The 142,623-nt window shown below is 48.4% G+C and overlaps 1 protein-coding gene across 3 annotated transcripts; it reads left to right on the top strand.

The window, feature by feature from the left end:
• Positions 1 to 45,548: 45,548 nt before the first annotated feature.
• On the top strand, positions 45,549 to 140,286 carry ACTN1 (actinin alpha 1). 3 transcript variants are annotated; one of them, XM_081290120.1, is made up of 22 exons: positions 45,549 to 46,127; positions 95,764 to 95,878; positions 100,753 to 100,872; positions 107,998 to 108,084; positions 109,818 to 109,905; positions 110,628 to 110,706; positions 113,855 to 113,936; positions 116,651 to 116,736; positions 123,940 to 124,032; positions 124,960 to 125,190; positions 126,641 to 126,788; positions 129,733 to 129,883; positions 130,439 to 130,547; positions 130,972 to 131,112; positions 132,114 to 132,296; positions 132,466 to 132,600; positions 133,712 to 133,891; positions 134,932 to 135,078; positions 136,040 to 136,120; positions 136,584 to 136,649; positions 137,871 to 138,029; positions 139,374 to 140,286. In XM_081290120.1, exons 1-22 carry the CDS (start codon positions 46,023 to 46,025, stop codon positions 139,530 to 139,532), a joined length of 2,745 nt encoding a protein of 914 aa, XP_081146246.1. In that variant the 5' UTR covers positions 45,549 to 46,022; the 3' UTR covers positions 139,533 to 140,286. The 3 variants fall into 3 exon arrangements, with proteins under 3 accessions (XP_081146246.1, XP_081146248.1, XP_081146247.1); XM_081290122.1 differs by lacking the exon at positions 136,040 to 136,120 and having other exon boundaries at positions 45,550 to 46,127; XM_081290121.1 differs by lacking the exon at positions 136,584 to 136,649 and having other exon boundaries at positions 45,550 to 46,127.
• Positions 140,287 to 142,623: the final 2,337 nt, after the last annotated feature.

The raw sequence follows: 142,623 nt of genomic DNA, 5'->3' as shown, positions 1-142,623 counted from the left end.
CTTTGGAGTTCTTTTCAAAATTGTTTCATCTCAGGACTGGGGTTGTGGCTCAGTGGTAGAGCATTTGCCTAGCACATGTGAGACCCTGGGTTCAATCCTCAGCACCACATAAAAATAAATAAATAAAATAAAGGTATTGTGTTCAACTGTGACAAAAAATAAATATAAGAAAAATTGTTTCATCTTTTTCTGAGTTCCTTGAATTGCCAATGAAAATTTAGGATTGTCTTGTCCTGAATTTCTTCAGAAACCACCATTTTTTTTTTGTTTAGAAATTTTTATCCCTTTATTTTATTTATTTATTTTTATGTGGTGCTGAGAATCGAACCCAGGGCCTCACACATGCAAGGCAATCGCTCTACCACTGAGCCACAACCCCAGCCCAGAAACCACCATTTTAATTTTAATTAGAAATTTTATTGAAACTATAGATCAACTTGAGGACTATTTTGAACTTAATATTAACTCTTGGGAAGATGGAAAGATCTCCCATGCTCTTGGATAGGCAGAATTAATATAGTCAAAATGGCCATACTACCAAAACTGTTATACAGATTTAATGCAATTCCTATTAAAATCCTAATGATATTCTTCATAGAACTAGAAAAAGCAATCATGAAATTTATTTGGAAAAATAAGAGACCCGGAATAGACAAGCACTCCTCAGCAAGAAGAGTGAAGCAGGAGGCATCACAATACCAGAACTTAAACTATACTACAGATCAATAGTAACAAAAACTGCATGGCATTGGTACCAAAATAGACATATAGACCAATGGTACAAAATAGAATATACAGAGACAAACCCACATAAATATGGTTATCTAATACTATATAAAGGTGCCAAAAACATACATTGGAGAAAAGATAGTTATTCAACAAATGGTGCTGGGAAAACTCGAAATCTCTATGTAGCAAAGTGAAATTAAACCTCTATCTCTCACCCTGCACAAAAATCAACTCAAAGTGAACCAAAGACTTAGACACTAGAACAGATATCCTGTGCCTAATAGAAAAAAAAAAGGAGAGCCAAATCTTCGTCATGTTAGCTTAGAGTCATGTTAACTTCCTTAACAAGACTCCTAAAGCACAAGAAGTAAAATCAAGAATTAATAAATGGGATGGATTCAAACTAAAAAGCCTCTTCTTAGCAAAGGAAACAATCAATAATGTAATGAGAAAGCCTACAGAATGGGAAAAAATCTTTACCACACACAATTCAGAGCACTAATCTCCAGCATATATAAAGAACTCTAAAAACTTACACACACACACACACACAAAAAAAAAAAAAAAAACAATAAATGTGCTAAGGAACTGAACAGATACTTCACAGAATAAGAAATACAATTGATCAACAAACATATGAAAAAATGGTTATCATCTCTAGCAATTAGAGAAATGCAAATCAAAACTACTCTGAGATTTCATCTTACTCCAATCAGAATGGCAATTATCAAGAAGACAAGCAATAAAAAGTATTGGTGAGGATGTGGGAGAAAAGGTTTACTCATACATTGCTGGTAGAACTGCAAATTGGTGCAACCACTATGGAAAGCAGTATGGAGATACCTCAGAAAACTTGCAATGGAACCACTATTTGACCCAGCTGTCCCACTCCTCAGTTTATACCCAAAGGTATTAAAATCAGCGTACTACAGTGACACAGCCACATCCATGTTTATAGGAGCTCAATTCACAATAACTGAGCTATGAACCAATCTAGGTGCCCTTCAACAGATGAATGGATAAAGAAAATGTGGTAAATATACACAATGGAATATTACTCAGACTTAAAGAAGAACGAAATTATGGCATTTGCAGGTAAATGGATGGAACTAAAGAATATCATGCTAAGTGAAATAAGCCAATCCCAAAAAAACAAAAGCCAAATGTTTTCTCTGATTAGTGGATTCTGATCCATAGTGAGACGGGGGATAGGGAAGAATGAAGGAACTTTGGTTTGTGTAGAGGGGAGTGAGAGGAGGGGGTCAGGCTGTGGGGATGGGAAGGACAGTAGAATGAGACAGACATCATTACCCTATATACATGTATGACTACACTACTGGAATGACTCTGTACCATGTATAGCCAGAGAAATGAGAAGCTGTGCTCCATTTGTGTACAATGTGTATTCTACTGTAAAATAAATAAATAAATATCAACTCTTCCTGTCAATGGCTCTCTTTTGTATGGCATGTGTTTTCCTATTGTTTCACTTTTAACCTAGGGGGTGTGTGTATATGTGTATTCTTTTGTTGTTGTTGTTGTTGTTGTTCCAGGGATTGAACCCAAGGGTGCTTAACCACTGAGCCACATCCCCAGCCCTTTTTTATATTTTATTTAGAGACAGGGCTTCGCTAAATTGCCAAGACTGACTTTGAACTCACGATCCTCCTACCTGAACCTCCTGAGCTGACAGGATTATAGGTGTGCACAATTATGCCCAGCTTGTATCCTTTTTTTAACATTTATTTTTTAATTATAGGTGGACACAATATCTTTATTTTATTTTATGTGGTGCTAAGGATCGAACCCAGTGCCTCACACATGCTAGGCTAGCGCTCTACCTCTGAGCCATAACCCCAGCCCCCAGCTTGTATCTTTATATTTAAAAATGAGATCCTTCCTCTGTTTTCAATCCCAAATGACAATCTGGCTTTTTTCTTTCCTCCTCCTCCTCCTCCTCCTCCTCTTCCTCCTCCTCCTCCTCCTCTTCCTCCTCCTCCTTCTTCATTTTCTTCTTTGTACTGGAGATTGAATCCAGGGGTCCTTTATCACTGAGCTAAATCCCCAGTTCTTTTTATTTTTTATTTTGAGATAGGCTATTGCTAAATTGATGAGGCTAGTCTTGAATTTGTAATCCTCCTGCCTCAGCCTTCTGAGTCTCTGGGATTACAGGCGTGCCCCACTGTGCCCAGCTATAATAGCTATTTTAATGCCTTTATCTGCTAATCCTATCATTCTGTAATTTCTGGGTATGTTTCTATTTTTTTTTCTCTACATTGTTGGTCACTTTTTCCTGCTTTCTAAGTATATAGGGTAATTTTAAAATTACATTCCAGGTATTATGCATTTTACATTGTTGAGTGTTGGATTTTGTTTTGTTCCTTTAAAGAGTGATGGACTCTTTCTGGAAGGCAGTTAAATCACATGCAGATGAGTTTAATCTCTTTAAGCTCTTTTAGAAATGGACTGGAATAACCTTTATTCCAGGGCTAATTTAGCTACACTTCAAAGATGCGGTTCTCCTGGCATCTTAATTGAAGGCCTATGCATTTTTTTTTTCAGAGTAGAAATTAGAAGTTTATTAAAGGACAGCAGAAAAGACTTCTCCCGGAGGAAGAAGGGGACCCAAGAGGTGGAATCCCAGGCCTATGCATTTAACAAGGTTCCTCTGCTTCGGTTTAGCCACTCCAGGCTTCGAATGAGCTCTAGGAATTGTTTCATTTGCAGCTCCCCAATATAATGGGAAATATTTTCACAATCCCAGAGTAGGTAAAGATTTCTTAAGCAGGGCACAGAAGATATAAGCATAAAAGAATTACATTGCCCTCTCCTAGGTGGGTCCCCGGCCTCACTCTGTAACTGCAGGCTCTGCTGCAGCTCTGGTGTGACACCCCACGCCCACATGAAGCCCCTCAGCCAGGACTCCCAACACCATGACGCCCCAACAGAGAGGCTGCACGTGTGTTTGCACAATGTTTGTTGTAATTTACCTAACGGTTTCCATTCAAAGCAACTTAGTCCTTTTTCCTTCAACTCTGTCCTATGTACGTAAGTGATATCCTAAACAATCATTGCTGTAAAATGCACATCTTGATAAAATGGTCGTTCGTCTCTATGATGTATTAAAATAAATTCCTATTAGAATTTTTTTAAATGCGCATGATCAACCTAAAAGGATTTCATATCTTACACTCCTGGTTTTCACCTGTTCTTGGTATTATGTGTGTGAGTGTGTGGGTGAGCGTAGGTGTGAGTGTGCATGTGAGTGTGAGTGTGTATGTGTGGCTGATGAGCATGGACGCGAGTGTGTCTGAATGTGTGACAGGTGCGCCTGAGGGTGGAGACTGAGCGCAGTGTGGGACGGAGGTGGGAGGAGGACTGGGCTGTCCACACAATGAAGAGTCCTCTAAGGGCTGAGCCCCTCTGGCTAGATCCACGTGCATCAGGAACCAGGCAGGGCAGAGAAGAGGCACATGGGCCAAAGACCCTCCAGCCACATGCCTGCTTGTTCTTCTGGGGCCCTCAGAGCAGGGACGCTCACTGGCCGAGGGAGCACCTAGTTACAGCCCCGCATCCTGGTAACCATTGCCAGGGACTGGGAGTGCTTCTGGGAACAGCAGGAGCCAGTGAGCGGGGGCAGTTCCTTCGCTGCTATATTTGCAGGTCTGGATTTAGCACAGGACCTTGAGAAGAGGGACTGAGCTCCCAAGTTTTCAATACCCTTATCCCCCAGGCAACCTTGTGCGAGGGAGATTTTAACAGGAGTTCAGAGAGGCTAAGGAAGTTGTTCAAGGTCACACAGCCAGGACATTCAGAGCCAGAACAGGACCCAAGTCTTTTGGTTTTCAGGTCAAGGGCTTTTCTGATACAGTCCAGGCAACTCAACATCCACCCCCCCCCCCAGACACAGTGACAGCCACTACCTGGATGTGAGAACAGGATGGCATGCCAGGTACCCCCTGATTCCATATGCTGTTCCCACATATGTGTTCTCAGTTAAATGGTTTTGATGCCCATTTCTATGCCAAAACCCTCAGCGGGGAAGCAGCTGCTCTTTGGGGCACAGAAGACCCACCAGCACGAGTGATATTCCACCCAGGAGCAGCTGGAGCATTGGAGCACTGGGGGCACTTGGAGGAGCTTATGACTGTGGCCACTGAGCCAGCAGAAGGGAAGCCTTTCCGTATTTAAATCATTCTGGCATATTCTGGCTGCCTGTCAGCCCTGCCCAAGGGATCCTGTTTTTCACTCAGAGGTGGAAGACGAGGAAGTCCCTCCCTCTGACCCTTCCTCTCCCCCTCCTTCCCTCCCTTGTGTGTACTGAACCCTTTAGTGTGTGGCACAACAGTGGTGACTGAAGATATGAGGATAATAAAATCCAGCTCCCTGGAGGAGCTCCTGGCTGCTTTCCTAAGAGATTCTCTCTCAGAAATCTGGCCCCAAACCCTAGGCTGTAGAGGTGGAGGGTCAGTGTGCTCAAAGTCCACGGCAGACTCATCGTGCACACAGGGAGCTCAGCCTTGGCCCCAGATTGTCTTGTATAGGCCTCACAGAGGTTTCGCATTAAAGCCAGCAGAATCAATGCTGCCAGATTGATTGTGGCAGCATTGGACTGTGCCCGTTCAGGTTGGATGGCCACTGGGAAGGCCCTAGATTTCTGTATCAGGACCTGCCTTCCTCTGGCTTGGTGGTTCTTTAGTGAACACAGAATCACTCTAAAGCATTAATAGGTATTTATTGTAATATGTCATGGAGACTATCTTAGTCTGTTTTCTGTTGATATGACAAAATACCTGAGACTAGAAAATTTATAAAGAAAAGAGGTGTATTTAGGTTATAGTTCTGGAGGTCTGAGAACATGATGCTGACATCTGCGTGGCTTCTGATGGCAGCTTGCGCTGCATCAACTCATGGCAGAAAAGCATATGGGGAAGAGCTATGTGTGAGTGTCAGGGGTTGCCAGGCTCACTTTATAATGGTCCGCTCTTGAGATAACCAATGTGGTCTCATGAGAGCTGGAACTTACCTCTGCATTAAGAAAACCATCAGTCCACTCATGAAGGTGGGTCCCTTGTGGCCTAAACACCTCTTTAAAAGTCCCACTATCTCCCAACATTGTTACACTGGGGACCATGGCTCCACATGAGTCTTGATGATGACAAACCGTATTCAAATCATAGCAGAGACAAATGACAAACCTGTCAAATGAAGGGCTTCACCCTCATGGCTGCTCAGAACTTGGAGTCCTGGGGAAGGAGCTGGAAAAACAGCTCTAGCAGAGAGTGGGAGAGAGACAAAGTTTCCCCCTAAAAACGAAATTCGAATTCTGCTTTCTAAAAAAGGGCAGAATACATGCTGGATTGACAAATAACAAACTTCCCCCCAACCAGTTTAGGAGGATGGTGGGTGGTTCTGGGGACAAAGTACCCAACTCAGGGACCAAGGAAACCTGAGTTAAGACCCAGGGCTGGCACATTTGGCTCTGGAACTGTGGACATCCACCACTAAAAATCCAACTAGATTTTTAGGGGGAAAAGAATCCCAAATTCTGCCACGTGTGGTGGCATACTCCTGTAATTCCAGCAGCTCAGGAGGCTGAGGCAGGAGGATTGCAAGTTCAAAGCCAGCCTCAGAAAAATCAAGGCGCTAAGCAACTCAGTGAGACCCTGTCTCTAAATAAAATACAAAATAGGGCTGGGGATGTGGCTCAGTGGTGAGTGCCCCTGAGTTCAATCCCCAGTGCAAAAAAAAAAAAAAAAAAAAAAAGATCCCAAATTCATTCATTGTGTGATCTGTCCTTGAATTGGGGCCTGGACCAGAGCTATTCATCCTATCTGCAAGGTTCGTTATCCCCTCTGTGTTGATAAATAGCTTTCAGAGCCCACTTGCAGCCTCAACCTGCCTAAGTACCTATGAGAGGGACAGAGGCAGAGACAGGGATTGGCTCACATGAATCATAAGGACTGGCAAGTCCCAAATCTGTAGGGCAGATGAGCAGACTGGAAGTTCAGATAAGAGTTGAGCTTGCTGTCCTTTATTTTTTCTCAGTACTGAGGATTGAACCCAGGGCCTCACATATGCCAGGCAAATACTCTGGCTACACTCCCAGGTGCCAAAATTATCGCTTTTTTTTTTTTTTTTTTTTTTGGTACCAGGGATCAAACTTAGGGGCACTTAACAGCTGAGCCACATCCCTAGCCCCTTTTTATACTTTATTTTGAGACAGGTTCTCACTAATTTGCTTAGGGCCTCACTAAATTGCTGAGGATAGCTTTGAATTCACAGTCCTCCAGCTTCAGCCTTTCCAGCCACTGGAATTATAGTTGTGCACCATGGCACCTGGCCCAAAGTTATAGTCTTGAATTTAAAATCTGCAGGGCAGCAGGCTGTAAACTCAATCAAGGCTTCTATGTTGCTAGGGTTTTTTTTTGTTTGTTTGTTTGTTTGTTTTGTTTTGTTTTTTGATACTGAGCATTGAACCCAGGGATGCCTACCACTAAACCACATTTCCAGCCTTTTATATTGTTTCTTTTTTTAAATTTTTGAGATAGGACTTTGGTAAATTGCCCAGGCTGACCTCAAACTTAAGATTCTCCTACCTCAACCTCCTGAAGTGGCTGGAATTACAGACATACATCTGACTTCCTTTAGTTTTGATCAGTTTCCAGCCATTATCTCTCTACTGTCCTTCTGGAACTGGTAGCTAAGGTGCAATAAATCGTCTCATTTTTTCCCTCTATGTCTCTTATACTTGATTGCTTCCATATTTTTCTATTCTTTCCTTGGTGCCCTGGTAGCAGAGATATTTTTTCCAGAGGCATTATCCAACTTGCTGAGTGTCTCTTTAGCTCCATTTTGTTCTGCTCTTTGAACTTTTTTTTTCTTTTACTGGATTTGAATGAATCCAGGGGCTTTTTACCACTGAGCTACACCCCTAGTCTTTTTGATGTTTTTTTATTTGAAGACATGGTCTTGCTAAGTTGCAGAGTTATGAGGGTCTTGCTAAATTTCTGGGACTGGTCTCGAATTTGTAATCCTTCTGTCTCAGCCTCCCGAGTTATTGGGATACAGGCATGCACCACAGAGCCAGCAATTCATTAGTTTTAATAAATAACTTCTTAACACTAATTTTTTACTTTTAGAACTTCTATTTGATTTGCTTTCCATAAACTTTTCCCATAGTATCCTGTTCTTCATTTTTCTTTCTATTAAAAAACTCTTTATAATCATTTTAAATGTTTATGTTTTTATGTCTTTCTATGACTTCCACTTCTTCAGGGGTCAATTCTTTCATACTCAGTTGTTTTTGTCTTTACTGATCATCTTGTGGTTCATTTCCCTGTGTGGTTTACAATTTTGGTTTGAGAACTTGTCTTCAGTGGGGTCATTTTTTTGCTGGGGATATCTGTGAGCTCTGGGTTGTAAAAAGGTCATTACAAAATACTTTGGGTTTTGCTTGTGTCAGGAGCCTAGGTCCTGTACTAATTTTTATGTTAACTTTTTGGCACAGGAGTCCTGGGACCAATGACCCGTGTTATGGTTTAGATGTGAGGTGTCCCCCAAAAGCTCCTGTGTGAGAATGCTAGAAGGTTTGGAGATGAACCCATTGGGTTCTGAGAGCGTTAACCTAGTCAGTGCATCAATCCTCTGATAGGGGTTAACTGGGTGATGACTATAGGCACGTAGGGTGTGGCTGAGTGGGTCCCTGGGGTGTGCCTTTGAGGTGGGGCACACATTTTGTGAGCTGAGTTGAGTCTCTCTCTTGCCTCTTGGAGGCCCTGTCCAGACCTGCTTTCCTCTGCCACACTCTTCTGTCATGATGTCCTGCCTCACCTTGGGCTCAGAGCAATGGAGTCGGCTATCTGTCGCCTGAAACTATGAGCCCCCAAATAAACTTTTCCTCCTCTAGCTGTTCATGGCAGGTCTTTTGATCACAGCACTGATGACTAAAACATCATGCCAAACAGAGGATTGCAGAGAAAACAGCCCACCTCACCTCCCTGTGGGGAAGGCCTGCACTCTCCATCTTTCACAGAAACTTTTCTCCCACCCAAGCCGTAGACAGTGAGATAGCTGCTTCTGCAGGCCTGTTTTTCCAGCTTCATTTCCCTGACTCTTGAAGGCCCTAATCTCTGTTCAGGGGGATGAATTCCAGCTCCCCTGATTGAAACTGCTGGGGCTGCCTCCTGTCTCTAAAAGAGCCTCAGGCTTTATCCAGGCAAATACCCACAAACCTCAGGTCAACCTCACTTCTCTTTTCTGGCTTGGAGTTTTTGTTCTCTCTGGAACCTGGGGATTTTGCTTTACTTTCATTTGAGCTCAGCTGTGCATCTTCAAGTGTTTTTTCTTGTATTTTCTACAGCTTTTCTGTAAAATAGCAAGAGAGGGGCCATCAGGAAAGCTCAGCATGCCATGTTGCTGAAAGTGTTCTGCTGCGCTGGTCTGTGAATTTCCCCATAAGGTCAGCCCCTCCTTTAGACTATAAACTCCATGAGGCAGGATTGGGTTAATTTTGCTGGATGACCATCATCCAAAAGGGACTGAACATAGAGTTGATACCACCAGTTATCGGTGACGAGTTCTGCTTCCTCACATGTTGAAGTTTGAATATTAGAGAAGCACGCTAAGGCAAGCATATGAAGCAGGGTTTATTTAAAAAGGGGTAACATAGACTTCTCCTGGGAGGGAGAAGGGGACTATTGCTGGTATCCTGGTATCCCAAGAGATGAGGTGTTCTGCCGTTTTTTATATCCTAGGCTACCTTTGTTCTCCTGCCCTCTTCCCCTTATCATTCTCACTAAGCCCAGGAATGCTCCGTGGGAGGGCCAAAATATGGGAAACAGGTGGGCTGAAGGGGGAAGGGCAGGATGGTGCAACCCTTATAGCTTCCTGTATGGAGGGACAATTCCTGGGACAGGTTACCTTGGTAACTGGTTGGAGCAGGGGCAGGTTCTTGATAAGGGTGGAGGAATTAACATTTCAATCCCTCAGGGGACAGTCTCCAACTTGCTGGACTCATTCAAAATTGGTCTGACTGGATCTGACCTGACTCAATTTACCTATCTATACTGATTGCCTGTCTAATTCTGGCTTCAGAGTGAGGACTCAATAAGTATTTTTGAATGAATGAATGAAGATACTCTCTCTGAGGACACGAATACCTAATTCTGATGGCCGTTGAGAGAATACAGCAAGAGAATATGAAACATGCTTGGTTATGGTGGGGGTTCAGAAAAGCTAGCTCTTTTTTTTTTTTTTTTTTTGGGTACCAGGAATTGAATTCAGGGGCCCTTGACCACTGAGCAACATCCCCAGACCTATTTTGTATTTCATTTAGAGACAGGGTCTCACTGAGTTGCTTAGTGCCTCACCATTTCTGAGGCTGGCTTTGAACCCACGATCCTCCTATTTCAGCCTGTTGGGATTACAGGCATGTGTCACCGCGCCCTATAGAAAAGCAAGCTCTTATAATAATTTTGTCCATAAAAACAAAGACTCTGGGCTGGGGTTGTAGCTCAGTGGCAGAGCACTTGCCTAGCACATGCGAGGCACTAGATTTGATCCTCAGCACCACATAAAAATAAATAAATAAAATAAAGGTATTGTGTCCAACTATAATTAAAAAATAAATATTTAAAAAAACACAAATAAAATAAAGGTATTTGTTTTGTCCATCTACAACTTCATTTTTTTTTAATCCAAACCACACAAAGACTCCACCATGAGGGCTTATCTGATTCAGCTTCCCTCTGACTTCAGACCAGAGTCTCAACCTACCTAGAATGGAGGCAGCTGTGAGTGTGGCCTCCTGCGGTCTTCCCAGAGTACAAGGTCAGCCCTTCCCACCAGAACAGTCAAAGCATCTTGGCTTTAAGGAGAGCCCTGGTGTCTGAAGATGAATCCCCCTCTGACTGGTCCTGTCCTGTGGGTAGTCCCTGTTCCTTTTACTGCCAGGATTTTTTTTTCTCTAGAAATCGTATACTTCAGAAGTTTGTTGAGAAAAACAAATGCATATGATAAGTAATAATTGATTTATTTTTGCATTTTAATGAATCAGACATTCAGCTGCCTGAACTTCCAATCACATGATGTCAAATTATTTCAGCCCAAAGTAAGAAAATGTGACATTTTAATCAGTGGTGCAGTTTTTGCTGGGTGAATACATTAGGGACCCTCTGCATAATTCTCCAGCAAGTGATCCAAGGGTGACCCAAAGGGGGTTCTAAGATGAGGTTACCCAGGGGCAGCCTCATAAACACTATAATCCAAAGAAACTAGTCAGCAGCAGTGGGAGGTAAGAGCAGATCTGACAAGGCTTAGATTGATTGATTGATTGATTGATTGATTGATTTGGTACCAGGGATTGGATCCAGGGGTACTTAAAGACTGAGCCACATCCCCAGTCCTTTTTGTATTTCATCTAGAGACAGGGCCTCACTGAGTTGGTTAGGGCCTCACTTAGTTGCTGAGGCTGACCTTGAACTAGTGATTCTCCTGCTTCAGACTCCCAAACTGCTGGGATTACAGGCATGCACCACCATGTCCAGCAAGGCTTGGATTTAGATAACCTTGGGAAACAATATTGAACATATGGTGTGTGTGTGTGTGTGTGTGTGTGTGTGAGAGAGAGAGAGAGAGAGAGAGAGAGAGAGAGAGAGAGTTAACATCTCCTTCGACATGTTGGAAAGAGATCTAGTCAATGAGGGACTTAGAGCTATAGGCCATAATAATAATAATGTAAGAAATGCCTATTATAGCAGAGCATGGTAGTGCATGCCTGAAATCCTGGTGGCTTGGGAGGCTGAGGCAGAAGGATTGCAAGTTCAAGGTCAGCCACACCAATTTAGTGAGGCCTTATCTAAAAAAAAAAAAATTAAAAAAGGGGGGTTGTAGGCTGGGGTTGTGGCTCAGCAGTGGAGCGCTTGCCTAGCACAAGCATGTGCAAGGCCCTGGGTTCCATCCTCAGCACCATATAAAATAAATAAATAAATGTATTGTGTCCAACTACAACTAAAAAATAAATACTAAAAAAGGGGGGGTTGCTTGGGATATGGTTCAGTGGTTAAGTGCCCCTGGGTTCAATCCCTTGTATTAAAAAAAAAAAAAGGAATGCCTGTTTTATGCAGGAACCCTATTTAACTTAACGCTTTTATTTAAAACCCAACTATAAAGTGGATACCATCCCCCACCTTACAAATGAGGAAACCAAATCTGAACAATCTGAAGAATCTCGACTCATCCCTGCCTGCAAGTAGCTAGTGGGTCAAGAGCCAACCTCATCTGATTTGCAAGGCTAGCTTCTAGCCACCAAACGATTGCTGCTCTACACATGACACATGAGTTGACAGCACTGGTTCCCAGTTTTGCTTGCTGGAATCTCCTGGAGAGCTTTTAAAAAACGCAGATGCCTTTGGGTTGTGGTAGCTCAAATCTGTGATCCCAGGAATTTAGAAGCCTGAAGCAAGAGGATCACAAGTTTGAGGCCAGCCTCAGCAATTTAACAAGACCCTCTCTCAATAAATAAATAAATAAAACCTGGCGATGTAGCTCAGTGGTAAAGTACCCTGGGTTTAATCTCCAGTATCAAAAGTAGGACCAGTAGCAACATATAGTTTTATTCCCAGATATTTTAATTTTGGGGTTCAGAATCTTTATCATATTTCACCACATAATCATCACAGCTTATTTTTTTCAGATGGTTCACCACTTAAAGGTAAAAGCAGCAACATCTTCCCCAGTGGCATTGGATGCACATTTGTCTTCTCAGGCACCAGAGTCCCAAGCCAGAATTCTCAGCGCTTGCACATGGTCTGTTCTATTTGAAAGCTGGTTTGTTTAGAGTGCCATGGTACTAACAAAAACACATCTTGGGCTGGGGTTGTGGCTCAGCGGTAGAGCGCTCACCTAGCATGTGTGAGGCCCTGGGTTCGATCCTCAGCACCACATAGAAATAAATAAATAAAATAAAAGTATTAATGTGTCCAACTGCAATTAAAAAAAAAAACTCACCTGAGCGTCTGTGGTGGACACCACCACATCAAATAAAAAAAACTAATGATAGCAGTGCAGAATCTTGGGGCCCAGAAGATTAGATTTTGCAAATCCATACTTTGCAACACTGTACGAAATTTTCTCAAGTGTAATATTTTGACTGTAATGCACAAATCAATAACAACTAGTGTGTTAACTTTTCTTTCAGATCAAAAAATTGTTCACTAAATTGTCATGAAGAAATGATGTGAGTCAAAGTGCACTATTCGATTTTAATTTATTTGTGAGTATTCCATACATCCTAATCTTGCACTGAAGACAGTTTAGAAATAAATAATGTTTAAGTAATACTGGAACAATTAAAAAAGAAAAAAGAGCTGGGTATGGTGGCTCAGCTCGGGAACTTGAGGCAGGAAGATCACAGAGTTCAAAGCCAGTCTCAACAACTCAGCAAGACCCTCTTAACTTAAAAAAAAAAAAAAGAAAAAAAGAGGCTGGGGATGTAGCTAAGTGGTTAAGTGCCTCTGTGTTCAATCCCCTGTGCCAAAGAGAGAGAGAGAGAGAGAGAGAGAGAGAGAGAGAGAGAGAGAGAGAAAGAAAAAAGAAAAAGACTTCACATAATAATCCTACCTTACCTTTTTTGCAAGAAAAAAAAATGGCACAAAATTTGTGACAATAATGTGGTGAAATATGGTTAAAAAAATCCCCCAAAGATTTTTAACATACAGATAAGGCTGAGTGCCACTGAGCATCACTGACAGTACACAGCCCCAAGCCCACCTAGGTCATTTGCTGTTAATATCACCTAGTCTGTCTGACTATCCCTAGAATTAGGAAAACGGCCAAAGAAGCCCAGAGGAGTATCCCAAACTCGAAGTCCAAGATCTGTAACTGGGCCTGGCCTCGAGCCAAACTGGGAAACGGGCAATAATTAATAGCAACTTGATGACAGTAATAGTTGGAACAGTAATTTGACAATTTATTTCAATGCGACAGGTTGTCTGCATACTGTTTTATTTGTTCTCACAACAACACTCCTAGATAGGTGAATAGTCACTCTTTCCATTTTACAGATGAGGACACAGGGGCACAGATATATGAAGGGGCCAGTCCAGAGCCACTCAGCTAGGTTGGGTGACAGTGCTCTGGACCACTACCTTTTCTGTGCTGTCTCTCCAATCCCAGGCCACTTCCAACTCTGCAGCCCCTGGGCCACCTCAGGACTCCCCTACCACTCACAGTTCCCTGGTACCTAATTTACTGAGTGCCTGCTCTGCCCTGGGGTGGTGGGTCAGGCAATGAATGTGGGTAAGATGGGCATCCTCCCCTGCCCCTACTGAATCTCAAGGTCAGGGAGAGATCAGACCAGAACAGGTGGAAGGATACATAAGAGGACTGGGGTGGTGGTTCTGGGATTTAGCAGATGGAGCCCCTAGTTGACCGAGGGATCCTAATCCCTGGTCAGCAAGCTCCCAAGGTCACCATAGTCCTCAGGAAGCAAACCTGGGCCTGGATACTGGAGCCCTGTTTCTGCTCTTGAAGGGAGAACCTTGTTGAGATTGATTACAACTGAGTTCAAGGCCAGGAGCCTCGACTCTGTGGACCTCATTTTCTCATCCATAGTAGCCCCTTCATTGCAGTTTCTCTAAAAAGACTGGGCAAGCCCAGACGCGGCCAGACCTGGCAGGGTGGACGCCCACTCGCCCCCTCGCCTACAGCCGTTCCCTCCCCTCCCCCTGCTCTCATCCCTGGCACCCAGCCTGGCTGCAAACCACTTTCCAGCAGTGTCTTCCATGGGGAATGGAAACTCTGAGAGGAACCATTTCTCTTTGTATTTCCCCAGCAACCAGCAAAGGCCTGGCCAGGGTGCCTAGGGAAAGGCCCAGCAAACTGAATTGTCCACAGCTGTCAGTCCCATGGAATGACTCACACTCCCGGAAAGATGCCCGCCTGTCCCCACCAACCCAGCCACTCACCAGGTCACCGCCTGGTAAGTCAGGGGCTGTCAACCCTGGCTGCAAAGCGGAATCAGCAGGAAGAGAACTAGGGGAGCCGGGAGGCCTTCAAAATTCTGATGCCCGAGACACAGTGGAACAGACAACCCAAGGGCCCTGAGGGTGAGGCTGGGCATCACTGTTTCTTACAGTCTTTCTCATGACATCTGAAGGTATTTTATGGGAAAAGACCAGCATGTTTGCTTAAAATGCAGCCTCCAGGTGGAGGCCCACAGCAAATGGATCAGGCTCTGGGGATGGGTTCTAGAATCCAGACCCTTAACCCCCTTCTCTAGAATTTTTTCTTTTTCTTTTCTTTTTTTTTTTTTTTTCTTTTCACAGCAAGTTTTAGGAATCTCTGCTATTTGGAGGACTCCACTGTGAGGAACAAACAGGTCCAGCTGCCCACAGACCCATTGTTCACTGGGGGAGGTGAGAGGGTTTGCCTGGCCCTGAGGTGGCTGGGGAAGAAAGGGCTGGCGGCGGAAGAGAGACCTCAGCTGGGGGAGGCGCCTTTCTGGAGGGCCAGGAAAGTTGGGCCCGGGAGGCTTCCTGCAGGAGAGAGGGATGCATTCCTCTCATTCCTTAAGGGTGAATTTCTAAGGGTAGGATTTCAAGGGTAGTAAATAAAAAGGGCAGGTGGAATATCTATTTATTTACTCACTTATTTCCCTTAGTCCGCTCCAGGGTTAATCTGCTTACTCTACATCAGCTGGAGCCTCCAAGGTGGGGGTGCTAGTCTACCCAGGCTGCCATTACAAGATACCACAGCCTGGGCCCTGGGGTACTGGGGATTGACCCCAGGAGTGCTCTACTGCTAAGCCACATCCTCAGGCTTTTTTTTTTTTTTTTTCCATCTTTTAAGACAGGGTCTCAATCAATTGCCAAGGCTGGCCTCAAACTTGTACTCCTCCTGCCTCAGCCTCTGGAGTCTCTGGGATTATAGGTGTACTCACCATGCTCAGCCAGGCTGGGTCCTCCTTACACAGCCTAAATTTACATGTCATGGTTTGGGAGGCTGGAAGTCCAAGACAGAGATAACAGCAAGGTAAGTTTCATCCTGAGGTCACTCCTCTTGGCTTGAAGGTAGCAGCCATCTTGCCGTGTGCCTGCTTGGCCTCTTCTGTGAGGAAGAGAGAAAGGATAAGGCAGTGGGAAGAAGAAGACAGAGTGGGAACACCCACATTGCTCCTTTAGTTGACTCTCACTAATCCCACTGGATCAGGGACCCCCACCCTTAACAGTCTCTTTGAACTACTTACATCCTTAAAAGATCTATCTCCAAAGACAGTTGCATTGAGGATTAGGACATCAACACAGGGAATCTGGGGGACATGATTCAGTCTACAGCAGTGGGCTTCTCAGCTCAGGCCCAAAGAACCATACAGGGGCTTACAGGGTCATCCAGGGGAACTGGGCCCAAGTGGCAGAAGGAAAAGAACCACCCATCAGTCCCCCTACTGCACCTACATTCCTGCTCATCGTTCAGGGCTTTGACCTGGGGGAGGCAGAGGAAGCCCTGCTTCTCATCTTAGGCCTCTGGAGACCCAGGATTGGGAAAGAAGGAGAGTGGGTCCAATTGGCCCATGAGGCTGGCCAAGGGGGTCCCTGGGAATCAGACAAACAGAGAAGCAGCAATGACTCAGGTGACCATGGACTCAATGCAGCTGCCTCCCCAGAGCATCTTTCAGGGGCACAGGTGGCCTCCTGGGCATCTCCTCTCAGCTGTGTCTGCAGCAACTTCTGTTCACTCGTCCTCTGCTCTTCCCTGTGTCAGGCAGCATGTGGCCTCTGCAGGTTGACTGTGAACAAGGCAGAGGAGCCCTGCTGTCAAGGAGTTCACATCTGAGTGAGTCCGGCAGCAGCCAATAGAACAATAAAGAAGTTGAGAAGTAACAGTCAAGGCTATTGGTTGGTCAGGAGCAAGTATGACGTAAGGCAGGAAAGACAGAATAGTCGGTCGATGTGCAAGGAGGTGAGCTATTTTTGCTCTGGGCTCAGGGAAGTCTTCTAGAGAAGACACTGGGAAGAGAGAGACCTAAATGAAGGAAGGAAGTGGGCATGTAGATTTAAGGAGAAGAGCATTTCAAGAAGGAACCGCAAATATGGTGGTTCTGAGGCCAGAGGAACTAGGCATGTGTGAGCCATAAGAAGAAGGTCAAAGGGCCTGAGGGGGTGGAGCAAGGAGAGCCCCATGGTGAATGGGGCTGAGGGGTCTGCAGAGCCAAATTACAGGGGCCTGTGGGGTTCACCTTCTTCTCTGTGTCTGACAGGAGGCCATGAAAGTTTGGGACAGAGGAGTGATGTAACCTGACAGGCTGACAAGGATTGCTCTGCTATGTGGAAACAGAGGACCCGTGGGGAGCAGGGAGAGCCAAGGTCAACTGCAGTAGGTCAGGGGGAAGAGGCAACAGGGGATTTGCTTTGGGGGTGGCTATAAGGGATGGATCAAGAGGCACCCATTGTACTTTGAAAGTTGAGCTGAGGGTGGGGTGGCGGTGCCCTGTGAGGGGCAAGGAGTCAAATTCAACTCCTAAGTCACTGGTGTGAGCTTCTGAGTGGATGGTAGTGGCGAGGGGGAGTTCAAATTCTGTTGGAACCTATGAAGTTATAAGAGCCTGTCACCACCCCAGTGGAGGTGCTGAGTCTCTGTGAGTCTGGAGCTGAGGAAGGCCATGGTGGCTGGTCAGGCTGGAGAAACACATTTCATCTGCTTTCACGTGGGACCTGCTGCAGGGGAGAGATGGGATTCCCTGGGGAAACACACAGCAGGGTAAGAGGTGGGAGGACCTCCAACATGGGGAGGTCAGAAAGAGGAGGCCCAACCAGCCTAAGATACGGAAGAAGAAGATTCGCTATGGGGGCAAGTGCACACAGAGAGGACCGCTCAAGTGTTGGTGAGTGAGGTGAGAGACGGACAACCTGGCTCATGAAATCTGGAGAACTGAAGACTGGGCCACTCAAAGGGTGGTAGGGACCAAGGCCTGAGAAGAGCCTGGGTGAGGACAGGACAGGAGATGGAGCTGCAGAACAGGCAAGTTAATTGGGGGATTTTGCTGTAAAAGACAACAGAGAAATGAAGCAAGGCACCAGCTAGAGGAACCTGCCAGGACCAGCAGGTTGGTCACCAAGGGCCTCTCTGTGAGGTTTCAGAGCTGCAGAGCAGCCTGTGGGATGCTGTCAGTCAGGAGTAGGTGTGTCCTCCCTGAGAGGGGACTTTAAGGCATAAAGGTATCAAGGACTTGGTAGGGGATAGTGGGCCTCTGCCAGGAGTCTTTCTTTCTTTTTTTTTGGTGGGAGGGGGGTACCAGGGATTGAACTCAGGGGCACTCCACTGAGCCACATCCCCAGCCCTATTTTATTTAGAGACAGGGTCTCACTGAGTTGCTTAGCATCTCCCTATTTTCTCGCAATCCTCCTTTCTCAGCCTCCAGGGCTGCTGGGATTATAGGCGTGTGCTACTGTGCCAGCCAGAACTCTTTCTTGCCAGCCTGAAATTCCACCATCACTGTTTTTTGCCAGCTGGATTTGTTAGAATCATGAAGATTGGAAGTGTAACTCAGGGGTAGAGCGCTTGCCTCACATGCACAAGGCCCTGGGTTCAATTCCCAGAGCCATGGGGAAAAAGAAAGAAAGAAACAAACAAACAAACAAAAAAAACCACAATCATGGAATAGTAACTCAAAAAAAAAAAAAAAAAAAAAAAAGCCTACCTGTAGTCCTACCCCTGATCACCAGCTAAGTGCAGCTGAAGTGACAGCTGGGATGGCAGGACCCAAAAGTAAGGATGAACTCTAGGTAGAGCCCCTGTGGCCTGTGGCTGAACCAGCCTGGGTATCAGATCAGAAAGGATGTCCTGACTGAGGCAGCAGGTACAGGCAGGACAGAGGACAGTGGAAACAGTTTGAAACCTCATGACCAGGGACTCTACTTTCTGCCAGCTAATGTATTAATTTACAAACCCATCGGCAACCACTGGGGACTGGTGACACAAAGCAGCTCGTGGACCTTTGGCAGGAAGGAGCCTTCTGGTTGTCTCAGTAGGAAGATGACTCCCCCCAACTCTGTGTGTAAATACGAGGGTGACCTTTGCATTCAGGAAGAGGATGTACTAGTTAGGACACCTCTAGCCAGAGTCACAGTGACCCTTGTTAGTCAAAATGTGATCCCTTGATGCCTAGCATGGGCTATATTTTTATCAGGGAAAAAAACATCCAGAGGGTCCCTTGGTTCTCATTGAGCAAAATAGATCACATTTAGCAGCAAGGAAGTCTGCAAAAATGAAATTTTGTCCTTTTCTATGGTAGCTGGGGATATAGCTCAGTTGGTAGAGTGCTTCCTACCTCACATGCACAAGGTCCTGGGTTCAATCCCCACCACCACACACACACACAAAAAAGGCAGGTTTACTTTGGGGCTGGGGTTGTGGCTCAGCGGTAGAGCACTTGCCTAGCACATGCAAGGGTCTGGGTTTGATCCTCAGCACCACATAAAAATAAATAAATAAAGATATTGTGTCCGACTACAATTAAAAATTTTTATTAATTAAAAAAAAAAAAAAAAAAAGAGGGCTGGGGATGTGGCTCAAGCGGTAGTGTGCTCGCCTGTCATGCATGCGGCCCGGATCCTCAGCACCACATACAAACAAAGATGTTGTGTCCGCTGAAAACTAAATAATAAATATTAAAAAATTCTCTCTCTCTCTTTAAAAAAAAAAAGAAAGAAAGCAACACGTGGACAAGCAGCCTAGAAATGGCTATTAAGTAGCCAGTTATCACTGGGTGCCATAAAATGCACACAGGAGATGGAAATGCACATGTGGCAAACTTGACAAATTAAATTATTTATAAGTTAAACGTTTTTTTAAAATATTTTTTTTTTAAAGAGAGAGTGAGAGAGGAGGGAGAGAGAGAGAGAGAGAATTTTTAATATTTATTTTTAGTTCTCGGCGGACACAACATCTTTGTTGGTATGTGGTGCTGAGGATCGAACCCGGGCCGCACGCATGCCAGGCGAGCGCGCTACCGCTTGAGCCACATCCCCAGCCCTAAGTTAAACGTTTAATAGAAGAAACAGGAAAGATCAGGATCTTCTATTAGTTTTTTGTTGTTAGTTGATTTTGATCTATTATTTTTCCGGTTAATTGATTTGTTTTTTGTTTCTTCAGATAAAAATATTCAAAAGATTTTCTTTGAAGCCCAGAATTTGCATTTGAATGTAAATTTTGTGTATTGTACCTTGATCAATGTTGCAAAACTCAGTAAAGACATAGGTAAAGAGATTAAAAAGCAGGGTAAAGAACACATTTATAAATGCTTTTCAAATTAATAAATGTGTCTGAATGCCATGGCACATGCCTATAATCTCGGCAGCTCGGGAGGCTGAGGCAGGAGATCTGCAAGTTCAAAGTCAGCCTCAGGAATTTAGCAAGGTCCTAAGCAACTTAGTGAATCTCTGTTTCACAATAAAAATAAAAAAGGGCTAGAGATATTGCTCAATGGTTAATTAAATTCCCCTGGGTTCAATCCTTGGTCTCCAAAAATAAAATAAAATAAAGCAAAGTAATAAATGTGTTATCCAAAGCTGCTATATTATAAAAACCATGTAACACAGAAATTCTACTCTTGGGAATTAGTCTTCAGGAAATAATCATGGTTGTATTTCAGAAGCAGTCACTGCTTAGCTGCCTAGAAAAGAAATGGAAATAACCTAAGTGAGCAACGATAGGGGATTGGTTGGATGATACAGTCACACAATGAAATGCTATACAACCATAAAAATAGCAGTTTTTGATGGTATTTAGTATCATGAGAAAATTTCAAAATATATTATTAAGTAGGATAATTACCTGTAATCCCAACAAATTGGAAAGCTAAGGCAGGAGGTCATAAGTTCAAGCCCACCCTCAACAACTGAGAGAGACTCCATCTCAAGAAAAAGAAAAAAAGCAACATATAAGGTAGTATATAATGTAGTCACATTTGTATTGTTTAAGGGTTTGTTGTTGTTGTTTGTTTGTTTTTTGGTAATCCATCAGAAGGACCCACAGGGATTGAACTCAGGGGCACTCTATTACTGAGCTATGCCCCTAGACTTTTTTTTTTTTAGTTGTAGATGGACACAATATTTATTTATCCTTACGTGGTGCTGAGAATAGAACCCAGTATCTTACATGAGCTAGGCAAGCACTCCACTCAACTACAACCCCAGACCAGACCTTTTTATTTTATTTTGAGACAGATTTTTACTAAATTTCTGAGACTGGCCTTGAACTTGGAATCTCCCTGCCTCATCCTCCCCAGTTGCTTGGATTGCTGGTGTGTGCCACCACGCCCAGTTCTTTAAAGTATATATGTGGTAAGGGGAAAAAAAACAACACTACAAGGAGACACTACAAAAATGTCTTCTTCCTAGATGACAGGATTATGTAAGAGTTTGGGTTTTTTGTTTTGTTTTGTTTTGATAGAGCTCACTGATATTTTATTCTTTTATATTTTATGGGAGAGGTATAGGGTATTGATAGACATACAATGAAAGTCTTCTCTTATTCTAATAAATACGGCCAATAAATAAAGGCCACTCATCCTTTAATCATTTGAGAAAAAAAATTAAAACAATGTACTTGTTTATTTGTAACATTATGTTTTTTTCCTGTATTTTTTATTGGTGTATTATAATTATACATAATAGTGGGATTTGTTGTTATATGTTTGTATATTTACTTAATTTAACAATCTAATTTGGTTAGTATCATCCTCTTGTAAGATTTTACTGTGTTTCTACTTTTTTTTTTTTTTTTTTTTTTTTTTTTTTTGCAGTGCTGGGAATTGAACCCAGGAGCCTCCTGCAGGCTAGGCAAGGGCTCCACCACCAAGTTACCCTGCCCCCAGCCCTATGTTTATAAAACTCAGGTTAAGACCCAGACTTTCCTTTCTCCCCCTTCTTCCCACCCCAACCCCACTCCCTACCCCCAGGTTAAGCAAGAAGCTTCTCGGGAAACATTCTCTCTCAGAGTGTTTGCCCAGGCTTCTGGAGACCCAGCCCACTTGGCCAAGTTTCTGTTTCAGTGGAAACTCTCAGTGTTTCCATTGTCTGACTTGAGAGTCTTCAAATTACTCTTCTTAATTAAGTGGCCTGGGTGTTATTTTGACAGAGCCTCAGCCCAGAGATTTTCTTCACCTCTGTGTTTTAGAAGCCAAAAATGAAAGGGGTTTAGAGAGAGGGCAGATTGAGGGCCTTGCAGTGTGTACATATGAAAGGCAGCCATTCTGCTGGTAGAAATGACAGTGGGCCCCAAGGTAGGCCTGACTTCCCACACCGAGGTTCCTTAGAATCTTGAAGGCCAGCAAGAACTGTTTGCAGAAGTAGCTGCCTGGGTTTCAAGGTGAGTCAAATAACATCTCTTGCCTAAGTACTTGGTGGTGGCTTCACAAATAGACATTTGTCCTCTCAACTAAGACGCGCATTCTTACTGTGTGCCAGGGGCTGGGGGTAGAGAACAGGCAAGCGACAAGGCCCTTCCTCAAGGGACTTATGATGGGTCTGGGGCAGACAGAACAAATTAGTGAACCAACAATTAAGCAAGGTAATACCAGAGAATGGTAGATGCCAGGGAGGAAATAATGCAAATGTAAAAGGAAAGGCAGTGGTGTGGGGGAGGGAACAGGTCTAGACACCTGGCCATTTGGAGATGGTGACATTGGAACTGAGACCTCACCAAACATCTTCTATGGGTTGAGGGGCCCCCAATGGTCCATGGGAAGACCATCACCCTGGTCTTCAGGGTGATGGTATTGCAAAGTGGTGGAACAACTTTAACAGGTTGAAGGTCTTTTGATTATTAGGGGTGCTGCCCTCCAAAGGGATTCAAGAAGTTTTCCTGTGACTATCTTGGTAGTTCTCTGTGGAAGATTATTATAAAGAGAACAAAGCCTGGCCCTGCCCTCTCTCTGCTTCCTGATTTGGGATGTGACCACCTCATCTTATTCCTGCACAGTCTTCCACTGTGATGTGATACCAAAGGGCTCATCCAGTCTTGATTTTTTTTTTTTTTTTTTTTTTTTTTTGGTACTGGAGGTTGAACCCAGGGACACTCTACCACTGAGCTGCATCCCCAGCTCTTTTTAGTTATTCATTTACTTATTTTTTGAGACAGTGTCTTGCTAAGTTGTCCAGGCTAGCCTCAAACGTTCAATCCTCCTACCTCAGCCTCCCAAATGGCTGGAATTACAGGCATGTACCACCACATCCAGCTCAATCTTGAACTTTGAACCTCTAAAACTGTGAGCTGATTGAGTAGTAGTATTTTCTTCATAAGTAGTCTGCCTCAGATATTTCATTATTAGTGATGGAGAGCTGACTAATAAAACATTAAATCATAAGCAACTCTGGGGAAATAGGGTTCCAAATAGAAAAAAATCCAAAGGGAGGAATTATGTGGGAATGAACTTGGCTGTTTCTAGGAAAATAGGGAAGACTGGAGGCCTTTTCCTTGGATAAGTTCCCAGACTGGGATGATAGGACCAAAAGTTATGGACACATTTATGACTCTTGATATACATTTGCAGGATTACTTCCTAATTATTAACAGTCGTCTCTGGGGAGTAGGATGCAAGTGTCAGCAAGAAAGGAAAGGAGCTTAGTTTCCATCTTCTGCATATTTTGAATTTCTTTTTTACCAAGAACATATATTATTTTTTAACTTAAAGAGATCTAGAGTTGTAAAACATTGGTAATAAGCAGGAATGCTGGATTCATCACTCTACTATTCTATATATCATATACATAAATTATGTTGTATATGAAGCGTTTTATAATAAATCTCTATTTTTTTTAATAAAATGTATTGGCTGGGTGCAGTGGCGCACTCCTGTAATCCCAGTGGCTCCGGAGGCTGCAGCAGGAGCATCGGGAGTTCAAAGCCAGTCTGAACAAAAGCCAGGTGCTAAACCACTCAGTGAGATCCTGTCTCTAAATCAAATACAAAATAGGGCTGGGGACATGGCTCAGTGGTTGAGTACCCTGCCCCCTGAGTTCAATCCCCAGTACCCTCATCCCTCAAAAAAGTACTAATTCAATTGCCACCAGGTAGATATAAATGTGGCAGTTTTACCACATACTCTAATAATTTTCATTCTTTTTGGGGGGTGCAGGGGAGATGGAGAGGTACTGGAGATTGAACCCAGGAATGCTCTACCACTGAGCAACATCCCCAGCCTTTTAAAATTTTATTTTGAAACAGGGTCTCACTAAGCTGTTGAGGGTGGCTTTGAACTTGTGATCCTCCCGTCTCATCCTCCCAAGATGCTGAGATTACAGGCGTGTGCCATCCTGTACTCTGTAAAAATGAGCATACCTGGCTCATTTTTTGCTTCTTTGTTCCAGTTCATTCACTGTTTTGCTTTGATTTAGATGATGTTGCTTTAGTCTCCATAGGTTTCATTTTTTATCAAACAGAAAGAAAGATCTATCCATCCTCTCCAATTCATGGTATTAAATAAAATAGCAAAATGGGACGGCACTCTACAAAGTCTTGAATTCAGTAGAATACAATAGACAAAGAGAAGAGGGAAGGGATTTTCATCTAGAATGTTCGTATCTGAAGCCGACCCTGACTCTTTCATTCACCTTCATCTCTGTTTCTAAATTCCATCTCAAAATGTTCTTGGACCTAAGGCTGCATAACTTGACACTCTCATTGTGGTGACTACGCTATGACTGTCATTTTCTCCAGAGAAGGGTCCAGTGAAGACATGGAGTCTCAGTGGCAGAATTTTAGGCATTAGCCAGCAGGTCAAAGCAATCAAATTTAGGGGAGAGGATGATCTTTTCCAGATTCTAAAATTTTAGGAAGTTAGATGTGTTGGGAAGAGCTTCAAGTTAGGCTTTCAAAGAACTAGGACCTAGTTCTGAGCACATTGTATCTTATAATCTTTCTATTTCAGTTTCTTGAGCTGTAGAATGGGGCTGTGGATAATTGCCCTGCTCACTTGCTTATGGTATTTGGGAATTTTGCGAACCAATGTATATGATAAAGCTTTGGAAATGGCTAGGTTTGTGGACCTATAAGGGCCTAGTGCTGCTACTTAATGGCTTCAAGTGTGCCCAGCAGATGTACACACGGGTGTCTGCACATGAGGGATGCATACACATAACGTTTGCTGGCTGATGCTGAATGGAAGGGATTCTCCTTGGTAGCTCTGAATGTCATGGCAGAACTTGGTTCATCATTCTCCAGTTTTCCTCTGCTGCCCAGCATATTAGGAGACTGTATATCTCAGCTCCCTTGAAGATGGTTGGGACCTTGGGACCAGTTTTGAACAATGAAATGACAGTAGGAATTCACTACCAGGTAGAGTGAAACACCCCCACATGGTTCTCCAGTCTCTCTCATCCATGTCAATTGTAGAGGAGGCCCTGTGTTCACACAGGGGTCAAAAGATCAAAAGCAGCCAGGATCACTGACTCACTGCTTGGAAGGCAGCTGTGTTAAGGGGAAATACACGTGAATTGTGTAAAACTCTGAGATTCTTGGGACTATTTGTTACTACAGCACAACCTACCCTATCCTGCCTATTATAACCTGAATCTCAGTTTCATTTCTTCTCAAATCATAACACCTATTGCATATGGTTTGTAGTAAAGATTTAAGGAGAGCATGTGTGCAAAGCTCTTGGCTCAATGTTGGCTCATGGAAGAAAATCATTAAATGTTAGAATTTTGCCCTCCTCTATCAAAACCGTGTACTCCTGGCAGTGGCGGATAAGCCCACCTGACTAGACCTTTTCATAGCCTCATGGACATAGCAATGAGGTCAGTAGTTCCTTGTGGAAGCAGATACAGAATCCCTATTATGCAGCAGGGATTATAGTTCTGTCTGTCCACACTTCCCATTTTGTTTCATGTAAGTCCTGGGGCAGTAATTTGGGGCTGTTGAGAGAAGTGGTACTGACAGCCAGGATATCCACCTTCCCTTTCCAACAAGCTGTGGCAACTCCACTCTCCCCACCTCACCACCAACCACTGGCCTTCATTCTGCTGGTGGAGGTGGGACTAGAGATCAAGGGTTAGGGAAGGAAACTTCCTGTCTCATTTACCATGAGCTGACCCCTCAGCATCAAGAAGCACAAAATAAACATTTTGGAATATCAACATTCAGAACTTCTGAGCCTCACTTTGTCTCTGCTTCAACTCTACAAATCAAAACAAAATAAACACAAAATAATAAAAACAAAAATCTGAGCCATGGGTACATTTTATTTTGTTTCATTTTTTGTGGTACTGAGGATTGGACCTGGGGTTTTTTATCACAGAGCTACATCCCCAGCCCCTTCATTTTTTATTTTGAGTCAGGGTCTCATTAAATTGCCTAGGCTGGCCTCAACTTGCTGAGTCTGGTTTCAAACTTGTGATTCTCCTGCCTCAGCCTCCGAAGTTATTGAAATTATAGACATGTGCTACCGCATCTGGCTCCTGTTTTTGTTATTATTATTATTATTTTGTTGCTATAAGCAAAGTTAGATGAAATGGAGGCAGTGCTGGGAGAAAATCATGACCATGAAACCTCAGTGAGGAGAAAAAAGAAATCACATGGAAAGCAACATTCTCCTTGTTCAGAATGGCCTGGGTTGTCTGAGATATGTTTCTGTTTGGGAGTCTCTGCCGTCAGGCTAATCCTGAAGTAGGAAAGCAATTTCTTGAATCCTACAGAGAGGGATTAGAGCAGCTAAAGAGTCCTTAGCACAGTGTGGTGGCAGATAGCTGAGTGCTGAATCCCAGTACTCAGGAGGCTGAGGCAGGAGGATCTCTTGAGCTCAGGAGTTAGGGGCCAGCCTGGGCAACATAGTAAGACTCGGCCTTAACATAAAACAACAACAACAAGAGGCCTCAGACAGGTAAGTCAGGATGATATCAGCCTTCTCCAGAGGCAGTGATGAGTACTGCTCACCTGGACACCTTTCCCACCAGCGCCTTCCCACTCCTGTGCGCATCCCTCCTTCTGGTTATGGAGGAGAGGATGGGATCAACGGGAGCAGCTTTCAGCCTATAATGGAAAAGAAAGAAACTCAAACCCATTTTCAAAGTGTAGGCCTGGCTATTGGTGGGCCTGGTCCTGGGCCTGGCCCACAGGAGCTTTGGTTAGAGTTGCAAGGGGCTACCAGACAGCTCAGGAAATGGGTTCCGTTCCTGTCCTGAGTCTTAGGAGAAACAGACAACTTGCTCTGAGATGGCAAACACCTCCAGAATCCATTGTTACCCCTTCTTTGTTCCAAAGTAAACACTTCCTTGGCCTCTGTTCTCACGCCCAGACAAGCTGTGCAGGCGTGGAGATGGCAGAGCCCAGCACCTGGACAGATTTCATGAACGCAGGTGAGTGTGACCAAGGAGTGGGGAAGGGGAGAAGCTGGTTCCCTAATGACATTCCAGACTTACCTCCAGTCACCTGTTTAGTCACCAGGTGAGCCTGGGTTGACTTTAATGGAAGCTCCATTGCCAGCCCTCTTCCCCAGCTGGGCTAGTTCATGATGATGCTCTCATAGGGAGCTGGTCCCACGGATGTTCACAGATGACGTGAACACACGCTGGCCACCTCTGGTTCTGTCGTCACTTCCTTTTTACACAGTTAAAAAATACCTTGGGACCCACGTTATTCCTTTTATCATAAATCTACACCATCATTTTATTTTACTTTCTTTTGGAGGGGGGTACTGGGGGTTGAACTCAGGGGCACTGGACCACTGAGCCACATCCCCAGCCCTATTTTGTATTTTACTTAGAGTCAGGGTCTCACCGAGTTCCTGAGGGCCTCGCTTTTGCTGGCTGACTTTGAACTCATGATCCTCCTGACTTGGCCTCCCGAGCTGCTGGGATTACAGGTGTGTGCCCCTGTACCCGACTTATTTTACTTACATAAATATATTTTATTGGTGCATTAGGGTTGTACATAATGATGACATTACCTAGTTGTACATGAACACAACATAACAACATAATTTGGCCAATGTCACTCCCCAGCACTTCCCCCCTCTATCCCCACTTCCTACCCCCCCTCCCTTTCCTTTACTGATCTCCATTTGATTGTCATGGGATCTACTCCCACCTTTCACTTTCTTTTTCCTCTCTACCTTCTACATGCAAGAGAAAACATGCGCCCCTTGACTTTCTGAGTTTGACTTATTTCTCTAAACATGATGGTCTCCAGTTCCATCCATTTTCCTGCAAATGACATAATTTCATTTTTCTTTATGGTTAAGTAAAATTCCATGGTGTATACGTATCACATTTTCTTCATCTATTGAGGGACACGTAGGCTGGTTCCACAGTTTGGCTCTTGTAAGTTGTGCTGCTATAAACACGAATATGCATCTATCACTGTAGTATGGTGACTTCAGTTCTTCAGGATACACACCCAGGAGTGCACACCATTATTTTAGACAGAAGACTCTGCTATATCTCCTCATCTCTTTGTACATCCCTTTTTCCGCTCCAGATAATCTCCTCCTGTCTACAGGTTTATTTCTGAAACATGTCAGGAAAAACATGCCCACACACTTGATCTGCTGTCCTTTCCAAATTTTTTTTGGAGATTCTTTGGGGGAGGGGGTAGGTTAGCTTCTTTCTGGCCAGAAACTAGGTAGTTTTGTTATGATAGTAAACATATCCTATTTTTTGTTTTATTTTTGGTACTGAGGGTTATACCCAGTGGTACTCTACCACTAAGCTACACCCCCACCCCTTTTAATTTTTTTATTCTGAGACAGAATTGCTAAATTGCTGAGGTTGGCCTTGAACTCCTGCCTTAGCCTCCAGAGTCACTAGGATTACAGGTATGTGGCACTGCTCCTCGACTATATCCTGATTTTAGATGATGGAAAAAAAGGAAAAAAAGGGGCTGGGGTTGTGGATCAGTGGCAGAGCGCTTGCCTCACACATGTGAGGCACTGGGTTCGATCCTCAGCACCACATAAAAATAAATAAAACAATATAAAGATGTTGTGTCCATGTATAACTAAAAGAATATTAAAAGAAAAAAATGAGAGAAAGCATTAAAGAAACTAATAACAATACCCAGGAACTAAGTTTTGTGTGCATTAATGGCAATAATTTTGTAGAAAAAGATTATATTTGCAAATAATACAATGGACCTCTGGCCCACCAGGAATGGGGGGGACTAACAATTGCAGCAAACCACAGACCAGCTACAAGATTATATGTACCCATCTTTTCCATTCTTAGTACTTGAAAACATTTCAACATGTTCACTGCTAATAATTCTCTTTCTTGCTTCTGTGGAGAAAAAGGTCAGTGAAGGAACCCAGGATGGACTGCCGAGGAAGACAGGAGGACCTTTGAGACTTGGACACCTTAATCCATGAGGCTCCTTCTCGGGGCAGCTCTCAGCAAAGACCTGAGAACATGGTGGCCGACATGGGTTACAGGGAGTGTGGAGGAGGGTTTTCCAGAAGGCAGGAATGTGGAAGAGGGACTTGAAGGAAAGGTGAGTGGGAGGGTGTGTCAGGAGGGCCATGAGGTAATGTTCCCAGAGTACTCTGAGCCTCCTAGTTAAAGGACCATTTATCCACGAGTTATTATCCTGGCTATTACTTGTGTCTGTAATAACAGCCGTGACAATGGATTCTGCAAAGGTCAACCCTGGGGCCCCTGTTGCCTAATGCATGCGGTAAGGGCTGGAGGCAGAACGAGCTGATGAGGTTGGTTGTTGATCCAAACAGGTTTCAGCTGGCCGAGATGGTAGAGGCCTGTGAGAAACCCCAGATGGAGTTACTCTTCTCTGGGCCCCAGGCAAGGATGGCAGCTAAAATCTAACTTGAACACATACAAGGTAAGGTATGCAGAGCTCATCTCATCCTGTAGGATTCAGGGTGGAGCCCTGAGAGGCAAGGATCAGCCACAGAGAGAGGGCACTCACTCCAATCAGGGCAGAGGCCCTCCTTGGTCACCAGAGCATCCAGGGGAGGGCTCTGGGCTCTCCTTCTGAACACTTCCCCGACCCCAGGAGGTCAGGGCTGCCCTTTTCTATCTGGAGTTGTCTCAGATCCCACCTGGCATTTCTTGGTGGGATTGTAGCCGTTCTATCCCTTCATCTTACATGATGTAAAGGAGGCCCTTAGAGGTGGAGAGACTGGCTCAAGTTCACCCAACCCCATGGAGGCTGAGCCTCAACCAGCCTTGGCTTCCTGTTGGAGGATCTCTATCTCATCTGCAGTCCCCTTACCCCATCTGAGGCAGGCAGATAGTAGCCTCCCAGGCCCCAACTGTGGGAGACAGGAAATCCAGAGACTACTCTGTTCACACGCACCCCAATTGTGCCTTCCAGTAAATGCCTTTTGAGCACTTATTACATTTCATGTACTGTTGTGCATGGGGGAGAAGGACGTGAGGTTTAGAGTCAGACCTCGGTCACTTAATCCCTCAGAGCCTTGATTTTGTCACCTGAAAGAATGTGCCTAACACATATGGTGAGTACACCTTGAAAGGTGGCTGGAAAAGATGGGAGGCAGGCCCTCAGGGGAGCCAGAGTCATGAGCAAAGACATGCAGTGGGTCTGAACAAAGGGGCTTAGGAACAGAGGAAGGAATAACTAACTCTAACTAAGATTCGGTGGCAGTGTTTGCTCTGCCACTTACCAGCTAGTTGACCGACCATAAGCCAGTTCCTCAACCTCTCTAGAGGAGCCAGAATTTTCTTAATTACAACATGGGATGATGTAAGTAGCACGTAAATGCAGGGTTTTGCATTCATGAATTGGAGATAATAAGAAACATTTGATACTCAGTAGGCACCAATAAAATAGGATCATTATTTTGGAGGGTGAAGTCAAAGAAATCACAGAAGAGGTGACACTTGAGTTGCATTTTAAGGGATGAACAGAGCCCACCAGGCATGGTGGCATAGGCCTGTGATCCCAGTGGCTCAGGAGACTGGGGCAGGAGGATCTCAAGTTCAAATCCAGTCTCAGCAACTTAGCGAGACCCTGTCTCAAAATTAAAAATAAAAAGGAAAAAAAGCTGGGGATATGAGTCTGGGATGGAGCACCCCTGAGTTCAATCCCTGATCCCAAAAAAGAAAGAAAAAAAATAGAGAGATGAGTGAGCTTTAAAGGGAGATGACAGAGGACAAAGGTGAGGAGACACAGAATTAAATGTTTAGAGAAAAATAGTGGCTTGGAGGTTCTGGAGCAGGGTTGTGCGGGGAGCAATAGAGAGGAGACGGAGCTGGCTGCGATGGGCCTTGTGCCCAGTGCAAACAAATGTGGACCATAAGGGTCATTGGAGGCTTTTTCTTTTTTGTACCATGGATTAAATACAGGGGTGCTTAACCACTGGGCCACATTGCCAGCCAGATATATATAAAGGGGGATCGAAGCCAGGGCCTTGTGCATGCAAGATAAGCACTCTACCCACTGAGCCACAATCCCAGCCCCCACTTTTTATATTTTATTTAGAGACAGGATCTCACTGAGATGCTAGGTGCCTTGCTAAATTCCTGAGGCTGGTTTTGAACTCTGGATCCTCTTGCCTCAGCCTCCCAAACTGCTGGAATTACAAGCATGCACCACTGTGCCGGGCCATTGGGGGCTTTGTTAGGTCAGGATCAAATCGGTATTTATAAGATAAGCTTCATTAGCACTTTCATGGATGACTTTTAGTTCTGTTTTGTCAAGAACCATGTTAGTAGTCAAAATACGATGGCGATAAACTTCTATCAGAACTCTATCTGTTGCAAGTGTCAGAAAACCAAAATCAGATTACATGTGGTGGTTTTAAAATGAGTCCGTGGATTATTTGATACTCCTTCCCTCAAGGGGTGGAGCCTGATTCCCATCCCCTTGAGTGTAGGCTGGACTCACTCCTAATAAGTGGAGGTGAGGGCTGGGGATGTGGCTCAAGCAGTAGTGCACTCGCCTGGCATGTGCGCGGCGCTGGGTTCAATCCTCAGCACCACATACAAATAAAGATGTTGTGTCCACCAAAAACTAAACAATAAATATTAAAAAATTAAAAAAAAATAAGTGGAGGTGACCATATTTGACTTCAGACTAGGTCACAGAAGGCTCTGAGGGTTCTTCACTCGCCCTGTGTTTGACAGCTCTCCTTGGGGAAGGCAGTGCCATGTCATAGGGCCACACAATCAGCTTCAGAGAGCCCAAATGGCAAGGAGCTGAAGCTTCTTTGCCAACAGCCTGGTGGAGGCCCAGCCTTCGCTGTCCTTGCTAACGTCCAGACTGAAATTATGGAAGATCCGGTGCCAGAAGCATTTGGGTTAGGGTGCCCCCAATCCTTGACCTACAGAAACTGTGAAATGTTTGTTCTTTTAAGCTGCTAAGTTTTGCAGTAGTTTATTAAGCAGGAATAGATAACTCATCCACAATTTATGCAAAAAGGGAATCAATAGTGCACATAACTGAGAAGTCTTGGATGCAAGGCACCAAAAGATGTCACGTGGACTTGGTTTCTCCTCTTGTCTTCCTCTGTCGTGGCTTTTTTTTTGGGGGGTGGGGGTGGGGATTGAACCCAAGGGCACGCAATCACTGAGCCACATCCCCAGCCCTATTTTGTATTTGATTTAGAGACAAGTTCTCACTGAGTTGCTTAGCACCTCGATCTTGATGAGGCTGGCTTTGAACTCAATGAGGCTGGCTTTGAACTCACGATCCTCCTGTCTCAGCCTCCGGAGCAGCTGGGATTACAGACGGGCGCGGTGCACGGCTGCTGTGGCTTTTTTCACGACTTCCACGTAAGATTCCTGAAAGTTCCAGGCACATCTTTACTGCTGGGCTCTTCAGGGGAAAGGACTGTGTGCCTTTCTCTCTGGAGTGCCTGCAAGAGTCTCATTATGTGTCCTTCATTCTGATTGGGTCCCATGGTTATTCATAAACCAATTGTTGTTCTCTGATTGGTCAGCTGCCCACTCCTAGTGCTTGGGGGTGGGGTCAACTCTACCTGAAGCTCTGGGACCCGGGCAGAGAGGAGCCTTCCGGGAGGAATATCAAGGCGCGGTTGCCTGGAGGGGGAAGTGGTTGCTGGGCAGCAATACAACAGGTATCTATTGTACCAGCATTTGTATTGTACTTTTCAGTGTGTGCCTGGGGCACGTCATTCCAGCAAGCCACTGTGATCTCCTAGCTATTTCTGGAATGCTTTTGCTTCCTCTTCTCTTTCAGGTCTTAAGTATCATCCTCCCTGAACACCCTTTAAATCACGTAATCTCCTTCTACTTCTCTGCATACTATTTCTCTTCCTTGCCTTTGTTTTTCCTTAGAGCTTGGCACATATTATTTTACTTATTTATTTTCTTTTTAGTGTCTCCTATTGAAGTGTAAACTCCAGCTATAAATGGTGGTGCTTACCTGTAACCCCAGGCAGCTAGGGAGGCTGAGACAGGAGGATCACAAATTTGAGGCCAGCCCTAGCAACTTAGGGGGATCCTGTCTCAAAATTTAAAAATAAATGAAAAGTGTTGTGAGTAGCTCAGTGATAGAACACCACTAGGTTCAATCCCCAGTACCGCACTCACCCCGAAGAAGAAGGAGGGGGAGGGGCAGGAGAAGAAGGAGAAGGAGAAGGAGAAAGGAAAACAGCTTCATGGGGTAGGAACTTTTGTTCATTTTGGCCCCTGCTACATCTTCTGTACCTGAAACAATGCCTGGCACATAGTAGGTACTCAATAAATGATTGAATGAATGCGTGTGCAGAGCCATCCTGTGAAGTAGGTGGGATGAAGGTAGCTCTCCTGTTAAAGAGCCCTGAGATTCGAGAGAAAGATCCTGTTGGCACAAAGACTTAAAAAAAGAACTTTAAAAACTAATTGTTAAGTGTTAATGAGAAAACAACAGAGGGGAACTTTGTGCATTATACTGTATTCCCACCAAGTGAAGGTTAAATGATGCCCTGATATAGTGGTTCAGATAGAGAAAGTGGTAGGAGACTTGAGTCATCTGGTACATGGTATTACATCCTGAGCAAAGACCCACCTGTTCCATCCCAGTCAGACCTAAATGGGAGAAGCAATTTAGTTTCAGCAAATAGCAACAATCACATTTAAATTAATGTGGCTAATTTGAATCTTACTGGTTTTATAGTTTCTTTTAAATAGAATCTGTAAGCTTGTTTTGATTTTATTGTTAATGGTAAGCCTAAAACCTTAAGTTTGTACCTAGTTTTGCATTTGTATACATTTAAGGAACATTAGAACTGAAAATTAAGTACCTGCTAGGATTTGTATCCATTATAAAGAAACTTAGTAATTGAGATGGCAAAACACTTTCCAAAAAGATGCCATCCCTGTGGTCATTAGAGGTTATAAAGGAGGAGTCTGAGAAGGGTATTCTTAGGTGACTGCTCAGGACGACCTAGCCAGAAGTTTCCAGACCACCTGGTGAGTCCAGGCTCTCACTTTGTAGATCAGTGGCCCAGGCGCAGAAGCTCTAGATTCCCAACCCCAGGGCTCTTTCCCTGACCATATTAGAATACCTGTCTCCCAATGCTGTCCCATCATTTCCCTAGAAGTGATCTGGGCAGGCCTCTAGCACTGAGCATCCATCCTTGGTAGGCCAGCGACCCAGTTGCTAAGAGCTCTCCTGCCACTCCCTTTCCCAGCCTGCAATCTGCCTGCAGGCTCCCCAGGGAAGGCGAGTGTTTCTCAGCAGGAATTTCCCCACTGTGATTACAGCATTGGCTTTGGTCTTTGGTGTGAGTTAGAGATAGCTGAGGGAGAGCTCCCAGCCTTCCTTGGATCTCAGACGTGGCTATCTCTGCTCTCAGAGATTACTTCAAGGTCATGACCCAAGGGTGCTGCTTTAGTTTTATCCCTAGAATTTGGGGAGAGACATGATCACTGGAAAAAAGAGATGTTCCATCACCTGAGACAAGAGAATTAGGCACCTCCCCCCAAAAAAACCCCCAAAAACCAAAAATAAAAAAATGACAACAACAAAAAAGGAAAACCTTTCTGCTTACTCCAGTATAGGTTGTTTTTTTTGGTGGTTGTTGTCGTTGTTTCAGTACAGGGGACGATTCCAGGACTTGGCACATGCTAGGCAAGTGCTCTACCATTGAGCTACATCCCCAGTCCTTCTTATTTTATTTTATTTAAAAAAATTTTTTTAGTTGTTGATAGACTTTTATTTTATTTATTTATATGTGGTGCTGAGAATCGAACCCAGTGCCTCACACATTGCAGGCAAGTGCACTACCACTGAGCCCCAGCCCCAGCCCATCCCCAGTCCTTTTAAAAATTTACTTTGAAACAGAGTCTGGCTAAGTTGCCGGTTCTGGCCTCCAACTTGCAACCCCCTTGCTTTAGCTTCATGAATAGCTGGGATTCTGGGTGTGCACCATTGTGCCTTACTTCTGATCAGTCTTTTTAAAAAGATCCTGCAAGAGGGAAACTGATGGGGCTAGGGATGTGGCTCAAGCGGTAGCGCGCTCGCCTGGCATGCGTGCGGCCTGGGTTCGATCCTCAGCACCACATACAAACAAAGATGTTGTGTCCACTGAAAACTAAAAAATAAATATTAAAATTCTCTCTCTCTCACTCTCTCTTTAAAAAAAAAATCATCAAAAAAAAAAAAAAAAAAAAAAGAGGGAAACTGCTGACGGTCCTCTTGTCCCTGACCAGCCTTGGATGGGAAAGAGAGGAATGGCCACATGGCAAATAGCCCCCATCACCCCCATCAGGCAGCAACTGACCACTAGGAGTCGGGCCTAGTGAAGGCGGACAGTGGCTGGCTGAGGCACACGAGAAACATAGTTGTCTCAATTTCTCCAGCAGCAGCTTCTCAGGAAGCTCAAGAACTTAGGACATCCTTATGTGGACTCTGGCAGAAGACTGGCCTCTTAGGGCTGCCCGTAAATTGAAGCAGAGAGATAGAACTTGACTAAAGCCAGATTTCATTCGACCACGACTGAAGTGGCGCATCTATTATGTTAGGCTATGTGTCCTACTGTCCCTGTGAGGGGCAGAACCTTTTCTCATCACCATACGAATGGTTAGGAGAAAAAAATGTGGACAAAGAGCTCAAATAAAGCAGAGAATGATTTCTCAGTCACAAATGGTACACTGTGGAAGTTCAGGGGAAAGAGTGTCCATTAATTAGATTCCTACTGGGAACAGGGACAAAAGTGAAGCCTCTGGCTTCCTGGGATTTCCAAGAAACCATAGTGAGTTTTCCTACCTTCATCTAGCCTTCTACAAATATAGGTTGTGTATCCCTTATCCAAAATGCTTGGGTCTAGAAGTGTTTCAGATTTTAAAATTTTGGAATATTTACATATACATAATATGATATCTTGGGGATTATATACAAGTCTAAATACAAAATTCATTTATGTTGCATACACATCTTGTACACATAGATTGAAAGTAATTTTATACCCTAATTTCAGTACACCTGTGTGCTTTTGTGTGTATGTATGTGTGTGCTGTACTGGGAATTTAACCCAAGAGTCCCTTACTACTGGGCTATATTCCTGGGCCTTTACATTTTTTATTTTGAAATAGGGTCTTGCTAAGTTGCTGAGGCTGGCTTCAAACTTGAGATCCTCCTGCCTCAGCTTCCTGAGTTGCTGGGATTACAGGCATGAGCCATCATGCCTGGCTTGCACCTGTGGGATTTTTTAAAAGAGTTTATCATTCTTTAACAAATATATATATATATATATATATATATATATATATATATATATATATATATATACATACATACACACACACACACACACACACACACACATATGTTGTATGTGGACACAATTTATTTTTATGTGGTGCGGAGGATTGTACCCAGTGCCTCACTTATGCTAGGTGAGCAGTCTACCACTGAGCTACAAACCAAGCCCCTGCACCTGTGTTTTGACTACAACCCATCACACAAGGTTGGATGTGAAATTTTCCAAAGATGGTATTATGTTATCACACAGAAAGTTTTTTTTTTTAAATTAATTAATTAATTAATTATTTTAAATTTTTTTAGGTATAGATGGACACAACACAATGCCTTTATTTTATTTTTTTTTATGTGGTGCTGAGGACCAAACCTGGGTCCTGCCTGTGCTAGGCAAGCGCTCTACCGCTGAGCCACAATCCCAGCCCACTTGGAAAGTTTTTGAGCTGGGCACAGTGGCATATACCTATAATCCCCAAGGATCAGGAGGCTGAGATAGGAGGATCTCGAGTTCAAATCCAGATTCAGCAACAGTGAGTTGCTAAGCAACTAAGGGAGACCTTGACTCTAAATTGAAGAAAGAAAGAGAGAAAGAGAGAAAGAAAGAAAGAAAAAATAAAAAAAAAGTTTTGGATTTTGGAGCATTTGAAATTTTGGATTTTCACATTAGGAACACTCATCTCACACTCTTGACTAGTGTGTTCTTGAACTCTTAGGAAGAAAGAGCCTGTTAGCATCACTAGCCATAAAGAGCCTGTTGGCATCACTCAGTGAGGTGAGAAAACTCAGGAAACAAGGAAGAAAATCCCCAGATCTGCAGCTAGGGAGCTCACAGTGCTTTTAGTTTCCAGAATCTTGCAGATCTTCCTTGCCTTTGTTTTCCCGCAGGGCCTTGTGGGATCAATGTCACACAGTAGGTCAAGCCGAAGGAACTAGTGGAGTTGAAATGTCTGCTGCGTGCAGGCCCTGGGCTGGCACTCTACCTTCTTCCTGTCACCTTGCCTGTCTGTCCAGTTCATTTTTGCCCTCTCAGACTGAACCTGTTGGTGGCTGTTAGATGTTTGAATTCTAGGGGAAGAAGCCCCTGATCTGGGGACATTGGCTTTGAGAGGACCAGGGATTTTTGGAGCCCGCATCCTGCCTGGAACAGGATGAGCATGGGGAAGTAGTCCCAGAACTCACAGGGAGTATGATCCGAATGCTTCTTTCTTTCCCAGGGAGTTGGGTCATCTACCCCAGAGCGAGATTCTTTAGACAACAAAGCACCTGTGGCTCTGACTGACTCACTGAAGCAGCTGCCCAGAGTGTGGGTGATGGATGAGGCAGGCGTCTGAGCTGCTGTGGAGAAGCTGGGGGGGGGGGGGGTAGGTGTTTTTCTCTTCCTTGAGCAGCTCCACAGAAAGCCCCCAGCTGGTGGAGGAAGCCATTCCAGTGTCCTCCTCCTCACCACCGCCCTAAGGTTCCTTTGTGATTGCACCCAGAGAAATCCAAAGAATGGATGGTAAAAGGACACCAAAGCCTGGGCCTCTGGAAAGAAGCAGTCAGCATGGTTTCCTAGGTAAGTGTTCCTACTATGTCCATTTTCCATCTCACCTCACTCTACTTTGGCTATACATGTACACCCAGGTATTTTTTTTTTTTTCTTGCATTACTAGTGATTGGACCCTGCATGCTGGGCAAGTGCTTACCACTGACTATAGCCCTAGCTCAAACAATATATATTTTTCTTTCTTTCTTTCTTTTGAGATGGATTCTTGTTCTGTTGCCCAGGCTGGTCCGAATTCATAAACTCAAGTGATTGTCCTGCCTCAACCTCCTGAGTAGCTGGGAGGCAGCCCACCACACCCAGCCAGGATTATTATTATTTTTTTTTAATTATTTTATTGTTGGTTGTTTAAAACATTACATAGTTCTTAATATACCATATTTCACAGATTGATTCAAGTGGGTTATGAACTCCCATTTTTACCCCGTATACAGATTGCTGTGTCACATCAGTTACATTTCCATTGATTTACAAATTGCCTTTCTAGTGACTGATGTATTCTGCTGTCTATCCCATTCTCCACTGTCCCCCCTCCCCTCCCCTCCACTCCCCTCCCCTCCCCTTCTCTACAGGATTATTTTTAAAGAGCTGTTTTTCTTAAACTTTTTATTGAAAAGTTATCTAAAAGCTGAGTGCAGTGGCACATGACTGTAATCCCAGCAGGTCGGGTGGATGGCAGGGAGGCTGAGGCAGGAGGATCTCAAGTTCAAAGCCAGCCTCAGAAACTTAGTGAGGCCCTAAGCAACTCAGTGAGACCCTGTCTCTAAATTAAATACAAAAAAAAAAAAAAAAAAGGACTGAAGATGTGGTTCAGTGGTTAAGCACCCCTGGGTTTAATCCTGCTACCAACAAACAAACAAAAGTCATCTAAAATATATTTGCTCCAGCTTCCCACCAAAGCAAACCAAACCAAAACAGTTCCTATCAGGACCAAACAGCCTATCCCAACAATCATCCATGGAATAGTTATTAAGCATATGCTATTTATTCTTAGAGAGACAGGACCTCATCTGTGTTATTTGGTCTTGTATCTTTTTAAAAAAATATTTGTTTCAGTTGTAGGTGGATACAGTAACCTTTTTTTATGTGGTGCTGAGGATCAAATCTAGTGCTTCATGTGTGCTAGGCAAGTGCTCTGCCACTGAGCCACAACTCCAGCCCTTGATCTTGTATCTTATTTATTTATTTTTATTTTGGTGGTACTGGGGATTGAACCCAGGGCCTTGCCCATGCTAGGCAAGCATTCTACTGCTGGGCTACATCCCTAGGCCCCTGCTCTTTTTCTTTTTTCTTTTTTTTGTCCTAGTGATTGAACTCAGGGTACTTGACCACTGAGCCACATCCCTAGCCCTATTTTTTATATTTTATTTAGAGACAGTGTCTCACTGAGTTGCTTGGCACCTCTCTTTTGCTGAGGCTGGCTTTGAACTTGTGATCCTCCTGCCTCAGCCTTCAGGGCTGCTGGGATTACACGATGTGCCACTGTGACTGGCTAGGCCCCAGCTCTCCCATCTTATCTTTACTTCAATCACACTGTCAGCACAGAGAAGTGGCCTAATATTTTTTGAATGAATAAAATGAATGAATTTGGGGAAGTAATAAAATATGCATGTTGCTGTCCCCTCCCTCAAGCAGAGGACAAAGCCATGAATCAGTGGCAGCAGGGATGGGTGTTATTTATCCAGATGGCCAAAAAGCATATAAAAAGATTGAACCTATAAAAAGAGACCACTATTTACCCACTATAATGGCTCATTTGTTTGTTTGTTGTTTAATTTTTTAATTGACAATACTAGGTAGAAGGAGGATCTAGAGTAATGGAATACTCTAGAGTAATGGAATCTCAATAATCTAGATTAATGGAAATCCTCATACCCTGCTACTAGGAGAGTAAGTTGTTACAGCCAATTTGAAAAACTGGCAATATTTACTAAAGTAAAACATATGCCTACCCAGTGACCCTGGCAACTCCATTCTTAGGTATATGCTCAAGAGAAATGAATGCATATGTTCATAAAAATACACAAAAAATGTTCATAGTAGCTTTATTCATAGCAGCTCCAAACTGTAAGCAATGCACCTGCCTATCAGCTTGGGGTATATTCATGTAACAAAACAAACAAGCCCAAACAAACAAACAAAAAACCCACAACAAAAAAACTACTGACATAAACCACAATGTGAATGAATCTCTTAGACATTTAATTGAGCTAAACAATCCAGAAACCAAAGTTTACATATTTATATGAAGTTCAAAAACAAAATAAAAATAATTATTTATGATACAAAGTCAGAATGGTCGGTATTTGTGTGGATTGAGAGTGGATTGGAAGGGGCATGAGAACCTGAGGTGCTGGAAATGCTTCATATCTTGACCTAGGTGGAGGTGATATAGATGTAGACACATGTACGATTTTATGGAGTTATGTGCTTAAGATTAGTACATGTGATTAATGCACTTTATTGTATGTTATGCCTTAACTTAAAAAAAATGGATGCTATAAACATACCTTAACATCCCTATAAAAAAAATTGAACATTTTTAGTGGTCATGTTTCTTGTATGTCAGGACTAGGACTCGTATCAGCAGTGTCACATCACTAGTGTGATTGTGCTAGTTAGAAGACTGGTCAGTTCATCCATTCACCAGCTTTGGTTCATTAGGGCCTCCTCCCTTATTGAGAAGACCAAGACCCTCAGTGATGTTCCCACCCACTTCCTGACTCCCTTCCCACATGCTATCCTCACAGCCTCACCAATTCTTACTTCCCTCTTCGTTTCTCAGAAGACCAGGGTCTTTCTTCTTATTCATGGTCTATTCTTTTTTTTTTTCAGAGAGAGAGAGAGAGAGAGAGAGAGAGAGAGAGAGAGAGAAGAGAATTTTTTAATATTTATTATTTTTTTTTAGTTTTTGGCAGACACAACATCTTTGTTTTTGTATGTGGTGCTGAGGATCGAACCCGGGCCGCACGCATGCCAGCCGAGTGCACTACCGCTTGAGCCACATCCCCAGCCCTCATGGTCTATTCTTTAATGGGTGTCCTTGAACCCAACAGAGTCCTGCCTCAATGACTTCATGCTATCTCTAACTTTCTTTCTATCTTTTTTAAATGGAGCACATTTTTTTTAATATCTATTTTTTAGTTGTAGGTGGATATTGGACATGATATCTTTATTTCATTTTTTACACGCTGCTGAGGTTTGAACCCAGTGCCTCCCATGTGCTAGGCGAGCGCTGTACCACTGAGCCACAACCCCAACCCCATCCCTAACTTTCTTTTGCTTATATTGTCAACCCTTTCCTCTCAACTGTATCCTTCTTCTCAGACTATAAGCAAATCCAGTTTCTCCAATTCTAGAAGAAATCCTCCTTTGACCACAGTCTCCCTCTAGTTACTACCTATTATTGTTTCCCTTGCTTTAAAAAAAATTTTTTTTAGTTGTTGATAGATATTTATTTTATTTATTATACACGGTGATGAGAATTGAACCTCACACATGCCAGACAAGTGTGCTATGGCTGAGCCCCAGCCCCAGCCACCCACCCCTGCCTTTTTTTAAAATTGTTTAGTTGTAGATGGACATACTACTTCTATTTATTTAATTTTATATGGTTCTGAGGATCAAACCCAGTGTCTCACATGTGCTAGGCAAGCACTCTACTACTGAACCACAACCCCAGTCCCTGATTTTTCCCCTTCTATATTAACTGTTTTCATTATTTCACCTCCTAATTTTCTTCTTCTTCTTCTCCTTTCTCTTCTTCTTCTTTTTGGTACCAGGATTGAAGCCAGGGGTGCTTAATCACTGAGCCACATCTCCAGCCCTTTTTGAGACAGGGCCTTGCTTAAATTGCTGAGGCTGGCTTTGGACTTGCAATCCTCCTGACTCAGCCTCCTGAGTCACCAGATTATAGGCATGTCCCACCATGCCCCTCTCTCCTACTGCTTCTTAAATTCACAGCTTCAGCCACTCCTAAAATCCACAGGCCAAGGCCATCAGTGAATTTTTCACTGTCATATCCAAAGAATACTTTTTTAAAAAAGATATTTATTTTTAAGTTTTAGGTGGACACCATATTTTTATTTTACATTGATGTGGTGCTGAGGATCGAACCCAGTGCCTCGTGCATGCTAGGCGAGCCCTCTACCACTGAACCACAACTTCAGCCCGTCCAAAGAATACTTTGGGGCCTTACTTTCCAGACTTTTCTGATATAGCTGATATTGCTGGTTCCTCTCACTTTGAAATCTAATTTCCTTGACCAGCTCAACACAGTAAGTTCTAGACTCTCCTTGTTTCTGGGTGATCATTTCCTCTCTGTCTCTTTCAGGGATCTGGTTCTCTAAGTATTGCAGGTCAGAGTTCTGCCTTGGTTCTCTTCTCATCTCCACATGGGTATCCTTCATGATCTTCTCATGGTATCAATACCACCCATGCTCTGGGTTCAATCCCCAGCAAAAACCACACACACACACACACACACACACACACACACACACACAAAGATTCTGCTCCCAAACCTTGTCTTCTGTTCTGTCTCAGTTGGTTGTACTTCTGCCATTCTTCAGATCACCCAAACTATAAACTCCTGATTAAAGCAGAATTTCTCAACCTCAGCACTACTGGGATTTGGGGCCAGAAGATTCCCTGTTGTGGGAAGGTGGTTCCATCCATTTGTAGGATGTTTAGCAGCAACCCTGACCTCCCTCCACCTGATGTCAATAATAACTCATCTGCTGTGACAATCAAAAATGATTACACGTTGAGCCAGGCATGGTGGTGCACACCTGTAATCCCAGTGGCTCTGGAGGCTGAAACAGGAGGATCTCAAGTTCAGTCAGCCTCAGCAACTTAGCAAGGCCCTAAGGAACTCAGTGAGACCCTGTCTCTAAATAAAATATAAAAAAGGGCTGGGGATGTGGCTTGGTGGTTAAACACTTTGGGTTCATTCCCCGGTAGCAAAGTCTCCCCTCAAAACAAAAATGATTGCACATTGATAAATATCCCATGGGGGCAGGTGTGTGAATATTCTGTGGTTGAGAATCACTGGATAAAGGCATGGGTCTAGGAGTCACTGCAAATTTGGACTAGCTACCTGAACCTTGGTTCATTTTTTTCCTCTTAGAAGGAGCTTAAATAGGATAACACACTGTAGGTAAAGTACATTTTCTTTCCATATTAGATCTCAATGAAAACTCCTGTCTCTTCCATATGTCAAATAAAATTCTTAGGTGTCTCAGTTTTAGCTCTTGAGTATTTTGTCTATCTACTGTTCTCCATTCCTATCTGGACTATGATAACACCTCTGCAACTGGTCCAGCCAGCCTTGTTCCCCTTAGACAACACTGGACACAGCATATGAGCCCACCTCTGCAACACTAAACACTTCCCACCCCTGCCCCACCTGGCCTTGTTCTAGCCCATTCCAGCCTATGCAAGGCATTCCTCTGTATACCCTGCTGGTTCCTGTCCCTGTTAGCTTATGCTGTTCCTTCTGCCTGGAATGAGCTCCTACACTCTGTCTCTCATTCCTTAAGTCTCACTCAAGTTTCACTTCCTTCAAAAGGGTAAACACAGGCCTCCTTTCCCATGCAGCTTTGAGCTCCTCCTCTGTGTGCCTATAGAACCCCCTCAGATCTCTTCCTGCATCCACTCTCTGCATCACAGTTTTGTTTCTGCATCTGCCCTTGCTGGGCTGCATGGGGGCAGGGATTGTGTCTTTTTCATCTCTATGTACACAATGTCTAGCACATTTCCTAACAGACAGTGCTCAGAAATATTTATTGAGTGAATAAATAGATATAGCACCATCATTACCCTCTATGTTAGGTTTAGAGCCATAGTTTAGAAGTGGTTATAAAATAGTCCATAAATCCACTGTCTCTGTGGCTCAGAAGCAGTGCTTCCTTGGCCAGCAGCTTGTGGAAGGCACCGTGCTGATGGTGACACTTGCATAAACGTGTGTGGGTGACTAATGATGCGTGGACCAACACTGCCAATATCTGCTTACAACAGCATCAGCTGGCTTCTCCAAGAATCAAAGGCACTTTCTTTGCCTTATCCATACATGGCCTCTCAAGTATTTTAGTTCAGGGAATTTCCTATCAGTGAATGTTTTCTTCTAACTCCTTCACTCACCTCTGGATTGACATATTTGCTTGTGAACTCATGTGTGTTTGTGTTTTGCAGTTGACCTAGCCATTCATTCTACAAATACAGTTGTCCTTCCATTTCCTGCTTCTGAATCTGCTATGCAACCAACCAGATTGAAAATATTCTGGGGGAATATTGATGAATGTATACACTTCTTTTTCTTGTCATTATTCCCTACACAATACAGTGTAACAGCTATTTACATAGCATTTACATTGTATCAGTATCATAAGTAACCTAGAGGTGACTCAAAGTATACAGGGGGATATATGTAGGTTTTACATAATATTATGCCATTTTATGTAACAGACTTGAGCATCTGTAGATTTTGGTATCTGCAGGGGTCTTGGAATCAATCCTCCTGAATAGGAAGGATGACTATATAAATTAAGCCCTACCATGCTAGGTATAGTGGTGACACTGACACTTCCACTGTCCACATGGGAACCATCTATTGAAGAAATGACTACTGATTTCTAGACTCACCATTCCACAGGGGAGCCCATCTGGATGTGAGCCCTGCCTCTCCTCTCCCTAGGAGCTATCATGGCTGGACTAACAGGTTTCATTCTTCTTAGGTCTGAGAAAGGCCATCCAGGTTCCAAGCAGCAGTATAGTCAATCTTGTTCTCCTTCCTCATCCAGTAACAGTAAGGCTTTGTTTATTGGGCATAAGGTTACAGTATTGGCCTTCGGAGTCCTGAGCCTGCTAAAACTCTTGTCCAGCTCAGCTCTTCGGACCTTAGTTTCCTCATATGTCAGGTGTGTGTATATGGCAAGGGGCTATGCTGTAGGGCCCTTCTTCCCAGTTTTTAGGGTGTTGCTGAGGGTCTGTGTGAAGGGGAAGGCCAATCAAAGACAGCTCCAGCCATAAAGCTTGCCCGCTGGAATACCGGGGAGCCGGGCAACGCAGCCTCCACCCAGAAAGCCCGCGGCGGAGCAGTCCCCTGAGTCTAAGCGCCGGCCCCTGGAGGACCCTGTATGGACGCGGGAAAGCTCAGTGGCCTCAGAAGGACGTTTATTGGCGAGAAACCTGGCTCCCACAGGGCTGGGATCAGCCGGGTCGCCCCGGGAGGGGCGGGGATGGTGGTGGAGTCAGGAAATTCCCAGGAAATTCCTTTCCCCTAAGGGGCCCCTCCCCGCCCCCTTTCCTAGGGTGCCGACTTGTCCAGACCAGGTTCCCTGAGAAGGAAAAAATAAAATGCTCCCTCGGTTTCTCTGCGCTTCTCCAGCCCCCGCCGGCCGGGGGTTTGAAACACGCGTGGGAGCGCAACAACGCCTGTGCGCCCAACTTCAGGGCCTTCTCTCGGGCGGGGAATGGGTCCAATTCCCGGTGGCTCCCGGGGTTCCCAAGCGCGATGTCGCCTGGTCCCCGAGCTCTGGAGGCGTCCCCCGGCTTCGGTCCTGCTCAGCTTAAGCTGGTGTCACATGAGCCGCGGGGGAGTGGGAACCCGGAGAGTGGGCGGGGGCGTGCGCGCTGGGAGGGGGCCGCCTAGTCCACCTATATGCACCGCAGCCCGCCTGACGGATGCCAGGAATTCCCAATGAGAGGCGATGGGGGGAAGTTTGGGCAACTCGGTCTGGCCAATGGAGAACCTCGGGAGGGCTCTGCCCCTTTCCCCCGCCCCCTCCCGCCTCGGCTCCCGCAGCGCGAGTGTGTCCGCCTCGCTCAGTGTGCGTGGAGATTAGGTCCGAGCGCCCGCCCCGAGGCAGGCAGTCCGCGAGCTCCAGCCGCCGCTGTCTCTGCCAGCACTCGCAGCCTCCTCGAGCAGCGCCGCGGCGGAACCCGGCGCAGGGGAGCTAGCCCGGCCCCGCCAGCCCGCCCAGCCCGGCCGACTCCCTCCCCACGCCAGGGCAGCCGCCGCCGTCGCCCGTAGAGAAGGTGGAGGAAGAAATTCAGCCCCTAGCACGCGCACACCATCATGGACCATTATGATTCACAGCAAACCAATGACTACATGCAGCCCGAAGAGGACTGGGACCGGGACCTGCTTCTGGACCCGGCCTGGGAGAAGCAGCAGAGAAAGGTTAGCCGCCCTCGCCCTCCCGCCGCAGCCCCCAGCCCCCAGCTGGGACCTGCTCTGCCTGCCGCGCTTCGGGCTCCGGGCTCGGAACGGGTTCCGGGCGCGCACGGGCGGGGGCGGGGACTGCGCGGCCACCGCGAGGTGGGGTGTTGGGTTACAGGCTCGGGGCGGAAGCTGGGAGCGCCCCTGCCCCAGAGCCCGCGAACGGCGAGCTCCGGCACGGGGAGGTGGCGCCGCCGGCGGGCAGGTCTCCTTGAGGCGGGTGATTCAGGCCACCCGACTACTGCTGCCACCATCCCCGTGTAGGCAGGGAGCGGAGGCGGTGCTCCTGAGGTTGGGGCTGAGACCCCAGCTCGGTGGCTGCCTATTGGTATCGGTTTTCCCTTCCCTTCCCTTCCCCGCCCCCTGGTCGCCTCCATATGGCGTGCTGTGGCAGCGCGCTTCCTGGGCCGCCCAGGGCTCAGTACCTGAGGGGCCAGCTGCCCCCGTCTCTAGGCTCCCTAGCTCCAGCTCGAAGGCGGTCGGAGAGCTAGCGCTGGGGGGCTTGGCTGCGGTCTTCGGATCTGCCTGGAGGTGGACCTGCTGGAGTGCGGCTGGGGCCGAGAAAACCTGGGGGGCGTCCGCTGGCTTTCTAGCCGGCCTTGTGGGGGCGGGGTCAGGACCCAGAACCGTTTTATTGCTTAACTCTGTGGGTCGGTAGCTGCAAGCTTTGCGTCTGCGTCCTGTTACTCCCATACCTGCTCTTTTCCTGTGAGGAAAGCTAATTTGGGCACCTTGATTCAGTTGAGGGTCTCTAGGATGAGGAACAGTCTCCGGAGCTATCTGGGGTCAGTGGGGATCCCTGCTTAACCGCGGAGCTGCGTCCCTGGCGCCGTGTGCATGGTACGCGCTGCGCCACTGGGGCTTGGGGCTGGGAAGCTGGCAATGGGACCCGGGCATAGTGGCTAGTGGTAGGAAGAGGTCAGAAACCACTCTTGATGAAGGAGGGCGCACCAACCCCGCTGCTGCTTCCTGCCTGCTCAATGAGCCCTTGCCCCAGGCAGCCACGTACCCTGAACCCCACCCCCCCCAGCTGCCCGCTCCCATCCGGTCCCTCCCGGTTTCATACCCCCCTCCCCCGCTGATCTGGGAATGGGGGGGGACAGGATGGCGCGTCCCTCTGGATAGTGCGGTTAGGGCTGGGCTTAAGGGAGAATGCTCATGTCCAAAAATGGTAACATTCATTCCCTTTTTTAAACTTAAAAGGGGGGGGGAGTTTAGGGAGCCGACTGAAGTTTTTTTTTTTTTTTTTTTTTTTTTAGCCAAAGGCATCCTGTATTAGCTCACTCAGGAATCCTAAGCCCTGAAACCGTTCCCTTTTACTCACTTCATCAGACACGCAGAGGTAATTTGAAACACACCACAATGGGCTTCCTCAGACTGGTGACCCGAGGTCCATGTGCCTGGGCTTCTGCTGGGCCTGGCACTAGAGGACATCAACCTGGGGAAGATTCCCCTGGCTTTGAACTGACTTCTTTGTAATTTAGCAGTTGCTTAAACACACCCTACCCATCTTCCTGTCGGCTTCCTAAGGGAGACCTGGGGGCTGAGGGGCTGTTGCCAGCCCCCACCCCACCCCCCATTTAGCTTATTTCCTGGGACCATTGAGCTGTTGATGGAACTGAAGGTTGAGTGAGCAATTTGGAGGTGTCCATGAGGGATAAGGCTGGGGTAGGATGCCTTTCTTTCTTTCTTTCTCTCTCTCTCTCTCTCTCTCTTTTTTTTTAATTTTTAATTTCAAGGTAAAGCCTCCTTGAAAATAACTTTTTAAAAATATTTTTTTAGTTATACATGGACACAATATCTATTTTGTTTATTTGTATGTGGTGCTGAAGATTGAACCCAGTGCCTCACATGTGTGAGGCAAGTGCTCTGTCACTGAGCCACAACCCCAGCCCCTTGAAAATAATTTTAAATTTAAATCTAAATGGGGCTGGGGTTGTGGCTCAGCAGTAGAGCACTCTTCTAGCATGTGGGAGGCCTTGGGTTTGATCTTCAGCACCACATAAAAATAAATAAATAAAGGTATTGTGTCCAAGGGTGACCTTTCTTTTTAAAGAAAAATTTAAATCTAAATAGATTTTAATTTAAATTGGACAGAAGAGGGATTAGGATGATGGACATTTTGGGATCGTCCATGGGGAGTAGTAGAGAAGTCTCTGCTTGAAGCATTAACTTATGCCTGGGATGGGTAGGAGTGATAGAGCTTTCTAGGAACCTGGTCCCTGTAAGGGCTGTGAGACCCAGTTCCTGGGGGACAGAGAGGCCCCTTGTCCTACACATAACATTCAGTTTTACTGAGTGAATGAAGCAATGCAAAAGCAACCACCAACTCTCACCAGGGTCACACTCCTGTTCTCACATTCACCTAACAACAGGATTAATTCCCAGGATTCTGAGCTGGTAGGAGCAGGTCATCTGGGAAATTTGGTCATCTAGGAGGCAAAGGCAGCAGTGTCAGGGGCTGCAAGGGCTGATGTGTGCCAGGCACTGATTTAATCATGTCACCTAGATTAGTTGTTCCCATCAGCTCTGTGAGCCAGGCACACATGAGGATGAGGAAATGAGCCAGAGAGGGGAAGTAGCCAGTCCTGAGCCCAGCTTCTCCTCACTTGCCCCTCCTTTGGGAGGAAGGAGGCAGCACAGCAGGGCCTGGTATCCAGAGACAGAGGATCTCTGGACCAGGGGCTCTCACCTGCTTTGTTAGGGTTCCTGGCCAGGGACTGGCAGAAGTGTCTCTGGTTCTGACTTGGAAAATCAGGTCCAAGTTTTTTTTTTTTTTTTTTTTTTTGGTACTAGGAGTTGAACTCAGGTGTGCTTCACCACTGAGTCACATCCCCAGCCCCCTTTAAAAAAAAATTTTTTTTTTTCATTTTTTGAGACAGGATCTTGCTAAGTTGCTGAGATTCTCACTAAGTTGCTGAGGCTGGCCTTGATTTTAAGATTCTCTTGCCTTAGCCTCCCAAGTTGCTGTGATTACAGGTGTGTGCCACTGTTCCTGGTTTAGCCTAGTTTTTTTTTTTTTTTTTTTAAATTTTCTCCTGCCATTTAATTGTCTGTCACCTTTTGTGGGCCTCAGTTTCCTTTTTGGCAGAACTTCTTTCCTGCATGTATCTCAGCATCGTGATAGGGATATAGGGAGTTGATATTACATAAGACTTAAAGCTACTTGTAGCTTTTAGCACTCTCCAGGGTCCACAAGAGGACAGAGACCAGCCATTGGAGAGGGAGGCAGAGGAGGTATGGGAGGTAGGGCACTGTACCTTGGAACCCAGGGTTACCAGGTAGAAGACTGAAGACTCTGTTTTTACCCTTGGGGCAACCATGGCTATTTCTGAGACTTTGGGCAGCCTCTTACTTCTCTGAACTTTCATTAGATTGTTCCACAGATGGCTTTGTGAACGCTGACTCTGAGCCATGCATGGTTCTAGGTGCTGGGCACAGGGCACGGAGCAAGACAGACCAGGTCCCTGTTTTGGGGTGCTTCCATTATTTTTTCCTTGTCTGTAAATGGCTTCATTCCTGCCTTGCCAACCTTCCAGGGCTCTTGTGGAGTTTTGATTAAACAGTACAGTAGGAAATACTTCACTGATGGAGTTGAGGCCTGGTGCAGATACAGGTGGGAGTCTGAGCAGGCAGGAGGCACAACTCAAGGAGCTGCCTGGGGTTGGCTGTGACTTGTCCCTTCCAAGAATGTTTTAGTACAGAGTTGTTCAGGCTGGTCTCCATACCTCCAGACCCAGATTGCAGTGCTCTGGGAACAGAGCATGTGAAGGAGAGGAGCTTCCTATACTTGACTGGCTTCCAGAGTCTTCCCGATCTTCCAGGCTGAGTTCTAAACCATCATTCATAGGAGCAATTTTTCTTTTCAGGATCCCGGCTCATTCTCTCATGGATCTTGAGTGTGCCTGTATGTGTATGTATGTACATGCAGGTGTCAGGCAGGCAGAGGGAACGTAGACTAGGAGCAGGAGCCTGGCTCTGTACTTGTGACCTCGGGCAGGTTCTTCTTGGAACCATCAAGTCCTTATGTATAAAAATGAGCTGATGTATGTTGATTGGAGAAGATGTGTAAAATGGCAGCTGTGCTGTAAAATTGCATTCTCCCTTTTGCCTCTGAAGTCCTGGAGATTCTGGTTGAACGTGTGTTCTCACAGGTGACAGCCTCAGGGCTTCTTTATATGGAGAAGCTTAATCAATATTTGTAGAGTGAATGGATGTTGAAACAAAGAGGCGGCCTTGGCAGGTGAATGAAGATGGCTGTGGATTAAGCCCAGACCCTAATTCTGTATCCATGCCAACCCAGGTCATAGGGAGACAGGCTTCATTCTTTTTTTTTTTTTTTTTTTTTAAGAGAAAACATCCATGTATAACTTCATTTATAAGCTCCAATATTTATAATTACTTTTGTTACACTTATATTCTGGTTATCTTTGGTTGTGCAATAAATTTTAAAACTCAGTGGGTTAAAGCAACAACCTTTTTTTTTTTTTTTTTTTTTTTTGTAGATGGACACAATGCCTTTGTTTTATTTATTTTTATGTGGTGCTGAGACTCAAACCCAGTGCCTCCCATGTGTTAGGTAAGCGTTCTACCACTGGACCACAACCCCAGCCCATAACAACCTTTTAATTGTATCTCTGTTCTATGGGTCAGCAATTCAGGTGGAGCTTATAACAGCAGTTCTCTATTCCATATGGAATTGCTAGAAACTACTCAGTAGGGTGCAGCTGGGAGATAGGCTGATCAGGAGAGTCTGGGGTGAGGCCTCCTGGCTTAGGCTCACTTCTGGACAGGAGACCATTGCAGGACACAAACCAAAGACACAAGTCAAGGTGGAGGGCTGCAGAGAGGAAGGCCTACCGTGGATGGGTTTACCTGGGGAAGCACAGAACATCCCAAACCAGGGTAATGCCTGGTGGAAATGAAACCTGAAAGAGAAAAAACTGGGTTTTCCATCTTGAGACTCTTTACTATTCTCCACTCCTGTTGGCTTCACCCCATGCCAGTGTCCTTGGCACCAAGAGACCCAGCCTGTCCTGTTCTCTCCCGAATTCCTAGTGCCCATCACAGGGGCAGCACTGTTGTAGGTGGCCTGGTTAAGACGTATCACTGAAAAACTGGATAAATAGCATTATTCCTGGCTCTCAGTCCCAGGCTGGGGATTGGGAGTGGAAGTGAAATGCTTTATGTTCCAGATAAACTACCCTATCCCGGGGCTGTATCCTGATTACAGCCTCCTCAGATAAATGTGCTCTGGGCACACTGGGGAATCCAAATCTTGGCTTCTCCATTGACCGGCTGTGCTCCGTTGGGCAAGCCACTTACCTCTCTGTGCCTGATGATACCTTTGGAGAAATGGAAATAATATAGTTACTGCCTGATACAGTTTTGGTGGAGGTTTAAGGGAAGCTATGTTTGTAGGAGAGTTAGCATAGCACCTAGCATATAGTGAGTGCTCAATCATTGTTAACTCTTTGGAGTAACCAGAGTTCCTATGGCCTTTACCCAATAGGCAAGACATAGACTATAAACCTATCTTTGACAAGCCAGAGTTGGCTTGAAGCATATGGGACTTGTGTTGTCCTTTGTCTCTAACCCTGAGTTCATTTCAAGTCACTAAACCCCTCTGATTGCACAATCTCTTCACCTGGGGAATGAGGTAGGCTCCCATGCTTGCCCTTTCCTACTTGGTATACAGAATGAAGGGATGGATGTTACAAGTACTTAAAAATTGTGTCTGGGGTCAGGCATGATAGTGAACACCTATAATCCAGTGGCTTGGGAGGCTGAGACAGGAGGATCATGATTTCAAAGCCAGCCTCAGTAATTTAGTGAGGCCCCTGATACACGTCCCCCCCCCCCCAATTCATCTGCTTATTAGGGTACAGGAAAAATGGCCACTTGGTATAAATGACCTCTGTGTGCCAGTTAGCTCAGGAGTGTGTAGCTGAGGGCATTCTTTGGGTCTTGCCCACACTTTCCAGCAGCTTGTCCAGCCCCACTTTACCCAGGACTTGATGCAACAAGCCTGTTCTCCAAACCCTGTTCCATGTGGTTGTGCTGAGAACAGGTGCCCCGCTGGTTGATGAAGTTATTGGGTGGGTCAGGGGCTGGACCATCAGGCTTCTGGAGCCAGTTGGCCCTAGGTCAGGCAGGTAGAAGATCACCGTGCACCAGATTTTCCAGTTTTGAGGAATGGCAGCCCTCCAGGGGCTCTCCAGCAGCCCCAGTGTTGCTGAGCACTGGAGTTGGGTGTGTGGGAGGGAGGCTGGCAGGCTCCTGCAGGCTGCGTGGTCACTATGTGGCCTTCTGAGGAAGAAAAGGAAGAAACTTGTTGGCTTGAATCTCACTTCTTGGGGAGGTGCTGCAAGGCCCCCTCTCTTTCCATCTTCTGAGGGAAGGCCTGGGGCTGGGCACCTGGCCAGTAACCACAAACCATAAATATGGCTTGAGGACTTGTCACACGAGACATGGTCCCTCCCATGGGTCTAGAGCCAGGGTGGGGCAGCCTGAGATGTGACCTGGTTTCATGGCCATGCTTCTGTGTGGCTAGAGGAAAGAGCCCATCCAGCTCCTTCGTAGCATAAGAATGCTGGCCATTCCTCCTGCAGAGTTGGTCAGCGGGTGTTAATTGAACACATCAGATGCTCTGCTTTCTGTGTGGGGTCAGGAAATCACTATTTAGGTGGAGAGGGTACCAGGTGGAGAGGGGACCAGGAAGACCCAGAGGAGTGGCCAAGACAGACTCATTGGCCATGGAAGGCAGGCACTAGCACTTTGTCCTGGGGTGGTGGCGAAAGCAAAGGTGCCTGTTGAGTGGTGTCTCAGGGTGCATGGGATATATATAAGAAGGTTCTGTTGGGAAGCCACATTCCCTGGGTGTGCACGTGTGCATGAGGGAGAATAGAACAGAGAAGGGGAGAGGGATGAAGCCTGGAAGGGCAGAGAAGAGCCACAGTGAGTCATTCGCTGGGGACACCCCCCTCCATTGTTCTCCTTCACTGGGCTTTTTTCTCATTCTTTTGGTCCCTCCCAGGGCTGACCTCTCACTTTGCTGAGGCCAAGCTGTCTGAGCAGGTCACAGATCTGGCTGTCAAGGCCCATACCTCTGTGCAGGTATTGGCGTCATCCCAGCCAGCTAGCCCCACTGAGCTGCCCTTAGTGTGTTTAATGGTCTGGTGTGGAGCTGAGGGGCACCTTCCCTGCCCACCCTGTCTGTATTCCCCCTTGACAGCAGTCAGTGGGCCCCCTCTCTGCAGGAAGGGTCACACAAACTAGGCTGAGTTTCTCCTCAAGGACACTGATGCATGGCCTGCAGACCTCTGGCTAGAGGTGGATTGGATGGTTCCTGTTTGCAGGTCCTTGGAGAGGTCATGGCCAAAAGGGTACAGGCAGAGGAAACCCCTTTAGCCTAATTCCCTGGTTCCATTCAGACAGGTCAGCCCTAGTCTTACTCATTCTTCAGCACAGGGTTCTGTCCCTATCTGGGAAGGTGCTAGCATCCTGCTAAGTACTGCTCATGCAAACTGGTCCTAACTGAGGCCAAGAGTCTTGGCAGCAGAGAGTTTGCAGGGGACTCAGCAAACCAGGGTGCAGAGTCACCCTGAGAGCCAGCCCACCTTCCTTGCTCTCCATGCACAACCAAGAGTTCCTACCTGTTCCCCAGCTGGGCATCAAGCCAGAGCCTCCCTGAGTCTTTCCTCTCCAGCAGGTGGGGTGAGCCACCAGAGAGGGTTAGTCAGGCCCTGCCTCCCCTACTCTCATGGGGTTATATCCTTCCTGGAGGTTATCTGGTAGGATTTGGGTGAGTGGGGCATTGTGAGGCCAGCCTAGTGATATGTAGGCCTCAAAGCCAAGTATGGCAGTGTCCTTGAACCCGACCTGCCCCTCGGTGATTCAGCCCAGGTGGTGTGAGCACAGCAGCTAGGAGTTGGTCCAGATCTAGCCCTTCCTGGACCAATGAGTAGAAACTGGTTGTCCCCAGCAGCCAGAGCTGGGTCATCTCCACAGATCAGACATGGGTGGGAATGAGTTTAAAAGGGAATGTGGCTTCCCAACAGAGCCTTCTTATATCCTGTGCACCCTGAGATGCTGCTCAAACAGGCAGCTTTGCCTTCGCCACCACAAAGTGCTGGCTCCTGCCCTCCACAGTTTAAAAGAGTCAAGAAAATTCTTACTATAATGGCTCACCCTTTCTAAAATGTGCTCTTACCCTGTTAGGTGGATACAACTGCTTCCCCATTTTGCAGATGGGGGAACTGGCTCAGCAAAGCAGGACATTTCCAGGATCGTCCAGCCAGCCAGCTAGCAGTGGCGCTGGGATCTGAAGCAGGGCGGCCCTGGCCTGGTGTTTCCACTCCTCACGACTTTGCTCTGATGCTTATGAAACACATGCATGCGTGTGTAGGAACATTTAACCAAAGACAAATGTATACAAAGAAAACCCCAGTGAGGAGATGTTCTGGAATTAGATAGCGGTGATGGTTGCACAACCTCGTGAAATATTTAAAACCGCTGAATTCTGCTCCTCAAAATGGTGATGCTGAGGGTATAGGAATTAGATCTCAACTTGGAAAAAACCTAAGAAGAGACTAAGTAATATGGAATATAAAGAAGAAAATGACAGTTGCCTGTCATTCACCTCCCAGAGGTGAATGCTGTCACAGGAATTCCTTTCTTTTTTTTAAATTTTGATTTTTTTTTTGAGTGCCGGGGTTGGAACCCAGGGCCTTGCATATGCTAGCCAAGGGCTCGACCACCAATTATGTCTCCAGCCCCTTTCCTAGAAGTTCTGATGGTATCTGCCATCCTCATCGCTTGTCCTTATTTGTTCATCTTGACTCTGGGGCCAAGGATCTGGGCTAATGGGGGAGAGAGGAGAGGAAAAATCATCAGGAAGGACAGCTTTCATAAAAAGCCTGGTGTCTGATGTGGCCCCTTTTCTTGGAAACTGCCTAAGAATAGATGACAGATAAGCACAGGCAAACAGAAGGCTGGGGAGGGCGGGGTGGGCGGGGGAGGCCCTCCTCATTTCCCAGCCCTTGGGGAAAGTCCCTCCCTGCTGCCCTGGTGGGCCTAGATGGCTTCTCTCCTGCCATCGCGGGGGTTAACAGGCTTGGGCAGCTTTCCCCAGGGTCCCAGGTGCAGGGTCAGAGGCAGGATGGGGAGGCAGGGCACCTCTCCGGGAGGTTGCCTAGCAATCGCGGGGAAGGTGACTTAGCCCACTACAGAGGTGGGAGGAGAATAAAAGTCAGTGGAGGATGGGAACTGGGCGTAGATACGGAGGATGCTGTTCCCCTGGAAACTGCCTGCTTGGTCCTTGGCGACCGTGGGCCACTTCTGGGGCTGGGAGATTCTCCACTGAGAGGAAGTGGGGTCCTCTCCAGGCCCATCACCCACAGGGTGGGGGTTAGGGTAGAGAAATCCTTCCTGCATGTGGACTGTGTGTCACCCACATTCTGTCGGTGGCCCTGGTTCACATTCCCCGGCAGCTTGGTCAAGTATGTAGAATACTCACTCTTTATAGACAGAAGATCCCGAGCCAGAGCCACAGAGTCACATGCTCACAATTGCACAGAGAATGGGCTGGAAGTGACAGTGCTGGTACCTTTGGCTCTTAAAGGGAACTGGGCATTTCATAAGCCCTAGATGCTGAGGTCAGTGTTAATAAACACCATCTACCTCCTGGGAAGGGAAGAGAAGATGGGAAAAGAAAGGCCAGAAAGAGTTTTCTGTTTTATATCAATCAGCCAATCAGTATTTATTAACAGTGTCTCTGTTTGCCAACTAAATAAAGATATTAGTTGATACTGATTAAAGGTTAAATGGTTTGGATTACCTCAGTCTGCCCAGCAACGTTTTGAGGAAGGGACTGTTGGTTTTCTTGTTACCCACAGGGATATTGAGGCCCAGAGGAGTGACCAGTGCTAAGCCAGGTGATGAAGTCAGGCCGTGTGACCTCAGAATGCTGAGGTCAAACTCAAAGTACTCTCACACACAAACACACCCCGTTTGCTCTTAAGGAGTTTGTTTTAATTGAGAGACAAACCTTAAATATAAGTGAAATAGTATTGGAGATGGCATGTAATTAAGTACTCATGAGATGATTCATGATTTTTAACATTTAGGCTTTCACATTAAATATGATGTGATTTCTTTCATAAATCACGATGAGACCACTTTTGAGGTCTTATTTCTACTTTATAGCCAGGGAAAGTAAAGCTCATAAAGGTTAAGTGACTTGACCGGGGGCTGCAACTTCAAGGGGGTAGAGTTGATTTTGAGTCCAAGTCTTTGACTAGAGAGTCCTGAGACTAAAGGGGACAGGCATAGGCCTTTCTGAAGTTTCTTCCACTGTGGTGCTGGGGATGGAACCCAGTGCCTCGGGCAAGCTAGGTAAGCACCCTGCCACTCAGTGTCCCCAAGCCCTGAAGTTAACTTTTGTTGACTGAAAAGATAGTGGAGGATGCTAATTATGTTTTTCTGCATTTTTCAGTAGAAAGACTAACTGTCAGGGATAGACTTGGGTCTGAGCTGGAGGGCCCCCTGGGTCCCTGGTGGTTTCTCTGGTGCCGACTCCAGCTTTTGGGAACTGGCTTCTTCTGCTTGAAGATTTTGTAGCCCCCTGCCCCCCTCTGCTGCCTCTTCTTGCCTCCTCTCTGTTTCTCCTTCCCTGCCTCCTTTGTTTGGAGAGTCTTCCTTTGTGGTCACCACAGGCACCAAACAGGCTTTGAACCAGGTAGCTGGGGCTCAGGTTTATTTTGATTTTAGAATCTTGTGCACGTGAAACCCACACAGTGTGAGGCTCTGTTTAAACCCTGAGACTGTTAAGAAAGTGGTGAGGGCAAGTGTGGGAACTCAGGTTGGCTTTGGTGGAGCTGGGCTGGGTCAGAGCACCTAGAGGACAGGGCCATTTCCTGACCCCCACCTTTGAGCCTTATGGGGCGGCTGAGGGTCTAAGTCAAAATCCCTAAATGGTTCTGCTCTGTGCAGAGAAGCAGGGAGGGAGCCTCCTCTTCCTTACCTGCTGTTTCTGTTTCTTGGTGGTTAGAGTTTGTGGGGACTGATCGGAGGCCAGGCTGGGGCTTGTAAAGGAACATTTTTATGGGCCTGAAGATTTATTTTTTAAAAGCCATCTGCAAAGCTGATTATAACTGATGGGAGTAGGATGGACGGGTGCTGAGCTCTATTTTCAAGTCCTCTGTAGGTGAAATGACACCAGAGGAGGGAACTTCGAGGTGGGTGGCCTCCTTCAGGCAGGTCGCCTGGTGGAACTTGGCTTTCCTTGTTGGAAGAAAGGCACCAAGCTTGCATGTGGGCAGGAGGGGGCCATGGAGACCAGACTTTATCTATTCTCCTTATGTCCCACGTGGAGATAGCCATGCTTCACATCTTGTGGTTTGGAGATGGAGAGAAAAGTAGAGTTTTTAATCCTTGTCAGTCAAGTCCCAGCAACAGAAAGCAGGATCCCTCCCTCCCCTGTCTGTGTGAGTGCCGGCTCGCCCACGTGACTGGCTCCCAGAAGCCCCCTCTGTTGTGTTTGGCCACAGCCTCGACTTTGGCAGAGGAGTGGCTCCCTTCAAACCTAGCAGACATCCTCCAGATAGTACATAATGGCACTTTCCAGTCCAGTTCCCGATATTTCGGAAGGGCCTTTCTTTCCAGGAACCCAAAGTGCTTTTCCAGACTTAGCTCTGGGGGCTGGGAAGCAGAGGAGGAGGAGGCGGCGGCAGCCGCTCAAGAATCGTGTTTTCCTGGAGGCACGGAAATGGGGCCAGACCCCTGGTTTCCTGCCCTTGGTCGAGGTTACTGGTGGCCAGGACTGTTTGAAAGTGTCTCTGCATGTATGAAGCCCTGAAGGATGTGTGTCTATTTTTCTGTTGTTTTCATTTGTTTTACAGTGCTAGGGGTTGAACCCAGAGACTTGTGCATGCTGGGCAAGCACTCTACCACTGAGCTATATTCCCACACATTTTCTTCTTTTCTTTTCTTTCTTTCTTTTTCTTTTTTTTTGGGGGCGGGCAGTGCTGGGAATATAGGTCCTCCCTGGGTTGCTGAGGCTGGCCTCAAACTTGTAATCTTCCTGCCTTAGCCTTCTGAGTAGCTGGTATTAGAGTTGTGCACCACCATGCCCAGCTTCTTCTTTATTAAGGTTAAGCAACAGTAAATTCAGAGGTTGACCATATATAGTTTTGTTTTTTGCTTTAAATTGAGTAATGTCTCATTGGGGTCTTAGTTTGGTGGGTCCATCTAGCACTCCCTGAGTGAGGCTGCTTAGCACAGACAGTGAGGCCACACTGGTTCCCCAGGGTGCCCAGATGGGGAACCTGCCCCATCCCCTTTTCAGAAGCCACAGGTTCAGGAGAAGGTCCAGTTGAGGCCTACCTTGCTGGTCCAGGGGACTGTCTGGAAATAGGGCACTGAGCGTCCGATCCTCCCCTGTCCCACCTCTGCCCCTGACTTGAAACACCCTGGTGCTGTGGTGTGACTTGCAGATAGTCATCCATGAGGCCTGAATGAGAAGGCTGGTGGGCAGAGCAGGTGTTTCTGAAGAACTGAAAGGTTCAGGTGATTACTGCAGGTATTTCTGTATCTTTCTGATCTTGAAACTAGTTCACAAAGATCGTGTTGCCTTCAGAATTTTTAAGGAAAGAGTACATTACAGAGTTGAGGCCCCAGCGTTCTCTTCTTGAATTCCCTTCCTGTCTTTTGCTGGAGCCCTCCACTGTCCCATGTCCATGTTTTGTTCTTAAGCCTACATTTTTACATGGCTGGCTATATGTTTGTGCCCGTTTTAAAACTTTAGGCCAGGCTCAGTGTGGCCTACATGCCTGTAATCCCAGCAATTCTGGAGGCTGAGGCAGGAGAATCGCAAGTTCAAAGCCCAGCCTCAGCAACTTAGTGAGACCCTAAACAACATAGTGAGACCCTGTCTCAAAATAAAAAAACGCAAAGGTCTGAGGATGCAGCTCAATGGTGAAGCCCCCTGCGTTCAATCCCCGGTACCACAAAAGGAAAAAGAAGGCGTCAGGTCAGCAGTGTCACACCTGATCATGGCTCTGTGTGTGGTGCTTTTTGCCTGAACTGTTGAGATGTCCCTGGCCGGAGTGGCGCATCCCTGTTTCATGGCTGAGACTGCTAAGGCCTGGAGGGCTTGTCTAGGTCACTCAGCTTCTTGCAGGTGGCAGGTGGAACTGGAACCTGGCTCTCTGCCCTTGTGGCTTCCTGCCGCCAGTGCTTCTGTCAAAGACTTGCTGGTGTTTGATGAGGGAGGGCAGAAGTCAGTCTCCATTTCTTGTTTTCTTTCCTGCCAGGTGTGTTTTTGGCATCTGGCTCCTTTGCCTTGTGGGTACCTGCTCCTTTGTCTGTGACTGTTTCTGGGGCTTTGACAGGTTCTTAGAGACAGGCGCCACCTTGCCATTTTTCCCTCTTCCCAGGATAGCAGTTATTCTTTCATTACATCTCGGTGAAGCAGATAAGCAGTGACTGTGAACTTGGGAGTGCTTCTAAATGAATTTATAGTTCGTGTCTCTCAGTGGCATCTTGCAGTGTTTGGAAGCCAGTTTAGTCTGCAAGACAAGCATTTGTGCTCTGGATATGAAGCCTGGAAGAGGGCAGAGGTGGGTAGCCATGGTGACCCCCTTTTTTCCAGGCTCCAGGGATAGCCAGTGGTGTCACAGCTATGTCGTCCTTGTCCCTGCCTGGTCTCCTGGCTCTCGCCTCCTTTTCCCCTTCCCTGACTCTAGGCCACTTCTTCCTGTCTTGCTCAGTTAGCCTCTGGGTTACAGGAGGGACTGGAAAGCTGGAGAGGACAGTGTGCTGGCAGCCTGCTGGTGGCCCTGGGTGCACTCTCTTGGGGCATTGCTGCACGACTCTTGGCCTAAGGACATTTGAAGCTGATGCTGCTGATCCTCACTGATCCAAGGCTTCTTGGATGATGGAAGGTAGGCCTGCAGGGTCTCCTGGGGGCCCTTGGAAAGTGTGACTTCTCAGGAGCCTCCCTGACCAGCTCATCCCAGCTCTCGGAGGAGCAAGCAGGCAAGAGCTTGCACATAGTAGGTGCTTCTGGCTGGGAGTGTGGGCAGCTACAGTCCAGCAGGATATGTTTGGCAGATGCTGTTGACGATGATCTCAGTCATCAAGGACTGCTCTGGTAGTGGGGTTGATTCCTGGGCCCAGGGCCAGGGGCCTGGTTGGCCCCTCAGACTCAAGTGTGCCCTGGAGTCAGGAGGAGGCCACAGGCCAGGGAAGCTGGCCTCATGGTGGGGATGGGGTCAGCGCCTTGGATGCTGCTCAGTGCCCCTCCTCTGGTGTCTAATTGTGGGGTGGGGGCACTGGCCTCCCACCCCTGTTATAGAAAGACCAGCTGTGGTTTTCCTCTTGGTCAGCTGCCCAGTTCACATTCCTCTCCTGAGGTGCTAGACATGCCGGCATGTCCCTCTACATGGAGGGTGGGGTCATTGCCTTCTGCCAGGGCCTCTGATTCAGAAAATCTTAGGGAGTTTCTGATCCTCTTTATGGGTTTGGGGACCTCAAGGAAGTAAGACCTTCAGTTTTCCTTCTCCTTCCAGTCTCTTGGCTGGGGACCAGGATTCCCTTCTGAGTAGGGGACAGCAGCTGTCTTTATTTATTTTATTTTATTTTTTTGAGAGAGAGAGAGAGAGAGAGAGAGAGAGAGAATTTTAATATTTATTTTTTTAGTTTTCGGTGGACACAACATCTTTGTTGGTATGTGGTGCTGAGGATCGAACCCGGGCCGCACGCATGCCAGGCGAGCGCGCTACCGCTGAGCCACATCTCCAGCCCCAGCAGCTGTCTTTAGCAACCGCATCCCAGGGTGTGGATCTGCACAGCACCGAGGTGCCTCCTGCTCACAGGAGGTGGGGTCTTACAGCACCTTGGTTCACTGGCCTTCTCTCTTTCTGTTGGGACTTTGGAGGTGGCATTTGGGAGAGGGGGTAGGTGTGGAAAGGTCCTTTTTGAACTATTAAGCCAGAGAACTGTTTGGTAGAATCCTGTCCAGTCTCCTGGGAACAAGAGGATGCTAGTGGTTTGGACCAGGGCCTCGGGGGTTGCATTAGTGCCGACTGTGGCCCTGTGAGGCTGGGCTCCACCTGTAAAGCGAGGGGGCTAGATTGGAGGAGGGCGGTTGGAAACCATCCCTGGGCTCAGGGCAGTGCCAGTGTTCTGTGTTTCTGACCTCTTGGGTGGACACTCAGCAGAATCAGTTATTTCTTCAGGTGTCCATGAGGTTGACCTCCAGCTTCTGAGTTGGCCATTAGGGCTAGTAGCTATTTGGCAAACAGTCTCAATTTTAGGAGCCTTCTGTGTCCTCAGCTTTCAGGAATTTGTCCCCACCCTCTGGGGAGGGTGTGGCAGGGCAGGTGACTGAGCTTCCCTTCTGGGCAGACCTAGAAGCCTGTGCTCTGGGTCCAGGGCCCTGCTTCGCTCTGACTCTAAAAATGCCTGCTTAGGGTGTGGCTCTGAGTGGGAAGCCAGGTGCCTGGAGAGGGGAGGAGGGGCTGGGGAGGGTGCTTTGGCCCCGCCACCAGCCTGGTGTCCAGGTCTCTTCCAGGGTAGGTGGCTCAGGAGGAGTGGGAGAAACATCTCTACCTCCTTGCGAGGTGGACTGATAATTCATAATTCATCTTTTCTGTCGGTTTGCCTGACGCACAGGCCTGGTGTGAGGGTGGCTGTCTGCCCTGTGGGCTCGGTGGGTCCGGAGGAGGACTTTCAGCCTGGAATTTGCCCAAGGGACTGATGGCAATAGGCTGCCCGGCCTTCACTTTCAGGACCCAGCTCTGACTCTTCTCTCCCCTGCAGCAGTTTGAAGAAATTATATCATAGAATAGTCAAGCCTACACTGTCATCGAACCCTCCCGTATTTACAGGAAGAGACTGAGGTCCATAATGGCAGTCGGACAAGATTTGTCCAAGGACACTCTGAGTTCTTTCCTTGTGGGGCTGGATTTCTAAGGATTCTTTATTTTGAGTATATACAAACCACATTTTGAAGTCACCCTTGCAGGTTCCTCCATTTCAGGTGAATTTTACCTGTTGGAGATAGTGATGGACAGGTGGGTGGGCCTTTATTCACCAGCCCTCCTGCACTGACTCCTGGGGACAGAGGCTGCAGTGGTGGCTATGGTCCTGGTAACTACAGCCCACATTTACTCCTATGTGCAGAGTCCAGCTCTACATTCTGTCAGTAAATCATCATAGCCATCTTCTAAAAACAAACAAACAAACAAAAAACAACAAAAAAAACTACTTTGGTATTTTTATTTCTGCTCTGCAAAAGCACCTGAGGCACCACCTGTGGTGGTGCACGTGACTTGGGAGGCTGAGGCAGGAGGAATGAGAGTTAGTCAGCCTCAGCAACTCAGTGAGACCCTGTCTCTAAATAAAAATATAAAAAAGGACTGGGATGTGACTTAGTGGTTGAGCACCCCTGGGTTCAATCCCTAGCAGTCCCCCATCAAAAAAAAAAACAAAAAACACTCAAAACCCAACAAAACAAAACACCAAACACCTGAGGCTTGGAGAGATTAAATAATTTGCCCCTGTTTGCACAGCTCTTGGTGGGAACTAGACGTTGGCCCCAGGACTGAGTGGCCAGAGCCCATATTGCTGTCCACTGCCCTGGCTCCTTCCTTTCTGCCAGGTCATCCTTGCTGGTGGTGAGCAGAGAAGCCCCTCATTAGAGACGGAGGAGCTGAGTCTCCCCACTTGCTGAGCTCCAAATACTTCTCTTCTGACTTGCACGTTCCAGCACATTCCTGAGGAAGCAGGAAGTGGCCCTCTCTGGTCATGGAGACTGAATTCCTGGTGCTGTGTTAAGCAGTGGCGGGGCCGTGGCTCAGGGCCAGATGGGAGCTTTTAGCCACCTCTCCAGGCTTCTCTTTGCCCAATTCCTTTCTTCTCATGTCTGTCCTGTTCTCCCTCCACCCCCAAGTGTCACCCCAGCATCAGCCACATCCAAGGGTGGTCTTGAGAGTGAGACTGTGCTGCGCCTTGCTCTGGGCAGGGTCAGCCTTTTGTCCTCCTGAGAGCTCAGTGCTGGCCCAGCCTTCGATGGCTGCTGTTCTTGGGCACTATCCTGGCTGTGTTGAGGTGATGCAGGCCTGCACCCTCTGAAACAGCTGGTTGAGTTGCCCCTCTTTCAAGTCAAGTTCCTGTGCCGGCTGGCTGTTGCCCACAGTTATCTTGCTTCCTCCCCACAACAAGGGAACAGGCATTGCCCAGTTAACTGGGAATCAAAACCTTGAGAAGTAATGCACAGCAAAACCCAAGACAGCAACAGTGTACTTCCCAGGATGGCTGCAGCATCCTGGGCTGGGAGAGCAGGAGCGTGTCCCCGAAGAATACAAGGAACACGTGTTACCAGTCTCCCTGCTCAATACCAGTCTCTACTGGGAAGAGGCCAGGTGGAAAGCATTTCCCAGGCTGTGGGCCCCTCTGACCCATTACATGGGGGCTGGGCTATTGCTCAGGAGTGAAGGCCTCTCCTGTGTGCTGAGATTGCCAGGAGCCAGATTGAGTCTGTCTCTTGAATCTGGCCTTGCCTTTGGGATTCCTTCTTTTCAAGTCAAGTTTCAGTGTCTGTTATCATCTGGACCTGTTTTACAGGAGCTGCGGGACCCTGGTGGATCATGGTACAGTGGTGTGCTGCCTAGATGGTGGTGGTCCCATCAGATTACAGTGGAACTGAAAAAGTCCCGTCACCTAGTATTTTTTTTTGTGTGGGGGGTACTGAGGATTGAACCCCGAGGTGCTTTACCACTCCACTGAGCCACATCTCTCACCCTTTTTTTTTTTTTTTTTTTTTAAAATTCTGAGACAGGGCCTTGCTTATTTGTTGAGGCTAGTCTCAAACTGTGGTCCTTCTGCTTCAGCCTTTCGAGTTGCTGGGATCACAGGCGTGCATCACCACACCCAGCCAGCAAGTACTTTAGAGTTTAATAAAGGTATCATTTCATGGAGTGTTTGACTCTTATTTCTTTCCTTATCCACGGTGCATGGCAGGAAGAATTTTAAGAATTTATTATGGAAAATTCACCCACAGGCACAGAGAGACTAGTGTTGTGTGCCTGTTAACCCAGCTTCAACAGTTAGCAACAGGACCTGCCTGTAGTGTTGAACCATCTGGGTTGTTTTATGGACGCTGAGATCAGTGTGCTAGGACGCCCTGCTGGGAGTTTCTCAAGTGAAAAAGCATAAGGGGAGATGGAGTGATGTTATGGTGTGAATAAAGCCTACCCTCGTGCTCTGCCAGGCGCGTGCAGGTGCTCAGCTATAGTATTGAGCTCTAGCCCCGGGGTGGCCGGAGAGTGTCTGAGGGGCGAGTTCAGCAGAACACATGAGATTCTCAAACGACACATTGGGATCAGAAGCACTACACAGCCAGCCATAGATCCTCCACATGAGATGTGCAAAAGTACAGAGAAGAGTAAAACGGACACCCGTGTGCTTGCCACCCAGATGTAACAGATAGTCACATATCACTTAACGATGGGGGCTTGGTCTAAAAACTGCATTGTCAGGTGATTGCATGGTTGTGTGAGCCTCAGAAAGTATGCTTACACAAGCTAAGTGCTTATGAGTCACGAGGCGATAGGAATTTTTGAACTCCGTTATAATCTTATGGATCATTGAGGCTTTTGCAGCCCATTATAGACCAGTTCCTTCCAGGTAACAGCCAGTGCTTTATCTGTGCTTCTGAGCAGGCCAGTGGGTGAGGGACCCAGGATTGTTACTTTTCCTATCTTGTACAAAGAGGTCACAGCCAGTATAAAAGGGAGCACAGAGAGGTAGACCCCAGTCTAGCCTGGAAGAGGCAGCTATGACTTCTGGAGGAGGTGATAACTGTGAGTGAAAAGTCAGATCTGGAGTGCTGGGTGCGCTCAGTGGCAGGGTGCTTGCTAGCATGCATGAGGCCCTGGGTTGGATCCCCAGCACAGCAAAGTAAAAAATTGGAAAACGTAAGAGTGAGTCAGGCGAAGGGGGTGGTGGCGAAGGGTGCAGGGAGATGGGCTTGGCAAAGAGTATGACCATAGGCAGGAGAAAGGCAGCAGCAAGTTCTGGGGAGGGAAGGGCGGGAGATGAGTGTGAGGGAGTGGGCGGACGCAGCTGGAGCGAAAGATGCCTGGGGGTGGGTGATGGTACCTGCTGAGTGGCTGAGTCAGTGGAGGGACAAGCTCTGGCCATCTTCAGGGCAATAGCATGGGCTTGTCCTGAGAGCTGCTCAGCACATGGCCGTCTGACCTGCACCCACATGTGGAGAGGATTGCAGACTAGTGTCATCCATGTGCAGAAGCCTGTGTGTTGGGTGGGGAAGGGTGGGAAGTGTGCAGAGGGCTACTTGTTGGAAGCTGGGCTGCTTAGAGAAGGACCTAGGATGTCATTTGGAAGAGGGGCTGCATTGGGTGGGCCCAAGTGGGAGAAGTAGGACTTGTTGGAAGCTGTGTGGAGAAGGAGTCTAGCTCAGAATAGAATTTCTCTTAGTGAACTCTCCAAAGGAGGAATGATCCGGGAGGGCGGGAGTGGCATGTGAAGGTGCCTGAGTAGACTCAGGGTACTGGAGTCCGGGAGGGTGGCCTCTGCTGCCTGTCGTGAAGGCCTCTCCTGTGTTCTGAGGATTCAGGCCAGAGAGGGTGGGTTAAGTGACCGTGGGCATCTGCAAATGGTGCTCCAAGGAAGGCTGTGGAGGAGGTGCTGGCCTGTTGCCATGGGAACCATCTCTACTGTGGGTTTCCATTTCCAAGGATGCCCTGGAAGGGAGTGAGCTCATCCCACCTGCAAGGTGGTTTGCCAGCCGTGCCTGTTCTGCTAGCCCTCCAAGGCTAGGGGGGAATCTGAGCGGCAGACCCTGCCTGTATCCGCTCCTCGGATCCCCCAGCATTGCCCTGGCCTGGATGTAGGCTGTTTTCACCAGCCAGTAAAGATGGCTCCTGGCCATTCTGGGAGCCATCCACTGTTCTAGTCCCTCAGCCAGTGGGGACCGACACCACCCGCAGCTGTGCTGGACCTGGGCACAGAGTCTGGGGCTGGGCAGCTAGCTGCTGAGGGTGTGATTTCAGGGGTGCGGAGGGCTGGGAAGGAGAAGCGCTGGCCGTAGGAGAGTCTGTTGGGCAGATGGGGATGGTCCCTGGAGGTGGAAGAGGAGAGCTTTCAGCATTTGACCTGACCCAGGAAGGCTGAGGAGCAACCAATTGGGTGACAAAGTCCTAGGCACCTGGAGGTTGGAGTTGTGGCCCATGGCTTCTCTCTCAGCACCCCATCCCCTGTGTGCCTGCCCAGTTGAGTGCTCAGCAGAACAAGTCAGGACAGGGGACTGACTGCAGGAGTCTTGAACAATGTGTGTGACTCAGGGCACCAGGTACCTTCCTCAGGGCCCTCAGAAATGCCACTGGGAGCCGTCCTCTAAGGATCCAAATGGGGTCCCCTCCTCCACCCCAGGAGCAGCCCTTGAGATGACTTAGGAAAGGCCAGCAGCAGCTCCCTTGCTGGCTTCACCCCCATGGCCTCCCATTTCCTTCTGAGAAGATAAAGGACTTCAGAGGGAAAGGACTGTCTAACCCTTTCACCTAAACAAAACACTTTATATTTGCAGAAACCTATTTGTGCTTTTATCTTCATGCCTGCAGGATTTTGATAGCGGTGATCATAGTGCATATAAAATGGAGCTTGGCTTTTTTATTTCCCCTCTTGGCATTTTATCAAAAACATTTTTTTTTTCTTATATAGCTACAGTGCCTTTATGCTCCTTCCCTGGGGAAAGGAAGATTGTTTCATGAATATATATGTATTCTTCCCCCCAAAAGTTGAGGTGGACACATGATAGGGCTGCCGACAGCTGAGTCTTCCAGTTAGAAGAACTAGAGCTTTGTCAGAGGGCTCAGGAAACACTGTTAAAAGAGGTTAGTTTAAAAAAAAAACAAAACAAAACTTTCTCCTCTCAGCTTTTTCGTTTTTCTTTTTTTTTCCCCTTCAGTACTAGGGATTGAACCCAGGGGTGTTCTACCACTGAACAGGATACCCAGCCCTTTTTATTTTTATTTATTTATTTTTAGATTTTTAGTTGTAGATGGACACAATGTCTTTATTTTGCTTATTTTTTAATTTATTTTTATTTTTTTTATGTGGTGCTGGGGATCGAACCCAGTGCTAGGCAAGTGCTCTACCACTGAGCCACAACCCCAGCCCTATTTTTTATTTGAAGTTATTTTTATTTCAGGGTCTTGTTAAGTTGCTGTGGCTGGCTTAGAACTTGGGATTCTCCTGCCTCAGCCTTCTGAGTCTCTGGGATGATTAAGTGTGTGCCACCTCACCTGGTTTCTCCTCAGCTTTTCTTGAGGTATAATTGACAGTTGAAGATCATATATATTTAAGGTATATAGTGTGATGATCTGATAGACGTATACATTGTGAAATGATGACCACAGACAAGTTAATGAACACACCCCTCACCGCACATAGTTATCATTGTGTGAGTGAGATAAGGATACTGAGAACTCTTAGCAAATCCCAACTAAACCGAACAGGATCATTAACTATAGTCGCCATGCTGTGTTAGGTCCCTGAGCTTCTTCATCTGGTAACTGAATGTTTGTACCCTCTGACTGACCTCACCTGTTTCCTTCACCCCAGTCCTGATAACTATGGCTCCACTGTTTCTGTACATTCAATTCATTTTAGATTTCACATGAGTGAGATCATGTAGTATCTATCTTTCTGTGTTTGCCTTCATTTAGCCTGATATTAAAAGTGGTTAGCTTTTCTAAGTCAGTACTGACCCTGCTTCTGAGCTTCCTGCCCACCAAAACAAAAAGGGAAATTGGAAATAAACAGTGCTTATTCCTAATAGGAGAAAGTATATACCATTTCATGGGAAGGACACACTTCTGTTAGCACTAAATGCTGAAGGCTGGACCACTTTCAGAAGAGCAGTGCAGGGGACGGTGGTGTCCGTTTTTCATGGAGGACACAGAAACCTTTTCTGTATTCTTGGTCCTTAAGACGACTCCCAGTAAACCCCAAAGGCCTGGTGTAAATCTCTTGTCTGAAGGTGTTTCTGGGGGGACTGAAGCCATGAAACCAGCTCTGCTGTTTCTGACCTCAGAGAGGCACAGGTCCTTGGAGCTGATGCTCCTAGTACTTCCTGGTGCCTCGTCCGGCTGGCCATTGACACAAGCCGGGGCTGTCAGGCTAAGGTGCCTTCTGGAAGCACCAGAAGGGTGGGAGCTGTTCTGTGCGGCTGCGAGGTGCTCCTGGCCTTGGGCCCTTTGCCACAAAAGCAGGGGCAAGGCTCTCGAGGAAGGAAACCGCTGGTCAGTCTGGCTGGCCCGTCTCCTTTACCTACTGCCTCAGGCCAGGGCAGGTGGCATACTCTCCTTAGTGTGTGTTTTTGTTTTCCCACTTTGAGCCGTCATAGAAAATGCCTTGAAATATTCCCTTCACGTGGACATTTTCCCACATTTCAGATACTACCCAGGGGCTGGGTTAATAGTCCATGGAAGGGAGGATCGTTTCTGAGTTCTTTTACATATTAATCAGTTGCTTTCAACAGACTGATCAGCTTCATGCACCATCAGCAATACGTAACTGTTTTTTTCTAATTAAAAGGGAATATTTTAATACTTATTTTGAAAAGTATAGAAGCCACGGTAAATTATAAAGAAGAAAACAATGATTACCAGATTTCTACCACACAGAGGTATAAGGTTTGGTGTGCTGCCACTGTGAACTCGTGGCCCCTTCTGGCCTCTTGAGCTTGGGACAGTCCCCTGTTAGTGACTGTGCCTAGGTGCTCCCCTATTGGAGGGAGCTGATTTTCCTTCATCCCAAACCATCTGACCTCTCTGGTCCTGGGCTTATGTTTCTGAGTCTCTAAAGGCCCTGTTAGCGTTTTAATTTAGTGCTGACTACATAAAACACAGTTTGGGAAACTCAGAATTTTAAGTGTTTGGGAGGAAAATGTTAAGTCAGTGTCACCTGTTGTCACCTTAGCAGCTTCTTCAGTGGCTAGAGCGAGGGGTAGGTAGAGGCGCCCAGCTGAGGAGCTTCAGGGGAGAAGCAATCAGTAAGTAGAATCTGTGTGGGCCCATTTTGGCCCATTTTGTCCAGATCTGGTTCCTGACCACATTCCCAAGTTCCTGTCTCTGAGGCTCTGCAGAGCCACAGTGTTCGGTGCAGCTGAGGGGAGTGGGAGAAGTCACAGACAAGAACCCCAGCCCGCTGCTTCTGGCCTGGGTCTCACTTCCCCTCTTCTCTTCTCTGAGTTAACCATCCCGTGGTTTGGGTACCTGTGTTCTTGTACTCCCTGATCTTTAGAAAGAAGCTCCAGGGAAGGGGGTTACCCCTTCCGTGTTGGCTAGACGCCTTGCTGAACTCTTGACCCCCCCACTTCTACCCCTGTCACTTCCATTACTGAGAAGCTCCACTGTCACCAGAGCCATTATGTATCTCACTAAATTTCCCAGAAGTTAGAACAGGAAGAAAAAGGTGGTCTGTTCATGGAATTACTTGTCCTCAGTCCTTAGGCGCTTTAAAAACTGACCAGAGACTTCTTAGGTGGCCTTGGGGCCAAAATGGGTGACTGTGTGGGTGCTCTTGGTGCTGTGCACACAGCAGTCACACACCTGCGTGGCCCAGTCTTGTGCATTGCATAGGAGCTGATGCCCAGAAGGCCCCTGTTCTGCCACTCACGCCGTTGCATGGAGTTGGATGGGACCACAGCTGAAGGTCCCTTGGGGGGAGAAAAGATGAAGGCTTAAATGATGACATTCTAGCCTTATCTGGACCTCTGAACCACATGTGGAACTGGACATGCCCCCAGAGGGTGCTTGATGTCTCTGTTAGTCTGCTTTTTATCACTGTGACCAAAATACCTGACAAGAGCAACTTAGAGGAAGGAAAGTTTATTTTGGTGCACAGTTTCAGAGGTTCAGTCCATGGTTGGTCAACTCTATTGCTTTGGGCCTGAGGTGAGAAAGAGGTTCACCTTGTGGCAGCCAGGAAGCAGAGAGGGGGTGGGGCAGGGCAGGGAGAGGAGCCCGGGAGACAAGATGAAATTCCCAGTGGCACACCCCCAGTGACCCACCTCCTCCAGCCGCGCCCCACCTGCCTTCAATTACCACTGGACGCAGTAACCCATCCATTGGATGGATCCACTGATGAGTTTAGAGCTCACAACCTGATCATATCACCTCTGAACACTCCTGCTGCCTCTGCCTCCCCATCCCTGTATCCCGTGGCCAGCCTATCTGACCCACAGTCTGGAACTGTTTTCCGATTTCCAAGGGCTGAGGATGATCGGAACTCTGGAACCAGGGGATTTGCCAGAGAGAATCTTGGTTTGGGGATGTTTCCTCGGGGGTGGCTAAGGGAAAGCCACTGGAATGTCTCAGCTGCTGTTCATGTTGTTGGAGTCAAGAGCTCCCACTGGGGCCTCTCGTGCCTCCAGCTTGTGGCCATGTGGACGGGCTGGGATCGATTTGTTCTGTCTGGTCTGTCCGACACTGTACCCTCTTCGCCCTTCCTTACCCAGAAAACCACAGTGAGCCATATTGGCAGGTCCAGTGAAGATTCATGGTGATCGGGAGGCAAGAGGCAGCCTCTGGGGCACAGTGACTTCAAGCTGTGGCTGGTGAAGGAACTGTGCAAGGACTGGAGGCGGGTTACACAATGAAAGGACCTCCCACCTCAGCCTGTATTAAATGGTCCCTTCTTTCAGGTGACCACAACTTCCCTGTAGATGTGCTGGTTCCCATGCATGTGTCTACCCTCTGTTACCCAAGTTTTGCTCCTGGGCTGTATTCCTTAAAGGGTGGTTTTTGGGCCACCTGGGCCTCATCTAGACCTACGAATGCTCCAATCAGAGCCCAGAAATCTGCATTTCTAGCAAGCACTTCAGTTAATTTTTAGATAAATCTAGAGAGTCTGTGGAGGCATATCATTGCTTGAGTCTGAAAGGGAATAGTTCAGCTAAACAAACTCCCTTACTCCTCTTCACTCTCCCCCAGGATATTCAGATGAAGCTTTGTTTCCTTGTGACATAGGACAGAAATTTGCTAGCTACCCTCGAATTGGAATCAGGTACTTCTTCTGGGCCTCAAATCTCTATTATTAGGAAGGTAAGTAAAGAAAGGGAAGGAAGTCTATTACTGCTTTCCTGATTGGCACTTGCCTTTGGCTTTCGAGCAGATGGGCCTGTTGGCATCTGCAAGGCTGCTTTAAAGTAATCTGCAGCGATAGCAGGACTGTCCTGACGAGTTTCATTCATCCTGGGATTCTGCCTGGCAAAGACAGCCCACCTTGCCCACTGGTACCCCACAGCTTGTGCTGCGCTTTGGGCCCTCTCCTGCCACTGAACACAAACATTTGTGTCCTCCACTGACCTGCTGGCTCTGTTTCCTGTGGAGAGGGGTCTTTTCAACTTTCTGCATCCTTCCTTGCTCTGGCGCCCCTCCCAGGCCCACCTTAGTGACCTCTGATCCTTTAGTTTCATTGAGCCAGATTCTGACCGTGCCTGTTGTCTGGGTTCCAGCTCCCATCCAGGCAGTGTGTCAGTGGGGGTTTGGGTTGGCCCTGGGCTCTGTGAGCACCTCCCCATTGTCACGAGGCTGAGTGGCTTTCCTCTGGGGGTCTGCCTGCAGCTGTGTTTTGTTGGCACAGACTCCATCTGCCTCCTTAGACAAGCCCAGGCAATGGGAATCCTGGAAGTCCTGGCAGACTCAGGTTAACAGGAGATCCCCTAGATGTCACACTGCTAGGGGTCTCTTTGGAGGCTCATAGGCCAAGAAACCCTCTGGCTGCTTCTGCGCCGAGTAGAAGCTTCACGGGGGAGTTGTGGGACCACTGAGCAGAACGGGATTCAGGAGGCTGGGAAATGGAGGGCGGCGGTTGAGGAGTGGAGCAGGGAATTGAATATATGGGGCACATAGGGCAGCCCTTACCAGCTGCTGGCATCAGGGTGTACTAGGGGTATGGGGAGGATTGGAGGGGAGGTAGGACTTTGATTTAAGATGTAAGAAAAAGGGTCTCTAGAATGCTTAACTTGGAGGCCCAGAAAAGGTGACATCTTCCAATCAAAACAATGTATCTGAGAAACAATTTAAGAAGGATAAGATTCTGATAGAATGGGTGGTTGAGCTTTCTTTCTTTTAAAAAAATTATTTTAGTTGTAGATGGACACAATACCTTTATTGATTTATTTTTATGTGGTGCTGAGGCTCAAACTCAGTGCTTCACATGTGTAAGGCAAGTGCTCTACCACTGAATTACAACCCCAGACCCCCCCCCCCTCACTCTTTCTTTCTCTCTCTCTCTCTCTCTTTCTCTCTTTCTTTCTCTTCCCTACTTCCTTCATGCATTATAGATATAGAAATGTGCTTATTTCTAAAAAGTTGCAGTTTGGGACAGCCTTTGGATAACACTATGGTTCTTGATACAACCAAGCTATGAAATTTACATACCTTTTAGTCTAATAGTTCCATCCCCAGGATTGAGGCTGATAGAAATTGACCAACAGAAATAAAGACATGCTTGGAAATATTCTGTGTGGTATCAATAAGAGCAAAATAGGAAAAAGTGCTTTCATGTTTAACTACCCTAAGCCGGGGGTTTTAACAAACCATTTTCATACATCATAGTGGTGGAATATTTTTTCAGTCTTTAAAAATAATAACTCAGGTCTGTCGCAGTGGTGCTTGCCTGTAATCCCAGTGGCTGAGGAGGGTGGGGCAAGAGGATTGCAATTTCAAGTTCATCTCAGCAACTTAGTGAGGCTCTAAGAAACTTGGCAAGACCCTGCCACAAAATAAAAAATAAAAATAGACGGCTGGGGAGGGGCTGGGGATGTGGCTCAAGAGGCAGCACGCTCGACTGGCATGCATGCGGCCCGGGTTCGATCCTCAGCACCACATACAATCAAAGATGTTGTGTCCACCGAGAACTAATAAAATAAATATTAAAATTCTCTCTCTCTCTATGAAAATGGTCTGGCCCTCAGCTGGGGTCGGAAGAATCCACAGGACCAGGAGAGCTTTCAAGATAGAGAAGCAACCAGTCCATGACTGGGGAAGCCTAGAATGTTCCCCAGAGTCCAGTTGTCCTAAGATAGATTCTGTTTAGATCATTACAGTTTTATATGAGCTCAGTTAAGTAAGATGTCTGTTATTCACCCATTTTCTAGACACTGGAAGCTGAAATCCAGGGAATGAATCCTTCTAGGAATCCCCAGAGACATAGGGGACATGGGCAGTGTGCAGACTGGCTCACTGGGCTGTGCTCCAGCCACAAGCCCCATCTGCACCTCCCCAGGGGCAAATCCCCAAGTTCTCCCCGATTTCCTGAAGTCACCTTTTCTGTCCCCTTTGATCTGGTGGCGACCCTGGTGGTGGAGAATCAGTTTCAGCTCTCCAGCGACCTCTCATTTCAGATCCGTCCCTGCCTGCATGGGTGCCATGTACTCCCAGGGGGCTTGCCAGTCACACTTGCCATTTGGGGAACTTTGACATTTTGTGTAAGTGGGGATGTGATTGAGGGCATGCGAGAGAGAGAACCGGAGGCTCTGGCTCTTTAAGGCCGGACCTTGCAGTGAATTTTGGCAGAGGAGATACTGAGCATTTAATTTTAGGGCCAAGGAGGGGGGTGGGGGAGAGTCCCCACCGCATCTGGTTTGTGTTAAACCCTTCCCTTCAGAAAAGGGCTGTGTTTATGGTTAAAATCCGGCAGAGATGGGGACCGGGAGGGATGCCAGTTCCCCCAGTAAGCCATGTGACACAGGGACAATGCAAGTAGCTGCCGACTTGCCCTCTGACCCTGTCCTAAGCCAAATGGCTCCAACTTTGAGAACACTGCGACATCCATTTCATCCCTGAATGGAAAGCAGGATGTTTGCCTTCAAACTGCCTCCAGCAGCTGGACTTTGCCAGACCGAAGCTGTGTCCCTCGTGCCTCAGAACTCCCTGGAGTTGGCCGACTGTCAGCTTGCTTGTCTGCAGTCTGCAGGGTCCCAGATGGGTCAGTGGCTGCTGGGTCTGAGTGGGGGCTGCAAGAAGCTGCTGCATGGGGCTGGGCTCCAACAATCCTCCCTCCCAGGACCCCCGGATCAAGGGGTCGAGACAGCTCCTACCTTACCTGTGTGGACTGTCAGGGCTGGAGGCCCCTGTGGAGACCAGAGCCAGCATCCTCTGCCAGAGGAAGAAACGGAGGCCCCAAGGGCTGAAGAAGCTCCTCCAAGACCAGGCACCACGTCCAACAGACTGGGGATCAAACCCTGCTTTCCCGGCTGTTTGGTGTGGTGCTCTTCCTGGCTCTGTGTGGCTTCCCTTTTTCCCTTCCATGCCTCATTCTTGAAACTCTGGAAAGTTCACCAGGCTGTGACTACCCCAAAGACTGGGCTCCCAGCACAAGCAGGGGACCTTGCATAGTAGGAGCTTAGAAAATATTAAATGAGTGAGTGACAGGGTTGCTGGGCCTGAGGGGGTGGCCTGGTGTTCCAGTCAGAACCGCGGCTGCTGGCAGGGAAAGCAGGCCTTGGTCTCTGCTTGAAGGAAGTCTCCCTAGTCATTTCGGTCCCAGCACGTCACCCAGCTCTTACAGAAACCTAGAGCTTCAGAAGGGGCCTGAGATATTAACTCTCCCACCCCCTTCAACTCGAGGAAACTGAGGCAAAGCCACACAGGCTGTGGGGCCAACAGGAACAGAGCCGGCTCTGCTGGGTTCCAGAGCCTCCCTACACCCTCCTGGTCTGGTATATTTATGTTAGGAGCAGAGGGTAGAGGGACGGAAGGTCCTGTCCTGACCATTGCGACATCCCCATCCTGCGTCTTCCTCAGTGGGTGAGCAGTCTACACTTGCCCTGTCCTGTCCTGTCCTGGAGGCTGGTGGTGGGGGTGGTGGGGTGTGTGTGTCACCAGAGTAGACTGAATAAAAAGTCTGGGCCTCTGGGATTGGGCCACATCATTCCCTTGTGCCTTCCTAGAAAGGGAAAAAGGCAGACTGGTTCATTTCCTTTCGGGGGAAACTTCAGCTTGAGTCACCTTGCAGGCAGGGACCAGGGAGGGGCCACCAGTTAACCCTTGCCTCATGCTTCCCTCCTGCTGTTCTATAAGGGTGGAAGGTCAGGAAAGGGCCTAAGCAGTCCACCTGGGCCCCACCTCAAGTCTACTTTCATTGCATTTTGTTGTCCTGGTCCCAAAGATTCAACCCAAGGCCTTGCACATGCCGGGCAAGTGCTCTACCACTGAGCTACATCCCCAGTCCCTTTTTATTTATTTTGAGACAGGGTCTTGCCAAGTTGCTGGGGCTGGCTTTGAACTTGCAATCCTCCTGCCTCAGCCTCCTGAGTTGCTGGAGTTACAGGCACGTGACACCACATCTGGCTTCCTAACCAGGACTTCTTAAGTACCCTCTTGGAAATGTTTTTGGTTTACAAACCTTTTAGCGTCTTTTTTTTTTTTTTTTTTTTTTTTTTAAATAAGAGTTTGGCCTGCTTTTGGCAAAATAAAAAACAACTCCCCATAGATAACACTGTTATTTTTCTTTGCCACATATCAAATTTTATACGCTTGATCATATACATGTAAAATTAAACATACACATTATTATGGTAACATGTATAGTGACATTTACATTTTAACTAGTTTTATTTTCACAGCTCAGTGGCATTGGGGTTACATTCACACTGCTGTGCAGCTGTCGCCACCATCCATTTCTAGAACTTTCTTTATCTTGCAAGACTGAAACTCTGTACCTGTTAAACAATTTTGCATTCCCCTTGTCCCCAACCCCTGGTAGAATAGAGACTTCTTGCTGTGAGTTTAGCTAGTCTAGGTACCCCATGGAAGAGGAATCACACAGTGTTTGTCCTTCTATGACTGGCTTATTTCACTTAGCCTAGTGTCTTTCAAATTCATCCATGGTGTAGCAATGTCAGAATGTCCTTCCTGTTTAAGGCTGAACAATATTCTGTTGAATTACCACATTATGTTTATCTGTTCATCTGTTGATGGACACTTGGGTGGCTTCCACATTTTGGCTATTGTGAATAATCCTGCTATGAATTAGGGTGTGCAGCTGTTTGAGTCCTTGCATTTGACTGTGTGTGTGTGTGTGTGTGTGTGTGTGTGTGTGTGTGTGTAGGTATGTATGCCAGAAGTAGAATTGCTAGGGTTTATGTATGTACTGATTGTAAATACACCTGGAGGCCCCAAGGTGGGTTGACAGGTCAACAGAAGATCTTGCAGACCTCCCTTCTTTCCTCCTCTCCTGGCTGGCAGGAGTCTGCAGAGGCCAGCAGGCTAGCCAGCTCAGTCCCCAAGGACATATGAGTGTGGTGCAGCTGTGGGGAAGTCTGGGACCATGGAGCTAATGGGAAGTTCCGGCATGTTCTAGTGGAGAAGAGCCTCTTGGGGCCAGGTCCCTCTGCCTTCCCTTCCTCCTGACCTCCCCTGGCTTCGGACCCAAGGCAAGGGGGCTATAGCCTTCTGGGCACCCTGGGGAGGAGTGGGGACCCCAGAGCTTGCAGACACCTTTCTTCTTCCTGCCCCAGGCGGTTTCTTTCTCAAGGACTTTCCCAGAGGGTTAGTATGTGACACATTTTTGGCTGGTGAGTTACAGTGACTAATGCAAAACTTTCTAGCTTCCTTTGGGGAAAAGTTCTATCCATTCCTTGCTAATGGCAGGATCCTGTCCTCCTCTCACTGAGCTTGCTGTACCTGGCAATTGCTCCTATGTCATGTCAGCCCTCAAATATAGTCCCACCCAGACCCCCCACCCACCTGGACCCTGTGTAGGCAGCCACCAGTCTGTGTTCCTGGCTCTGGCAGGAATCTGCACCTGGTCTCCTCTTGGGTGTTCTGTGTTGTTCTCAGTGACAGTGTGTGTCTGTCAGCTTGACATAGTTCCTTGACTACTTTTTTTTTTAAAGAGACTGGTGGTAGCTGTCTCCTCGACTTGCGATGGGGTTATATCCTGATAAACCCATTGTAAGTTGAAACTATCCTAAGCAAAAAACACACTCAACACACCTAACTTAAGAACATCTTGGCTTAGCAACACGGTCCACGTAGAGCACTGGTTGTTCCCCCTCAGGATCTCATGGCTGACGGGCCTGGAGCGTGCTGCCACTGCCCAGCATCATGGAGTGAGCCTCCTGCGGCATGTCACCAGCCCAGGGAGAGAGTAAAGTGGTTTCTGCTGAATGGGCATTGCTTTTTTTTACACCACTGTAAAGCTGAAAAATCCTTTGGGCTGGGCTTGTGGCTCAGTGGTAGAGCACTTGCCTAGCACATGTGAGGCACTGAGTTCGACCCTCAGCACCTCATAAAAATAAAGGTATTGTGTCCACCTACAACTAAAAATATATATGTAAAAGAAGAAAAATCCTAAGGTTGTCCCTGTAGGTCAGATTTATACTGAGTGGATACCCAGTGAGAGAGAGAAGGAGAAAATGGTGGAAAGAACTTGAGGGAACACCTGGTGTTGGTTTGAGGCCAGCTCTTTGCTAGCTGGGTTACTTAACTCACCTGAGCCTCAGTTTTTTCTTTTTTAAAATGGGAATGAAGGAAACCTACCTCTTAATAAGCTGCTCTGAAGAGTAAGTGTGACCCCTCAGTAGAAAGGGCCTCTAGAAAGTGTCAGCTATTGTCATTGTTATACTCTTCCCTGTGCAGGAGAGGCCTGGGGAGGACTCCCTGTAGGAGGGAGTTTGGGAACCCTGCACACTTTGCCTCTACTTCTCCTTTGTGTGTTCCAGGCCAGGTTCCCTGGAGAAGCTGCATGAGAGGAAGAAGAGGCTGGAGGCCGGGAGATTTGGGAGGCCGGGAGACCTGGGAGGCTGGGAGACTTGGGAGGCTGGGTGGTAGTGGCTTCCCCTGCAGGAGGCCATTGCTTCCTTATCAGGGAGATGAGAGTTACTTGCTCTGAGGGATTATGTGCGAGGGTGAGGAGTCTAGGGTCCCTGGGGCTTCATTACAGGGGCACTGTGTCCTCTGATTGTGGGCACCCTTTCTTGTCAGACCCTCTTGGAACCTTTCATTTCAACACCAGACATTTTGGCTCAGAATTCCCGGCTGCCCTGGATTTCTACTTGACTGTGTCATAGGTAGGTCCTGCTTCCCAGTCTGTGGTGATCCCTCTTCGTCATATTTGGGGAAAGAAAACGGTGACCTCCATCTCCATGCAGTAGGATTCCCCTTTGTCCTGCAGGGTGATCCTTGTGATCCTTGTCCAGGTTCAGGGCAGTGAATCAGAGAGCAAGTCCCGTTGCTGCCTGCCCTGCCAGAGAGTAGAGCTTGCAGAGGCGGCAGGGTGTTGGGGAGAGCCTAGCTTTGGAGTCAGCAGAGCTGCCATCTTGCTGTGTACTTGAGCAGGACCTTCTTCTGAGCCTGGGTTTCTTTTTTATTAGACAGAGCCTCACTGAGTTGCTTAGCACCTTGCTTTTGCTGAGGCTGGCTTTGAACTCGGGATCCTTCTGCCTCGGCCTCCTGAGCTGCTGGGATTATAGCCATGCACCACTGAGCCCAGTTTCTAGGTTTCTTTCATTTGTAAAAGGCAGGCAGCCTGTCAGGCAGGGTCGTTGCTAGGACTACACAAGGTGATGTAAGTAAACCACCCAGGTTGGGTCCTGCACTGGGTGGGCTCCCTGGATGTGGACAGCTGTCTGTTTTGGATGAACCAAGGTGTGCTTTCAGCAAACTCTGCTTTACCTTCTCTGCACACGAGGTGAGGTGCTTCAGACTTCCTGGACATCTCTGCAGCCCTGAGCTGCCCAAGCTTGCCTGATGACAGGATCCACCTGGAGTAGCTGTTACAGGACCTGTTGGCGGGCCCCACCCCAGAACTCCTGAACCAGAATGGCGCTTGTCAGGGTGGGATCTCTGCTTAGCATTTGATGTAAACAGGCGAGTGGGAGAAACGCTGCTTCCCTCTGAGTGCTCCCCTGGTGGCTGTATCACTTGGTCTTCACAGCAGCCCAGAAAGGAGGCAGACATGGCCTCACAGAGCATGGGCAGCTTGGTGGGTGGGGAAGCTGGATGGCATGGACCTGAGCCCCCAGCTCCTTGGTAGTGGAATTAGAACTCAGATCTTCCCGAGATCTTTCCATTGTCCCTGTAAACATTCCACTAAAGCATGGCAAAGGTGGAGTATGGACTGAGTTTGAGCAACAGGAAGGAGGTGAGGAATGCAGGCTGCAGTGGTGGCCTTAGGGGTCTTTGGAGACGAGCCTGAGGGACAGTTGGGGAGGTGGGGCCCTGACCCCACTGGGCACCTCTCTAAATGAAAGAAAACCAGGGCTTGGGTGAGCATGCCGAGTCTTGGAGCCACTGGGAATCAACCGAGATCAAGGGGAGCAAGGGGGGAATCAGGTGGACGGGGCAGCCCACCTCCCCAGGGCTGTTGGTGGAGTCCAGTGTGTGGGTGGCATCCATTTCTCCCTGTGTCCATTTTTGGTTGATCTGGAAGCCTTCTAGTAGCATGAGCAGGCTGGCTCCCTCTGCCTTGCCCGCTGGCGTGGTCTGGTGCTCTGAGAACACACCTACAGGGTCCTCTTTTCCTGCTCTGGAGGATGATATCCCCCCTGCCTCCACTCCCCACCCACCATGCTGTTTGACAGGCGGTGAGGCGGGGCGGGGATGGTGAGGTGGGCTGGTGACAGTGAGGGTGGAGGAGCAGCCAGGTGTGTGGCGTGGCTGGTGCACTGACCTGCTGCCAGGTCCTCGGGAAGGGGCAGGGAGGCCTGGGCTGACCCAGCAGCAGTGAGAAGTGTGAGCTCTGTGCCCCAGGTGGGACTCTGGCTCCTCTATCTACTATTTGCTGTGACCTTGAGTGACTGAGCTTCTCTGAGCCTTGGTTTTCTTATCTGTAACATGAATTGGTGACAGTACCTCCCTCAGAGAGTGGCTGGGAGGATGAAATTAATGCTGGTGGAGCACTTGGCCTGGGGGACTGGGGATGGAACCCTGATCGCTGAAGTCCTGCTCCGATTTTCCAACCGGACTGTCCGTCTGGGGTCTGTGGACAGGGCGAGGAGTGTGGGTGGGCAGCTGCCTGTCAGTTACGGCACTTCCCCCTTCATACCCAGGTTTGAAATCTGGGTGTGGCCTCTGACCAGTCCTGCCTCCTGGATCCCTCTGTGGCCACTGCTATGCTGGTCTGAGCTACCTGTCCCCACCTGGCCACTTTGCTGCCTGTGCCTCCCCTCTCTGCTCTTTCCAGGTCTCATTCCAAGATGCAGGTGTGTGCTGACCTACTCCTGACTCCCAGGCTCGCCTCACCACCCCCTCATTCATTTATCTCAGGTGAAATCAGATAAAAACCATCTTCAGTGGCCCTCATTGTTCTCAGGGGAAGTAATCACAGCATCCTGCAGGCGCCCGCATTCCCCAGTGGTTTGCTGACCCTGGCATCTGGCACACTCTCCTCTTCCTGCACCAGCCCCAGGGAACATTTTTCAGTTTTTTGAGCAAACCTTGTGTTTCTCCCTAGGACCTCTGCCACTGTGTTTCCTCTGCTCGGGCAGTACCACCCTCCTGACCATCCCTGTCTCCCACACATGCATAGTGTGTGGAGTTGACTCAGGATTGACATAGGGTGACCTTGCAGCTCCGTTTGTCCCTGGTGTCCTGATGTAATTGTTAATAGCTTTTACTTTCAAGTGTCCCGGCTTGGATAAGAGATTACATGGCACCTGTTCACATTTGTAAACTTTTCATGTAACTAGCACTCTTCAGGCTTAGGGATTCACACTTCCTCTGAGAAGGGGTTAGACCCCCACTCCTACCACCCCCAGAACCAGGGTCAGCACCCTCAGGGCCCTGTTTGAACCTTGTGCCTTTAGGACTCTTCTTTTCTTTATGCTGGGGATTGTACCCATGGCCTTGTGCATACGAAGCAAGCACTCTACCAACTAAACTATATCCCCAGCCTGACTCTTTCTTTTCTTTTCTTTTTTGGTATTGGGGATTGACCAGGGATGCTTTACCACTGAGCTACGTCCCAAGACCTTTTTACTTTTTTATTGGCTGAGAGTGGCCTCAAAACTTTCGATCCTCCTGCCTTAGCCTCCTGAGGCACTGGAATTACAGACATATCCGGCTTTCAGGACTTTTCCTGTATGCACCTGAGCTCACTGACAGGGTCTTGGGTTACTGTTTGTATCTCCTGAGACCACAAACTCTGTGACTTAGGGGACTGTACCTCCATTTGCCCATGATGTAGCCTCAGTGCCTGACAAAGAATCAATGCTCAGTAAGAATTAACTGAATGAATGAATCAATCAGTTTGCCCCCTGCCTGGAGCTTGGGGGAGTCAGGGGGAGCTGCCGTGGCCTGCGGTGAGGGAGGCTGCTGACCTGGGACCAAACAAGCTGGTTGCGCACTCCCTGGCATCTGCACCACCCGCCTGGCTGTCCCTTTAGTTATTCACTGTCTTTCTCAATGGGCTTTGTGTTCAGAAGCCAAAAGAGACAAGAATTCAAACCCTTTTTCTGCCTCCCCAAAACAGACACAGGAGAAAAACCTGCCTCACCCATTCTGCATCCCCAGGGAGCCTGAGGGTCCAGGCCTTCTCTCCTGGCTGGATGGGAGTGTTGGAGGTGGTTCGGGGCTCAGTGTCCCGGGCTGCCCTTTAGCACCCTTCTCAGTTGTGGCCCAGAATGGCCTGGGGACAGCTGAATAGGTCCTCATGGGGCACTGGCGGGTGCAGGGTAATGGGCAGAGCTGGGTGGTCCTGGGTGGTCCGGCTGACTTTCATGAGGCTGATGGTTTGCCTGAAGGAGCCTCAGTCGTTGGACAGTGGAAAGGCTCAGGCTTTGACATCTTGCACACCCTGGTTCAAGCCTCAGTTCTGCCTCTTGGTAGTAGCCTTGGAGCTGTGGAGGTTGCTGCTGCCCCTGAGCCTGGTTTCCTTCTCCCTTAACGTAGATTGTTGAACAGATTAGCTGAGGCGACTCCAGGCTCACTAGTGAGCGAGCGCTCCAGGATCTTTGAGTGGCTGCAGGGTCTGATTCCCTGTCTGCCCTCCTTGGGGTTCCTGGGGGTCCGCATTGCCTTCAGCATCCATCTCCACCCCCTCCTCCCCAGAACTCAGGATCGAACCCAGGGCCTTGCACGTACGAGGCGAGCGCTCTACCGCTGAGCCACAACCCCAGCCCTTCTAAGCTATTTTTTAACGTGCCAGTCTGTGTTGGGTGTGCTTTTGAGAGAACAGCATTGTTTTCCTGGACGTCAAGCGAAGAATACTGAAGTAATTAGGCCCCTAATATCATGACCCACTGTTGTCTTGGATCCATGCAAGGTCCCTGGGCATCCCTCACATTTTCCCCTGGGTGGACATGCAGATCATCCCCAGCTCTTCCCCTGCTGTCAAGAATAACTCGGTGACTAGCATTCTGCATCTCAGTATTCAGCCAGTTGAGAATGTCCCAGACTGTGGTTGTGGGGTTGTAGGGTAAGATCATTCTCTAGAAGGGCATTGCAGTCCACTGTCCACCAGCCAGGCAGGTACAGGGCTCCTGAATCCCCGTACCCTGTCATCACTTGACGTAATCACCTTTCTAATTGTTTACCAGGCTGTTTGGTGTAAAGGGATAAATTATTGTTTTAATATGCAGCCTAGGAGGAAGTCTTAAAGTGCCAAGCATCTTTGTTCCCTTCTCTCCTGGAACCTAGAAACTTCCTCTTAGACATGGGATAATGGCTGTCATAGTCAAGAATCATGGTGATCCTCTGTAGAAAACCCGTGCTCCCCAAGGATAGGCAATTATAGATAAAATGTTTAATGCCTTGGTCTGTTTAGGGGTGTCTCCCCCAATCCTACCCCTGGGGCACAAATCACGGGTGCAGTTTATGGTGGCCTGGGGTGCTGAACTAGGGACTCACCCCTGCTTTCTGGTTGAGGCATTTCTGGCATCCTGAGGGCTCTGGGTTCCCTGGAGCTTTGAGCTTTCCCTCCGGAGGTCATGTAGCTGCTGGGTGGTGGTTCCCTGAAAGGAAGTGGGTGGCCCTGTGGCATTGGCTTAGAATCTGGGCTGGACATGAGCTGAAATCCTATTGATAGGTCTCCTTGACTGGCTCAGGGAGGCTGGGGCACAGTGCTGGAGGCTCCTGGCTCAGATGCAGAAACTCACTGGGCACCAGGGTATCCCCATGACCCTTCTTCCAAGGTGCTGGGGACCATTTAGTATATGAGGACAATTCCATGGGCCCCAGAGTAGTCTGTGTTCCATGAGCAACCTTTTTCTTTCTTTTTTTTTTTTTTTACTTTAGTATGTATGTAGTACTGGGGATTGCACCAGGGCTGCTTTACCACTGAGCTACATGCCCAGTCTTTTTATTATTATTATTTTTTAAATTTGAGACAAGGTCTCACCAAGTTGCTGAGGTTGGCCCCAACCTTGTGATCCTCCTGCCTCAGCCTACTGAGTAGCTGAGGTTATAGGTGTATGCCACGGTGCCTGGCTTCTTTCTTGTACTTTAGTAATGAACTCTTGACTCTATTAACTACTTAACAATGTGCTAGGCCTTTTGCGTAGATTAATTTACCGAAAACCATTCACAACCCAGTGAGAATGGTTATTCCCATTTTACAGATAAGAAAACTGAGGCTCAGAAAGTTCAAGAACTTGTGCAAGTCTTGAATGAACCAGCTCCCATGTGCTCAAACCTGTTTTCTTAGCCTGAAGTCCTCAGAGTGTGATCTCCAGATCAGGAGCATCGGCATTACCTAGATATTTGTTAGAAATGTCATTTCTCCATCTGTCCAGAACTTCGAGTCAGAAACTCTGCTGGTGGGACCCAGTAACCATCCTTCCCGTGGTTCTGAGGCGGGTTCAAGGGGAGACTCACTGCGCTGAGTTATTCTGCCCTTCCTTTTTTCTTCTCTGCTTCTCATCTATCACTGGGCTGGTCAGTGTGAGCCCAGACTTTGGGGCCCTTGCTGCTCTTTGGTGCTTCATGCCCATGACAGAGAGGTGTGGTGGTCTCTCCCCATTGGATCTAGGTCCTCCAGAAGCCCCTCCGAGGTAACCAAAAGGTGTTAGTTGAGCTGATCCTCTAGCCTGTGCCCTGGAGGCCAGAGTTCTTAGGAGCTGCCTGGATGACCAAGAGTGAACTGTGGGACAGGCCAGAACAGAAGCTCTGGTCTCGAGGTTATTTTAGGGGCACAGAGAAGAGACTTGGGCAATTTTTTGTTGTTGTTGTAGTTGTTCATGCAGTGTTTTTTTTTTTTTTTTTCTTTGTTGCAAATTTGTAATCAGTGGTTTGACTCCTGGAGAGAGTTTTCACAAAGGAGGCTCAGAATCTAGGTAGGCTCTTCATTCCTGGTTAGAAAAGCACATTCAGCAGATTAAAACTGTGTTTTACTTTATTTTCTTTGGGGGGGGGTGTCCCATTGTAAGTCAAATAGCATGTTATTTAATTCTTTTTACACCTGCAGAAGAGCTGGATGTGATCATTCCCATTTCACAGGTGAGACCATTAAAGTTCAGTGTCACACCTCAGCTACATGAAGGAGTCATGATAGGGTCAAGAGTCAGTCAGAGTCACATCCCCATATTGGATGATGACCAGCCTGGACTGAATCTTTGTCATCTTGGGAAGTTCTCTGTGGAATTGGGTGACCTGTAGCTCTTGGCAACTGTGCCAGAAAAACCAAATGACCTCATTTTTGGGTGGCTTTTCCTTCTTTGGGGAAGGAATGCGCAGGCCATTCCTGTGAGCCATAGCCTTCAGAGGTCTGTGTGCTGTCAGATCTGCAAGGGCCAGAACCAGACTCCAGACGTGGGAGGCCAATCTCAGGGACAGCAGCAGAGAGCAGGCTGTCCCCACACTGACCTTCTGGAGCTTGGGGCCACTTTGCTTCAAGAAGACAAGCTCCTCCTGCCTTGGAATCTTCATGCCAGCCTGCTTACCTGCTACCAAGGGCAGAACTGGCTCAGTCCTTTCCTCCCTCCCTAGGGCGTGAGGGCCCAGGGTGTGCCTTAGAGACCCTGTTCTTGCTAATGCGCCAAGCGGATTTAAAAAAAAAAAATCTTAATGTTCTAGAAGCCCTCTAAGTTTTTTATATTTTCATTTTAATTTTTTAAGTTTTTTTTTTTTTTTTGTACCGGGGATTGAACTCAGGGGCACTCAACCACTGAGCCACAGCCCCAGCCCTATTTTGTATTTTATTTAGAGACAGGGTCTCACCGAGTTGCTTAGCCCCTCACTTTTTCTGAGGCTGGCTTTGAACTCTCAATCCTCCTGCCTGAGCCTCCTGAGCTGCTGGGATTACAGGTGTGTGCCACCGTGCCCAGTCATTTTTGTCTTCATTTTGCATGTTTTTAATAGAAACTTTATGGAAATATAATCCTACAGCTTCACAGCCAAGCAACAAGTCTGGAGTTCAAGAGTCCATAACTGATGGCTTGTGGCAGCCGGGCAGTTGCTCAATTGCTGGGAGCTCTCTGGTTTCTGGGAGAGGGGAGGCTGTGGAGGGTGGCAGAGTGGAGGGAGGGGGCAGTTGTTTCTCAGGCCAGGAGGTAAGAGCACAGACTTCGTTTCTTCACTGAGATTATGTCTCCATCTGACTTTTCCAATCGCTCTGCATCCTCCAGGGGCCCACAGGTTAACTCCTGCAAGAGGCAGGAAGGCTGAACTTGGGCTTCACAGTGGGCCTGGAAGCCTCTCAGAGCAAGGTGGGCTTGTGAGATCAAATAGCTCCCAGGATGAGCTTGGGGTACCCTGCTCCTTGGCCCTGCTGACCCTCTGGGTGTCTGGCACTGTGGCTCCTGAAAGGGGCTGTACATGGGCATTAGCCAGGAAATGCAGGTCCGCTGTCCCTCCCAGCCTCACCAGTGGGAAAAAAATAAGAACTCTTTCTTGCCAATGCGGGGAGCTCTGTGAGTGATTAACTCTGATTAAACAGAGGATGGGAAGTGACAGCAGAGGTTTATTGGGTTTCTGCTGTAACCAGGGCATCTTCCTGGCCCCTTTTCATCCATTGTCCTCATCTTGACAACAGCCCTGCAGATAAGTGATGTTGTTTATCAGCATTTGTCAGATGAGGCGCTTGAGTCCTGGACAGGTTCCTCAGCCAGTGGGTGGCAAGGGTCAGCTGGATCAACATTTTAAAGTGTCTGCTGTGGACACAGCATTGGACCAAGTGTTTTAAGTCCTCGGGTCCCATTCTGTGCTTTGTTTAAGTCTTATTATCCCCGTGGTACAGAAGGGCATCCTGAGGCCGAGTTTAGAATGCTGTTAAAGGAGGCAGGTCTAATGAGACTTGCAGCCTGGGGCCGTTGGGTTCACAGTCCAGGTCCCTTGGACACCCGCCGCACTGAGTTTTCAGGACCTCCGCATGCACATGGGGGCGGTGCACGCTGTGAGCTCCAAGGGGGCTGCCTGGTGGTTGCCATCTTCTTCAGCAGCCGCCCCAGGTGGGTGGAAAGTCAATAGATCTGGGTGGAGATGTTCCTGAGAACTCTGCTTTTCATTTGCGAGAACCAGCTGCCTGCTTGCTTTGAAAGGCTGGCAGTTGGCCCTTGATCAGTTAACCAGATACTCCTGTTTATGTTACCAGAACCCAGAACACTGGGCATCTGAGATCACTTCTGGGCTGGTCTTTGCTTAGACAAATCACCCAGGGCCCACACCCTGATGAGACCAGCCACACGTGCGCAGTGCGCAGAGCTCCGAAGGACTCCAGGGTGGCCCAGGGGACACAGCAGGGTCTCATGATTCTTCTGCAGTTACCTTCCCAGCATCAGCCAAGAAGGGAACTTGACCTTGGGCACACCTCTTGGCCTGATGCCCACAGGCCACTTGCGGCAGCTTTGGGAGTCTCAGGCAGCAGGGTGCTCCCTGGGAGGTGGAGGGCTGTGGGAGCCACTGAGTTGATTTTTGACTCTGAGCCTGAATCAGAATTGTTACTGCTCTGTGCCAGGAAGAGGAAGACCCCTGAAGGAGAGGTAGCTTCTCCAGGAAGTTCTGCACCACCTTCAGGAGATTTAGAGGCATGTTTGGGGAGTTTTCTGGGGCTACCAAAGCCAGTGCATTGCCTGTGTCTCTCCCAGTTAAAAATTGCCACCTCCGCTGTGTTGGGGGTGGGGGTGCATGTGTCAATCTCTGGTTTAGACTCACCTCCTTCACGGTGTCCATAATTGTGGCTTTCTTTATAATATTTCATGTTGACGAGGGCATTTCCACATCCTCAAGAGCCCTTTATCTCCTCTCTTATTGGTTCTCTTATTATTTTGGATAGATGGGGTAGCCAGGTGCCTCGGTACACACCTGTAATCCCAGCCACTCCAGAGGCTGAGGCAGGAGGATCCCAAGTTCCAGGCCAGTATGGGCAACTTGGCCAGACCGTGTCTCAAAATGAACAGTGGTGGGGGTGTCGCTCAGTGGTGGAGCACCCCGGGTTCAATCCCCAATACCACACACAGCTGAACACAGATTGGGTGATTTTTTTTTCCTTTTCCCCCCTGTTCTTTATTTTAGAAACATCCCTCTCTGTAATTCATGAGCCCCGACACCCTCCTTCCTTAAATAATCTTAGAGGAATGGTGAGTCCCTTCCGTCCCAGCCCGGAGTGAAATGCACACACTTCCAGACCTACTTTGCTTATATTTGCATTGTAGTTATTATTATTTTTTATACTGGGGGTTGAACCCAGGGGCACTTAACCACTGAGTCACATCCCCAGCCCTTTTTTGCATAGTTTTTTTTTAAAATAGATATTGACAGTACATGGCACAAAATTCAAAAGAAACAAAAGCGTATTTTGTGAAAAACAAATGTCCTTCCCTCATGGAGGCAGCCACAGTTTCCAGGTCCTTGTGTGTCCTTCAGGGATATACTGGCATCAAGTTTTCAAGGACATTTAGTAAACTCATCAGAGGTGTCTGCTGGATTGGGAGGGTTGGGAGTTGCAATCTGGAGGCTGAGATGCTGCCCATGTTGAGTTCATGGAGATGAAACTGTCCCTGTGGAATTTATTGGCTTCCTTTGACATGGAGTAGCACGTATTGATTGGTATAAGCCCTGCACAGGCATAAAAGATTGTCCTGGTTGGGCGTGGTGGCACACGTCAGTAATTCCAGCCCCTGAACAAGAGTATATCTCATCTATTATTTTTGCAAAATATGGTGGCACACACCAGTTATTCAGCCTCAGCAAGACCCTGTTTCTAAATAAAATATAAAAAGGGGCCAGGGATGTGGTTCAGGGGTTAAGTGCCCTGGGTTCGATTCCCAGTACCAAAAAAAAAAAAAAAAAAAAAGAAAGAAAAAGATTGTCGTGGGTGTATCTCTTACGTGTATTATGATGGGAAAAGTCGCTGAGCTCTGTGAAAGTATAAGGACTCATTAGGGTTTTGGAGCTGGACAGGGTGAATTTATCTACAGTCACATGTCCAGCTGAGCCAGGGCAGGGCCTGGGTTTCCTGACCCCTGTTCTTTGAACAATAACTCCCCTGGAGTGAACCAGGGCTGGTATCCTTGATTCCAGGAGAGGGGGTATGGCCCAGGATAGGTGTGGTCAGCACGTGACACTGTGGCCACCAGGCCAGTGAGGTGACCCTGCTGTCCTATCACAGCTGAGCCAGTCTCATTTGGCTGCAGGTGGATTATCCTGTTGACTCCACACCTTTGTCAGCTCTCTGGCCTCTCTGGGGAGATCTGCCAGGAGCACACAGTCTGGATTGTGGGAGAGTAAACATCCAAGAGAGCTCTAGCAGCAAGAAGCCAGGGACAAAGGCCAGGCAGACCAGGCGCATTTGCAGGCGACCAGGCAAGGAAAGAGGCGAAGGATCCTGGCCAGTTCAGGGACTGGAGCACAGCGCTGTTTGTGTTTGGATGCGTTTGGTTTTTAGTCATTTTTGTTATGTTTGTGAGATCGCTCAGAGTTTTAAACCTGCAGCATGTGCCCCTTGGTATCCCGGTTTATTTCGCTAATTATATATAAGCAATCCTTCCCCTTGATGATGGAGCTTCAGACCCATCATTTGGCCATGTCTGTTCCATCAAGTGAACAAACCATAATTTACTTAACTAATACCTTAATATCATTTGGAGCTATTTCTATTTTTTTCCCCTCTCAAATAAGCCCAACAAAAATGTTTGCATGCTTATAACCTTTTCTTTTTTTTTTTTTAATTTTTAATATTTATTTTTTAGTTCTCGGCGGACACAACATCTTTGTTGGTATGTGGTGCTGAGGATCGAACCCGGGCCGCACGCATGCCAGGCGAGCGCGCTACCACTTGAGCCACATCCCCAGCCCTTATAACCTTTTCTTTATTTAGCATTATTTACCCAGGATGGAGTCCCAGAATGTGGGTCAAGGCTTATACCATTTTAGTTTGCTTTGGCAAATGGCTTTCTTCTGGATTGCACCAAATCAGACTGCTCACAGTGACTTATTTTGGACATTGCCGTCATACCCATCTTAACAATGGGTATTAGCAGAAACTTAGTTTGCAAAAATAATAGATGACATATACTCTTGTTTCGGTGCACGAGGCATGGTGGTATGCGTGTGACACATCTGATTGTGAAAGTGATTGGTTGTTGGTCAAAACCAAGTGAAAGGAGTGCTCTCTACTCCTCACAGGAAGTCCCTCAGCTGTAGCTAGCATGTTCCCGGATGGCTAATGTTGCCAGTGGTCTTTTAGGAGAGTCATCTGTGGTAGGCACAGATGTGTCCACTAGGTGTTGTTTTAGCACACCATGTGTTATTGTGTGTGTAATTTACTTGTTAGGAAACTAAGAAAGACTCCATGTTTTCCCACAGTGGAACCAGAGATCCAATCCAACTTTTTGTTTTTGGTATCAGGGATTGAATCCAGAGGTGCTTAACCACTGAGCCACATACTCAGCCCTTTTTATTTTTTGAGACAGGGTCTGGCTAAGTTGCTTAGGGCCTGGCTAAGTTGCTGAGACTGGCCTTGAACTTGTCCTCCTGCTTCAGCCTCCTGAGTCATGGGATTACAGGCATGCGCTACCAAGTGGTCCAATGAGTCTTATGGCAGCAGGCTAATTCTGAATTATTTATTTTTATTTGGGGTGGTGGTCTGTGGAATGTTTAATCTTTCAAATTTTAGCAGCAGGGACAAATTTTTCTAAAAGTCCTGATACCTAGCTCCTCTTCCCTGGAGGCGTCCACATGGGGCGGCAAGGAGGGGCTATTCCCGATCCCTGCTACCTCCTGCTCTGGCACTGAGGCTTTGTTCCATTTGCTGTTTAGCAGCTCAAACACACTCTTGTACATTTGCAAGTACTCCTCCGCAGCCATGTTGTCCTGTGGGTAAAACAAAACAAAACAAACAAACAACATCCTGAAGGACAGCCGGAGAGCACCAGAGTTTTAAGAAAATGCCTGAGAGTACATGGAGGCGAGGACTCACTCATTCTACTGTTCTTCCACGTGGCTTCTTTTGCTCATTTACGATATCCCTTTGTTCCTTATTTTCCTCATCTGTACAATGGGGAGAACAGGAATTATTGCCTCATTGTGTATAAGTGAAGATTCAATGAATTAAAGGGGGTAAAGTACAGAGGCCCTGGACCACAGAAAGTCCCCAGTCCCCACAGCTGCTGTTTTAATTACGATGATCCATGGCCCTAGACCAGGTAGTCAACGGGTGTGTGTGTGATTTTGGGATATCATAGTTTTGGATGGGGTGTTACTGGCGTCTAGTAAGTGGGGTGCAGGGACATTGCCAGGATTCCTGTGATGCAGAAGACAGCCCTTCTCCACAACAAGGAATTTTCTGACCCCAGATTCCAAAAGCACCAGGTTTAGATGCAGAAGTTTCTGAGTGAACTCTTCAGGTAAATCTCCAAATGACATTTTCAAGGGCTGCCTGGGCTCCTGTCAGATCACAATTATAAGGGACCTTCCTCAGCTCAGCCCCTGGGGCTACTTGAGTCCTTCCCCAGCACTGTCCCCAAGCCCTCTTGGTAGTGACAGGTAACATGCTGCACACCTGTTCTTGTTTTCCCATTTTACAGATATGAGGACAGAGGCTCTCAGAGGCCTGTGTGGCTAACAGTGGCACATCCTGGTGCTCATAGGCCGGAGGTGGAGCGGGTGTATTAATAATACGTTGACATGGTAGTTGGAAAGATGTGGGGGTCTATAAAAGCAGGACTGAGGCCTGTGGAGAAGGTAAACAAAGGTGCTTCCTCTGCCCATGGCTGACCGGGGCCTGGGCTGGAGCCTTGAACTGCAGTGCTGGACAAGTGTACTTACCCCTTCCTCAAGCCACCTTTGTGTCATTAGGCACAGGTGGGTGCTTCCAGTCAGTGAGAGGTGGAGCAGGGCCTGGTTCTGCCCCACCAGCCCTCTGCTGGGCCTCAGAGGCTGAGCAGAAATGGGGAGATGCGGGGCTGAGTGCAGAGGGGGGGCTGCCCAGAAGGGAGCTAGTCCTTGCTGTGGCTCTGTGAGCATGTCCCAGCCTGGTCCTGGGCTCCAAGCACTTTTCCTGAGATCTCAGGGCATCTGGGAACTCAGAGCACAGGGGGTCCAGTATGGTCTCCTTAGACTGTGAGCCTGAGCATGGCCTGGGGAGGTGACTGAAAAGACTCTTGGGGCAAGGAGGGATCAGAGAGAGCAGGGCCTGAGCAGGGCCAAGGCAGTCAAGCAGCCCTCCACCCTTCCTTTGAGGAAGGCTGGACTGTCCTGGTGGGGAAGCGCTGCCCACCGTTCTGGGCATCTAGGCGGGAGACTGTGCAGCCCTGGGTGTTGCTTGTGGCTGTTGGCTTTTCCTCCTTGCTGGACCCCTGGGACACTGCTAAGGGGTAGGTGTCCTCTCTGTCATGCTCTGGAAGTACTGGAGCTGGGACCTAGAGACCAGAGGAGAGAGTGGGGCCTGTGGTCATGTGGCGAGCTGGGGTGTTGAACTGCTGTGAAAACCACCTCTTTTCTGCTCCCACACCACGTTTTAGTTCTCTCTCATTCTCACTTAGCACCAGTTCCAAAAAAAAAGCGTCCTCAGGCCCACAAGTTGCCATCTTGGAAAGAGGGGGCCGTGGAGAGGGAGTTTGTTTTATTTTTATTTTTCATTTTGTTTGGTACTGGGGATTGAACCCAGGGGTGCTCTACCACTGAGCTACATCCCCAGCCCTTTTTGTTTTTTATTTTGAGACAGGGTCTTGCTAAATCGCTGACACTGGCCCTGAAGTTGTGATCCTCATTGGTTTGAGGCAGAGTAACTCAGAGGTAGCATTAAACTCATTGACATCTTTATTAAATCCTTTCCCACCAGGTAGTTAAGGGTGACAGAGTACAGAGGCATGGTGTTAGTGTTTTGGGTGGTCCTCCTTGAGTCTTGATCCAACTTGAGTCTCCCAAGTTGCTGGGATGACAGGCATGGGCCACGGGCAAGCCACTATGCCCAGCAGGCAGTTTAGAGGGAGCGCTCCTCAGCCCAGCCACAGGCGTGTTTTTGGGGAGCTTGTCTTTCCTTTCTTACTGTTTATTGAGCACTTACTAAGTGGCAGGTACTTAGTAATTAGTTTTTAGTTAAACCTCTTGATTTTTATGAAGTGCTGTGACTATCTCCATTTTACTGCTGGGGGAGCTGGTTTTTAGGGAGGTTAATCTGAAGGTCCCAACTAGTAAGTAGTGGCCCTGAGACTTGAACCTTTTGGTACCGCCCAAAGCGCATGCTCTTAACTACAGAATTACTGCCCCGTTTCCTCCCTGCTCCAGAACTTGGTGATGTGCTGCTTGTGGGGCACTTTAAATTTTGGGAGGGGACTGAGGAGGGTGTTTCCAGGCTGTGAGCTGTGGGGCCAGGGGCTTAGGGCACCACCTGGGGGTTTTAATGAAGCTTAGTTCCTGAGTCTCAGCACCAGGACTTTCTCCAGAGACCAGAACAAACACAGGTGTGGTCTCCTGCAGCTTCCGCCTCCCCAGGAAATGGAGCCCCAGCTTTCAACAGGACTTTTCCTCTTTCACCAGCCGTGACTTCTTACAAAAGACAGCAGAGCCTCCCCCTCCCTCCCGGCCCCCCATCAGCCTCCTCAAGACCTGTTAGAAAACACAGCCCCCAGCTGGGCGCACCGGGCAGCTCCCACCAGGACCCCAGCCAGTTGCCCTGGACCTCAAACCAGCCCTTCCCTTCAACAAAGCTGCTGGGGATGACAGTCTCCTTCAAGGTGGCAGCTGGCCTTTAGCTGAGGCTGATGAAAGCAAGGTGCTGGGAAATACAAGACCAGTGAAAAGAGTCCCCCCATAAGATCCCACCTAATGTGATCCTATAAGGTGACAGTCCTGTGAAACAGTGACATATGACAGATGATGGCAGGGAGAAGATTGGCAAAACCAAAATAAATCATATTTATTCTAAAGATGTAAAAAATTCTTTCCTGTTTTTTTTTTTTTGAAATTTTTTTTTAGCTGTAGTTGGATTCAATATCTTTAATTAATTAATTAATTTTTATGTGGTGCTAAGGATTGAACCCAGGGCCACGCCCATGCTAGGCGAGCACTTTACCACTAAGCCATAACCTCAGCCCCATCTTTCCTGTTTTATATCATCAAAAAAGGTCTGCCAGGCGCGGTGGCTCACACCTGTAATCCTAGCAGCTCAGGAGGCTGAGACAGGAGGATTGAGAGTTCAAAGCCAGCCTCAGTAACTCAGGGAGACCCTGTTTCTAAATAAAATACAAAAAGGGCTGGGGAGGTGGCTCAGTGATTGAGTGCCCCTGAGTTCAATTCCCAATTAAAAAAAAAAAAGCTAAGGCCTTGCCAATTTGTCAAGCCCAAACTAGAGGAAGGGTACCCTGTCCTTGCTACCCTGAGGCAGCCCCTGTCCTCTGAGCTGTCCTCCATGTCCAGGCTAACCCATTGCACGAGAGAGGGGGCTTTTGCTGTGCCGTTCACTGCTCTAACCCTGACTCTGCACCCGGGGACTCCCCGCTATGGAGGTGAACATTGAGTCCTGGCTCGCAGGAGTTTCCAGTCTGGGGCATGGGGCTGACCCCATCTGGCAGTGCTTGGTGCTGCCAGCTCTGCCCCCAATCTAGGTGGCCTCCTGGAGAAAGTGATGTCTTCACCCTGTTTTGGAAAGATGAATGTGAGTTAGCCAAGCAAGACACAGAGGACATTCCACACCGAGGAGTCACTCTGTGCCTTGCCTCCCTCCCCATCACTGCCAGTCTAACCAAAGTTTGGGGGTATATGTGCCCCGTTCTGTCATGGGAGTGTTGGGGTCTACGAGTGCAGGTGTTTGTAGGGAGAGGAAGGTATACCGTTTCGGTAAGTTGCTAATGAGACAGGATTTAAAAATGAGACCCAGAGCTGGGTGACGTCATAATGTAGTCCCTCCCCACCTCTCCTGTCTCTGTCCTTCCCCTCCCTGCACCGAGGCTCTGCTGGTAAAGCTAGGCAGCCCGTTCTTTCCCCTCTAAGTAATGGTGTGCTGCTGCACCTGGTGCTCCGCCTGCTGCCATTTCACTTTGTAGTTTCTCAGGGCAGAAGGACATCTGGGAAGGACATATGTCTGATGACCTTCCCTAGAGCAGGGGTGGTTCTAGCATGGCTGATACTTTTACAATAAATAATATACTGCTCGCCCTTAGGATGCTGCAGGCCAGGTGGGCTGAGAGCTGCCAGGGGATGAGCGGACATCAGCTCTTGAGACCATGATGTTGGGTGCAGGGGACTTCTAACGTTGAAAAAACAAAAAGAGCACGGGAGCTCTTCTCTGTTTTCCACAGAAGGTGCCAGCTGCAGAGAGAGACTGGCCCAGGTTTTATATGGACGTGTGACATCAAGTGCACATATTTGTTGCTCCTTTTTGAGTCACCCTGCTCCTTGTGCGAGCCACCGAGGGGTGCTGTCAGCCCAGGACAGCTTGGTGGGCGTCCTCTCTGTGATCTGCTCGATAGAGAAGTAGCTACAAAGTGATGGGTTTTGTACTTGACCTCCTTAGTTTCCATTTCTGGAATCCTTTGCACTTTTGTAGCTCAAGGTAACTCCACCCAAACTCTGACACCATGCTGCTGAGCTCTGTTCCCAGCAAAACGTAGGAATCCTTGCCCTTCGCTCCCCAGTGGGAAAGGACTTAATAACCCCATTGATGGAAGGCGGCAACGGGGTGTGGTCTGACCTCTGAGTTACTCTGCCTTCAAAATGTGAAGATTGAAACTAATTTACCCAAGAGGGAAATTGCAGATAATGGAACTGTGGTGCTTCTCAGTGTGGGTGGGGACAGTGGGTCTGGAAGAGAGGTGGGTGACCGAGCATTGTAGGAGGATGCCGCTGTATCTGCCCCACGGGTGCCCCACAGGGCGCTGGGCTCCAAGGAGGGCACCCCAGCTGCTGTCCTTGAGGAGCTCATTCCTTGGCTGAAGGGAGACCTGTCTGAGACAACCATGCTGAGAGGCTCTGTGGCCTCTCCTGTCAGCCGTCCACCCTCCTGACCCTGTTAGGTGGCTTGTCCACTGAGGGCGGCCACACCAGCCTCCTCTTACACAGAACAGCTGGAGGGAGAGCCCGAGGCAGCTGGTCCTGGGGAGCTGTCAAAGCCCTGCCCAGAGCCACCTCAGGGACCATGCGGCTTGTGGAGGAGGCTGACCACTTGCTCTTTCTCTCTTGCCCAGACATTCACAGCATGGTGCAACTCCCACCTGCGGAAGGCGGGCACGCAGATCGAGAACATCGAGGAGGACTTCCGAGACGGCCTGAAGCTCATGCTGCTGCTAGAGGTTATCTCAGGTGAAGTGGCCCCAGCCCAGGATGAGGGGCATCACCTGGGTTCTGTCCTGTCCCCTGCTTCTGCTCTGTCCATGGCCACAGCAGGCTTCAGGTCTCTTGAACCACGATGGGGATGAGTGTATGAAATCCGATGAGGAAACTAGGTCTTGTTTGGGTTTTGCTGCTGACCATCTGGGTATCTTGAACACCCAGTCTGTTTCAGTATCCTCAATTACAAAAGTAGGTTTTTGTTTGTTTTTTGAGGCAGGGCTCTGAACCTGGGCGTGCTTTAAAAGTAAGCGTTTTGAAGGCTGGTCTCTGAGATTCCTTCCCCAAATTGCCAGAATTCAATGGCTAAGAATATAACCATCAGAGATCATTCCCAAACCTTGGCTCCTGTACTACCTAACTACCCCAGATAACACAGGCGATTATGCAATTCCCACATTGTCCAGACGTCTGAAAGCGCTGCTCCACTTGAGGGTATATCTGAGCTTTTCTGCAAATGCTTATCCTCCACCATCTTTGAAGTCAGTGGTCCCTGAGCATCTGGCCTTGGTTTATACACTGAGCAATCTTAACTGCTTTCTTCAGCCATCCCGTCCTTCATGCTAATGAGTCCTAGATCTAGTCTTACCCACGAATTCTCCTTTCTCTTTGAGCCCTGTCTTAAATATTCAACCTATTTGAGTATATTGGTTCATTTTCCATTGCTATAACAAAATACCTGAGCCGGGGTACTTTATAAAGAAAAGATATTTGTTTAGCCCATAGTTTTGAAGGCTGAAAATCCAAGGTCAGGTGACCTCATCAATTCAGCCTCTGGTGAGGGCTTCTGTGGCTACATCCCATCATGGGAGACAGCATCATGGAGGGAGAAATCACTTGGCAAGACAGATACCAGAAAGTGTGGTGGGACTAAGCTTCTATTTTCTAACCACTTTCTTGTGAAAACTAATTAGAGCCCCACAAGAACTACCCTAATTCCTCCAGAAGGCACAATCCCAATGATCTCCCACTAGAACCCACCTCTGAAAGTTCTTTTTGTGTGAGTGTGTGTGTGGTGGTGAGAGGGTACCGCGGATTGAACTTGGGCACTCGACCACTGAGCCACCTCCCCAGCCCTATCTTGAATTTTATTTGGAGACAGGTCTCACTGAGTTGCTTAGTGCCTCTGTGTTGCCGAGGCTGGCTTTGAACTCATGATCCTCCTGCCTCAGCCTCCTGACCTGCTGGGATTACCGGCGGGCATCACTGCACCCGGCTGGTCTCACCACTTCTTAATGTGACCACGCTGGGGACCAAGCACCCAACAATTGAGCCCTTGGGGGACAAAACGTATCCAAATTATAGTGTCCTTGGCATGCCCAAACTGTCCTGAATACTCTTGGTGCTAGCAAACCTCCTTCCCTCCTGTGGTCTCCATCTTGTCCTCCTTAGCCTGATCTGGGAATCATAGACAGCTCTGCTCTGCTTTTCCTTCCAACTTACATTCACGTTCTGGTCATCTGTTTCCTTCTTCAGAATTCTACTTTTAACTTGACTCTGTCCGTGGGGCCCGTCTCCGCTCCCACCCAGATGGTCACTGACGGGCTCAGACCCTGCCCACCTCCCCACTCTCCATCCCTTAAGCCGCAGCCACTGCTCAGGGATCCTCTGACAGGCCAAATACGGTCATGCTGTTCCCTGTTCAAAGCCCTGGTGCCTCCCCAGAGCTTTGAGCCCAAGTCCACATTCCTTGGGGCAGCTCACAGGGCTCCTGGTGAGCTGGCACCTATTTTCTTTTCAACCAACCATTCCCAAAAAGGTAGCAGGCCTCAGGCCGCTGCTGCAATGGGAGACGACTGTCTCCCAGACACATGCACCCCCTGCTGCTGAGCCTTTGCACAGGCTCTGATGACCCTTTCTTTCTTTCTTCCTTTATTTTAAGTTCTTTTGTATACTTTCTTTTTAGGTAAAAACCTTAATGTAGTGCTTTTGGTTTTGCGTGTATGTGTTAAATTATACATAAGATTCACCATTTGGCCGATTTGTTTTTTGGGGTACCCAGGATTCAACCCAGGGGCACTTGGCCACTGAGCCACATCCCCAGCCTTATTTTGTATTTTAGAAACAGGGTCTCACGGAGTTGCTTAGCGTCTCGCTGTTGCTGGGGCTGGCTTTGATCTTACGATCCTCCTGTCTCAGCCTCCCGAGCCGCTGGGATTACAGGGGTGCACCACTGAGCCCGGCATCTACTTCGCTATTTTTAAGTGTACTGTTTGGTGACCTGACGTGTACTCACACTGCCCGGCATGGCACCACTGTCCATCTCCAGCCTTTTCATTATCTGAACTGAAACTCTGTCCCCAAGCTCCCCAAGCCCCCCTCCCCTAGCCTGTGGCAATGCCTTTCTACTCTCTGTCCCTATGAACTTCACTACTCTAGGTATCTTGTACAAGTGGAATCACACAGTATTTGTCCTTTTGTGACTGGCTTGTTTCACTGAGCATAATATCTTTAAGGTTTATTCATGTAGGACGAATCAGAATTCCTGTCCTGTTGACGTCTGAATAATATTCCATTGGGTATATTAGTGCATTTTGCTTATCCAGCCATCTGCCCATAGATCCCTGGGTCGTTTCCACCTTCTGGCTGTTGTGAATAATGCTGCTGTGAACATGAGTACGCAAATACATTTTTTTTCCAAGCCCCTACATTTAACTCTTGGTTGTACACCGAGAAGTCGAATGGCTGGATCATGTGGTGATTCTGTTTAATTTTTAAGGAAACACTATACCTTTTTGTTCTGCTTTTTAGAATGTCCTTTCCTATCTCTCCAACATTCCCCAGCTGAAAACCAACTAGTCAACCAGCCATTACTCATCTTCATTCCTCACCGCTTGGCTTGGCTTGGGGATGTCCACCAGGGGGGCTTCCCAGACATGCTACCCACAGAGGCAGACTCCCCCACCCCTGTCCAGTGCCAGTAACATCCCACCATTTCCTCTGTTGGGGCTCACTTGTTTTCTTTCCCATTCCACGCTGTCTCCTTGGGGGTAAGCACTATTTCATTTCTGTGTCCCAGGTGCTTAGAACTGTGGCAGGCAGGTGACATCTGGAAATATTAGGTTGACTGGATGGATGCCCAGAGACGGGCTTGTGTGCATGACCTCGATTGTCCTACCAAACAGGTCAGGCTGTGCCCACAGGGAGCCAGGCCCTTCTGCAAAGCTTGTGGACCTGTCTCTTAGGGCTGGGGGAGGCCTGACCAGTGACATGGTGCTCTCCTCCTGTGTCTTTGGAGGTGGGCTGACTGCCGGGATGAGGAGAAGGCCGGGGGGTCTGCCTACAGAGCCTCTCAAGGTGCGGTCCCTGGACTGTGCATGCCAGAGTCATCAGGGCTGCTTGTTAAAATCCACATGCCCAGATCCCAACCCAGGCCTCCTAAACCAGCCACTTGGAGGTAGTGGGGTTGGGGGGACTGGAGATCTACATAGCAACTTCTCTGGGGGATTTTGTGCTGACTGAAGTTTGAGAACTGCTGATGTGAGCCCAGGAAGCTCTTCCCACCCTCCAGTGTTTAACCCTGGCCTCGTCCTCTGTCCTCGTGGAGGTCTGGGTGCAGCGATTGTGCACAGCTGGGGAGTGGCCGGGAGCTCAGGCATGGCAGGACCCCAGGGCTGGGCATTAGCAGGAGCAGCCGTCCAGGGAGGGAGCCTCCCGAGGGCAGGCAGTGGCAAGACACCCTGCTGGGCAGTGGCCAGGGCCTCAGGAGGGTCCCAAGTGAGAGGTCCACAGCTGTGCTTTCCTAGGAGCGGACAGCCCAGTCACATCTCAGCAGGAAGTCTGTCTCTTCTAGAAGCTGGCAGGTGACCACTGACAGGGTGGGCCTGGCCCAGCGTCCCAGCTGTAGTCCCTGTGCCCTCAGCCAGGGCTGCCATGCTGCGCTGGGGGCCAGGCTCTAGGATAGTGATCTAAGCCCCTTGAGGTCTTTGGCCCCTCAGGGATTCTGAAAGCCGTGTCCCCTTTCCCTAGGTATGGCCATGTGCTTACACATTTTCCAGATTCTTTCAGGAGGTTCCTGGTTGCTGTCTGTCCTGGGATTGAAGTGTTCTTAACGGGATATCTGCAGAATGGGTTTTCTGCTCACTCTGCTGCACCCTTTGACCTGGAAGCCTGAGCGGAAGAAACTCCTCTGAGTGGAGGCTGGAGGAAGCTGGGGCAGAGGAGGGGAAGTAGGGTGGAAGTTTGATTGGCAGCTGAGCCCTGGGTGCTCACAGGGAAGCAGTGTTCTCAAATGGGGAGGGGATGCTATGCTGTAGATAACTCCATTTCGCCACCAGGGACTTCTTCTAAATGCTCTAGAGTGACCTGGCCATAGCCTCAGAGTTCAGGGCCTCTGCTCATGCTGTTCCTTCTCTCTTTATCACCATTCCCTGCAGTGGTGGCCTGGCCATAGAGACTTCGGCCTCCCCTGACCATTCCTCAATTCCTCCTCTTGGGAAGAGCACCGATTCTTTTTGGTATTTGTCCATAGTGTGTCTCTGTGTGTCTCTTTCTTTAAGGCCTGAGAGTCCTTCTGGACTATAATTTTATAAAGGCCAGAAACTGTTTGGCTTGCCCCCTCCCCCATACCCCCAGCACTGCATCCAGCTGCTTGATTATATTGGAGGCTTAATAAATAGATGTTGAGTGAATGCAAGTGGTTTCCATCTGAGTAGCGGAGGAGAGCAGAGGCAGGTGGCCTCTCCATCTCCCCGCCTGCCAGGTGGCATTCCCCAGCTGCTCAGAGGCATGCCTGCACAGGGACGCCACCTCAAACACACGCACCTCAGGTGAGGGGTTACGAGGGTAGCCCCGGGTCCTGGATAATTTCATCTCACCTCCCTTTTCTTTCCTCTTGATTCAATCAGGCGAACGCTTGGCCAAGCCGGAGAGAGGCAAGATGCGAGTCCACAAGATCTCCAATGTCAACAAGGCCCTCGATTTCATAGCAAGCAAAGGGGTCAAACTGGTGTCCATTGGTGCCGAGGGTGAGTAAGGCCTGCCGTCAGCTCTTTGGGGGAGCCTGATGTCCTGTGCACCCCAGTTTCATTGGTGTTTTCCGCCCTGACTCCCAAGTATCACTTGGCCTTTGGAAGCAGGTCCTCTAGCACCTCCATCTGGCCAGCCTGGAATTCTTCATATAAGGGCAGCACTTTTCTTTCAGGCTCAGCCCCGCCCCACACCAAGGATTCACACCCCCTTTTCTTTGCAACTGTTCCTGCAGCCCCTCTGCCAAGTCCTTGCACTGTGGAGTCTGGCAAGGTGGAAAGCTGCCTCCCTATACTTTGGCCTCACCACACTTTGCTGCCTGCTATATGTGGCTGGTGGGAGCCACGAGGCTCCATAGCCCTTGGGGAGATGGCCTGATCCCCCAAAACACATTTTTAAAAAATGTTTATTTAGTTGTAGATGAACACACAGTATTTTTATTTATTTTTATGTGGTGCTGAGATTGAACCTAGTGCCTCACACATATGAGGCAAGCACTTTAACCACTGAGCTACAGCCTCAGCCCCCCGAAAACACATTTTTAATAGCATTTTCTTGCAGTGTAGCTTCTTGGCTCTTTTGCCATCACTTTAAAAAATCTGAATCCCCCCAAGCTTTTTAAACGACTCTGAGCATGTTATTAACAATTAAAAGGAGGTCGCATGAGTCCTGGGGTGCCTTGCAGTGGCTCTGCAGGATTGGGGTAGGTTGAGGCAGTTAGAATATGCTAACCAGGGCCCTTCATTAATGTACCCCTTGGACTCAGCAAGTATTTATTGGGTGCTTGCTGTGTGAGGCAGAGATCTAAAGATGCATACAGCACCGCCTCATTCATTCATCCATTCATGATACAGCTGTAGCTGAGAATCAAGCATTCACGGGATGGAAAGTGCTGGGCTGAGGTCTTTAACCAGCGATCCCACTTAGTCCTCACGGTGACCCTCTGAGGTAGCTGTAGTTATTATTCTCTTTTTACAGTGAGAAAGTGTGCACGCAGAGGTTACATTGCATTATGTAGGTTGCCAAGCCAGAGTGCAAATCCAGGTCTGCCTGACACCAGAGAAGGGCCCCAGAGGGACCAGTCCTTGGACAGAGTGGGGGTCTTGCTCCTGGTAAGCCCACAGGAGGAGATCTCTTCTGGATGATGCTCAGAGTCCCCTTTCTTTTGGAATGAGGGCTTTTATGCTGAAATCCCAAATTGAGAAACTTCAAGATGGATCAGCAAACTCTAGTGCATGGGGCTGAGTCTGGCTGACACGGGTTTTTGTAAATATTGGGACAGAGCCACACCCACTGTATGCGTGTCATCTGTGGCTGCTCTCAGGCCACAATGGGTAGTTTGCTACCAAGACCATATGGCCAGCAAAGCAAAACTATTTCCTATCAAGCTCTTTGCAGAAAATGTTTGCCAACCTCTGCCCTAGTCAGAACTCGGCTAGGGCCATGTCTAGTGGACCCTGAGCATCCCCTCAGATGGTGGTGGAGGGCTCAGGAAATATTCAAAGCACCTGCACATAGCCGAGTGCTCTCTTTTGTGATCGGGAAAATATTCTTGGCCATTTAATAAGAACGAAGGAATTTGTTGGGGAATAAAAAACTTGGCAGAAACTGGTTTAGCTAACTGTGCACAGAAAGCCATGCAGCCGCACTCGGTGGCCTGGTGCCAGTGCTGCCCCCCAAAGAAGGGAGGCGGGGGACTGTGGTGAACTTGAGAGAGCAGGGCAGACGCCACATAGATCTAACCAGTCATCGAGGGGTTGGGAATCCAGGTCTAGTGAGGCAGGCTCCTCTAGCTTTTCAAAAGAAGCCAGAAATACTGATTTTTAGAGAGGAAAAATTGGCAATCCACTAGAATAAGAAAAAATATTTTTTCTTCTTTTTTTTAAAAATAAAAGACTCCGAGAGGAGAGGACGGAAGGGGGCAGTGGAAGAGATGCGTACTTTCTAATACCCCTGGCTGGGCAGACACCTTCCATGGGCCATCTCCTTCTCCCATCATGCCAGTTTGTAGGATGGGAAGGACCAGCCACATTTTACAGTTGAGGAAACTGAGGCTCAGAAAAATTGCCAGAGAGGAAGAGTATAGTCAACGGGGCCCAGGCTCAGACCCAAAGTGCTCAACCAGGTGGGTGGGCTCCAGGACCCAACCTGAACTTCTGGTCTACCTCAGTAATGAAGGGGCAGGTCAGGTCCCAGCAGAGTGACCAGGAGCTGAGATGTGCCCTGGTGTGGACTCTGATCTCGCCACCTGTCCTGTAAAGTCCCTCCCCTGGCCGGCCCTGGTGTTCCAATTCCCTTGACACAGGCCTAACGTGAGATGCTCTTTATCTCCTCACTGCCCTCGGGAGCCAGTGTGTCCAGCTGAGGCTTCCTGGTTTGAATCATCTCCTCATTTCAAGCTGAGCCCGAGGACCCTGTGGGAAGGGCTGCTCTGCCAAGGCAGGAAGCTAGCTTAGCCGCCCAGTGGGTTTGTTTTTTAATGAAATGAGGTTTGCTGCTGTAGAGTATGAAGTGAAAGGCAGTGGATGGGATGACCGGGAATGAGCTCTCCTGGGGCTAGCGCGGGAGATGCTGTCACTCCTCCTAATGGAGGAGCATCCGGAGCTAGGAGCAGGCCCAGTCATTTGGTGTAAGAGCTAGACTCTCTGGTCCACTCTACAGGGCAGAACCAGGCCCTGAAGGGAGACCCTATGGACAGGTAGACTCTGGACAATGTGCTTAGCCTTGGGGAATGGAATGAGTGCTCCTCATTGGGTCCCTGTGCCTGAAGGTGTCCAAATGGAGGCCAGAGGCAGAACACTTCCATATGTCAGACAGAAGTTAGAATAGATGTTTAAGAATTCTTCTACCATTCTTTTTTTTTTTTTTTTTTTTTTTTTGAGAGGGGTGACCAGTGATTGAATTCAGGGGCACTCAACCACAGAGCCACATCCCCAGTCCTAGTTTGTATTTTATTTAGAGACAGGGTCTCACTGAGTTGCTTAGTGCCTGGCTTTTGCTGAGGCTAGCTTTGAACTTTCAATCCTCCTGCCTCAGCCTCCTGAGCCGCTGGGATTACAGACATGTGCCCCACCGCGCTTGGCTTCTTCCACCATTCTTGATTCTAGAATGTTTGGACTTCATGAGTTTGAGTCGTGGCCTAGGCAAATGGTTGGAATTTAACCAGGGAAAGGAACCAGAGAAGGATATTTTAAGATCTTTGGGCAGGGCTGGGGATGTGGCTCAAGTGGTAGCGCGCTTGCCTGGCATGCGTGCGGCCTGGGTTCGATCCTCGGAACCACATACAATATTAAAAAATTCTAAAAAAAAAAAAAAGCCTTTATTTAAAAAAAAAAAAAAGATCTTTGGGCAGAGAAAACTTGATGATGGTTTGGGTGCTGAAGAGTCTGGAGGTAGTCTTGATGATTTAGCATCTGTCAGAATGGAGGGGGCTGTGGGTGCAAATAACAAAAGTCTTGGTCTGAAAAGTGGTGGCCCTGGGGTTCTAGTCTCTGTAACATGGGATTTCTGCAGCATGATTCACTCTGCTTTCTGAAGGTGGATAGGCGATTGCCTCCCTTTTGTGGGGAGACAGAGAAATGGAGCCTATCAGCAGCTTGGGAGCACACCCTAGACCAGGAGCGACACTCACACGGGGTTGGCCGCTGCTTCTCCCACAGGGCTCGGGGAATCTCTCACGTGGTTTTCCTACAGTGCCCAGGTGTGGCTTCGGAACTCTCTGGGTGCAGCCTCCTGACATAAAGTGCCTGTGAGATGGGTCACCTCTGCTGCCCATGCACAGAGGCCTGGGAAAAGGATCTCCCTTGCTGAGGGGTGGGAAGGGGAGCTTTTGGGAGAGTTCTGCTCTGCTGGGACATGGGACAGGAGCCGGTGGAACTGGGCTGGAGAGGGCTCTTTAATTGAACTTACCTCACTCTGTTTATCCCTTGAACCTCTGTTTTCTGGTGAAACAACTTCTTTGGTATGAAAGAAAATTCAGTACATCAAGGTCCGTGGGGGAGCTCTGAAGAAGAGGAGAGGAGTAATTAGGACCCCAAAAGAAGCCACTGGCCCCCTGGGTGCTGGGAGTGCTGTGGGGAAGACAAAGCTACAGGCCCTGAGCTCAAGGCCAGCGGGAGGCCAAGGTATTTGGCCTTCTAGCAGGGGGACAAAGGGGCAGGGGGACAAAGGGGCAGGGGGACAAAGGGGCGGCAGGACAAAAGGGTGGAGAGTAGGGGCGGGGAGCCAGCACTGCAGCCTCCACCCCTGGAAAGGCCCAGCTGCAGGGTTACCACTTTTTCTAAGCTTAACAAACAAACAAAAGCCCCTCATATTTGATGAAATGGTGTCCGAAAGTTTTATTATAAAGATTTTTTCCAAGTCATTAAAAACTCATGAATGTGATGTTTAAATGGCTGCTTTAATCATCTGTTTGAGCACAGCCGTGCTTCTTCCCACACCTGGGCCCTGCCCTGGAAGAGACTAAGTGTTTTGTTCTCAGGGGGCCGATGACAAGAATGTATCACCATGGCCCACCTGCCCACCTGCCCACTGTGGTTAGTGCCCGCTTGGTGTCCATCCAGCCATCAACAGATGGAGGGCTTTCTCAGTGCCTGGCACTGTACTGGGCTCTAGGTAGTGATGGATACAAAACCAGGAAAGAATCCTGACCCTGTGGAACTCGAATTCTAGAAGGGGAGAGAACATTCATACATGTGACTGTCAGGTGGAGAAAAATGAAGCAGGGAGTAAAGTGGGTGGTCCAGGAAGGTGTCAGTGAGCTGACCTGAGGACAAACCACTGGACATCCAGGGAGGGGGAGGGGAGGGTAAAAGGCCCAGCCGCCAGACCCGAAGGGAGGGGCGCCTCTGCCCGGTGAGGGGCGCCTTGGAGCAGAGCGCTGGGCTCTGAGGATTTACTATTGTACTCTGCGCATTCACACGGTTTCCCCTTTGGGGCTGTGATAAGTAACTAAACAACAAGCTATTTAGACAGAAGCCTCACTCTGCCTTTCAGGTCATGGGCCAGGGATAGATTCCTGGAGATAGAATTTCACTGCCCAAAAGCTGAACAATTCTAAGATGCTTGCTTCTTGTGGCCAAATTATTTCCCAGCAAGTCTTTTTTTTTTTTTTTTTAAAGCCAATTTACCCATGTAGCTGTAATGTGATAACCTTGTTTGTACCAAGGCCTGTGCCTGTTTTTGAAGTTTGTTTTTTAACTTTGTTAATTTAATAGCTGGGAATATGTGTTTTATTTGTTTGAGTCCAAGTGAGATTCGAAAGTCTTATGAATTGGTTATTTGTAGTTTATGTTTTGTGATGTGTCTGTTTAATGTCTTTTACCTGTTTTATCTATTGAGAGTTGAGGCTTTTTTTTTAAAAATCAGTTTAAACTCTTTAAATGTTAGAGATGTTAAACCATTGGAAAGTGTGATTTTTTTTCTCTAGGACTGGGAATTGAACCCAGGGGTGCTCTACCACTGAACTGCCCAGTCCTTTTTATTTCTAAATTTGAGACAGGACCTTGCTAAGTTGCCCAGCTGGGGTCTAGCTTGCAATCCTCCTGCCTCAGCCTCCCAAGTAATTAGAATTACAGGCGTGCACACCATGCCCAGCAGAAAGTCCATGTTTTAAAACATCAAAGCTGGGTGACTTGGGCTCCCCTTAGTGTTTCCTGTCAAACACTCACTGTCTGTGCTACTTGTTCATGAACGGTGGCATATTTTTGCTGCTCTCTCTCTAACCCAAGGCTTTGAACCTGGCATCTTGGACTCTAATAGCAGGAAGAGTCACATCCCATCCCATGTCTCAGGTGGGCCCAGTACCCCGAGGAAGACCCTCAGGGTTGCCCACCCCTTGGAATCCACTGTGGCCAGCCACTGCTCTGAGCTCTGTGTCTTGGTGGTCATGGAGCAGTGTGTGGCGTTGACCTTGCCTTTGAGGAAGGGCTGAGTTCTTAGTGGAGCTTTCTTGGTGGGAATCCACACTGTAAGTAAGGAGTTTATGGAATACAAACCCTAGTGGACATGGGCAGAGGGAATCTGGACTCCCTGAAAATGGCCCCTTTTGTGGGCCTGTTGTCTTTCCTAAAATTTAACTAAGTGTACCTCAACATGGGCCAGGTTATTGCACCTGTTCAGCTACCATGACCATAATGAGCTCCATGTTAGGCTCCTGAAGACAGGGCTTCTTTATGCTTGAATGCCCTGCCTTTGGGCATGATGAGGGGGAGAAAGAGAGAACATTAATAGGATTTATGGCATTTAAGAATCTAAAAATTGTTACTTAGAGTAAATACAGCAGCTTATCTCTCTGAGTTGAGATCTTAAAGCTGTTGTGTGATTTATAAATAAAAATTTAATAACCTAACTAATGGCATTATAAGTTTGATTTTTGAGTCATTAGATCATTCAAATGGTGATTGGCAAAACCATGTCAAATCTGTGACTTTCTGTTGCTCTTAGTGGCTTTCCGTGTGCGGATGGTATTTTAAGAGCTGTGATTGCCCAGAGACCCCCAGCTCACAGGGCTGCTGGGACATCTGTGACAGCATAGAAACTCAAACCCTCTTTATCAGGCCAGAGGCACAGTGCAAGGGCTTAGGGCACCCCTGCTTCCCTGTGGCCTTTTCTGATGCTGCATCCACTGTCTCCAAGTAGAATCACCTACACCTTCCTTGTGCCTCAAATAGACTTCTCTCCTGGCACCTGTTGTGGTCGATTGTGCTAACTTTAAAGAAAAACAAAACAAAACCTCCCATTAAGACTAGAAGAGTAGAGGCAGGGGAACTAAGGGGTGGGAGAAGGGGAGTGAAATTGACCAAATTACGTTATGTGCATGTACAGATATGTCGCAGTGAATCCCACTATTATATATAATTATAATGCACCCAAACCAAACCAAACCTCCTATTAGGGACTGGGGTGTAGCTCAGAAGTACAGCATGTGTTTAGCATGTGAGAGACTCTGGGTTCCATCCTCAGCACTGAATTGATAAATAAAAGTGTCATCTTCTTTTTCCTCGAGAAGTAGGGCTCTGTGGTCTTTGATTCTTAGTATCACATGGAGTGATCCAGGAGCTCAGGGAATGTTAATTCTTTCCTGCTACAACCTATCCTAACGTGTCCTGTTGCTCTTTCTCTAGAAATCGTGGATGGGAATGTGAAAATGACCCTGGGCATGATCTGGACCATCATCCTCCGCTTTGCCATCCAAGACATCTCTGTGGAAGGTGAGTTTCTACCTTGTTGCCAAACTTGTGTCTCTCCCCAGCCTATGTGTGTCTTCCTCCCTGGGATCAGCCAGGAGAACTCCCTCACCCCACCCCTACCCGCCAACACCACTACTGCAGTGACACTGGATTACAGGCTGTGTCCTGGGCTTCTTACCCATATCTGTTCTCTCTCCTAGTCTATGATGAAAAGTATGAACTATTTGAGATGCTGATTCCTATAAGCATGTTGGGCCAAAACTTATGGGATACAGCAAAAGCTGTCTACGAGGAAAGTTTATAGCAGGAAGCAAGTACATCAAAGGAATAAGCAAGCTATAGGCCTGTTGGCCCCATGGAAACGCCCCACTGTGAAGATCCCAAGTCTGCTATAGGATAGTGTATTGGAAGCCCTGCCTGGCCCTTGGGTGGGAAAAGATGAGGACTTGGTTCTCCACTTTGCTCCCACAGCACCCTCTGGTGGCCACTTTTCAGAAATTCAGGGTCTGTCCTGGTCTGGGACAGTGATCTCTATCTAAACTTTTGACTCCACATTCCAGCACTTTTTGAACTTTATGTCTGATACGCGTGTGTTTATTTTGCAACATTTATGCATTGCCATGCACATGATAAAACACACGCACCCAAACAAATTTTTAAAAGTGATATGGAGATAATATTTCTGAAATATTTTTAGTTCATATTAATGGCATAGAAATCTTAAAAAAAAATTTTATTCAAAGGAATTTCTTAATGAAAATGATGTGGATTGAGTTGCATTGTTATGCGAATCTTGGTTCCACACTAGCAGTATGAGGGTCTAAGTTCTGTTTGTATACAATGTTAAGGGCTAGAGTCGGTGAATTGAATCACTTGTTAATGGTAGTGGCTGTAAATCCATTTTACGGATAGCCTTCTTCATGCTTTTTATTCTTTTGAGTGAACTTTTTATTATTTCCCATTGAATCATTATTTTAATCTTGTTATATAGTCAACAAAAAAGCTTGAACCGAAAAACATTCACCTTGCCAAAATTTTGTTTTGTTTTTGCCTGAATTATAATTTTTCTAGGTATGCTTTACCATCATTTTGAAGTCCATTTTGTGAGTCTGAAGTAAATGAGGTCAACTATGACCCATTTCACTGGATACCATAACCTGCAATTCACAGGTGTGAACACAAGGGGGCAGTGTGCAGCCTCTCAGGTGTTGGGAGGTCCCCGCGTCTCCTCAGATGCCTGCCTTAACTTACAGCTAGGTGACTTTTTCATGCACACAACAGCAGAGGGCAACACTGCAATCCATGCAGTAAATACAAAGAAACCTTGTTTTTTTTTTTTTAGATGGAAAAAAGAAACCTGAGTAAGAATCCTCAGGCTTTCTTCTGGCTCTTCAGGCTACATGATTGTGTCTGGAGGTTCCTGGTCCTTTAGATTTCCCGGACTAATCCAGTGGCTTCCAAAGTGATTGCCTGACAGGCTGCTGACTTTTCTTGTATCCCTACCACTTTGAATAATGGGAGTGGGGGAAATGCCTCTGAATGTCTCGTGGCTAGCTTGCTTCCTACATCGCTCTTCTATTTCTCAAATGACTTCTCAGATTTGTCAAGGAGAGAGAAATGATGGCCGGGCATCTTTCCTCCTTGGTAGCAGCAGGGTTAGAATCTAGAGGTTGCAGTGGGGCCTCCTGGAAGCCAGTGCCCCTCCCTCCCCTAGATCAGCCCATTGATTCCTCTGCTCGTCCCCTTCCCTACAGAGACCTCAGCCAAGGAAGGCCTGCTCCTGTGGTGTCAGAGGAAGACGGCCCCTTACAAAAATGTCAACATCCAAAATTTCCACATCAGGTAGGTGCCAGGGGCAGGGGCTCCTGCAGAAATTGGGCTGCTTCCATCAAGACCTCGTAGGGCTGGGGCTGTTGCACAGTGGCAGAGAGCTTGCCTAGCACATGTGAGGCCCTGGGTTCACTCCACAGCATCACATAAAAATGAATAAATAAAAAATACAGGCATGATGTCCATCTACAATTACAAAAAAATATTTTTAAAAAAATAAAAAGAAAAGAAAGACCTTATAGGCCCCCTTGGTCACTCAGTCTCAGCTCTAGAACAGCTGAGGCCCTTGAGGAGGAAGTAGCTTTTCTGGGAAAGAATGTTTTGCTGTCCCCTTGAATCCCTTCCCCCTCCCTGCAGGGCCTTGGACAAGGCCTTTGGTTGATATGTGTTACTAGGAATATTCCCAAGAAAAATGTCCAGGAATTCCCAATCTGGGGCTTTAGGTCAGCAGACTAGGGCCATGGACCTCCATTGGGGGGAGGGATGTGTGTGACTGGTTTATCTCAACTTGCCAACCCCCCACCAAGGCCTGACCTCAAGTTGCCTGGGATTATGGCATGAAGGGGTCTCTCTGGCCTGCTTTGTTTTGTGCTTTGAAGAGTTACATATTCTTCTTGAATACAGGAGGCTCCTCCTCTTGGTGCTCTGCCCCGGGGTAGGGCTTGGTGGCCCCTGTTTGGCCATGCTCTGCAGACACCTTCTCACCAGCTTGTCCCCCTTTTCTCTCCCGGCAGCTGGAAGGATGGCCTTGGCTTTTGTGCCTTGATCCACCGACACCGGCCTGAGCTGATTGACTACGGGAAGCTGCGGAAGGTACATACACTCACCTGACTTCGTGCCACCAGCCCCTGATCCCCTGGCCTCCAGCAGTTGGGGACAAGGCTTAGGGAGGGCAAGACAGGGACTCCACTCTGAGAGCACCGGCTGAGAGATGTTGGCCCTGAAGGCTAGCCGGACAGAGCCCCATCTAGAGGCGAGCAGCAAACCACCCTCCCTGAATCTTGCTGCCCAAGAACCAGCATAGTGGTTAAAGGGCACTGGTTGTGACCTTGGTGAGACCTGTCATGAGCATCTTGGGAAAGGCCACTTTGGGAAAGGCTACCTCGGGAGCTCTCCTTAAGCTTCTGGTTGGTGGTCTAGAATGGAATTGGAATTGGATTGTCACCTGTGCTGGAATCTCTTGGTGAGGGGGCTTAGGAATGATAGCCTTATGTTTCTCACATTCATCTTGATACCTAGAAGGCACGGTGTTCAATAAAGACCCCACCTTGCCTGAGCCCCAGGAAAGGACTGTGGCTAACCAGTGGCCAAGCAGGGCTTGATGTTGCCCTGGTAACTCGTGGTGGTGGCAGGTCCCCTGTTCTGGGGGTGTAGGTGAGCAAGCCACTAGAGGGCTTCTGTGAGGGAGGAAAGGAGGAGATTCCCATTTTCCATTTGTCTGCAGGGCCTCAGCCCTAGGAAAGGCCTCTCTGCAGAAGGCCATTGGCCTGGCCCTGTATGTGGCCTTGTGCATGGCTGTACAACAGCCTTTCCCCAGCTAACCTTTTGGGGAGAAGGTGGACCCTAGCTCACTAGATCAGCTGCTTTGAAAGGGAAAGAAAGTCCATTTGAGAACCCCCTGGCCTGCCTGGAAACTCTGTGCCCAAATCAAACAGGTCCAAGGTGGGAAACCCTATAGTCAGCGATATTTTCTTTTGAAGGCGTCATACATGCCTGCTTTCTGTTGCGCTGCTGCACTTTGGTGATGGGCATGTGTGTGCCTGTGTCCCTGTGGGGGGTGTGGGTGTCAGCAGTCAAGTGAACACACAGCCGTTGCCTGCTGTCGTATAGAGAGGGGTCTGTGCTGCCCGTGCCTCTGAAGTCCCATCCCTGTCCCAGAGGTCCCATCCGTCTTGGCTCGTTGGGAGTCGAGAGTCCAGGGGTCATCGACTGGTACCCGATAGTGCTCTTCCCACCCTCTGTCCCTCTCTGGGTCTGTTGACTTGCCCTTGCACATTCTGCCCTTTTTGGCCTCCCCTTCTCTTTAGCTCATCACTGAAGTCCAGCCCAAGTCCCAGCACGGAGCCAGGCCCAGGGAACAGTGAAGGCCTTTTGGAACACATAAATGGCCAGAACCCACTGGCCCTTGGGCACTGGGGACAGAGTCCAGGGGCTCCAGCTGGGAAGCTCTTTTTTTCTGGCCCTGGCTGTGGGAAGGTCCTTTGGCAGTCCCACATGGGGCAGTTGGGGCGCACCTAAGCCTGTGTGTTGGCAGCCGATGTGCCAGGCCCAGGTGGAAATGACCTTCGCCGTTTGGCTGTGTTTTTATCATCCTGGCTGCTGTCAGAGACTTTCCTGGAAGGACTCTACTTGCTCTATTTTGAGCAATTTCCTCCTGAAAACTTCCGAAGTGAATGTCTTCATCTCTTTGTTGCTTGTGATTCTCATCTGAGTAAAACAGGGAAACAGCCCTAGACTGGCAGAACCGGCCCTCTTAGATCAGTCTCAGGGAACAGCAGGGGAGTGGGGACTCTCCTCATGAAAGGTTTGGTTTTTTTCACCCCATACATTAAAGTTCTTTAAAAAAACCCCACAAAAACAAAGAAACAACTAGCCAGGTGTGGTGGCACACGCTGTGATCCCAGCAGCTCAGGAGGCTGAGGCAGGAGGATCCCGAGTTCAAAGCCAGCCTCAGCAATTTAGTGAAGCCCTAAGCAGCTAAGTGAGACCCTGTCTCTCAATAAAAAATAAAAATAGACCTGGGGATATGGCTCAGTACTTGAATGCCCCTGAGTTCAATCACCAGGACCAAAAAAAAAAAAAAAAGAAAGAAAGAGCCCCCCAAAATAAAACAAAACAAAGTTGTGGTAAAATAAATACATAACATTAAAAAAATATATTTTTAAGTGTGCAGTTCAGTGCCCTTGTATACACTCACATTGTTGTGCAAACATTACACATCTAAAACTTGTTATGTTGCAAAACTGAAATACTGTGCCCCCTCACTCTCGCCAGCCCCTGGTCTCCATGAATTCAACCCTCTAGGTACTTCAAAAAAGTAGCATCCTATAGTGTTTTTCCTTAGCATAATGTCCTCAAGGTTCATTGTGTTGGAACACGTATCAGAATCCCCCCCCCTCCCCCCGTGCCCTTTTAAGGCTGAGTAATATTCCATGTGTGTATGAACCGTGGTCCACTTACCCATTCCTCTGTTGATGGACACTTGGCTTCCACCTTTGGGTTCTTGTGAATAATGCTTCTGAGAATGTGAGTGTGCACATATCTCACCGGGACCCTGCTTTCAATTCTTTGGGGTTGTACACACAGAAGTTGGAATTGCTGGATCATGTGGTCTCGCCACAAAGTGGCTACATCTTATTCTGTTCCCATCATGATGACGTTACATTCCAATGCACAAGGATCCCAGTTTCTCCTCATCCTGCTCAGTTTCCTGGAAAAGTTAGCAGAGGTAGGAGTAGTTTAGAAGCTGTGGCTATCTGAAGAAACCCCAAGATTTCATGAAATAAAAACAGGAAAGGGCCCCTGCTGTCCCCCTAACTAGCCACAGTTACGATCTCCTAGCCCAACTCTTGAGTGACAGATGGAAAAACTGAGTCCTTGTCACTTACCCATGAGTCCCTCTGGCTGGTGGCTGAAACCAGAAGCCAGGACAGCCGATACCCTGCTCCTAGCATGTACTTCTTAGCAATTCTTTCCTATCCTGACTCAGGCTACAGGCAGGTATTCTCACTTCCCTGGAAAAGAAAATGAAGCTTAAGGAGGAAAGAGACTGTTTTGAACCTCCAGCTAGTGACCCTGGTGATGAGGCCAGCCTTGTCCACCCACGGCTGTGCCCTGAGGTTGGAGCCTGGGAGGGGCTGCGGGAAGGCCCCTCTGCCCCCCAGTTTTGGTGGCCTCCCAGGGGTGGCCTGTGACTTGTCATGGCTTCCCTTATCACTATTTCCTCCTCTTCTCCCTTTAGGATGATCCACTCACAAACCTGAACACGGCCTTCGATGTGGCAGAGAAGTATCTGGACATCCCCAAGATGCTTGATGCTGAAGGTAACAGTGTTCTTTCCCCTTTGGGACCTCTGGTCCTTTCCAGCTGCTCCCCAGGGACTAAGAGGGGCCCCAGCAGCCTGCAGCAGGAAGGGAGAAGGCCTGGCCATCTGGGACCTCATTTGAGGATCCCAGGAGTTGCCCGCTTATAAGGGTTTCCATGGCTTCCTGAGGCCCAGAGGGAGAAGTGCTAGGCCGGCCACCTGGGTGGAGACAGGTCCAGGGTTTAACACAAGAACATCCTGATCACTAATATGGTCCTGGGGCTGGAAACTCGGTGCTTCCTGGCCACTGCACCCAGCTTTCTGCCTCATACCATGCCCAGCAGCTCTGATGGGTGGTGGGGGGACAGAAGTTGTCAGGTGAGGGGAATCATGGGGGCCCGGGAGGCTCATGGCTGGGATCCATCTAAGTCTTCTTGTCTTTGTTTCTGCCCTGGACACTCTGGGCCTTCCCTGGGCCCATATGCTCAGACGCCATCTTGAAAGTGCCTGCTTCATGTCAAGAGGTTGGAAAAGGGATGTGAAGGTTGTCCCCTTTCCCTCTGTTCCCTGCCCCCAACCACCAGTGACATTTTAAATTAAAAAAATGGTGCCGGGCACAATGGCTCACACCTGTAATCCCAGCAGCTCAGGAGGCTGAGATAAGAGGATCATGAGTTCAAAGCCAGCCTCAGCAAAAGTGAGGTGCTAAGCAATTCAGTGAGACCCTGTCTCTAAATAAAATACAAAATAGGGCTGGGGATGTGGCTCAGTGGTCAAGTGCCCCTGAGTTCAATCCCTAGTACCAAAGAAAAGAAAGAAAAAAAGTAAAAAATTTGATTAAGGGGACTGGAGTTGTGGCTCAGTGGTAGAGCACTTGCCTAGCATGTGTGAGGCACTGGGTTTGATTCTCAGCACTGCATATAAATAAATGAATAAAATAAAGGTCCATCAACAACTAAAGACTTTTTTTTTAAATGTCATTAGGAAAAATCTCAAATGTCTACAAAAACAAAGAGAATAGTATAATGAACTTCTGTATATCCATCATCCAGATATAGATTATTAAGATTTTGTCACTTTATTTTTCTCTTTTTATTTCTGTTTTCTTTATTGACATATATTGAGTCAGATCTCAGCTATTGCATAACTTCACCACTACCTCAGAATACATACCTGGAAAATATTAATATTTTCTAAGGTAACCATAAAATAATATTTGTATTTAGCAAATTGACAATAATTTCTTGACATATCTATTATCTAGTTCATAATCAAATTTCCCTAGTTGTTTAAAAGATGTCTTTGAAGGGTTAAGGATGTAGCTCAGTGGTGGAGCCCTTGCCTAGCACCCACAGCCTTGGGTGCAATCCCTGTACTGGAAACCAAGAGCCAAGAGTTGTTTTGTTCTAATTGGGAGGCACACAAGGGTCAGGGGTGGTGGCATTTGGCTTTGCACTTGGGGTGTCTCTTCTCTGCTCACTCTGTCATTCCTCCCATTGAACTTCTGGAGGTGGGGGCCTGCTGTCCTATGGAATGTTCTGTATTCCCAGTTTGTCTATTGCTTCCTGGGGTTACGGCTTTTCTTTTTTCCCTGCCTCTTCCATTCCCATCAGCGGGAGGCTGGCTAGGTTCTGGCTGGGCATTTTGGTGAGAAGACTTCGTGGTCCTACAGGATTCTTTTTGCCTCTTATTGGGAGGGGTGCCGTGTGTTCATCCACTGGCTTTTTATTTATTTATTTATTTATTTATTCATTTATTTGCTTGTTCTTTTTAGTTATACATGGCAGTAGAATGTATTTTGGCATATTACACACATGGAGTATAACTTCCCTGAAAGAACGAACAAGGCTTGCCATCGGAGAAAATGCCTGTTTATTGAGGATCAGCTCTGCATATTTATAGAGCCAGGGGTGGTTTGACAGTTATGACAGTTTAATGGTTGAAGGGTTTGATAGTTGGCATGGGGTGCTTTCTGATTGGTGGGTAAGGATCATGTGAGCCAGCAGGGCTAGTCTGATTGGTGGATAAGGATCATGTGAGCAAGCAGGGCTAGTCTGATTGGTGGATAAGGATCATGTGAGCCAGCAGGGCTAGTCTGATTGGTGGATAAGGATCATGTGAGCCAGCAGGGCTCACTATTGGGCAACTCTTCTTGGGGGATGGGGAAGTTAGTCTTTGGAGCCGGGATGACTCCTAACATTCCCATTCTTGTGGTTGTGCGTGATGTGGAGTTACCCTGGTTGTGTATTCGTACATGAACACAGGAAAGTTATGTCTGATTCATTCTACTGTCTTTTCTACTCCCATCTCCCCTCTCTTCCCTTCATTCCCCTTTGTCTAATCTGGTGAATTTCTATTTCCCCTACCCCACCCTTATTGTGAGTCAGTATCCACATATTAGATAGAACATTTGGCCTTTGGTTCTTTGGGATTGCCTTATTTCGCTTAGCATGATATTCTCCAGTTCCATCCATTTACCAGCAAATGCCATGATTTCATTCTTCTTTATGGCTGAGTGATATTTCATTGCGCATATATACCACATTTTCTTTATCCATTCATCTGTTGAAGAGCACCTAAGTTGATTCCATAGTTTAGCTTGTGAACTGAGCTGCTATAAACATTTGATGTGGCTACATCACTATAGTATTCTGATTTTAAGTCCTTTGGGTATTTGCCAAGGAATGGGATAACTGTCACCTGCTGGCTTTAACTCCCAATTTTTCTTGACAGACATCGTTGGAACTGCTCGGCCTGATGAGAAAGCCATCATGACTTACGTGTCCAGCTTCTACCATGCCTTCTCTGGAGCCCAGAAGGTACCTGGGGCCCCTGCTCCTTCCATGCCCAGCACACCTCATGCCGGACCCTGAGCCCTGCCCTCCTGCCTCTCCCACCTGCCTGCCCAGTCCACTGCCTGGATGGATGGCCTCGTCTCGTGGGTAGAGTTAGTCCTGGCTCTTAGATGGCGTGTTCTCTTTGGCTTGGCTCCTCTCCCACCCTGCACCTCTGCCCTCTCCCTTCCCCTTTCCCTCTCTCTTCTTCTCCTGTTACTGAGAAACTCAAGAGCTTCTGGGCCTTCTGGGACCAGCCACCTGGTGGAGGCAGGAGAGGCTGCGTGTGCGATGTCAGCCTCCTGAGTGGTCCTGAGTGTGGGGAGTGGGGGTGGAGTGGGCTGCTGCCCTCCAGGTCCAGCTGTGTTCTTGACAGTGCCAGGACTCCCTTTGAGGACGCAGTTCTGTCCCCAGTACCTCCACTTTGCACTCTGTGTTCCCAGACAGGATTGCGACCCTTGGGAGAAGGAGGGGAGAGAGGAGGTGGGCGGCCGTGAGCCCCTTCAAATGTCCTGGGCCAGGTTTGCTCCAGGAGGCCTCAGGTGACAGCTGAGTTGTACAGGTTCCGCACTAGGTGGGGCATCAGGATGTGAGGAATGTTCCATTACTGAGGTTGGATAGCAGATGTCCCTCCCCCAGGCCTCCCCTGAAGGCTGGACCCCAGAAGAAGCGGAGTTGCCCTGACCACAGAACCCTTCTGGCTTGGGTCTGTGGGCCTGCCAGGTGCTCTGCGTGGCCCCTGAGTGGCTTGTCGTGAAATGCAGGACAGGAGGCCCTTTCCTGCCCTCTGCCCGACCCCTCGCTGATCTCCACCTGCTCATCCACCTCCTGCCCCTTTCCCTCCCACCTCCCGTTTCTCTCTCCGCCTCTTGGCTCCTGTCTCGTGCTCTCTGTCCGACATGGCTGTTTGGGTTTGTGCTGCTGCTGCTGCTGCTTTCTCCTCTCAATCTCTTCTCCTTCTCTGTGCAGATGTGTAGGCACGCTAAGGCTGGATGGGAAGGCCATGTGACCTAGTGTCTCATGTCACTGCCACACCTTCCCAGGTGCGCAGAAGGTGAGCTCCCCCTCGGCCTCGCCCACCCTCCCTCTGTCCTCTCTGGACACTGCGGCAGCAGGCCTGGGGCGAAGGAGGCGAGACAAGCTCCTCCTCCCCGCAGGAGGACGGGGCGCTCCCTGAACCCCAGCCAGGACACTTGACAATTCCAGAGGAACCCTGCCTCTGCGCGGCCCCCACATCTCCCCGTGCACCGAGGCAGTGGATCCTCCAGACGGGAAGGACTATCACCCTAGCTCCTTTACCAGACCCAGCACAGTCCATGTCCCACGCAGTGGAAGCGCTTAGCTATGGTTTCCAGCTAGTCCCTTAAATACCCAAGACCCCTTTACCTCTGTCTCTCCCTCCCTCCTTCTTGCTTAAGCAAGGTCATCTTCTCAAATTCAGCCAGCAGCCAGGGCAGGGAGAAGTCTTCCTGCCTTCTCCCTGGTGAATAGGCCAGAGCCCTGCCTGATACCTCCCAACCAGGCCTGCCCTGGATGGTTGTGGAGGTTGTATACTACAGAAGAGTAGCCGGCCTGTGCCACAGACAATGGGGGTGTGAATATTTTTTTTTTTTTAGTTGTAGATGGGCACAGTATCTTTATTTTGTGTATTTATTTTCATGTGGTGCTGCCACTGAGCCACAATCCCAGCCCGATTTGAATATTCGTGACTAAAAATTATCCTGCAGATGGCAGTAAAAACATCTTCTAAAAAAATCAGTGTGACCTTTTTCAAATAATAGTGCTTTGGGGAGGAGGCATCTTTAAAAAATTCCACAAAGTAACCAGATGGACCACCAGCAGCCCGTTCCTTACCTAGCTGGGCACCCAAGGCCAACCTCACCACCTACTGAAGGCAGGACTGCCTGTTCAGCCCCCTCTGGCCGGATCCTACTTGCTTTCTTTCTGTCCCACACACCTCTGTCTCCTTGACCTCCTCTGACCCTGCGCCCCCCACCCCACCTCCTAGCCAGGATTTGAGCAGCTCCCAACCTGGTGACCACAGAGAGAGTGCCTGGCCCGTGCCCACCAGGCTGACGCTGCAGGGCCTTTCTCTCCTTCTGTCTCCTCCTCCACCTTTGAGGGTTCTGTCCTGGGCTTCATGCCTGTTGACACTGGCCTTACCTGTCTCTGAAGTCTGTGTCCTGGCTGCTGCTGCTCGGAAGGGGCATGTGGTTGTGTGTGGGGGAGGGAGTGTGCATGTGTGTGCCGTGGGGGGGGAGCCACGGGGTGTGATATAGGAGTGTGTGGCATAGGGCAGGGTGGCGGCCTGCTCTCCCTCTGCAATCCTCTGTACCTCCCCTGTGCCCTCGTCCCATTTACCCACCTCTGTTGCAATCATTTCATGCTGCTTTTGTTTCCATCTGAGGACAAGGTCACAAACTAGGGGTGGTGCTCCTCTGGTGTCCTGGGTGTCCCCAGCCACTTCTGAAGCACCTACTTAGAGCTAAGCAGGCAGGGGGCAGGGGTTCTCACCTCTCCTGTGGGAAGGGGATAATGGAGGAGGAGGAGGCTCTGCCTCACGTGGCCTTGGCCTTGACTGACTGTCTTGGGGGCTGACACTGACCAGAACTCTTCCAAAACCCATGCCCACCCAGGGCCCTCCTTCCTCTCCTGCTTTTCTCTGGACAAACTGTGGATAGTGGAACTAGAAAGGCAGCAGGGGAATGCATGTGTGCGTTTGCACACACACATGTACCCAGCACATGTGCCCACACATGTAAGTGTGTTGATTGACTTTCCTCGTTAAATGGAGACCAACTTCTGTCAGGCAGGCTGGTTTTGGTGCTCTCTCTTGCTCTCCTCCACTCTGGGGATTTAGAATGGCTGGAGAGCATCTCAAGGTTTGGTTTATATAGTTTTTCCTTTGAAGTTCATGGTCTTTTGGGAACTTGTTTCTGAGAATCAGCCCTAGTAGGCAGGAGCTTAGGCTGATGCAGGTGTTTCTGGATGCTTTTCGGGATGGAGGGATCCATGGGTCCATCAGACACATGCTCCACTGGTGGACTTTCTCAGGGAGGAACCCCATTCCTGCCCTTGGAGTTCATGGTCTGTCTGGGAAAGCCCTGGACATGGGAACCATCAGGCCTGAGCAGTGCTCTCATTCTGCTGCAGATCCAAGCAGGGGAGGTTGACTGTGGGCTTTTCCTGAGCAGCAGCACTTGACCTTGGGGCTACCAGGGTGGAATCAGGGTTCTCACTGGGAAGGGGCAAACACGGGTGGAGAAAGGTGGCTGCAACTTGTGCAGGGACAGAAGCCCTAGAAAGGAGAGTGAGTTTGCCTTGTCTGGCTGCTATAGAGCGGGGACCCCAGGGGGAGCCAAGGTGCAGCTGGAGAGAAGGGCTCCGCCACCCTCGGGCCAGTTCCTCTTTGGATATTTTATGTCACGTTGAGGACATTTCCTCTCTGGCCTCTACCTGCACCAGATAATTTGGTGCTGACTATGAAGGGAACCACTGGCTTGGGTTGTGAAGTTCTCCAGAGGTAACAGCCCACAGTCCTTTTAAAACTTACCTCGGATACCAAACAGAGTGTCCTGCTGTGTGTTAAGCTGGATGATAGTACAGATGGAAAGTAGGTCTCACTGAAAGACATGAAAGTACAAACTGCGGAACAGGAAACACAACTTCTGGTGTCTTTTCCCTGACACTTGGAAAGCACCTTGCCTATTTCTGTGTCTTCTCTGCCCCCTGGTTGTCTGTGCTTACGTCATGTGATCTCATACCAATCTGTCCTCATCAGAAAGGCCGGGGCATTCTGGTTCTTTGCTTTGGGGTTCCAGAGCATCCCCTCTCCTTTGGCAGGAACCAACCTGAAGTGGGACTTGCCTGGTCTTCTTTTGAAGCAGCTTCCGTTTCTGCAATTCCCCCAGGGAGTGTCTTTCCTTCCTGGGACCACCTCTCTCTCTGGCTCCTTAACTGATGCAGTCTCTCTGAGATCCCTATGGTCTGGGTGTCGCTCTCCTAACCCCATGGTGCGTGGGGTTCTTGCAGTGATGGGGGGAAAGCTAGAAAGTGAGCTTCAGCTTCCCTGAATTCCACGCCCAGCTGAGCCGGTGCTTCCTGGCTGACCTCTTCTTACCTCCTGGGAGGGGCTTGGTGGTAACTGAGCCTGTCCTCCTACGGGAGCCACTTGACAGCAAGTTTAGCACACGCCCCCGGCACGCTCCTTTGGGTGGTGAGGAAGTTGGCAGTGAGGGTGAGGGAAGCAGCAAGGTTTCTTGTTTTTCTCTAAACATCAAGTGTGGGGCTGGGGTCGAGGCTCAGTGGGAGAGCGCTTGCCTCACATGGGTGAAGCACCAGGTTCAATCCTCAGCACCACACACAATAAATAAACAAATAGATAGATGGATAAATACATAGATAGATAAACAATAAAAGTTATGATGTCCATCTACAACTAAAAATATTTAAAAACAAAATCAAGTTTCACGTTCCTGCTTCTGGGAGGTAACAGTGCTGACCTCTGAGGCAACCCAGAGATGTTTGCCCATAGACCCTCTGTAAAGAAAGCGTCCTTTGGGGCTGGAGATATAGCTCAGTTGGTAGAGTGTTTGCCTTGCATGCAAAAGGCCCTGGGTTCAATCCCAAGAACCACAAAAAAAAAGAAAGAAAAAAAGAAAGTGACCTTTGGTTCCATGTGCAGTGTCCCTGTGATCCCCAAAGGCAGGACTGTGATTGTGTGGGTCCTGTTCTCAGTCATCCTCTCCTGCTGAGGCCCCCCTGAGAGGGACAGGCCAGGACACAGGCTTGGGAAAGAAGTTGGATCTTTGTGAAAAGTCCCCTAGAAGCTCACATGGGAATCTCCCCCAGACTTCATCCAAAGAAGCCCCAAGTGACCCTGGGGGATGGCGAGGCTCTTGAGGCCCATGGACACATCTAAAATCCCACCAACTCAGACCCCACCCATTGTATCAGTTTGATGACGTCACAGTATAGGGCGACAGAGCCCAGGATTCAGCATCCACCAGGAGAATAGTGAGGTGCAGGTGGGCTTCTCCTGTCAGAAATCACAGCTGAGCAGCGGCTGCAGCTGTGATGGGTAGCTACCCGATCCTTTTCTGCTCATGAGGGCATTAGTGGCAGGGTCTGCGGCCACCCCACCTCCTTACGTAAATTTCAGCCTGGAGTCAAACGCCTCTGCTCTTCCTGGTCCTTGCCCTCGTCCTCAGTGGAGGTGCCCTCAGTGACCTCAGGCAGTGTGCCCACCCCAGCCAGCCTCATGGTCTTGGTTTTCATGACCCTGCTGTCTTTCTGCAACCGCATCTTATGCACAGGTTCCAGGGGGGGAATTTCCCTCCTCAAGGCCTTTTGGGATTCCCCGTTATTACTCAGTGGTTCTCAAGAGGAATGACGCCAATCTGGAGTTCCACTGAGAGATGGCCATGGAAGCTCCAGGACAGGGGACAGGAGATGAGGGCCTCAGGATGACGCCTTGCCCCAGTTTCTGAAGACCTTGAAGTCTCTGTCCAAAGGACTCCTGGGTCACCCTCAAGCCATCCCCACATTTTCTTGGTGAAGTCCCAGCCCACTATCACACCTTGCCCTGTAGCATACAGTCTCTCGATTTTGCACCTTGAGGTGATGATCTCATTCTGTCCCACCCCAATGTATACCCCAGCATAGTCACTCACAAGTGACTGACTGTGCTGGGGTATACATTGTGTCCCTCTCAGGGGGGCCTCAGCAGGAGAGGATGACTGAGAACAGGACCCACACAATCACAGTCCTGCCTTTGGGGATCACAGGGACACTGCACATGAAACCAAAGGTCACTTTCTTTTTTTCTTTCTTTTTTTTTTTTTTTTGTGGTTCTTGGGATTGAACCCAAGGCCTTTTGCATGCAAGGCAAACACTCTGCCAACTGAGCTATATCTCCAGCCCCAAAGGACGCTTTCTTTACAGAGGGTCTATGGGCAAACATCTCTGGGTTGCCTCAGAGGTCAGCACTGTTACCTCCCAGAAGCAGGAACCTGAAACTTGATTTTGTTTTTGTTTTGTTGCGGGGCCTGCATCCTATTTGAAAAGTTCTTCACAGAAAAAGCTTCTGCGTCTTCTCCATCATTCCTGCCAGTTCTAAGAGTCCTCATTCTCAGGTTCTTCCTTCTGCCTGGCCTCAGGTGGTCTTGCTGCAGTTGAAACCCTTTTTGTTGCATTCATCAACCGGATGTGAGGTTTTGTCTTCCTTCCCTGTAAATCAGGCATCCTTTATTGGCTGCAGGTCACCTTTCTCTATATTCCCAGGGTGCATCTTTCTCCCCCCAGGCATTATCTTCTCCGACTCTGGCTGTCTTCTGCCCTGTGGCCCCCAGAGGGCATGGAGTTCACTGTCCTTTGGTGTAGAGGCAGAGTGTACAAGGACACAACTCCATCCCCAAACCACCTAAGTGAAGTAGATCGAGGAACGTGGGGACCTTGCTGGAGTTAGGCTGCGGAAGATGGGTCTCTGAGGGGACTCCAGGCCTATGTCTGGTTACCATTCTGTCCCCTTTCTTTCCTCTCAAGGCTGAGGCCTGTCTGTGGTGTTTGTGTGCCCGGTACTTAGCTTTCCCAGCAGTGACCGTGCTGGGTTGATCCCTTGTCCTGCCCTTATTATGCCCCTTGGTTTCCTGATGGGCCTAGGTTCTTGGGAGGTTCTGCAGGGATCCTTAGCACGGATTCTTAGAGCTCTTCCTATTTTTCAGCTGGAATCTTCTCCCCAGACTCCCAGATTTGAATTCCCACATCTCTAAGATCCTTGCACATCCAGACTGAGGCCCTGAACCTTTGCATCCAAGGCCTCCACTTGCAATTCCAGGATGGGTGTGCATTTCTTCACCTCTCCACCTGACCTGAGTGCTTTTTGAGTGTAACTGTCGTTGGATTGGTTTCTTCCCAACATGCATGTTGGGTCCCAGACTCAGGTCCTTCTCCAGGAGCCTGGGTCAGCCACTGAGACCATTATCCAGGCTCCCATGACCCACGAGACCTGGCCATGGGGGCTGGCAAAGAGGGTGGTGAGGAAGAGGGAGGAGGGATAGGACTTCAGGACCTCGGAGGCTCCCTTCCATCCACAGGGAGCTTCAGGAGGAGGAGCATGGTCAGCACAGGTGTGTCCAGGTGCCCCTGCTACTGGGGCCGGCTGCTCATGACTCTCTGTCTTGTTGCCAGGCGGAGACAGCTGCCAATCGCATCTGCAAGGTACTGGCCGTCAACCAGGAGAACGAGCAGCTAATGGAAGACTACGAGAAGCTGGCCAGTGATGTGGGTACCCTCTGGGTTTCTCCTGACTTGGCCCCAGCAGGGTCCTTCCTGCACCTCATCATCCTGAAGGAAAAGGAGCCCCCAGAACCTATACCTCCAAATCTATCATGGAGACATAGTCCTAGGCTGGGTGTCATCCATGATCCTGACGCAGTTAGCATGGGACAGCTTGGGCTCTGCTCTGGCTCCCTCAGAAAGTAGAGAGGAGCCAGGGCTTAAATCTCTGACCTACTGTTCCAGCCAGGTTGCCGTGGCCAGTCCCGCACTGGGCATTGGTTGCCTCCTCCATGTCAGGAGGAAGTCACATACTTAAAACATAAAATTCCTGTGATTATTCAGATGAGTTAATTCGTGGGATGTGCCTGGCACCCTGCAGGTGTTGCATGTACTTGCCATCATTTCTACTCTCCTTCGACTTCTCCATCACCATTACCTTGAGTCAAGAAAAGCAAGCAGATTGTTCCCTGGGCAGCTCTCTACCCTAGAAGCTCTTTGGGGTCAGAGACCCACATTCTAAATCCCAGAAAATCTGGTGGCAAGGACCTCAGGGAGCAGCCTTTAGATCCTCTGTCTGTGGCATAGACAAAGAAACTGAGGCCCACTCAGTTAGTTGGACCTAGAACTAGAACTCAGGACTCTGACTCTCGGCCAGCAGCCTACGGTTTCATGGTTCTTCCCCTGCAGGGCGGGTAGGGTGAATGTAGCTGGCCACAAATTGACAGGTCCCAGTAGCCAGGCTTCATGCAGTTTCTGGTTCTTAAAGGGAACACCCTGGACCCTGGCCTCTTTGCCTGGGAATGCAAAGTAGGGAAGGACTGTGCTGTGAGAGAGACCCTTTGCCCTGTGAAGGGAGGAAGCACTCCTGCTCCCAGTATCCTCAGCCCCTCCCAGCATACTCAGCCCCAGGGCCTCCACGCTCTCCCTCAGCTGCTGGAGTGGATCCGCCGCACCATCCCCTGGCTGGAGAACCGGGTGCCCGAGAACACCATGCACGCCATGCAGCAGAAGCTGGAGGACTTCCGCGACTACCGGCGCCTGCACAAGCCGCCCAAGGTGCAGGAGAAGTGCCAGCTGGAGATCAACTTCAACACGCTGCAGACCAAGCTGCGCCTCAGCAACCGGCCTGCTTTCATGCCCTCCGAGGGCAGGATGGTCTCGGTGAGCAGCCGGGAGCCCCCAGCCACTTCTGTTAGGACCAGTGCAGCACCGTGGGTGGGGTGGGTTGTTTTCTATCACTGTGCTCCCTTCTAGATTCCCACCCAGGCTCCAGCCCAAGCTTAGGGGACAGCTGCTTCTGCCCTGACTGTCCCAGGTCAGGTTAGCCCTTCCAGAGGCTGAGCATTCACCTCAGACCTCCCTGGCACCACTAGCCCCCCACTGCCCCCCCAAATCATTTTGTAAATAGAATGTCCTTGGAAATGTTGGACCAAGCAACAAGTTAATTTTTTTTACTTTCATAGAACTTTAATAACTTTTTTAAAAAATGTTAATTTATTTAATAAGTAGATTTTTTTAGGGTAGGATATTAGTAAAATAAAAAAATTAGAAATTACTCATGATCTCATTACCCATTATAAATGTTTTTTAAAAAAAATTGGAAACAATTGTTTAGTCTTTATATATGAATATGATTTTTAGGTAAATCTTAAAGCATATATATATATATATATATATATATATATATATATTTTTTTTTTTTTTATATAAATAAAATATAAAGGAGCCGAGAGCATAGAGGTACACGCCTATGATCCCAACAGCTTGGGAGGCTGAGGCAAAGGGATTGAAAATTCAAGACCTGCCTCAGCAACTTAATGAGATCCTGTTTCAAAATAAAAAATAAAAAGGACTGGGGATATAACTCAGTGGTGAAGTACCCTTGGATTCAATCCTTAATATAAAACAAAACACCACAACTTTTTGATATTATGTGCAATATGGAGAACTATAGCCTTCTTTTGGGTTCCAAGTCTGATTCAGTAGCTTTTAGGTGGCCAGAGCAGCTGTTGGCCCTAACTGGGGTGCTCTTGCAAAGTCGAAAAATTGCCCTGGGTGGGACAGATGCAACCTGGCCCTGGGGGGCATGGTAGAGAAGATGGGGCATAGGCCAGGTTCAGCCCCAAGTGCACTCACCTGGGTGTCCTTGCACTGACAGTAGAGGTGCCCCTGTCTGAAGGGGTGTGTGTGCTTGTGCTCAGCAGCTGTCCCTCTCAGAATCTTGGGCTGGGTCACTCAGGCTACTGCTCAGAGCCCCAGAGGCCTGAGTCCAGGAATGTGGTGGTGGCGGTGGGGTGGCCCCAGTGCCTGCTTGCCCCGTTCATCGTCGTTCTGGTTCCCTGACTGGCCTTGAATACCTCTGAGATTGACCACAGTCCTGTGGGAAGCCAGACCTGGGCAGGGAGGGCCTTGAGCTCTCATCCTACAGGACTTCATGCTCAGAAGCCCTGTGGCTGGGTGGCTTATGTGGACGTGGTCTGGATGGCTGGCTGGGTAGGTGTGGGGCAGAGATTGGGAAGAGGTTCCTCCTGGAAGACATGGAACAACTGTAGGAGTCCCAGAGGGCTGGGTCCCAGGCCAGGTCCTGACCCTGTGCCTCCCATCCCTGCAGGACATCAACAATGCCTGGGGCTGCCTGGAGCAGGCAGAGAAGGGCTATGAGGAGTGGCTGCTGAATGAGATCCGGAGGCTGGAGCGGCTGGACCACCTGGCGGAGAAGTTCCGGCAGAAGGCCTCCATCCACGAGGCTTGGACAGATGGTGAGGGCTCCCCAGATGTTCTGGCTTTGCAACTCTCTCACCCGGCCACCAGCCCTTCCTTCTCTTGCTAGTCCTGTCTTGTACTGGTGCTCTGGCACTGGGCAAGTTCATTAGCCTTTTGGTTGCCTTGGTTTCCTCATCTGTAAAATAACAGTTCCAACCTGATTGGGGCATAGACAGTACTGAGAGGGGTTCCTGACATAGTACAGTGCTGTCTAACTGCTAGTTTGTAATTGTTCTTGTCACTGTCATTGTTTTTCCTCCCCTGAGTCACTGAGTGGGTTTGAACCCTGACTCTGCCCCTTGGAAGCAGCATAAGTTTGAATTGGTGCCTTAACCTTGAGTCTGTTCCCAAATCCATAAAATATAGGGGATGGTGTGCCCTCCTGTGTTGGCTTCCTTCATTATATCACCACACACTCGGTGGCTTAAAGCAACAGAAATTCATCCTCACAGTTCAGGAGGCCAGGAGTCCTAAACTGAAGTGTCAGCAGGGTTGGTTCCTTGTGGAGGCTCCAAAGGGAGAGAATGTTCTGTGCTGCTTCCCAGCTTCTGGTGGAGGCCAGCCGTCCCTGGCATCCCTTGTCTTGTCGCTGTGTCCTCTGGTCCCTGCTTGCATCCTCACGGGGCTTCTCTGTGTCTCTGAGACTGAATTGCTCTTTTTCCTAGTAAAGACCTTAAATCAGTTTAACCTCATGTTACCTTGCTTATATCTGCACAATCCCTATTTCCAAATTCTGGGATTCTGGAGTGACATGAGTGGGGAGGGTGACACTAGTCAACCTGGTGAAATCTCTTCCTAGGGTGTTCGTGAGGCTTACATTTTCCACCTGGTTCCAGGCCCAATGGATAGAGTGCATTCAGTAAAGAGCAGCTCTTGACATTTTTTTCTTCTGTGTCCTTCCCTCTTTCTCTTTCTTGGCCTTTGCCTTAGAACATGTGTGACCCCCTTTCTTTGACCTTGAGGTACTTGGAACCACGTCTGGAGTCTACTCATGAGTGGCCAAGGTTAACTCTGAAGAGAGACAGTCATACTTGGGGGGGTCTTTCCTTAGAACTCCTGCCAGGGCTGGAGGGAGGGATGGCTGCCTCTCCCGCCCGGCAGGTCTTATCAGCTGACGCCCCTGGGGCAGACCTGTGGACTGGCAGAGCTCAAAGCCCTAAGGCTCCCCCTTTCAGCCCTTTTTTTGTGCTTCTCAGACTAGAAATGAATAAGGAGAGCCACACCCTGTGGCCATTTGGGAGTAGCCTGGCTTGATGCAGGGGCTAGGAGTGAGCTAGACTCAGCTAAGGGGTGTGGGTGTACCGCCCTGTGGGAAGCGCGTGGGCAAGTTCTGAGTAGAAGGGGATGGTGGAGAGGGCACTGATTTACCCACTTGCTGCTAGTGTCCTCTCCTGGGTCAAGAAACAGCTCACAGCCATGACACAGGCAAGGGTGGCCCCATTGGCGAGCCAGTATAACCTCTAGGGAAAGCAGTTTGGCTATCTGCATTCACACCCAATGACTTAATTAATTGCAGTCTAACCTGGGAGTTGCATTTCTTGAGACTAAGGAATCAACCCTGAACCTCAGGAAATCAGGCCTGGAGGCTTTTGTGGTGAGACATCTACCACAGTGCATCTCGCCCTCATGCCCACAGCAGGGCCGTGAATGGTTCATCAACTGGGTGGGTGGGGTAGGCTGCCCTCTGGCGTGGTTTCTGCATCTGAGGATTCGACCAACTGTGGGTTGGGATGTTGAAAACAAAAATGAATTTCATCTGTACTGCACCCTAAATGATACAGCATAATGACCATTTGCATAGCATTTTCATTGTACTAGTTATTACAAGCAATCTAGAGATCATTTTAAATATACAGGAGAAGCTGTGCATCTGCAATCCCAGCTCCTTGGGAGGCTGAGGCAGGAGGATCACAAACTGGAGGCCAGCCTGGGCAACTTAGGGAAACCCTGTCTTGAAATAAAATAAAAAGGGCTGGGGGTGTAGTTCCGTGATAGAGGCTTGTCTAGAGCATGCACCAGGCCCTGGGCTCAATCCTCAATACCACCCAAACCCAACAAAAATAAATATTTAAAAATTAAAGTGTACAGGATTATGTGCGTAGGTTATATGCAAATACTACACCATCTTATATAAAGGACTTGAGCATCTGCCAGTTTTGGTGTTTGCAAGGGATCCTGGAACCAATCCCACCTGGACACTGAGGGACAGGACATGGGAAGATTGTGGAGCCAAAGGAGAAATTCTGATCATGTGCTGCTAAATATTTGAAAAGCAGAAAACAATTTATGCCCAGTGTCTTAACATAATGTCCATATAAGGAAAAACTGGATAGGAGTAAATAAGTAGGCTCCTAAGTCATTCTGATATATAGGCATCCAGAGAGCTTCGAAATCAAACAAGCTTGCATTCATGGAAGGAACATTGGGCTGGGTATGGTGGCACATACCTATAATCCCAGCGGCTCAGGAGGCTGAGGCAGGAGGATTGTGAGTTCAAAGTCAGCCTTAGCAACTTAGCAAGGCCCTAAGCAACTCAGTGAGACTCTGTCTCTAAATAAAATACAAAAAAAAAAGGGGTCCCTGGGTCCACTCCCCAGTGCCAAAAAAAAAAAAAAAGCATTGGGAATGGTGAAATTTCAGTGGCCTGGCTGATCCACTTTCTTTCCACCCCTGACAGTATTCCACCCCTTACTGCTCATAAGGTCCCACGTGTGCTGTTGTAAGCAAACTTCTAAGAGACTGCGGAGGGTTGATGTTCCTAGTTGTTCCCCGTGGTTGTTCTGGCGGCACCTCTGCTTTCTCACACCGCGGATCGCTGTGTGGTGCACACCTCCAGTGGAGTTGCTTGGGCTTAAGGGAGGAATGCCTGGGACCAAGAAGATGCCCCCTACCCTGCTCACCATGTCTTGCTCAACCGGGCACCCCTTTCTCTCAACCCAGGCAAAGAGGCCATGCTGCGGCAGAAGGATTATGAGACGGCCACCCTGTCTGAGATCAAGGCCCTGCTCAAGAAGCACGAGGCCTTCGAGAGCGATCTGGCTGCCCACCAGGACCGCGTGGAGCAGATAGCGGCCATCGCACAGGAGCTCAAGTAGGCCTGCCCCAGTTACCCCCATCCTTTGGTGCCCTGAAATAGGGTTGAGGCTCAGCTTTCTCAGCTGCTGTGGGAGTGCCAGGTGGATGGGGGATGTGAGGGAGGAGTACAGATGGTGCCCAGGTGTGGAGGGAGTCCATACAGAAGGCAAGGAATGCCTCCAGGTGGGGAAGGAACCCTGGACTATTCCCTTCCTGTGATAGGCCTTTGGTCCTCATCTGTCACTAATATGGGACCAGAGGGTGACCCAGCCTTGGTTCTGAGTGCTGAGCTGTCTCCTTGGTCCTTGGTGGCTCCCTGCCATCAGGCACTGAGGTCAAGGAAGTTATCACCTCTTGCTTTGGTTGGGGCGGGGCCACTGGAGAGGGGGACTGGCCTTTGATCTCCTGCCTGTAGTCTTCTGAGGCCAAGGAAGTGAGAGGGGTACTGGAAAGTCTGCAGAAGGGGGCACCCCTGGCTCTCCAGCACCACTGTACTCCCACCTGCAGGAGGAGGAAGAGTAGGCCCCCAAATTAACCGACCTCACCTGACTTCCTCGTCTCTTCTCCCCAGTGAGCTCGACTATTACGACTCACCCAGTGTCAATGCTCGCTGCCAAAAGATCTGTGACCAGTGGGACAATCTGGGAGCTCTAACTCAGAAGCGAAGGGAAGCTCTAGAGGTGAGGACCTTAGAGGTAGAGCGTGGCCTGCAGCTCTGGGTGTGCCCCTTCCTCCTCCTTGGTTCCCTTTGCTTTAAACAGCTCTGGTTTCTCCAGACTTCTCCACCCTGGGCTGACTGTGGAAATGCTTCCTCTCTGACCCCAACTCTATCTCATCCTCCCAGTTGAGTTCTCTGAACGAACCAACCTCAGCCATTTGAGAACTTTCCTGTTTTGCGGGTCGGATTCTCTGGGGGCCAGGCCAGGTGATTCCAGCGAGAGGTGGCCCATCCACCTAGGGACAGCCTGTTCTTTTTGCCTGGCTCAGTCCCTTGCTTCTAGACTGGGACCCCTTAGGGCTCTCCAGGAAAATCTCGGTGGGGGTGGGGGCTCTCTGGGCATCCCTCTGCTAAACACCCCGCCCCACCCCATTCGGCACTCCCAGCGGACGGAGAAGCTACTGGAGACCATTGACCAGCTGTACCTGGAGTACGCCAAGCGGGCCGCTCCCTTCAACAACTGGATGGAGGGCGCCATGGAGGACCTGCAGGACACCTTCATCGTGCACACCATCGAGGAGATCCAGGTAGGCCACATCCCCTCTCCAGAGACCTCTCCCCCACCTGCTCCTGGCCCATGCTCTGTAGGTCCCACTCCCCCCCGTAGGGTTGATGAGGAAGAGCATCCCAGGATTCCATAGATCTGAAACTTTGCATTTCATTTATTTTGACCAGATAATATGTGTATATGCTATAACATCTCAAAGTAAAAGGGTGTATGATAAGGTCTCCCATCTGCTCCTGTCCCCTAACCCCCCATTTCCCCTCCCCAGAGGTAAGCAAAATATCTCTGCATACACAAACAAGTATATTTATTTACATGTTTTTCTCAACACCCCCTACCCTTCATTTTTGTACACAAAAAGTAGCTTCTGGTAGATGCCTGTAATTGCAGCAACTTGTGAGGCTAAAGCAGGAGGATTGTAAGTTTAAGGCCAGCCTTGGTAATTTAGTGAGATCCTGTCTCAAAATGAAATAAAAAACAGGGCTGGGGATGTAGCTTGGAGATACCTGGGGTAAATCCCTGGTACCACCAAAAAAAAAAAAAAAGCTTCTGTTATATATTATTTATCTGGAGCCTTGATTTGTATTATAATATTTATCTTGGAGCTCATTGCATAATTAACATCTTCCTCTATCTGCTATATAACTGCAAAGTATTAGATTCAAAAGGGTTTGCAGAGAGCTGAGGGAGCAATTGTTGGGGGAGGTCACCTGGAGAGCAGAGCTCAGGGGTCCCCATCGTCCTTGATTTGAGGGGTGTTGAATGCCCCAGAGAGGTTGGACAGCCTCACCAGTCCCTTAGGTGCAGCCATGGCTTTGATGGAAGCTCTGCCTTCCCCTTCCTATGGCCATCCTGCCTTCCTGTTCTCAGCCACCAAAGTGGCTGAGATGCCTCCAGGTCTCCCATGGCCCTTCTACCTGCCTCTGTCCTGGGACTTCTAGAGCTCCCTTCACTCATCTAGTCCAAGGGACACACAGCCCCTCTGAATGTCCGTACTGATCCTGCGTCCTCGTGTCTGTCTAGGGACTGACTACAGCCCACGAACAGTTCAAGGCCACCCTCCCTGATGCTGACAAGGAGCGCCTGGCCATCCTGGGCATCCACAACGAGGTGTCCAAGATCGTCCAGACCTACCATGTCAACATGGCAGGCACCAACCCCTACACAACCATCACGCCTCAGGAGATCAATGGCAAATGGGACCACGTGAGTTGAAGGGCCTGGTGACTGATTTTCCTTGATTCATTTTTATTGTTTCATAGTGAACATTCATTATTTGTCCGCATAGTGAGTGAATTTCTGGAACAGGTCAACACCTTGACTGCTGTCCTTGTTCTGACCCACCCCTGACATCCTACGGTTGTCTCCACCCCAGGTGCGGCAGCTTGTGCCGCGGAGGGACCAAGCTCTGACCGAGGAACATGCCCGCCAGCAGCACAACGAGAGGCTACGCAAGCAGTTTGGGGCCCAGGCCAACGTCATCGGGCCCTGGATCCAGACCAAGATGGAGGTGGGTCCTGTTGTAAGAAGCTGGGGGCTTCCCTGCACCATCCCTGCCAGGCAGGCGGCCTGCTTCCTCTTGGGCAGGACCCACGGAGAACTGAAGACTGAGTCCACAGTTGTTCTGCTGCCCTGCAGGGGAGTGTGGAGTCCTGTGCAGGAAAGGTGGATGGGCTCGATCCCAGTGTCTGATCTGGGAGTAAGCGCACACTACAGAGCTGCGTATGGCAGTCCCAAAGGACCACCAGCTCCTGAACACCTGGGTCAGCTTCAGCCCTATTGCTTTCCTCTTGGCTGGGCCACCCCTTCCTCCATTGCTGCTCCCCTGGCAACGGGCTCAGTCAAAGAGGGTGATCTGCCCAGAAAGCAAGCTGAGCTGTCCCTAATCAAGTGTAGATTTGGCGGGGGGCGGAATTATGTGGGCTCGTTAGTGGGGAAAGTGCACCACTTGGCTAGAGCGTGGTCTCTGAGCTCCTTGAGGGCAGAGAACATTTGAAGTTCATGTTTGTGTGTGCATCTTCCCCTCCTCCAGCACATGGTGCTTAGTAAACGCTCAGGGGATATTGGCAAGACTGAACTGAATGGTCCGAGAGTGCTTTCACAGCAAGGTTGGCTGATGTGAGTGAAGACAGGCAAATGTAGATGTGAACATTAGGTCTCATCCTTTGAGGTGGTGATGGGGGCTCAGGAGGGCTGGGCAGGGAGCCTAGGAGGCAAAACAGGATCGGTGGCCACTGGGGAGGACCTGGCTCAGGGGACACTGAGAGGATCCCTGAGATGGTCAGTGGTTAATAATGAGGCTTGGGAAGAGGATTTGAAAAGAAAGCGAAGGAGTGAATGTTTAGGTCAGCAACTGACTGTGCAGCCCTGTCCTGAGGCTGACAGGTACCTGAGATTTCATCCGATGGTAATGCTTATTTCACAACTTTACGATGCTCTTTCCATACCAAGGAACATCACACTAAATTGTAGTGGTTACCAGTGCTGGCCTCCCTAGGCCTGGGATGGGAACTGAAAATCTTCCTGGTAGTTAACCTATATGACCTTTAGAGATCAGTCCTCCTCAACCCATGAGTGAAGGGTGGGGCAGGCTGACAAGGTCCCTCCTTCTGGATGAGCAGGAGATTGGGAGGATCTCCATTGAAATGCATGGGACCCTGGAGGACCAGCTCAGCCACCTGCGACAATATGAGAAGAGCATTGTCAACTACAAGCCAAAGATTGACCAGCTGGAAGGTGACCACCAGCTGATCCAGGAGGCTCTCATCTTTGACAACAAGCACACCAACTATACCATGGAGGTGAGTAGGGCAGAGCTGCAGGTCCCCTTCTGTCCTCCACCTGGGCTGGGGTGGGCTGAGGAGGAGTTAACCCCCTCCCAAGGAGTCTGGTCATACTAGCAGGATAAGTGCTCACGTCTCTTTGCCCTTGAAGCTCCCCATCTTCAATCTGCAGTGCATTTTGGATATCCAGGGAACTTTTGGGGAGTGTATATTTCTTGGCTTTATCCCCAGAATTTGCTTTCTCATTCTGGGATGGAGCTTGGGCATCTTTTTTTTTTTTTTTTTTTTTTAGTTGTAGATGGACACAATACCTTTGTTTATTTTTATGTGGTTCCAGGAATCGAACCCAGTGCCTCAGGCATGTTAGGCAAGGCCTTCTACCACTGAGCCCCAGCCCCAAGGGCATCTAAATTTTTAATAAGCACACCCAGCGAATCTGATACTGGTGGGCTCCAGGCACTGGCCTGGGCACCAGCTTCAAATGACTGACATTCTGAGAAGCATGTCGTTAGGCAATTTCCTCCTATGTGCACATCATAGAGGATGCTTACACAAACGAAGACGGCCACACCATCACTAGGTGACCACTGGGACTGCCTTTGTGTATTTGGCCTGTTGCTGACCAGGAAGTCCTCCTGTGGCACATAACGGCACTTGTGTTGACTGTGAAGTGTGTACGAGCACGTGCACGGGGTTTGTGTATGTGGTGGGATTGGGTTCAGGGAATCACCCAGTTTAATCTTTCCCATGTCAAGTCTGCTCTCCTTCCCCAACCGACCCCCACTGCCAAGCCTGGTCTTCTTGCTGTCCCAGACAGAGGCCAGCACCATGCCCCCTTCATTCTCTAGAGTTTTGTGTCCTGATAGGTTGTCCTTGTCTCAGTTGTTCTCCCTCTGGTGATACTGTGACTACAGACAGAAGGCCCAGTTTGATTGCTTTGACTGTTTTCAAGAGTGGAGAGGAGGAATAGGGAGGGGCAGCCCAGGCCTGGGGGATCTCCACTGAGATGCATGAGGCCCTGGGGCCCCTTTTGCTGACAAACCTCTTGCCCACTGCAGCATATCCGCGTGGGCTGGGAGCAGCTGCTCACCACCATCGCCAGGACCATCAACGAGGTGGAAAACCAGATCCTGACACGGGATGCCAAGGGCATCAGCCAGGAGCAGATGAATGAGTTCCGGGCCTCTTTCAACCACTTTGACCGGGTGAGAGCCCCACTCCTCACTCATTTAGAGCTGCCCCCAGCCCCTGACCTAGGGCCCTGGAGGGCGCTGCCCAGGGTGTGGGCCACTATGCAGGGCCTGGTTCCTGGGCGGGTGAGGAGCAGGGAGAGGAGGAAGCTCCGCCAGCCTGGCCTTGCCTCACGGAGCCTGCCTTAGCAAGTCTGTTGTGACGTCCCCTAAGCCTCCCTGCTTTCCTGGAGAGAGTGCTCTTGTTGGAGGTGGGGAGAAGACCCTTGACCCCTGGCCCTCGCTCTCCTACCATGAGGAATCAACCCTCACAGCGAGGTTACCAGAGTTTCAAATGAAGGCCTGCTGCCCCTGGCTGTGGGAACCGACCCTCACCTCTGCCTCAGGGGACAGAGAAGAGACTCCTTCCTACCCCAACCTGCTGCCTTTGGGACCCTTTACTGGGGATATTGGAGTCCTCTGTCCTGGGTTTTACTGGGGATATTGGAGTCCTCTGTCCTGGGTTTTCATCTCAGCCCCAGGACAGGCCAAGCATTCAGTGGGCTGCCCCTTCCCAGTGCCCTGGGGCTTGGGGCAGCCACAATGGTGGGGGAAGCATGGGGTCAGTTGCTGTCCACCACCCTGCCTGCTTCCTGCCCTCCAGGTACCTGGGTGGGAGGAGCCTGGGGGAGACCTGGGTGGCTTGGGGCACTCCTCGGGGAGCTTCTCACTCCTGTGCCCCTCCTGCCCTGCTTCACAGAGCAGGGCTGCGTGTGCCAGAGACTGGGCCCCTCTGGAACGTCATCCGTGTGTCTAACTATGTGCACTTTTATCTTCCCTCTCCCCTGCCTCTCCACCTCCACCCTCTCCATCGCATGCCTTTGTCCCTGTGTCTCCCCACACACCACCCTCCACTGGGGCATGGCCCACCCCCACCCTCACGGCCTTCACCTCCCTGGCACCGCATGGCTGGCTGCCTGGCGCACCACGGCCCTAGGATCACTCCGGCACGCTGGGTCCTGAGGAGTTCAAAGCCTGCCTCATCAGCTTGGGCTATGACATTGGCAACGACCCCCAGGTACTCGCCTCCTGCATGGAGCACGCTCAGGGGTGGCCTCCGGGGCGAGAAATAACGCGTTTCTCCTTTTTCTCTTCTCTCTCTGTCTGGATCTCCCTGTCCCCCTTCCCGTGGGCCTTGGGCCTCGTCCTCTCCTGCCATCTGTGCCTGTCCTGTATCGGGCTTCTCCTTCCACCGCTCTGCCCTCTGCCCTTGGTTGTCGTCTGTGGGAACCTGCTGGGGCCCACATTCACCTCCTCGCCGCTCTTCATTCTTTGGATGGATTTTGCATCCCTCTCTGCTTTTCTCTTTTCTGTGGACATTTTTCCCGGACATGTTCCTCCTCTCTGTTCCTTCCTGACCCGCAAACCTTAAACCTCACCCTCTTCTCTGGCTGTCTGTACCCTGTCTTCCTGGCCCCTGGCTGGCCCTTCCTTCTTCCACCTGTCTCTGCCTCCTGTATCTTGGTGCCACTGCCCCACAGAAGAAGACAGGCATGATGGACACGGATGATTTCCGCGCCTGCCTTATCTCCATGGGTTACAACATGGTAACGTAAACCCCACCCTCTGTCTGCCAGGCCTGGGCCTGCCCTGGCAGGAGGAGACAGCTAGCTGGCTGGAGAAGCCAAGTCCTAGCAATGCAGGCCTAAGCCCTGAGCCTAAGGCTGCCCTTCTCAGAGGAACCTCAAATCCCCAGTCCTTGAAAGCAGGGCCCAGCCATGGAAGCTGTATGGGCTGGGAGGCCCGGGCCTTCTCACTGCTGTCTCTAGACTGGCTTGTCTCTGGTACTTACTGCGGAGACCAGCTTTTTCACTCCTATGGAGAACTGGGCTGACCCCAAGGCAGGCAGGAAAGATTGTGGTTTGGACATTCAGGGTTTGGGTTGGCCCTGATTCATCTCACATGAGGGCCTGGAGCTTTCGATTTCTTCCCCTGCCCTGATGATGGCTCCATTGAGGCCTGCCACGGCTCTGTCATAGTCCCAGGTCTCTCTGTAACCTTCTTAGCATGCCCTCCCTTGTCTAGGTTTCTAAGCAGGGCAGGGTGTTTCACTGGGCAATCAGGTAACTTCTGGCCATGGTGCAAAGTGCAGAGCCCGTGGGCTTCCCAGCAATGGTGAGGGCTGGGGTAGAAACCATGAACTTGGAAGTAAATCCCTGCTCCTCCATTACTAGCTTGTGGCCTCAGATGAAGTAAAGGGAACCCCATAGGACTGTTGTAAAGATGAAATGAGGGAACCTAACATAAGGCTGGCACTTAGAAAATACAGAGTGGTAGAGAGACAGCGCCTGTCTGAGTTCAAATACTAGCTCCCTACTCACTGGCTACGTGACCTTGGGAAAGCCACTTAGTCTGTCTGGACCTCAGATTTCTCATCTGTACAATGGATTTAATAAGATTCTATATGGTTCTATAGAGGCTTAAATGAACTAAAATATCTAAAAGGATTTAGAATAGTGCCTGGCATATAGTATATGCTCTGTAGAATTAGCCTTTGTTAATGGTATTGTCATTATAATGAATACCAGCATTATTTTCTCCAGGGGGAACCCAGACACCTGTATCGGGTGGGAAGCCCAGAGCTGGGTCTCCACTGTTGAGTGTTGAGACCCTGTCATACCCTTAGTGTGACCCAGGTTAAGGTCACGGAACTGCCGTACCCTCCTCTTCCAGCCATAGGCTACTCTGATCCCCAGGGGTTTGAGGTCCATCTGATATATTCTCAGCAGGCCATGGGCTGACAGGCCTGGGTTGACTGTTTCCTCCAGGGAGAGGCAGAATTTGCCCGCATCATGAGCATCGTGGACCCCAACCGCCTGGGGGTAGTGACATTCCAGGCCTTCATTGACTTCATGTCCCGAGAGACGGCTGACACGGATACAGCAGACCAGGTCATGGCTTCCTTCAAGATCCTGGCCGGAGACAAGGTGAGTCTACTATGGTGTGGGCACCATGCTGGGTGGCAGGCACTGCCTGGATCTGATCTTGAGGGATGGGGTGGGATGTGAGTACCTCATTGCCCCTTTCTCCAGGACCCCATTATGCCTCTGGTTACTTGCACCTCTACCCCTTTTTGCAGTGGCTGGGGCTCAGCAAAGTTGTTAGGACAAGGCATTAATTTAAAGGGTCCCCTGCCAGGAACACTACATATCAATGAGGGATTCCTGCACATTGTGATGAGATGATGGAGGGTGGAAGGTGGTGGAAGGCAGCAGAATGGGTTGGGGTATGTGGTTGAACAATGGAACTCCATCTGAGAATCCCTGGGATTTCATCCTAAGCCCTGCTGGGCACAGGTATGGAATATAGGTGGGAAGCAAGATAAGGGGATGGGGTGAAAGAAGGAAGCATGCCTCTCATTTTTCTACTCTTGAGCAGTGGCCTGCTTCAGGTTTCCAAATCTGAGTCCCCTGTCATGCCCCACTTAGCATTGGAAAAGTGGGAGGGGCCCTGAGGGGCTATCTGTATGCAGAGGCCAGAGGCCCAGTCCAGGTCTTAGCCATCTGAAATGATCATCGGTGAACCCAGATGTCACTCAGACCCACAGCCATCTTTAGACCAGAGAACTGAAGGGATCTGTCAGAGCCACAGAGCCCTCTAATGTTTTAGAAAAGACAGCTTCTGAGCAGACCTATCACAGGCACACAAGAGAGGCAGGGTGAAGGCAAAGACCCACGCTGATAGCTGGCTAGAATGGGGTAAGGGTCATACTTTTGAAGATGGTTAAGACAGCCAGATAGGTTTTAAATGCTGTCTGGCAGGAATGCCCAAACTGGATGCTCATCTTAATCTGCTGGAGGTCTCCTTAAAATTAAACTCTCTGGTTGAGATTTTCCAGAGAGCCCAATTAAGTGGGAGTGGGATCCCTCAGGAATCTTTGTGTTCAAGCAGAGTGCCTGTTGACATTGCTCCATCATGGTATTATTGCAGACTAGTAGTGTGATACATGAGAAGATTATTAGTATAATTAAATGTGGAATTAGTTTGGAAAGAGGCTAAAGTAGATATAGAAGCGGAAAATATGAAATGATTTTTAAAATATATTAGGTGTGAAAATACATATACAGAGTGTGTATGTGTGGATGTATGTTTGGATTTATACGTATAGATCCAAAAGAACTAGGAGGGAGTGTAAATGGGGATGGCCTAGGTTACCTAAGGTCACAGGAAAGTTTACAGCCACAGGGTTTTGCGGCCCTGCTGTGCTGTGCCGCACCATACTGCTTTACGGCCAACTGGCTTTGCGGCACCTGACCACGCTCTCTCTGCAGAACTACATCACAGGTGACGAACTGCGCCGAGAGCTGCCGCCCGACCAGGCCGAGTACTGCATCGCACGAATGGCCCCCTACAACGGCCCAGACTCCGTGCCCGGTGCTCTGGACTACATGTCCTTCTCCACGGCACTGTATGGCGAGAGTGACCTCTAACCCGCCCCAGCCCCTCAGCCCCTACGCCGTGCGCACCCCGCCCTGCACCTCCGCTGCCCCCATCTCCTGCCCGAGTTTGGTTTCAGCTCTCAGCCTCCAACGGAGCAAGCTGGGACCACACGGCCTCGAACCTCCCTGCCCGCGAAGTGACAGTTTACAAAATTATTTTCTGCAAAAAAGGAAAAAAAAAAGTTATGTTTAAAAAGTTAAAAAAAAAAACAAAAAATTACATATTTTATTATAGAAAAAGTATTTTTTTTCTCCACCAGACTTAAATGGAAAAGAGGAAAAAATAACTATTTGCACCAAAATGTTTTTGTTTTGTTGTGACATAGGAAAATAACCAAGCACAAAGTTTTATTCCATTCTTTTACTGATTTTTTTTCTTCTTCTATCTGTTTCATCTGCTGTATTCATTTCTCCAATCTCATGTCCTCTTGGTGAGGGGTGGGGGGAGGGGGTACTCTTGTCAAAGACACATTGGTGCATGTGTGTTTGCTAGCTCACTTGTCCATGAAAATATTTTATGATATTAAAGAAAATCTTTTGAAATGGCTGTTTTTTAAGGAAGATAATTTATGTGGCTTCTGATTTTTAAATCTCCTCAGAGGTGTGGCTAGCCTCTTTATCAATGCATACTTTTTTAAAAAGAATTTAATATTGCTATCAAAAATAGACAAACTTGGAGATTATGGACAACTTTGATATTGCTTGGCACAGACCATATTAAAACAACGCTCCCATGATGTCTCTTTGCTCCTTGCTTGCTGTTTTCTGGAAATATGGGCGTGATTAGAGATGGTGAGGGGCACCTGTACACACCTGTACCCACCTCTGATGTGTTTTTGAAACGCTTCAGTTTCTTCATTTGGAAAAGGAAAAGGTGGTTTCCTCACAGAAGTTAAAAACAAGATCAAGAATGTGTGGGGCACTCCCAGATGATAAGCCCCATCTTCCTTTGTTCTCTATAGCATCATATAGCTATGTGACATCCCTGACTCCTTTTGTTTTTTCCTACAGGGTACAGCTTGAATCACCTCAGAATTACCCCTTCCTATTCAAATTGTCCCACAAAGGGCTAGGGTGTATAGCACAGTGGTAGAGTACTTGCTTAGCTTGTGTGAGACCCAGAGTTAAGTCCTCAGCACACCAAGACCCACGGACAGCAGCTGTCTGGTATCACCTGGGAGCTTGTTGGAAATGCAAAATCTCAGGCCATACTGGATCAAAATCTGGTCATACTGGATCAAAATCTGCATTTTTAATAAGACTCCTAGATGGTTTGCTCCAGCTTTTCCCGTTTTCTTCTTACTCATCTCCTGGCTGGGTGTGGTAGCACACACCTGTAATCCCAGCAACTTGGGAGGCTAAGGCAGGAGGATTGCAAATTCAAAGCCAGCCTCAGCAATTTAGTGAGGCCCTCAGCAGTTTATTGAAACCCTGTATTTTAGTCAGCTATTTTGCTGCTGTGACTAAAGGATCTGACAATTTTAGGGGAGGAAAAGTTTGAGGGACTCATGGTTTCAGAGGTCTTAGTCCATGAAAGGCCAGCTCTAATCCTTGGGGCTTGGGGTGAGGCAGAATATCATGGTGGAAGAGTGTGACAGAGGGAAACAGCTTACATGATAAACACGAACCAGAAAGAGGTCTCCACTTTGCCTAAAACAAATATGTACCCCAAAGCCACCACCCCAATTCCCAACTCCTCCAACCACACCCTACCACTTCAATTACCATTCAGTTAATCCCTATCAGGGGATTAATTCACTGATTGTTATGGGGAGCCTCCTCAGAAAATGCTTTTAAGTCTGAACTCAAACAAAAGAGAGCTTTAATTTACCTGGCCAGGGATTGTCTCCTACCTAGAGAGACTGATGTTCTATGGGAGAACAGCAATTTCCTGGCCTGTGTCTTGGGAATTTAAGGACAAAAACCACAACTCAGTTGCTTTTCTCAGTGTCATGCAAGGAAGCTAAAAATAGCAGTTAGCTTAACCATGTCTTGGGTCCGAATAAGTGTTAGACAACCTTATCCTGATTTCAGATGAGCAGGGGCGATAATCTATTTTAATAAAGTCATGTAGACCCATGACTATACTCAAACCCAGAATGAAGCTCACCATGACCACCACCATCTCCTGAGTTGGGTACATTCTGTGGGGTACAAAGTACAGAGAAACAGTTTTTTAAAAGAAAACAGCTTTTGTTTTTGTTTCTCAGAAATGGGTCATGCAACAGGTTTTTTTTTTGTTTGTTTTTAATAGAAGGCAGCAAAATGGAGTCTTAGGCCTGTCTATGACGGCTCTTGCTTTATAGTTGCCTTATCTTAGCAAAATTTTATGTCTATAATCTATATTTTTTACTAATTTTTAACCTTTAACTTAACGTCCTTACTGATTTTATTGATTAGTTTACACCACAACATTCCCCACTGGCTTTATGAGACTAAATCAAATCATTGGTTTATTTAAGTTTAGTTTTATCTAAGTTTACCATGTCGTAATTATATTTTCTAAGGACTAGCAGCTTGATAGTCATTCTGGCCTCAAGAGTTTCTGAGTAGAGCTGTGTGCAGCATGCATGTCTGAAAGTGAAACAGAACAGGAGGTAAAAATCAAGAGTACTGTTCATTGTCGGTGGTCCTCAGGTGGATCTTCTGTTGGAGCTGTCTTCTTGATTTGGGAGTGATGAATCCAGTGTTGTTTTCTGGTGACTTTTATAGCAGTAGGGGTGTTAGGATGACCAGAAAGGGTCTGTGCCAGCAAGGTTCTAAGGTAAATGGATGATGGCTCTGCTGGAGTGGGTGAGTGAAGGTCTCTCCTGCAACTGGCTGTCAGGCTTTTTGTTAAAGCCTGAATCTGGTGAGAGGCTTGCTGGAGAGCCTATAAGGACTTAAGAAGTGTGTAGTTACTTATTTTAGTTTTTTATCTTTTAGCCTGGGTAAGTGCCATTAGTTCTGCCTTTTGTGCAGAAGTTCCATGTCCCAGAACTTGAGCCCAGATAATTTTATTTAAAGTAACTACAGCCACCCCCATATACCTGATTCCATTTTGGATATAGCAGCTGCCATCAGTATAGGACCAGCGAGGGTG

Source organism: Spermophilus citellus (genome assembly GCF_964194105.1).
Source record: "Spermophilus citellus genome assembly, chromosome: 4".
Classification (NCBI taxonomy): domain Eukaryota; kingdom Metazoa; phylum Chordata; class Mammalia; order Rodentia; family Sciuridae; genus Spermophilus; species Spermophilus citellus.
This window is presented reverse-complemented; position numbering and strand designations above follow the sequence as displayed.

Coding starts and splice junctions, on each gene's coding strand:
- ACTN1 (XM_081290120.1), top strand. CDS start 46,023: ATGGACCATTATGATTCACAGCAAACCAATGACTACATGCAGCCCGAA. Junction 125,191..126,640: donor CCGAGGGCAGGATGGTCTCG/GTGAGCAGCCGG, acceptor CCATCCCTGCAG/GACATCAACAATGCCTGGGG. Junction 132,601..133,711: donor GGATCCAGACCAAGATGGAG/GTGGGTCCTGTT, acceptor CTGGATGAGCAG/GAGATTGGGAGGATCTCCAT.